Raw genomic sequence first — 121,896 nt, 5'->3', positions numbered from 1 at the left:
CACTGATTTTGTTGAAGAAAAGACATAAGCATAATAAGGAAGACAAAGCGTTTTTGCTAGTTGAGTTAAGGACAGCTATACAGAGAGATTCCTAACTTGCTTTTGTGTACCCATGTGTTACAACCCATGTTGATTCAACTCCAACTGATCCCCTGCTCATGATAACCTGTTGTTTTAAGGTTTCTGTATTAGTTCCTCTGAGTGGGGACATCAAACACTTTCATGTTTTGGTTTTTCTACCTATTCCTATATCTCCTGTATGTGCTCTCCCCTTGTCACATGATCCAAGTCCAACCACATTGCTGCATTTGCCCTGGATCTAAAGTCCACATATGAGGGAGAACATACGATTTTTGGTCTTCTGAGCTTGGCTGACCTCACTCAGAATGATGTTCTCCAGTTCCATCCATTTGCCTGCAAATGATAAGATTTCATTCTTCTTCATGGCTGAGTAAAATTCCATTGTGTACAAGTACCACATTTTCTTGATCCATTCATCAGTAGTGGGGCATCTTGGTTGTTTCCATAACTTGGTTATTGAGAATAGCACTGCAAAAAACATGGGTGTGCAGGTGTCTCTGGAGTAATCTGTGTCACATTCCTTTGGGTATATCCCCAGGAGTGGGATTGCTGGATCATATGGCAGATCTATGTTTAGATTTTTAAGAAGTCTCCATATTTTTTTCCAAAGTGGTTGTACCAGCTTGCATTCTCACCAGCAGTGGATTAGGGTTCCTTTTTCCCCACATCCTCGCCAACACATGTTGTTGGTGGTGTTTTTGATGATGGCTATTCTAACAGGGGTGAGGTGGAATCTTAGTGTGGTTTTGATTTGCATTTCCTTTATGGCTAGAGATGGTGAGCATTTTTTCATGTGTTCTTTTGCCATTTGAATTTCTTCTTTTGAGAAAGTTCTGTTTAGTTCAGTTGCCCATTTTTTAATTGGTCCATTGATTTTAGGAGAGTTTAGTTTCTTAAGTTCCCTGTATATTCTGGTTATCAGTCCTTTGTCTGATGTGTAGCTGGCAAATATTTTCTCCCACTCTGTGGGTGGTCTCTTCAGTTTAGAGACCACTTCTTTTGTTGTGCAGAAGCTTTTTAATTTTATGAAGTCCCATTTGTCCATCCTTTCTCTTAGTTGCTGGGCTGCTGGGGTTTTATTGAGGAAGTCCTTGCCTATACCTATTAGTTCCAGAGTGTTTCCTGCTCCTTCCTTTAGTAACTTGAGTTTCAGGTCTGATATTTAGGTCCTTGATCCATTTTGAGTTGATACTAGTACAGGGTGATAAATATGGATCTAGTTTCAGTTGTTTTGCAGGCAGATAGCCACTTTTCCCAGCAACATTTGTTGAAGAGGCTGTTTTTTCTCCATTGTATGTTTTTGAAAACTTTGTCAAAAATGAGGTGGGTATAGTTGTGTGGATTCATATCCGGGTCCTCTGTTCTGTTCCACTGGTCTTCATGTCTGTTTTTGTGCCAGTACCATGCTGTTTTTATTGCTATTGCTTTGTAATATAGTTTGAAGTCGAGTATTGTGATATCTCCAGCATTGCTCTTTTTGCTGAGTATTGCCTTGGCTATTTGCGGTCTCTTGTGTTTCCAAATGAATTTTAGGGTAGATTTTTCAATCTCTGTGATGAAAATCATTGGGATTTTGATGGGAATTGCATTAAACATGTCGATTGCTTTTGGTAGTATAGCCATTTTTACTATGTTGATTCTATTGATCCATGAGCACAGGAGATCATTCCATCTTCTGTAGTCATCCTCGATCTCTTTCTTCAGGAGTTTGTAATTCTCCTTGTAGAGGTCATTCACATCTTTGTTAAATTTACTCCTAGGTATTTGATTTTTTTTTTTGAGGCTATTGTGAATGGAATTGTTTCCATATATTCCTTCTCAGTTTGGAACCCAGCTCTTGTTTTTCATTTTTAAAGGTATTTTTTAATTGGTTCTTTTCTTACAGCTGACTGCTCATATTGCATAATGGTTTCAAAGTTTTTACTTTGAAATAATTGATTTGCTAAATAATTTTTAGATTCACTAAAGCATCACAAAGAACAAACATCTTCTGTGTTGCTGTTTTGTTTTGTTTTTGAGTCACTGACCTCAAACTCACAATCCTCCTGCCTCCACCTCCCCAGTGTATACACCACATCTGGCTTGCATGTATCTTTTATCCAGTTGCCCCTGGTGCTAGCATCTTACCTAACCAAGGTACAGTTATCAAAACTAGGAAGTTAATGCTGGCACAACACTGCTAACAAAACTAAAGCTTTACTCAGATTTCACCAGCCTCTTACTCATGTGCTTTTTGTGTTCCGGGGGATAAATTTGGGTCTCAAATTGTACTTAATTACCATGTCTCATTAGTCCCTCCATACTGTGACAATTCCTTAGTCTTCTCTAGTCTCTCATGAACACTTAAAAAGAGTACTGACCAGTTTTGTGTCAGTCTGATTCCTTCTCATGATTAGGTTGAGTCTATAAATTTGGGGGAAGAAGACCACAGGACCCCCCTGAGTGCAGGATGTCAGTATATCTTACTACTGGTGATGTTAACATTTAAGTATTTGTTTGAGGTGGTGCTGACAGGTTTTTCCACTATACACATTCATTTCCCTTTGTAGTTAATATATATTTTAAGGGGAGAAACTGAAAGTGTGGAAACAACCTATTGTTTAACTTATTGTTAAAACTTTGCCCACTAAAAAGCAATTATACCAGCAGCAATATTGTTGGGGTGTTCTGATTATTTCTTATTCCCCTCTTCCTTCTAAATCTAATTTATTATTCACAATCTTCTTTAAGGAACAGTTGTCTCTTCTCCTTAATTTGTTTATGTAATTAATCATTTATTTATATCACCAACAACCTCATAGATGTTTATTTTAGACTATGGGTTGTAACCCAAACTTAGGGCTTTTCATTTTCATTTTGCTATTCATATTGTACAACCATTGAGAACTACGGGACACAACCCCACCATTATTTTTTTTTAATACTTCCTTATTTTGGCATGGAAAGGTACTCCAGGATCATCTTGTATTTTTCCCTAGAATCAACCACTTCCCCAAAGAACTTTGGCTTTTTTTACATTGGAAAACAGGATTTAGAAACCAAGATCTGGGCCTCAGGTGTGTTCATTGCCACTGGGATGTCACTGTTTCCTGACTCTCTAAGTGGACAGAACTGGAAAATGCATGCGTTCTGCAGTATCTCTCTATACTCATAGTAAAAGAAAACATGAGTTCATACTGATGCCTTGGATTCCAATCTAGCACAACAGGACTCATTCCAATATTCCTTCTTTGTGCTATAAACTTTTTCTCCAGCATTGACAAACTTAACTATCATTATGTATCTATAGTATATTTATTTATTTGTTCAAGCCTAGAATATACATAAAGTAGTTTAGAATCCTGTAAGAAACAAATTTGCCAGCTAGACTATCTTTTTTTTTTTTTTTTTTTTCGCAGTCCTGGAGTTTGAACTCAAATTCTACACCTTGAACCATTCCACCAGCCCTTTTTTTATCTTGGGTATTTTTAAGATAGGGTCTCCTGAACTGTTTGCCCAGGCTGACTTTGAATTGCAATCCTCCTGATCTCTGCTTCCTGAGTAGCTAGGATTACAGGTGTGAGCCACTGGCACCTGGCTGCTATCTTGGTTTTACTTAGTTCTTTTTATCTTTTCTTTTCACAGCTCTAGGGATTGAACCCAGGCCTGTGCATGCTGGTCAAGTGCTGCACTGCCAAGTTACATCTCCAGCCAGTGAGTTACATACCCAGCTCCAAGGTTTTTCTATCTTTAGGATTACAATATCTACTCAATACACTGTTTTTCAAAGTGACTTAAGTCATTTCCTTTCTTCCCCTAGTCTTCTTTTTGATCATCTCTAAAAACCAACTGCTGTTTTTCTTAATTTATCTCTATTGTTTTTGTTTTCAGTTTCACTGATTACTGTCCTTTTTATATCATTCCTTCCATTGCTTGGGCTTTCTTTGCTCTTGTTTCTCTAGTTTCTTGTAGTAGAAACTTGGATTACTAATTTGACATCTGTTTTGTTTTCTTTGGGAGGAGCGGTACTGGGGCCTCATGCTTGCTTGGCAGGCAGACACTCTACCTCTTGAGCCACACCTGCAGCCTTTTTTTGTTTTCTTATATAAATTATTTCATGCTATAAATTTCCCCTAAGCACTGTTTTACCTGCATTCCACAAAAATATGCAGTTCAAAATATTTCTCAATTCCAAGCCAAGTATGGTGGTTCACACCTATAATCCCAGCATTCAGGAGGCTAAGTCAAGAGGATCAAGAGTTCCAGGGCATCTGGGCATGGGTAGCAAACACCTGTATTCCTAGCTACTTGGAAGGCTGGAAATTGAGATGGAGGTTTGAGGCCAGTCCAGGAAAATAGTTTTCAAGACTCCATCTCCAAAACAACCAGTGCAAAATAGACTGGAGTGTGGCTCAAGTGGTAGAGCACTTGCTTTGCCAGGGTGAAGACTTGAGTTCAAACTTCAGTCCCACCAAAAACAAAAAAGAGAGAGTTTCAGGACAGCTTGAGCTGCACAGTGAGACCTTATCTCAAAACAAACAGACAAACAAACAAAATATGTGTTACATATTTTTTTTCAGTTTCCCTTGAGACTTTCTTTTCAACCCAGGGATTAAAATAGTCTAGATTTTCCAGCTTTCTTTACTTAATTTCTAGTTCAATTGTGAGAACATACTTTTCATGGTTTCTAGTCATGTAAATTTATTATTTTGCTTTTGTCTTTGTAACATGGTTTGACTGCAAAGTTGCTGTGTACCCTGGCTAGCCTTAAACTCACCATCCTTCTGCCTCAGCCTATTGGGTGCTGGCATGACAGCGTGAGCTACCATGCTGGTCTTACTTGCTGATTTTCTACTTCCTTGATCTATCAATTACTGATTAAGGAATATTGACATTAACAATGAGTGTAGGCTAATCTGTTTCTTCTTTCACATCTATCAGCTTTTGCATTGTGCACCTCAAAACTCTGTTTTAAATAATACAGATGTAGGATTGTCACGTATAGTTGGGCAACTCATTCTTTTGTTAGTATGTAAGCATCCCTCCTTGTCCCTGGTAATATTCCTCACTCTGAAGTCTACTTTGGCTGACGTTAAGTAGCTATTATATTTTCTTTGTTTTTTTGGCTGTTGTTTGTTTGTGTAGTGCTTACATGGTTAGTCTTTCCTCATTCTATTACTTTTAACCTACCTATGTTTTTTGGATTTTGTGTGTGTGTGTGTGTGTGTGTGTGTGTGTGTGTGTGTGTGTGTGTGTGTGTATGTGCTAGAGATGAAACCTAGGGCTTCCTGTATGCTATCACTGAGCTCTGAGCTATATCCCTAGCCCGGTTGTTATTTATTTGTTTTTGTTCGTTTGTTTTGGCAGTGCTGGGGTTTGAATTCAGGGTCTTGTGCTTGCTAAGCAGACATTCTACCACTTATGGCATGTCCCCAGCCCTCTTAGTCCCCTTTTTTAGATTTAAAGTATATTTCTTGTGGATGATATATAATTAATTCTTGCTTTGTTTTGTTTTGACACAGGGTGTTGCCATGCTGCCCAGCAGGCCTGGAGCCTACTTGGTCATGGTGAATAATCTTTTTAATGTGTTGTTGAATGCGGTTTGCATTATTTTGTTGAGGATTTTTGCATCAATGTTCATCAAGGAGATTGGCCTATAGTTCTCCTTTTTGGAGGTGTCTTTGCCTGGTTTTGGGATAAGTGTAATACTGGCTTCATAAAATGTGTTATGCAGTTTTCCTTCCCTTTCTATTTCGTGGAACAGTTTAAGGAGGGTTGGTATCAGTTCTTCTTTAAAGGTCTGAAAGAATTCAGCAGAGAATCCATCAGGTACTGGACTTTTCTTTTTGGGAAGACTCTTGATTGCTGCTTCAATTTCATTTTGTGTTATAGATCTATTCAGGTGATTAATTTCCTCTTGGTTCAGTTTTGGATGATTATATGTGTCTAGAAATCTGTCCATTTCTTTAAAATTTTCAAATTTATTTGAATATAGGTTCTCAAAGTAGTCTCTGATGATTTCCTGGACTTCCATGGTGTTTGTTGTTATCTCCCCTTTTACATTCCTATTCTACTAATTTGGGTTTTTTCTCTCCTCATTTTAGTCAGGTTTGCCAGGGGTCTATCGATCTTGTTTATTTTTTCAAAGAACCAACTTTTTGTTTCATTAATTCTTTGTATGGTTTTTTTGGTTTCTATTTCATTGATTTCAGCTCTTATTTTTATTATTTCTCTCCTTCTATTTGTTTTGGGATTTACTTGTTCTTGTTTTTCTAGGAGTTTGAGATGTATCATTAGATCATTGATTTGGGATCTTTCAATCTTTTTAATATATGCACTCATGGCTATAAACTTTCCTCTCAAGACTGCCTTAGCTGTGTCCCATAGGTTCCGGTAGGTTGTGTTTTCATTTTCATTTACTTCCAGGAACTTTTTAATTTCCTCTTTTATTTCATCAATGACCCATTGTTCATTAAGTAATGAGTTATTTAGTTTCCAGCTGTTTGCAAGTTTTTTGTCTTTACTTTTGTTGTTGAGTTCTAGTTTTATTGCATTGTGATCAGATAGTATGCACGGTATAATATCTATTTTCTTATATTTGCTGAGGCTTGCTTTGTGCCCTAAGATATGATCTATTTTGGAGAAGGTTCCATGGGCTGCTGAGAAGAATGTATATTGTGTAGAAGTTGGATGAAATGTTCTGTAGACATCAATTAGGTCCATTTGATCTATTGTATATTTTAGATCTAGGATTTCTTTATTGATTTTTTGTTTGGATGACCTATCTATTGATGATAACAGGGTGTTAAAGTTTCCCACGACCACTGTGTTGGAGTTAATATATGCTTTTAGGTCTTTCTGGGTATGTTTGATGAAATTGGGTGCATTGACATTGGGTGCATACAGGTTGATAATTATTATTTCCTTTTGGTCTATTTCCCCTTTTATTAGTATGGAATGTCCTTCTTTATCTCGTTTGATCAATGTAGGTTTGAAATCTACTTTGTCAGAGATAAGTATTGCTACTCCTGCCTGTTTTGGGGGGCCATTGGCTTGGTAAATCTTCTTCCAGCGTTTCATCCTAAGCATATGCTTATTTCTGTTGGTGAGATGGGTCTCCTGTAAGCAACAAATTGTTGGATCTTCCTTTTTAATCCATTTCGTCAAGCAGTGCCTTTTGATGGGTGAATTAAGTCTGTTAACATTAAGTGTTAGTACCGATAGGTACGTGGTGATTCCTGTCATTTAGTTGTCTTAGTTGTTTGAAGGTTTGATTGTGTGTACTTAAGTTGAAGTTACTCTCTACTTTCTTGCTTTTTCTTTTCCTATAGTTTGGTGCTGCCTGTCCTTTCATGGTTATGTTGGGTTTCACTTTCTGTGTGCAGAATCCCTTGAAGAATCTTTTGTAGTGGTGGCTTTGTGGTCACATATTGTTTTAGTTTCTGCTTATCATGGAAGACTTTTATTGCTCCATGTATTTTGAATGATAGTTTTGCTGGGTAGAGTATCCTGGGGTTGAAGTTATTTTCATTCAGTGCCCGGAAGATCTCACCCCACGCTCTTCTTGCTTTTAATGTTTCTGTTGAGAAGTCTGCTGTGATTTTGATGGGTTATCCTTTGTATGTTATTTGTTTTTTCTCTCTTACAGCCTTTAATATTCTTTCCCTAGTTTCTGTACTTGTTGTCTTAATGATGATATGTCATGGGGTAGTTCTATTTTGAATTGGTCTATTTGGTCTCCTGGAGGCCTCTTGCATCTGTATGGGAGTATCTTTCTCTAGATTTGGGAAATTTTCTGTTATTATTTTGTTGAATATATTACACATTCCCTTCGCTTGCACCTCTTCTTCTTCGATGCCCATGATTCTCAGATTTGGTCTTTTGATGGAGTCGGTGAGTTCTTGCATTTTCTTTTCACAGGTCTTGAGTTGTTTAATTAATAGTTCTTCGGTTTTTCCTTTAATTGCCATTTCATCTTCGAGTTCTGAGATTCTGTCTTCTGTTTGTTCTATTCTGCTGGATTGGCTTTCCATTTTGTTTTGCAATTCTATTTCATTCTTTTTTCTGAGGTTTTCCATATCCTGGGTCATTTCCTCTTTAATGTTGTCTATTTTTGTCCTGAGTTCATTTATCTGTTTATTAATCGTGTTCTCTGTTTCACTTTGGTGTTTATACGGTGCTTCTATGGTTTCCTTTATTTCTTCTTTTGCTTTTTCAAATTCTCTATTTTTGTTGTCTTGGAATTTCTTGAGTGTCTCCTGTACATTTTGGTTGACCATTTTCAGTATCATCTCTATGAAATTCTTATTGATTTCCTGTGGGATTTCTTCTTTTAGATTGTTCTTGTTGGCTCCATTGGGTTCTTTGGCATAGTTTATCTTCATCTTGTTGGAGTCTGGATCTGAGTATCTGTTTTCTTCATTTCCCTCTGGTTCCTGTACTAATTTTTTGCTGTGGGGAAACTGGTTTCCCTGTTTTTTCTGTCTCCCGTCATTGCCCTTGGTGTTATTATTGTCCCTGTACTGTGTGCAGTTAAGTATTTTCTGGCTTGTAATAATAGCACTGGTGATATTTAGAATGGTAGGTTGAGAGGGGATGGAAAGCAAAGAAGTACAGGAAAAGGGATAAACAAATAATCAAGTAGAAAAAAAAACGAAGAAACAAACAAAAAAGTTTCAAAGGTATAAACAGGGAGAGACAGTGTACTAATCAACTGTAAGCTGAAAAGGCATTAGAGAGACAGAGAGAGGATTGAAAATAAAAAATAAAAAAGAGTAAAGATAAGAATAAAAGTAAAAAATAAGTAAATGAAAGAAAAAATATATATATATATAAAATAAAATAAAACAAAATAAAAAATAAAAACCTCCAAGTTCAAATGCAATGAAATCTCAGTCTTAATAATTTTGGTGTTCGTCCCTCAGCCTGCAATCCTGGAGATGGTGCCTCAGATGTTGTTCTTTTTTTTTTTTTTTTTTTTTCAGATGCTGTTCTGTAGTTGTCTCATCAAAGGAGAGACATAAAGTAGAACAAAACTACACACACACACACACACACACACACAAAGCCCACCAAGTGTCCCAAGTTCAAATGCAATACAGTTTCAGTAAGTTTTTCAGCATGCAGGTGTAGTTCGGTTGTTTTCTCATCAAAGATAGGGAGAGAGAAAAAAAAGAGTCTGGAGACAGTTCTGTGAATGGCTATCTGTGGCTGTGGCTTGCCTGCCTGCTGCTGTCAGCCTGCTGTTGCTGGAAGCATTATTTATGCAAATCTCAGGGGTGAGCTTAGCACTCACCTGGCCCAGCAGGCTTTGTTTACTCAGAGTTCTCCTGTGCGTAAGCTGCTGCTACAAGCTTTCCCCTTTCTAAGCACATTGGGGGAAGTAACACTGCACCCACTTTCTCTGGCCTGCGTTTTTGTTTACAGCTCACATGGGAAGTGGGTCTTCCTCCTCTTCTGTGGAGTTTTCCTCCCACCGCCACTCTCACAAGCTTTCCCACTCCTGGTTGCTGGGCGCGTGCCCCGGCTCCCGCCTTCTCTGGCCAGATCCAGCTTGTTTATTTACAGTTTTGGGAGGGATTCCCCTCCCTTTCTCTTCGGCACTTAGTGTGCCCCACCCTCTTTGCAACGTGTCTTTATTGTTCTTATTGCTTATTACTCAGTTTCTCTTTTTTCCCTGGGTGGAGGTCAGTCTGTCCAGGGGGCTATGCTGATCTGGCCCAGGGTTGTCTGTGGGAGTACCACATACCACTAAGCTCACCTTGTCCACGTCTTCCCAAGCCGTCTGGGCGCCGGTGACTGGCGGCCCAGGGGCCCTCCTGGTTTCTCCATTTAACATGAAGTAGAGATTCTCTGTGCTGGCTGGAGGTGTGGAGGGGTCAAAGTTTTGCCTCTTCTCAGTGGTTTTGCCTGCAAGGTGTGTCTCCAGCATCTCTCCAAGATTTTACTACAGGAGGCTCGCTTTCTGCTTCCTCCCTCTAGCCGCCATCTTGGAATTCTCCGACTTTGTTCTTTTTTATAGTTTCTACTTCTCTGCCATATTTTCTCAGTCTTGTTTTTTATCTCCCTAAACATAATAAATAGATTAATTTCAGAGTTTCTGATAGCCCCATTATCTCATTTCTCTGTAGGTCTCTTTACCATTTGCTGTTTCTGCTAGGTATTTTTTTTCTTCTTGTTTCCTGTATGTCTGTTTTGCTTTAATTATAGGTCAATTATGCATTTGCCAATTGTTGATAGAACAATTTGCCCATCGTGATGTATTCTTTCTCCAGAGAAGATTTTTATTTATTCTGGTGGGCATATACATACCCAAGGAATATGAGTTTACTGTAAGCCAAATTCAGGAACAGATTACTCAAAGCTGACTCCATTCTCCAAAGACCTGCTTATCTCTGTATAGTCTTGTCATACACGTGGAATGTTGACATCTCAACAAAAAGCATGAGAGCTTTAGCCAGGGAATGCCTGTTCCTGGTTAAATTTTGTATTTTCCTGATCCCATATTCTAACAAGGTTAGTAGAACCTCTCATTTTCTTATCCTCTCAAAAGAATCCCCTAACTGAGCAAATAACTCCCAGAGGTCCCAAACACTAAGGTCATTTTTCTGAGACCTGCTCTTCCCTGGATCCTATCTTAGTAATTATTCACTATGTTAATAGCTTCCTGTTGTCTTTAAGTGCACATACTCAAGTTTTGTGTATTTTGAAGTTAACCTCATCTTCAGAAAAACATTATCTAATTTTTTTTTTAGGTGCTAAGGACTGAACCCTTGACCTTACATACTAAGTGAGTGCTGACCGCCAACTCTGGGACTTATCTAATTTATTTCACCATTACCAGAAGTAGAAATTCCCCTCTATGTCTTCACTTCATTTCTTATATTTCTTACATAGGCTAGTGACACAGATAGATAAATATAGATAGATAGATACTATATAGTATTGTCTAGAGGGCATTTTGCTTCTTACATGAATAGTATCACAAGTTCTTTTGTTTTTTCAACAATAAGAATCTACCTCATTAAAAAAAGAAAACTGTGCCCACCAAACTCCTAATGCAGAAGTCTCTGGTTTGGTAGGAGTTAATCTTTGATAGACAAATGGTCAAAGAGTGCTTTGGCTTATATATAATATTTTAACTTTTCTTTGGACAGTACTGGCATTTGAACTCTGATCTTTGTAATTGCAAGGAAGATGCTCTACCACTTGAGCCATGCCCCACCCCATATTTTAGCATTTTTTATAAGGCATCATTTTGACTGTGTAATTAAGAATGTGAACAATGAGTCCGAGTTATATGGGCAAAAAAGGCATTTTGGAGTAAGAACAGAAGACACTTAAGGAAGAGAGTACAATTTTGCCATGCAGTGTCTTTGACATTTGGGGATATATGACACACACAAGCACACACACACACACACACACACACACACATATTGAGATGGGCCAGCCCAGGCTGGCCTCAAACTCCTGTTTCCCCTGCCTCAGCCTCCCAAGTGCTAGGATCACAGTGTGCCCTTCCACATTCTCCTGTGTCCTTTTAATCTGTTTCCATATGGGAATTTTCTTTACTACTCTGTGTCCTATTTGCTTTTTCCCTGCAGCACTTCAGATGATCCTAATGCCGCTCCATTTCCCCCAGTGCTGTAGTCACTAATCCACCCATAGAGCACCCTCTGTTCCTGACAGAGGAATATTTTCCATCAAAAACTGAGTCATTCTTTCCATCCTTTTCTCCCTGCTCCTTCTGTAGGCACACATCGAACATTTTTGTGGGACATGGAGAAGTTGAAGCTAGAGTTTGTTTATTTTTTCATGTGAATGAAGATAAAGTTCCTTCAAAACCAAGTCCAAATAGCTACAAAGCAATCCTTTTATTTGTTCATTTACTCTCACACAGACTGTTTGGCAGGGCCGTCTTGAAAGTCAGCAGACAGGAAAATACGCTGCCTTGAAATACAATGAAGTGGATATAGTAGACTTCTACTCATTCTCCCAAGGCTGTTCCCACCCTCTGATAAACTAATGCGAGCTTGGCCATCTTTTCATGGATGGCCTAAAAAGTAAACAGGGACTGAGACAGAAGATGACATGCCTAGAAATCTGAGCTATGGATAATACAAGTCCTCCCAGAGCAGTGATGCCCTCATGAAGGTTTGCTCAGGCACTAACTTGATGCCTGGAGGTCTGCTGTGGCTCTATGCTTGCAGTACCTCCCAGGTAGTCTGGCTGTCCTCTCTGGATTTCAAGCAGGCCTCAGCCCTAGACTTTGGCTGTCAGCCTCTTTCTTGAATGCTCCATGAGGCTGCTTCTCAGTTTCTTGCTTCTCCATAACTTGTTTATTAACATGCATGAGTGAATGGGAGCTAAGCAACTTGGTCATGGTCAATGTTTTCCAATGGCAAGCACTCAGTTCTGCACTCTGCTGCCCACAGTAGAGGGAAAATAGAGAATCCCTCTCTCTCCTTCCCCTATTACTATCCCAGTCCACGTCAATTCTAGTTAACTGCCTAGTCATAGTTCTACAGATAGGTGTCTATATTTCTCTAGATATGTGTATCCTGTTATTTATTGATTTGTTAACTCAGCAGTAAATGGTCTTAGTCTCTAGTACATAATATTAAAAAGGGAGAATATTTTACACAGTTTCATGTACATAATTAGACAGAAAACTAAAGTCTCAAATGTTTAAAATACATGAGTTGATATATTGGATTATAATCAAAGTAGGAATTCTGTTTTTTTGTAGTACTGGGACTTGAACTCAGGGCCTCACACTTGCTAGGCAGGTGCTCTACTACTTAAGCTACTTCATCAGCCCAGTAGAAATTCATCTTTACATGCTTCGAACATAATTTAATGGAGTAATTGTCCCTATCTCCCAATCGCCAACACACCTTGTTTGTTTGTTTGTTTTCCCCCCTGAGGTAATCATTGTACTGCTATTTTAAGTCACAAACAGTATTGTCTCAGAAATTGGCACAAGACCCTTGATCATCAAAATGCACAACTTTGCTTGGTGTTAAGACTTCCTTCTCTACTGGTTTGGGGTCCCATGTCTGTGTGGTTGCATCTCTGTTTGGGAATCCCTTGCTGCTCTTTTCTTGGCTATGGGCAGTGGATATAAACTTCTTTCTGCTGAAGTCTCTGCCTCTCCAGATGGCCTTGTGTGGCAAGCCCAAGACAAACTCATTCTAACTCTCTAGGATGGTCCAGGTTTGGTTCCATTTTGAGAGTGTGGGCCAACAGGAGGCGTTCTAAACCCAGGAAACAGCCACACATGAGGAAAGCAGCCTTTGCTCCCAAACAGAACAATAGAAATCTATTTAGAAGTCATCTCTCCACTTGGATGGCAAAGGAACTGCTAACCCAACACTAAGTTGATGAGAGACTGAGAGTACAGTCCAATTTTATCATAGCCATTCTTGACCTTTCTATCGGGCTTCCTTTCAAAGTAAATTGAAAAGTGCCTGTGCCAGGCTGAAGATATAACTCAGTGGGAAGAGCACTTACCTAATTGTATGTAGGTCCTGGTTTCGACCCCCAGCACCAAAAGTTAAAAAAAAAAGAAAGACAGAAAATGGAACACCTATATAGCTCTGCCGTTGCTAAGCATCATTAGATTGGGTTTTTTCTTGTCTCATATACATGATAACCATCCTTCTGGACGCAGAGGTTTGGAATTGTAGCCTGACCCCACTGGGTACAATGACTGTAGACTAATTTGTGGACTTTTGGGGAGATCTGGGGTGAAGAGTCCCAGAAGTGCATTGACTGTGTTTAATGGCTGGGAGTTCCATGGGCAGTCATAGAGGTGGTTGGTTTGCTCTGTAGTCCCAAAACAAAAGGACATAGTTCAGTGATTATGCTGTGATCTTTAAAGAAATGAGGATCTTTATTTTTATTTTTTCTGAGATAGGGTCTTGCTATATAGCCCCAGCTGATCTTCCAATGCTAGGAATACAGCTGTGTACCACCACACCTGGTTTAGAAGGGAGGATCTCAATGTTAGCCATGACAGAAGGTTAAAATATACTTATCTTTCCTGCTGCTGAAATTAGTCTGACCCAATTCACCTTTTATTGGGCCCCTGCTCTCTTAGTACAATGATCTGAGCAAGTTACTGTGAGTATAGAGCAAGACAGTCCTTGCCTATAAGTGGCTTACAGAGTGAAGGGCAGAAATAATTATGGATAATACTTCTATCTGTAGAAAGGTTTTTGATTTGCAAAATAATTCCAGTATCAAAAAACTGGAATATGATTCCTGGCATGGTGGTGCACATCTTTAATCCCAGCACTCCAGAGGCAGAGGCAAGAGATCTTGGGGCCAGCCTGGGCTACATAGCAAAACCAGTTTCAAAAAAAAAAAAAAGGTGTGCGTGGGGGCAAGCACAGTAACTTGTGCCTGTAATCCCAGCTACTTGGGAAGCAGAGATTGGAAGAATCATGGTTCAAAGTCAGTCCAGGTAAAAGTTAGTGAGACCCCCTCCAATTCAACCAATAAACTGGGTGTGGCGGTGAGCACTTGCCATCCCAGCTATGCAGGAGGCATAAATAGGAGCATGATCCAGATTAGGGTGCAAAAATGTAATCCCCTACCAGAAAAAAAATATCTAAAGCATAAAGGGCTAGGGGCGTGGCTCAAGGGGCAGAGCACCAGCCTAACAAGTGCAGTTCCCTGAGTTCAAACACCAGTATAGCTAAAAAAAAACAACAATTACAAAAAAACGAACAAAAAGAATTCAAAAACAACCCAGCAACAATAGTAGCAAAAGCTTGTGTTAGGTAGCATTATCATCTGTTTTATAGGAAAATAGCTGAGGCCCAGAAAAGATGTGCTTGCGTTTCTAAAGATTAAGTTGCAAAGAATTAAACACCATCCATTAGATTCCTTCCAGAATTCTCTCTCTCTCAGTGCCATTTGCATTTCAAGAACCAAAGAAAGCAGCAGGCTGCCATCTGGAGTCTGCAAGAGGTATTTGGGAAATTGAGGACTTCTCAGTGTTCCTCAGAAGAAGCTGAGGATAACCCCACCTGGAAGTAAAAGCCTTCCTGGGGAGTAGTGCCACGGACCCTCTCCTTGGCAGCCCTAAATGGCCTTCCTGCCAAGTACGGGGCCAGCGTTTCTGCACTACCTTCTAAGGGCTCATTCCTCCATTTCAGTAGATTAGATGAAAACACTGAGTAACTCCCCCCCGCCAAAAAAAAAAATTCTTACCACTGGCAGCCTGCTGCTAATGCCTACTCCGTAGATGATTTTCGTTTAGTTAATTAAAAAAAAAAAAAGGCAAGGAACGGTAAGTTGAGGGTTGGGGGCAGGGGGACCTTGGCAGTGACTTGGCTCCGGCTACAAATCAACTTCAGATCCCAGAGGAGCTTAAAAGACCTAGCAGGGCCCACAATGGCGCTTCAGTGCAGCCTGTGTTTACTCAGGACCAGTCCACAGCCTGCACAGTCTCCAAGGCAGCCTGCGTGTAAATGCCACATTGTGAAAGATTTTTTTCAGTTGCTTCAGGGGCTTCAGGCTGGTAGCAGATGATTTGTGAGACTGTTTCAGATCTGACAGGTTTTGAAATTCCTCATTGACTGCTATATGTGAGCCTTTGAGACTCACGTACTCATCCTTCGATTTGGCAAGGCTTAGTAGCCACCGGGAATAGAAAAAAAATAAAGAATACGGTTGTTGTCCTCCAAAGAAGACATAGCAACCCATGAGATCCCTTGGCAAGAGTCTTGTTCTACCAAGAGCATGGCTGTGACCTTGCTTTCTTGTAGGGTCCTTTGATGAGTTGATCAGACAGATGGGAGAATTATTAACTGATTGTATGACTGAGAACCTTCTATGGGCCCAGCACTTCTGAAGGTACTAGAGATAAAAGGACAGAAAAGATGTGGTCTCTGACCTCAAGAACTTTCAGACTATGAGAGAGATGAGCTGCAGAATAACATAGAGAGAGAGTTGCTAAGATTGATGATTGCTCAGAGCACAGTGGAGGCACCAGGACATAGTCATCAGTAAATGGATTGAGCTTAGTGACAAAAAAAGACTTCACATTGAACAATGCTGATGTCGAATCAAGAAATACAATACGTGTTCAACCAGATGAATTGTGAAGGTAGTGTCTGTAGCACCATGGAAAGTGCCTCACTCATTCAACAAACATTTATCGAGGACCTATCATGTGCCAGGTACCAGGATAGGTACTGTGGCAGACCCTAGCAATGTGGAGATTATAAGACTCTATGCCCACCCTCTAGAAATCTATTCTCCAAGGAAAGGAACAGATTCATAAATGTAAGCACAGAAGGGAGACCTACACTGTGTAGTCACAAGGTGCAGTGTGATTTTACTTTTCACACTGGACATAGAGTGCTGGCAGCACATTTGGCCTTTCTGTGACTTCACTCTGATTTAAGGAGAGGACCTGCTCACAGGGTACTTAAGAGGCAGCTTGTGTGAAGGGAAGAATAGAGACTTTGGAATCATACACACTTGGGTTCAAATCCCACCTTGGCCAGCAGTGTGGCCCAAGTGGTAGAGTGCCTGCTTAGCAAGTGAAAGACCCCGAGTTCAAGCTCTAGTACTACCCCTGCCCCCAAATTCTACTTTTGCCATAGTAGGTATGCCCACCACCTTGGGCAATTCACATCATTTATCTAGGAAAAAATCTCCATTTTCTCACTTGCAACCGGACAGGATTGTTAGGAAGACTAGACATAGAAAAGCCTGGTGGTCATAGGTTCTTAATAAAAGATTGTTTCCTCTTAGTGCACATATAACATTATGAAGCAGACTCTTCTCAGTACCAAAGTAATATGCTACTCCAAACAATCACTGTCCATTATTTCACTATTAAAAAACAAAACAAAACAAAAACACTATGATTGGAAAGGGGTGGCTCACACCTGTAATCTCAACTATTCACGAAGCAGAGATTAGGACAATCATGGGTTTGAGACCAACCTAGGCAAAAATAAGCCAGGCATGATGGTGCGCGTCTGTGATCCCAGCTGGTATAGGTAAGAGGATCACAATCCAAGGCTGGCCTGGCAAAAATGTGAGATCCTTTCCATTGAAAGAAAGAGAAGAAACAGGGAAGGAAGAAAGGAAGGAAGGAAGAAAGGAAGGAAGGAAAGAAGCAAAGAGGGAGGGAGAGAAGGAGTGAGGAAGGGGAGCAGAGGGGAGGAGAGGGGAGAGGAAATTATGATTGATATTTAGCCTTCTGACTCTGTGTACACAGGAAAAATCTGGATATAACCAGATATAAGTGAGATCAGTAAGGCTAAAAGGTAAAATCTCTAGTGATTTAACTCAAGAATCAAACCTACCAATCCAGGCCATTAGGATGTTTGATCAGATTTTAGACAGAAACCCAACTTTGCCTAGGTCTAAAAGACTCAGTCACATGGTAGAGATTAGTCTATGGAATATTTAGGGATTTTAGCATAGTCAGGCATTTTTTTGAGCACATGAGCTTTGAAATATCCTAAAAGCAACATGCTTTTTTCTCTTTTTTGTGACAAAGTCTCTCTATCTCAGACTGGCATGGAACTTCATGCCTCAGCCTCTCAAGAGCTGGAATTATAGTCATGAACCACCACACTCAGCCTCAACACAATTTTTTTTAATATAAATAATGGGAATCTCAAATGGGACCTAAGCTCACTTTATTTCTCATTTACAAGAATCATTCCCATGGAATATTTATGAGTGGTGCATTTATAGTGATGATGAGGAACTAAAAGAAGCAGTTCCTGGAAAGGGGAACTAGTTTTGAGACAGGAGAACAGAGAAATAGTTTGGTCAAGAGCGGATAGAGACTGACCAGATAAAATGTCATAGAAGTCCCACCTAGGACATGCCCCCATCAGGAGACATCCAGTTAAGAACATCCTTGGAATACTCTTTTTGTGGTTAGCTCAATAGCCACTGTATCATGATAAAAGAAGATGTCTGTGCAGAAGGGAAAGTTCTGGAGCTAGTGCATATGCTGAAGGCTGGGGAACCTGTCCTCAGATGACCTTTTGAGAAAGCACCCCTACTTAAAGCTTCATACATATGGACTGCATCTCATGTATGCAATTATAACAGAATGCATTATGGGTAGGAACATGAGCAGTCAAAAATGTTATATAACATCTTCCTGTCAATAACCCTAGCTCCTGCTGCAAAAAGCATCAGGTTTTTCCCGTAATTTGTTCTTACAACCTACATATAAATTGCCCTTTTGAACAAAGATCAGGGCTTCTGTGCCATCTGGCTAGAGCCCACTGCTCTTTTTCTTTCAATAAAACTGTACTATTGCTTGCAGTCTCTGTCTCTGTCCAATGCTTTGTTCTGAGACACAAGACCTGAGATCTTCTTGACCAGAGTCATCTAAGACCACCCACGGGTAAGAGAGGTAATAGAGAGGAGAGAAGAAGAGAGGAGAGGAGAGAAGCAAGGAGAGAAGAACAAAGGAAGATGGTCAAGGAAAATAGTAACATGGTTTCAAAAGGACTGTTAAGAATAAGACAATCTAGCCAGACTTGATGGTTCATGACTGTAATCCCAGCACTCGAGAGACAGAGGCAGCAGGATCTCAAGTTCAAGACCAGCCTGGGATACATAGTGAGACCATGTCTCAAAATAAAATAAAACAAAAAGAATGGGAAAGTCTAATAATCAGTTTCAATGTGTTTGCATTTCTACAAAACTGTCACCACTTTTTTTTAACACTCTGATAAAAGGTGACTTTATGAGTAAAAGCCTCATGAACAGAGTGAATAGAATGTTGGGTGAAAATAAAAAGTATCCCAAAATAAATTCCACATTTGAGTTAATATAAGACAGTTTGTTTCTGGAGAACCAGAAAGTGGGGGCAGGAATTAGAAACCAGAGGTGATTCTGAGGATTCAGTGTCTCAGAAATTTTTAGAAACCAGTCTTTTAGAAGAAGACTGGGCTTTTTGCAGAAGTCGATGAATAATTGGGCCAATCATATTTTAATCTTGTAGGACAGTATGACTTTATCTGACATTATGTATATATAAAAAAAGAACACCCTTGAGGGTATTTCAAGGGTCAGGGGTAGTTACTGTTGATGGTGGTGGAAGGTCCACTAATCTTAAAACCACGTAGGGCAGAGGTTGCTGTCACATCATGAACACAAGGATGATGGTAATGGAAAAACTGACACCAACTGTGTTTTTCATAACAAAAGATGTACCTCACCTATGTGTACACAAGCATAGAGAGAAAGGGACCCATAGCGGTCCCAGCAGGAAGCTCAGGCTCCCCTGGATTTCAACTCCCATGAAAGGGCTATCTGCGGCAGCCTCATGGGGTCACTGCGGGATGTCCTGTTGACATTTTCTTCTGGCTGCAAACCTGCTTTCTTGCTAGGTGCAAGTAACTCGTAGTAGCCTCCATATCATTCCTATTGTTTTGCTGAGAGCCTGGGTGAGTTGAAAATAAATGCCCCAAATGTAGCCTCAGTTGGTAATCTCTTTCTGAACCTAATTCTTCTTTTTCATCCTCCTCTTCTTTCTCCTCATCCTCTTCCTCATTCTCTTCCTCCTGGTCTCATGGCCTCTTGGCTTCATAACTTTCCTTTGTTTGTTGGTTGGTTTTGAGACAGGGTCTCAGCTTTCCAAGTGCTGAGATTACAAGTGAGTACCACCACACCTAGCCTGAACCTGCCTCCTTGGAGTGGTGATAGAACACTCATTTTAGCTGGGGATCTGGAGGAAGCAGTGTAGTATAATATGAGGCATATGACTTAGGCTTCAGATCTGCTGATTCCTTCGATTGCCTCATCTTCACCCCATTGGTGAGTGAGGGATTCTCACCCTGGAATTATGAGGATGGCTGAACAGATGACATCCAAGGCTGAACTAAGGAGACTTACAGCAATTTATTGGGCACAAATATACATATATATTCACTGTCTAGGTGAAGACCACACAACATGCAAGGCTACCCAGGGTTCACACTTGGGAATAGAGTAACCAGGAGAGGCCATGAGAGGTAGGCTTTGTAGTAACAGGAGGGTGGGGTCATCCCTGTTTCCAGTGGCAGGCTATGATTGGCTTTTTGAATGATTTTTCAGGCTGGCAGAGACCTGAAGCTTACTATTCAGTGATAAATACAAACTGTAGCTGGAAGGTTGTTTGACTGTGGGGGCCTCCTCCTTGGAAACACAGTGGGACAGAGATTTGAGGTTAGGACATTTGAGACAGTCCTGATTTTACCAGATGTCATGATTCAGGGAAACCACAGAAGCACAACATCTCCTGTCATTGGTTTTAAAGTGGATATATTGTTACCAAACCCAGAAAGTTCTTACTATTATTGACAGGTTATTATTACATGGAAGGTTCCAGCACACTGTAAACACAGTGAGGTGACTAGTTAAGTAAAAGGACTGTAGTTGATTGTCTTCATAACCTGGGGGACACACTCTGGAAAGAAAGAAGGTAATCCAGTCAAATCTGTAAATGTGTTGAAGTCAGACCTCTGGCACAGAAACCAATGGTATTGCTAGCAAGAGAATGCTTCACCTTGGAGAGCATCTAGAGGAATGATACCTGGCTGCCTGGGATTGCTTGTGGTAAGTAGACCTGTAATCCATGTGCCATGAACCTTTGGAAGTGTCATGTGAGCTTTAAAACCATCTAAATATAAAATGGACATGTCTCATGAGTTGAACATCTTTCAGATTCTGATTTGTATAGCTATGGGTGTTCACAAAGACTCACAGGAATGGCTCCATGTTTTTTGTTATTTTGGTGGTATTGGAGTTTGAACTCAGGGCTTCACACTTAGCAAGTCAGGCATGCTACCTCATGAGCCAACCCCCCCAGCAAGATGTCTCATAATTTAATTGGCTCCTTGTATATAGGTGTTGTCCCAGCTCACAGCCCTCAGTGACTTCCTGTGTTTCTGAGCAGACAGTGCAGGATCACTGAGAAAACTCTATAAAATAATAAAGACCAAACTAAAGAAACAGGAAAAATAAGAGCAACCTAGAAGAGAATGTGAAGGAACAGAAAATCCTCAAAAACAATGACCTTACTCTCCTCATAAGATACTGCATTGAAGAATATAGAACAGAGCATGGTGTGGTGCATGCATCTGTAGTCTCAGCTTTCACTAGTGGCTGAGGCAGAAAGATCACTTGAGCCCAGGAGTCTGAGACTGGCCTGGCATGATCTTTTTTGAAAGCATGATCTGCTTTCAAAAAAAAGGAAGAAAAGAATGTGGTTAAAACAAAACTAAGGAGTCAGGTGTGGTGGCACAGGTCCTTAATCCTAGCCCTTGGGAAACTGAAGTAGGTGGATTATGAGTTCAAGGCCATACTGGGCTATATCGTGAGAACCTGTCTCAAAAACCAAAACAAACACACAAACAAAAAAGAGGAATATTCAGATTATAAAAAAAGATTACTCAGCAACTAAAACATTATGAGAAATGAAAACCTCAACAGATAGGTTAGAAGATAATGTTAAGATTTCCCAGAAAGTAGAGCAGAAAGACAAAGAAATGACAGAAAACAAGGAAGAAAAAAGAAAAAAATTGGACAGTTATTTTTTTCCCTAGTGTTGACAGAGAGAGAGAAGGAGAGAGAGAGAGAGATTGAAGAGGCAGTAGGAAACATACAGAAGCTAGAAGTACAAAATCAAGTACTATACTACCCTTCTGGTTTATTTTAGTTGTCAATATTTCTTTAAAACAATGGAAAATTGGGGTCAACTATGACACTGGGTGGGATGCTTGGCTACTGGGCAGTAGATATACACTAGGATATTTGGTAATTCAGTGTTTCCTTTCCTGCTTACCACAGCAAAAGCTAGAAGAGTTTGGAAACATGTTAGTCATTTATCTTCATTGACTCCAACTGTAGTTCCTCTTCCAGGTGTACTGTCATTGCTAGAATAAGTCAACAAGTCTCTGACACCTGTTTTGTAGCTATTGACCCAGTACAGGCTAACCTGTAACTCATCAGCAAAGACAGTCAGAAGCAGTTTGTCTTTACTTAGCAAGGGTAGCACACATTGGCACAACCTTAGGACCATATCAAGAGATATACTGATAAACATGTATGGATTGATCTTGTGTATTGAATGAAAAGAAGACAGATATTTGGGGAACAAATATATGTGGTGACTTATAAAAGAAATTCATAGCAAGAGGGAGTTCTGTACCATCCAGGCTGCAGTGTGAGTGGCACGTTGGCTTCATGCTATAAGAGGCACAATACTTTATAGGAATGCTTGGTAGAGCATTGGGCTACCCAAATAAAACAGCAGTGCAGACTTCTTGAGTCTGAGAGTGCACTCAACTATTCTACACTTGATAAGCAGTTTCTACTTGCTGCTGGGCCTTGTAGAGATTGACTACTTGACCACAAGACACCACAGGAGTATGAAGCTTTCTCTGGTTTCATGAATGGGGTTTTATGAATCATAAAGCAAAATTACACTATTAAGTGAAAATGGGAGGATAAAAAGTGTGGACCTGGAGGGCTGACAGCCTGGCTCAAGTGGTAGAGTGCCTGCCTAGCAAGCACAACGTCCTAAGTTCAAAACCCAGTACTGTCAAAAAAAAAAAAAAAAAGTGTGGACCTGGAAGGAACATGTAAACTGCATGAGCAGATGGCTCAGGCTCCCATGGCACTCCCTTCTATGCTATGCTCTTATGGGAAGTTTCACTTAAGGGGAGGAATGATGTGAGGCCTGCTTTACCCTGGGCTATCCATGGCCTGACACCTGTTGTCTCCACTCTGGCATGGCATTAAGAAACAGCAACGGCACAAAAGGACAAATACTGTATAATTCCATTTATATGTAGTATTTAGAATAGTCACATTCATAGAGGCAGAAAGTAAAAGGGTGGTTGCTGGGGGATGGGAGAGGTGAGAATAGAGTTACTGTCTTTTGGGGTGTTGGAGATGGAACCCAAGGCCTCGTGCATGCTAAACATGTGCTCTGTCACTGAGCTGTACCCCAGCCCAAGAGTTGCCTTTTTAACAGTGACTGTAGAGCCTCAGTTTGGGGTGATGAAAAGTTCTGGAGATGGTGATGGCTATATACGGTATGAGTCTACTTCATGCCACTGAATTGTATACTTGAAAATTATTGAAATGGTTAATTTTATATGTGTATCATACCACAATAAATTTTTTAATTAAAAAAAAGTAGCATAAGAAAATCTAGCAATGGAGCTTTAGTTCCTAAGGAAGGGAAAATGGCCTTGTTTCAGATAGATCTTAATAAAGATAATGGTTAAAATGTCATTAGGCTGGGTAGTCATATCCAAATAACTGTTCTACAAACATTGCTAGGCGCAGCTCTGAGTAGATCAGGTGGCAGCCCCAGAAAGTGCCTGCTGGTCCCTCCTGTCCAGACATGTGAAGTCTCGCTCCTTAAATTAGCAACTAACTGTTGGAAGGAAAGGAGCTAAGTAAATTCATTTACACTTACATGTAATGATTGTCAGGCCTCACTACATTTAACACCCTAAAGCATCTGTGTTTTAAAAGCAAAGCTTGGCTTAGGCATGGCTCAAGTGTGGCCTTACAAGCACAAGACCCTGAATTGAAACCCCAATACCACCAAAGGGAAGCTGAGATATCATTAATTAGGATATTAAGGTATGAAGAGAATAAACTTTGTTCTTAAAAAAAAAAGAAGCAAGTCAGGGGCTGGTGGCTCATGCCTGTAATCCTAGATACTTGGGAGGTTGAGACCGGGTGGATCATGGTTTGAGGCCAGCCCAGGCAAACAGTTCTAGAGACCTCCATCTGTAAAATAACCAGAGCAAAAGTGAACTGCAAATGTGGCTTGAGCCCAAAGCCCTGAGTTCAAAACCCAGCTCCACCAAAAATAAATAAAGCAAAGCTTAATGACCCAAAGGAATTACTCACTAATAGCCTTAGAGTCGATAAGAATTGAGGAAATATCTTTTCAGTGCCCTTCAAAAATTATGTGAGCTGAAAAAATGACACTTGTAGTAAGTTAGATGCAGTTCAAATGCCAGTTTTACTGTGAAAAGTAAATTCTTTCTATAATCTCATTCATGTCCCCAGTTCACTAACTAGGAACAATTATCTGTCCATTTTAGCACCAAACACATGTTCAACCTTTAGTATCTTATTTAAGTGTGTGCATTTTTGTTTAGGACAATTATGGCCTCATTAGGGCCTAGCACATGGACAGGCATCTTGTGGCAACTCAAATGAGCCATTTGTTGACCCATACATTAATATGGAAGGGATTTGTAAACTGTAGAGTGCCACTTAAAGATAACAATACTTATCTTTAGTACTCTACCTACACTGGAACCTTATTAGAATATAAATTTCCAACCCAGATGGAGGGCATCCCGGGCCCTCTCAAGGTCAAGGCGTCCTGGTTCCGGAGGTGAGTGACCATGGTGTCAAGTCCTTGAGCGCTCTGGGGTTCTTGGAAAAATCCCACGCTGTTCAAGGAAAAGGCGTGACAGAGGCATCCCTTAAGATGCCCTTCTCTGCGGGTAAAGAGAACCTCGCCATTCGGTGCGTCGCACTCCTTAGGTTGAGGTTAGCAATTTGAATGCTTTCTTTTCCATTAAAATTCCTCCTGTGGAAGAGAACGCCAAGTCGAGACTTCCCTCTTGGAAAGAAAGAGGCGCCGTTTGGGGTCCCGGGAGGGGCTCCCGGCCCTGCTCCCCGCCTCCCGCGCCCTCACCCTGCCCCTTTTGGCACCGAGGCCTCCAGGTGTCCCGCTCGAAGGCGGAGCCGAATCACAGCCGCCTCCCCGGCGCCGTAGAGAAGACCCCCGGGAGCTCGCAGCTCCGGCGTCCCGGGCCTCCCGGAGTCCCGCTCCTCCCCCCGGCGCCTCCCGATCCCCGAGCGCAGCCCGACCCCGGGCCCGCAACCCCCGCACCATGCGCGCCCCGCCGCCCCGCCGCCCGCCTGCGCTCTGGCCCGCCGCGCCGCTGCTGCTCCTACTACTGCTCGTCGCCCGGCCGCGCCTCTCCGTGCGCGCGGATGGTGAGTGTCCCCACGGCGGGCGGGCGGGGAGGGGAAGCGAGGCTCGGCGGAGCGGCTCCGCGGAGCGACAGGGCCGGCGGCAAGTGGCGGTGCGGCGCCCCAGCCTCCCCGGCGGCCCCGGGCGCGGCGGTCCCCGGGGCCCACTGGACAGTTCTTAGGAGGAAATGCCGGCTAGGGAGCCCCAGAGCTTCCTCCGCTGAGATTCATTTCCACCACCTCTCCATGTGTCCTCATCTTTGAAATGTGCCCTGATACATTGAGGTGATCGGAAACCTCCCTCGGATGCTGTCGCTTGGTCTGGGAAGACCTGAAAGATGAGCGGGGAGGAGAGTGTCCCGGGGACAGGAGGCGCTCACTCAAAGGCGCTCGCGTGGCGGGGAACAGGGGCAAAGGAGCAAAAGCACGGGCGGGAACCGAGCGCAAGGTGAGGATGGCTTCAGACTCGAGCCCGAGAGTAGGCAGCGGCCGGACTGCTGTCGAGCGTGGAGAATCGGCTCGCTTGGTTTGAGCCTCAGTTCAGCTTTTAATACTAACCTTCAATTGGCTCTCTCCATCAGAGCTCTGTATCGGTCCTGGTTTTGAAAAGCTAATTCAGCGTCTAAAGGAGGCTGGCTTAAAAGTCAGCAGTCCTCACGTCCATGAGAGGACAATGGAGACTGAGGGAAGAGAAAGCCCTCAGTTGATTTATTTTAAAATGTTATTCTTCATATCTGGCGAACCATAGGGGCGAAACTAGAAGACAAGTTTAAAAAGCAAGTCTTGTGGATAAGGAAAGGGGAAAGGCAAGGAAAACAGTTAACTCTACAGCAAGATCTCTTGGAATTCTTATATGCCTTGTTCTAAATCCAAATTTGAAGAACTCTTTCTAATGAAGGATGAATATCTTATTTGTCCGTATCTTCAGAGTTTGAAGGTAAAACATTTTTAATTCTTGAGGTGGGGGAGGACACACTTGCTAGCCAGGAGCTCTTTCACTTGAGCCACTCCACCAGCCCTTTTTTGTGATGAGTATTTTCGAGATGGGATCTGACTATTCGCTTGGGGCTGGCTTCCAGCCACAATCCCGATCTCTGCTTCCTGAGTAGTTAGGATTACCTGCATAAACCACCAGCGCCCCGGCAACATTTTTGTTTTTAAGGCTGTTAGTGACCATTGTTAATTAGTTAATTAATATTGCGGTGCTTGGAGATTGAACCCAAGGCTTCGTGCTTGCATGTGCACAGCCCTATATTTTAAAAATTGGGATCTAATTCGCATAAAAGTTACCATTTTAAAACGTACAACACAATGGTTTTTAGTATAATCATTATGTTGTACAAACTATGCTTGTGCATCTAATTCTAGAACATTCCCATCAAGCCCAAATGAAACCCCTTACCTATTAATTAGCAGGCAGTCCACTGGTAGTGCTTTAGTATTTTTGGCCTGATGCTTAATTATGAAAATTAAGCTGATTTTAAGGACTACAAATAGAACGAATTGGTCCTATGATTAACTGTGCAACAATGTATATACTTTTGTACCAATTTTAATTCCTTTTAAAGGAGTATTTTTGCAATCTATGAGGTTTTAGAGTTTCACTCCATTATGCTTAATTGGAACGCCACAGATAAAGATCAGTGTTTTGTGCCTAGCGGACTTGATGTGGGTCACTGGAAATTGAGGGCAGAAATGTCACTGGACAAAGAGAAAGTGGAGACAACACCTGAACACATGTCTTACTGCTTCCCAGACAGGCTTCTCCCTCTTCCTTTTCTTCTAACCAGTTCACTCATGGAGAATTACAAGTCCACTTCATTTTAAGAAATTCCATTTCCCAAGCTCCAACTTTTATAATAGAGCCATTGAAGAATTCTAGGCTATATTTACTGAATGTATGCTGAATTACCACCTCTTCCCACAGTTAGTTATTTGTGTGCTACGTGGTGGGAGGAGGAAAGAGATGTTCAGCTAAACTGTGATGCATTACAGATTTTGACAATATATATTTGGACAGAAACTATTTCTAAAATATAAGTCAAAAGCAAAATTCAAATGAAAGAAATTTAGTTTATGTTGGACTAAGTAGACATGCATGTCATACTTAAAGGAGTCCTGCTACTATAAAATACTTTTGAGGGGGAAAAATCTTCATATTAACCAAATGCAAGTGAGCTTTTTGAGTAATGATTACAGGGAAAGATTAATTCAGCAGATATTTATTTAATACCTACATTGAATGCTACAATACACCAGGCACTGTCCTTGCTGATGGAGATAGAATGATGAAGAAAAATAGGTCCTGTCTATCAGGCAGCTTAAAAATCCAATGGAGCAGAGAATTATTAAGCAAATAATTCTGTGAATGAGCTGTGGAATTGCAACTTTAGTAATAAGATTAAAGGACAAAAGGCTCTCCAGGAGAGTATATACAAAATTCCAACTTGGTGCAGGATAAACTGAAAGATGAGTAAGGATTAACTATGCCAAGGAAGAAGAAAAAGTGCCATGGGAGGAGAATTGACTGGAAAGAACTTATGAGGCAGGAATGGGACATGTCATAGGAGACACAGTGGCTTGAGCCAGGAGTGCAAGGGAGACATGGTTTGAAATGATGCTAGAGAAACTGGAGCCTGGGGAGAGAATGCTATAAATGGTTTCAAGGGGTAGAGAGGCTGATCAAATTTACATTTTGAAAAATTCACCCAGCTGTGATGCTGGGAGGGTGGATGTGATGGGGTGATGGGATGTAGAGAGACTGTCTACACCTATGTATGTAGGATATTATTTCAGTTGTCCAGTTGAGAGATGGGGTAGATAGAATGATTGAAAAAGATCTGGACAGAAGAGGAAAATACGTCCTCTGGGCAAAAATGGTCTTTGAAACCGTGTGTGGATGGAGCCCTAGAAAATAGTTTCACACAGAGAAGCGAAGACTTAGAACTGCGCCTGGAGCAAGGACCCCCTGTCCTGAGATGTATGGGCCTGTAATTTTCATTCCTTCTAAGGTGTTGGTATCATTTCATGATGGTTCCTAACTGAATCGGAAAGTTGTTTCCTCTTCTATCCTCTGAAAGGATTTCTTTAATATGAGACTTTGTTTCTTTTGTTTGTTGTTTGCTTGCTTTGCTTTGGTAGTAAAGTCATCTGTGTTTGGAGTTTCTCTTATGGAAGATTTTTACACAAAGAATTTAAATTTTCTTTTTTGGGGCAGGTGGGTAGTACTAGGGGTTGAACTCAGGGCCTGTGCTTGCTAGGCAGGCATTCTACCACTTGAAAACCCTTGACCCTTTTGGTTTGGTTATTTCGGAGATAGGGTCTCACTTTATGCCCTGACTGGCCTGAACCACAATCCTCCTATTTATGCTTCTGAGTAGCTGGAATGACAGATGCACATCACCATGCTCAGCTATTGATTGAGATGGGGTCTCTGGGAGGCTCACACTGTTTGCTTGGGCTGGCCCCAAATCTCAAATCTCCTAATGTCCACCTCCTGAGTAGCTGGGATTACAGGGTGAGCCACTGTACCTGGCTGAATTTATTTATTTATTTTTGGGGTTTGAACTAAGGGCCTCAGACTTGCTAGGCAGGAGCTCTACCACTTTAGCCACTCAGCCAGCCCAATTTCTTTAGTAGAAAAAATAACATTTAGATTTTTAAATTCATTTGTGTCAGTTTTGCTCAGCTTTGTTTTTTAAAGAAATTTGTTCATTTCATCTAAATTGTCATTGTGCTGACATATAAAACATAATCATCTGTATTATCATTTCAGTGCCCTGGGGATGTGTAGTGACATTGCTTTTCATTCCTGATATTGGTAATTTATATTTCTCTCTTTTTGTCTTGATTAGTCTTACTAGGGATTTATCAATCTTATTATTCTTTTGAAAAAGAAGCAACTTTTGGCTTTCTTTATTTTCTCTATTATATGTCTTCCTTTCCACTCCGTTGATTTCTGCTCTGTATTTATTACTTCCTCCTTCCTACTTCTTTAGAAGCCTGATTTTTTTTTTTTTTAGATTTTTGTGGGCAGAATCTTAGATCAATGATATTTCAACTCTACTTTTGTAATTGAGCCTTTGAGGCTATTAGTTCCCTTAAATCTAGAGTCCTTACAAGTTTTGGTTGCTTAAGTTAAAATGTTTTATTTCAGTTGTGGTTGCTTTGTTGACCTCATGGCTCATTGAGAAGTACATTTTGTAATTTCTAATTGCAAGAGATTTTCTTCATTACCACTTTGTTATTTTGAGGCAATAAAACTGATTAAGATCACTGATAGGAAACTGAAGGCCTGGCTTTGTATCTTAGCTGTATGATCTTGGACAAGTATTAATACTAAGCCTTACCTTTAAAATAAGACAATAATGCCTACATCATAGAGGTGTTATAAGGACTAATAAAAGGTTTGTGCTGGGCACTGGTGCTCACACCTGTAATCCTAGCTTTTCAGGAGGTAGAGATCAGAAGGATCAGGTTTGAGGCAAATAGCAGCCCAGGCAACTAGGTTTCAATACCCAATGTAGAAAAGGACTGATGGAGTGGCTCAAGTGGTAGAGCCTAGCAATAGTGAGGCCCTGAGTTCAAATCATAGTACCACCAAACAATGAATATTTGTAAAGAAATTTGAACAATGCTCAGTCCATTGTGAGCACTGTGTAAGTATTTGATAAATAAAAGCAGTTATGTCAGCTGGGTGCAGTGGCTTATGCCTATAATCGTAGCTACTTGGGAGGCCGAGATTAGGAGAATTGTGGTTCAAGGCCAGCACAGGCAGTATGTGTGTGTGGGGGGGGGATAGTTAGAAATAGTTTGCAAGACTCCATCTCTAAAATAACCAGAGCACAATGGACTTGGAGGTATGGCTCAAGTTGGTAGAGTGCCTACTTTGCAAGAGTGAAGTCTTGAATTCAAACTCTAGTCCCACCCCCAGAAAAGTGTATTTCAGCTTGCGTTATGGTCTAAAAAACATGTTTTATCTGATATTGGCATTTTTTTTAGATTTGTCTTGTAGCTCAATATTTGATCAGTTTTACCAGGGTTTGTGGTGTGCCTAAACTGAATGTGTGTCTGTGGTTCAGTGTGCAGTTAAGTGTCTTATTCTAATAAAATTAATACATTGTGAACATTTTGCTCACAGAAGTAAAGGATCTCATTCCAACTGGGTCTTTTCTTCCCTGCCTTTACTTTAATCTTGACAGGGACGCCCAAGAACATTCCTTTGTCGGTTTAGGAGAGTCCTGGGGACCACAGTGCACCCTCTACACCATGGTTTTCTTGCCTAAGCTCTCTTTTTGCTTTCAGCCTGGGTTTCACCCCTGCCTTAATTCATATTGTCACTCCCACATCTAATCTTTGTTCTTTAAGGCCTGTTCTATGCCCATATACTATGTGCTTTAGATACTATAAACCGTGCTGAAAGTGGTCCCTGCTGTCTTGGCCAGTGGGAGAGAAGCCCACAGACACAAGTGAATTCATTGTGAAAAAAGCCTGATGATGTCCTTATGCAAGGTGCGAAGAGCAGAGCACAACCCACTGTGTAGGGAATCACCCCAGGGCTGAAGAGGCAGAAGAAGGCAGAGTTAAGACCTGCATCAGTGCCTCGGACACCAGATGACTCAACTCAGAGGTCTTAGAACACTGAACCCTGACATACCTTTTTTAAAGATTTCAAGGGCTTACCCAATAACATGCCAGAGCAGTTGGTTAATTTTTTTAAGAAGAAAAGAAAGCTAGGCATGGTGCTGTACACCTGTAATCCCAGATACTCTGGGGGTGGAGATAGGAGGATCACAGTCCAAGTCCAGCCCAAGCAAAGTTAGAGTGAAATCCTCTCTGAAAAACAAACTAAAAGCAAAATGGCTGGGCACGGTTCAAGTGGTAGAGAGCTTGCCTAGCAAGTACTGCCAAAAAAAAAAGACAAGAGCAGACCACAAGTGGTGGTACATAGCTGCATTCCCAGCTAGTGGGGAGGCTGGGACAAGAGCATGGTTTGAGTTCATAAGTTGGAGTCTGAGCAACATAACAAGAACCCCTCTCAAAAAAAAAAAAAAAAAAGACAAGAACAGAAATGAGTGAAAACCCCCCAGTATAATTGTCATCACCTGGTCCCAGGGATGATGGGCAATGAGAGCTTGCAGCATTTGGGTCTTCAGATGATGAGAAGCGACGGTTGTGACAGGTGGCCACCATGCAGTGAGTTAGCTGAGATTACATTCTTCTGCATCCTAGAGTGCTCCTGTTGTGCTTGTTCTATGCAGGGAAGCTCTTCGTGCCGGAGTCTCAGAATGGCACACAGGACCTGGATCTGGAGGCTGCTCGACTTTCCTGCAAGAGCAGGGGAGCTCACCTGGGGTCTGCAGAAGAGCTGAGAAGGGTGGTCCAAGACTGCACCTTTGCAGTATGCACCACAGGCTGGCTGGCTGATGGCACCCTCGGGTAAGTCAAGACAGCTGCGGAAGCTCTCCTTTCCACCCAGCCCCTCTGACCCACTAAGGCTTCTCTGGGAGCTCAACAACTGTCCTGTGGGGCACCAAGATAGGCAATATGAAGTGGGCCACGGCTTCCAGGGCATTCTAGTTTTAAGTTCTCGGTAAAAGCATTTTTCAGGAGTTTTGCCATAGTCTCCCCTGACCCCTCATACTGTTATTTTGAACTTTAAGTTACAAAAATAATTTGTGTTGTAAAATTTTCAAATGATACATGTAAAGAGAAAAAGCATTTCAAAAGATACATATAAAGTGAGTTTCTCTAAAGTAGATACCTTAAAAGCAACTGAGGCCAATAGGAGAAGGGAACCAGGAACTAGAGAAAAGGTTAGATCAAAAAGAATTAACCTAGAAGGTAACACACATGCACAGGAAATTAATGTGAGTCAACTCCCTGTATAGCTGTCCTTATCTCAACCAGCAAAAACACTTGTTCCTTCCTATTATTTCTTATACTCTCTCTTCAACAAAATTAGAGATAAGGGCAAAATAGTTTCTGCCGGGTATTGAGGGGGTAGGGGGGAGAGGGAGGGGGTGGGGGCAGGGGAGAGAAATGACCCAAGCCTTATATGCACATATGAATAATAAAACAATAAAAAAAATTTAAAAATAAAGTAAGTTTCTCTCTTTGTCCCCTTAACGATAATGACTGTCTTTGTTTGGTATCTATTCTTTATCTCCTTACCTCTGTGGATACTCACCTGCATAGCATAGGCATGTGGGGAGTGTGGGATGGAGGTTTTAAAATATGGCTACCCCACCAATTCTTTCATGCCACTCCCATGAAAGAGGAGGTGTGCTCTGTATCTTCTCCCTTTGAATCAGGAACAGCATAGGAGGTTGCCTCTGTTGATAGAATGCAGTAAGAGTGACACTATGTGACTTCTGAGGTTGGATAGAAAAATCTATGTTGCTTCCACCTGATTTCAAGGTACACTTCCATTTGTGGCCTTGAGATGCCACGTGAAGTCCAACTATGGTAAGATGCTTATGCTGAGAGGAAGGCCAGGCTACGTGGAGGTGCCTCATGTAGGGACCCTGACCCAAGCAATGTCCTAACCAATAGCCAGCATTAACTTCTAGAAATGTGAGTGAAGATACTTCCAGCTGATTCCACCCCCAGCTCTTGGATTCTTGCCAGCCTGAGCCTTCCCAGCTCAGGCTTTAGACATCACAGAGAAACAGCCAGTCCCACTGTGTCTTGTTTCAGTTCCTCACCATGGACTCCTTTAGAGAAGTAATTTTTATGGTCAGATGGGAGAAAGCTTCCCAGTAGTACTGGTACCTATTCTTTAGTCATATTCAGAGAAGGCAGGAGCCATTCCACTTTTTTCTTCATGCTAGAGGAATGTGAAAGAGCAGAATAGGCCCCAAGAACTGCTTTGGTAGATGATGACCCTGGAGATGCTTGACTGGCAGGTGGCCATAGGAAACACAGGCCATGCTGACTCACATCTCCACATGCACCAAAGTGTGAGGCAGTGACTGGATGAAGGGACGACTGAAGCGCTGTCCTAAGCTTTGCAGTGAATCTGGAACTGTGGTTCTCTCTGCCAGATATGTTATGTCCGCATCTGAAATAGACAAAATGTTTCCATAATGTAGTCAGGCAGAAGAAGTAGAAGTGCCTTTTATAATTCTGTTACTATTTTATAATTCTGTTGCACCAACATATTTAACACAATTAGGTTATTCAGAGATCCTGAAGAGCCAGCCTGTAGATAGGCTTAGATCTCCCAGGATGGAGTCATTGGTAAAGTCCATTTTCTGTGGGTTTGACATAAGTAAGAGAGTTTCTTCGTACTGAGATAGTACTGCATAGATAAAACTCTCATATTTACTGTGCAGAACATTAAAATTTGATTTTCTATCCTCCCATATTAATATTTCTGGAACTAGGAAATATCTGACTGTTACTATGTACATTTCATTGTTGTCTTTCCTGTGTAGCTCCCCACTGAATATATACTGAAAAGCAATTATTAAATGCCTGGTACATCTCATAATTATGATATAGTAGATACATTGCAAATCTGATCTGTATCTCCATGAGTATGTGTTGAGCATACACATAAATCCAGAGAAGGCTAAAGATCTAGAGTGATGAATTCAGAAATTGGGGGCTCCCGTTTCCTGGAAATTTTTGCAGATTCCATAAAAGTGAGTAACAATCTTGACAGCCTCATGGAACTAGGAGGATGGAGACTTGAACTCACCTGTGCAGGAGGCCTGATGAGCCCTTTTGCATTGGGATAGCACCTTGCAGGACTGTGCCCCAGGAATAAGAATAAACTGGACACAGCATATTGGACAGTATACTGGACACAGGCATCCCTATTAACAGCACCAAACTATCAACTTCTTTAAAGCCACAAACTTGGATGGCTATCACACTGAGTTTCAGGACTCCAGGTGTCTAGACGAATCAATAAAATTCTCTAATAAGGAAGATAATATTATCCTGGACCTCAATTTATTTAAACAATTTTAGCCAATGTTGGATTTCTCAAACAATATAAAGTAACTAGTTACATGAAGAAATAAGAAGAATAAAATGTTGGAGAAACAAGTATGAATAGAAATTCTAGACATTAGCATTGGTAGATACAGACATTAAAATAATTATTCTTAAAATGTTCAAAACTATAAACGACAAGAAGGAGATTTTTAGCAGAGGATGAGAAACTAAAAATAATCAAATGGATACTAGAAATGAAGAATACATGAACTAAAATTGAGAACATAATAAATAGATCGAACAACTAATTAAAAAGAGCCAAAGGGAGAATTAGCAAACTGGAGAATATTTTAGAATAAATAACAGGGATAAAGAATGGAAAGCAGAAGAACAGGTAAAGGTCAAAGAAGATGTCTGTAAGTAGAATGTCTGTAAGTAGAATTCTAAAGGAGATAAGAAAGAAAATGGAGTAAAAGTAATATGAGAATGATCCACAACTGAAGAAAAACATCAATCCTAGATTCAAGAAGTCTGGCAAAACCCAAGTAGGACAAATGAAAAATCCAGAACAGGCACATCATGGAAAAACTGATAAGAATCAAATATGAAGGGCTGGAGGTGTGGCTCAAGTGGTAGAACAGCTGTCTAGCCAGCACAAGGTCCTGGTGGAGTAACTCAAGTGTAGAACACATGTCTACCAAGTGCAAGGCCCTGAGTTCAAACCCCAGTACCACCAAAAAAAGAACCAAATATGAAGAAAAATTAAAAGAAATATGAAGGAGCAACAATGAACCAACAATTAAAGCCCAAAGCTGATTGATATCTTCTAAGTGCTCAAAGAAAATTACTGTCAAACTAGAATTCTATACCAGTGAAAATATCTTCCCATAATAAAGGTGAAATAAGCACATTTTCAGATAGACAGAAGATGAGGGACTTCAATACAGTTAACCCTCACTAAAAGAAACACTTAAAGGGCGCTCTTTGGATGGGAGGATAATTGCAGTAGAAGGCTGGAGATGTGTAAAAGAAAGAATGGAAGAGTAAATATGGGAGCAAATTGAGATTATATAATTATATTAAGCAGTAATAATATTGCACACTAAAATAGTACATAAGTGAGAAGTATTTTAAATACACAATACATAACATTTTAAGTTGTATTATTGGGAGGAGGGTAGAAATAATATTAAATTTTAATAAGTCAGAGGATCCTGTCATAACCTCTGGATTTTACCTGAAAGAACAATAAAAGGATGAATAACTTTTAAATCAATACAGAGGAAAACCAGAATGAAAAAAAATCAAATAATCCAAAATAGGAAAAAGGAAGCAGAGAGTGAGGAATTAACAGTGTTAATTAAAAGCACTTGTAAGATGATAGATTTAAATTCAAAGAGATTGGTGACTGGGCTGTGGAGTTGTTCAGGTGCAAACCCTAAAACCACAAAACATACAAACAAAAACCCAAAACAAAACAAAGTGATTGGTGATTAAGTCAAATATAAGTAGATAGCTGTTCCCATTACAATACAAAAATTGTCAGATGGATTTTTAAAAATCCAACCATTGCTGGTTACAAAAGATATTCCAAAATACAGAATAATGGAAATAAGCATATATTTAAATTTGAATAATATAAAAAAATATATATAGCATTGTCGACTCCAGTGGAAACGTGCTTTATGACAAGTATGCCCCCAGCCCCGCCACACTGGGGACCAAATGGAGCCACACCTGCAAGAGGCACATGGTAAATGCTGTGTATACCCTTTGAGATTGCTCAGAGCCAGATCTTGAGGATACTCACAGGGACGATGGTGGTAGGGCATGCTGCCTACAATAACGTCAAAGTCACTTATCAAAGACACCTCCCAAATGGTCCCCTTAGCCAGAAGACCAATTGCCTGGAAAATTCTGCCATGTCTCTGAAGAATTTCATCAAGAAACTGCTAGACCAGGATATCCAGGCCAGGAAAAGTGGATGTTCTCTATGGAAGATGTCCAGGCCACCGTAGAACTGACAAACTAGTTGAAGTCAAGTGGATATAGCATCAGGTCCAGAATCCCCCCCAAAACCTAGTGGCTCTCAGGAGGCAGAGGCAGCAGCAGGAGAAACAGGGGGAGGGCTACCAGGCAGTTCTCCAGCTTCACAGCTGGGGAGAGAGAATTCTACCCCAACTTAATACCCATTGAAACTTTGCCTCAGCTATTGTGTTCCGTACCTGGCTGTGTCCCATGGAAGGGAGGGGAAGTCCCAGTGTCAGGACCCATACCTGGACTGCTCACTTCACAAATGGTGCTAACCATGGATCCCAGGTGCCAAGCAAGCTTTTGACTTTCTGGTAGCAGGGCACACTGGGATATGTAGTTTCCCGATGCTGCCATATCACTAGGGTGACCATTTGTCCTCTTTTTTTTGTTGTTGTGGAGAGTACTGTGTTGCCCAGGCTGGCCTTGAACTCCTGGGCTCAAGCAGTCCTCCTGCTCCAGCTTCCCAAGTTGCTGGGACTCTGGATGTCTGTTTTATGCCTTCCGTTCCCAAGTAATTAATAGCATCCTTTCACCTGCAAAAGTGTCCTGGTTAGATTCTGAATTGTAAGGTCACAGAACACATCACAGATTCTGCCTTTGGCTCAGAGACACAGAGTTGGATCTAGACTGTCAAGATACTATCTGCTGACTTCCAGAGTAGCCATCACTGGGAAGTTTAGATCTTCATAGGGTTCCAAGGCAGTGAGGTAAGTGTGTAGCTTGGAATCAACTTCTCGTCTTTAGAAAAGCAGTCTCTTATGTAGACTAATAAGAGGGTCTACTTAATTAAAGTTCTGCTTTAATTAATTAATGGTTTTTTTGGTCTTATTTTCCTTTGCTAAACCAAATCTCTTTAAAACTCAAATGCTTCCTTTGATAAATTGTTAAAAAAAACAAAAACAAAAAACATATACTAGAAGAGATCAACAATGTATTGCCTCTGAAACTTGAATTGATATCTGCGACTTCAACTTTAGCATCACCTGTTTTCCAGAATGTAGACCTTTGGGAAAATGTTACCATACTGATGACGTCATTCAAAGCTCATGAGTCAGCAAAAGTCAATGCTGATTCAGAAAAGTATTCTTTTCTGTTTTTTCAACCCAGAGAAGTTGTCCTAACCCAGTGTCCTCTTTGTTTCAGGACAACTGTGTGCAGCAAAGGGAGTGGTGAACAACAAGTCATGAGAGCTGTCGATGTGATAATTGAGAGCCACCCAGTTCCTGGTGGCATGTACAATGCCTTTTGTATTAAGGATGAAGGTCAGTGCCGTTGTCTCTGTGAAGGTCTTGGAGGGACCTTGACATTGCTGTCTTAGGTTGGGCTCTCTAGAAGAAGACCTTGAAGTGAGAATTCTCTGAATATGCTTTATCAAGAAGTCTTCCAAGGAAAAGCCAATAGGACTATGGGGTATACTGGACAGGAAGGGAAAGTGGTCAAGCAGTGGTGCAATGTGAGGCAAAGCTCACAGCAGTTGTGAGGAGTGGGTAACTTTGACCTAGTGTTTCGGGGAGTCTCTGGAGACCGTACAAGTAACCATGGTTTTGCTGATTTGCGGGGAGGAATCGGGTGTTCATACCACTGCACTCATCAGTCATTGGTATAGGTCTGCTTCCCAGGCTCTTCTGGTTTTTTCTTTACATAGGCAAACATTCTGATAGCCTGAGTGCCACCTTGCAACAAAGAGGCAGAGATGCCCACTCAGGATGCCCTGGGCCTGGGAACGGTCTGCGTCTGTGGGGAATATGAGCAGGGCCCTGGCAGCATCTGCTAGAGTTGCTGATGGTCACAACTTGTGCTTAGGTCTCTCCTCATAATGAACTACATGCTCAAAAGAGAAAAAAAAAATCTATTTCCTAAAAAGGAAATTTATAGGACTTAGGAATCTACGCCTAGGAAGGAAAATTTAACTTCCTTCTGGAAAATCAACTGAGTGGTGGGAAGAAAACCATAAAGAAGTCTCCAGACAGCATTTCATTTGGACCAAAATAAGAACACCTTCATTATCAGAAACACATGCCAGTGTAGGAGACTATTTACAAGAACAGAGAAAAGGCCAGGTTCTTAATCATCATTCATAGAAATTGCAATGTTCTGCTTGGCTGCACTCTGGTCTCATCTGGGAAGTATTAAAAAATACTGATGCCTAGGTGCCAACCCTAGAAATTCTGGTCTAAATGTTCTGGGCATTGAAGTTTTTAAAAAATATCCCAGTGATGTTAACATATAGCCTAGGTAGAGAACTGTGTTTATAATGCAGGGTTTCCTAAACTTCTCTGATCATTAGGATACCAGATGAACTTGGTAAAAGTACAAATCCTCAGGCTGCATCCCAGATGCACCAAGTCCATCTCTCCAGGGGAGAGGTCAGAAGAGTTGGTAAATGTCAGAGCTAGTGATAGACACCTCTTCTGTTATGGAGTCTCTGCCCAGGAAGGGTCTTCATTTGCTGGTTTTTAAGTGAGAATGTTGAAAAAGTCTCCTGATTATCCAATTAAGTAATACAAAATATGGCCTTGTTTTGGAAAGACCCAGAAATAGCAAGATATATGTAAATTAAAATGATCCTTTGAATCCCAAATACGTAGAGAGTCAGAACCCTGAGGGATACAGGACAGAGCCAGAATTAAAACAGGAGACCTTGTTTCTTCAGAGAGCTCAAGTGAATCTGAGTCCTATCAGCTCTGATGGGTAAGAGGCATCCATTAGCTTTTGGATGAAACATATCACCCAAAATGTCATGACTTAAACCACTATTCATTTAGCTCACAATTTTATGGACCAATTTATGTGGCCCTCTGCTAGTCTTGGCTGGATTTGTTTATAAGTCTGTAGACAGTGGCTGATTAGCAAGTAGACTTGCTTCTTGGAAGTTGGTTGGTTGTTGGCTCAGGCAAGGGGGCAGACGAGCCATGTGCTTGCAGCATCCAACAGGCTAGCCTGCTACTCCACCTCACAGGCCATCACATAGGCAGTGTGAATGCAAGTATGTGCCCCTTTTGTCTACCATGATAGTGCAGGAAGCCAGAGATAGAAAACATCCATTCATGTCCAATAGGGCGCAAAGATCAAAGCCACAATAGTGACTCCAAATTTGAGTCATGGACAAACCAACATAATGTTACACCCCAAGGAATACATTAATTCATTGATACTATATTCCTCTCTCAAATGCCTAACTCGATCTAATCATGGGGAACCAGTAGTCAAACTCAAACTGAGGCAAATCCTGCTCTTTAAAAGGGTTGAGAATAAGAAATACAAAGAAAGGCTAAGCAGCTGCTCTACATTAAAACAGAATAAAAAGACTTGACAACGAAATGCAATTTGTGATTCTGGAATGTATCCTAGACTAGGAAAAACATAGCTATATTTGATGCAGTTTGAAGATGGATTGTAAATTAAATAATAATATGACACCAGTGTTTCAATTTCTTGATTTTCACAACTGTACTGCAGCTGTGTAAGAGAATAATCTTGATCTTAGGAAATGCACACCAAAGCTTTTAGGGGCAAGAAGATGTTATATCTACAACATACTTACCAATGGCTCAGAAAAAAATCAATAGGTATAGATAAAAATATGTACATGTTCATATAGAGGTACACACACCTACATGGAAGTGTATGTGTGTAGAGAGAGAGGGAAATAATGATAAATAGGGCAAAGTGAATACAGATTGGTGAACCTGTGGAAGTTATTTGTTCTTACAATCTTCTCTACCTTTGACATTACATAAAAATAGAAAATTTGAGCCAGTTGTGGTGGTACACACCAGTAATCCCTGGACACGGGAGGCTGAAGCTGGAGAATTGTGAGTTTGAGACCACTTGGACTTCATAGTGAGACCCTGTCTCAAAAAAATAACAAAAATTAAACTTAATTTAAAAAATCAAATAATTTACATATTCCTTGAAAAACAACAATAACAACAACGAATTAAAAATAAGTCTTCCAAATAATAATAACAACCAACAACCCTTCATGATCTGGGGAGCCAACGGGTGATGTGAAGTTGGGTGAACCAAGACCCAGGCACAGTGAGGACATGTTCCCGGCATGTGTTCAAGAGCTAGAGTGTCAATGCTGGCAGTGACTTTAGGCTCCCCACACTTGCCCCCATTTGTCAGCCCTACAGAACAACACACCATTGATAAGGCTTTTGGGGCTTTTGTGATGCCTGACTGTGCGCGTGTGGACTGGCTGCTGTTTTAATGTGGTCGGCAGAATGTGTGGCTCACCATGGTCACCATGCTCAAGGGTCCTGTGTCCCAGAGTGGGTTACCTGAGCCTTGCCTGGCTCCCCTAATCTCTGAGTCAGGAATACTGCCGGGGTCTTGGTCCTGGAGCTAGACTGATGGGGAGGCTTTAGGTTAATCAGAAGGGGGCTTCAGGAGAGCACGCTGAGGTGGGTTAGGGTCACAGGGCTGTTATCTGCTTTGCTGTCTAGAAAAGCCACTCAGAGAGTTCTGTCCCTGTCCTCTGTAGAAGAAGCGTGTAAACTGCCCCCCAAGTCCCCTTCTCTGCAGAGCAGCTGCTTTTCCTCAGTGGAGCTCTTGCTGATGGCAGCTGACAAGGGAAATCATTGGCTGAGAGAAAGTGCAGCTCCTTGATGGAAGCAAGCCGAGGAGCAGAGGCCGCAAGGTCCCTGCCTGCGTGTAGGTGAGGTCCAGCCCAGCACACCCATGTGGCAGGCCCAGGAGGGTCCCCCTTCCCGTGATGTTCCATGGTCCTATGCCCTGTGCTGCTGCTTCCTCCCAGCAAGACAAAGGGTGGAGAGCACTAACCCCGGAACCCCACAAAGAGCCCAGAGGGAAAACGGCCTGGGAAAGTTCAGGCAGCTCCTCCAATGGTGCCTTATTGAAATGAAGTTTGTCACCAACGTAGACTTTTCTTCTTTTCCTTATAGTGTTTTTGTTTCACTGACAGCGATTTTCCAGCCCTGTGGTGATCTCATTTAAACTAATAAGTGAAGTTATTTTTAACCAACTGGATGTGATGAAATAAGTCGCCTCCACTTGGGTTTTTGACTTTGCTTCTCTTGGCAGGCTTCCAGTTTCCTCTCACCTCTGTCTTTTGCACTGTAAGTCTACACTGTGTTTCTGTTTCTCCCCACAGAGACAGGGCTGGTCTTACTGCCCTTCTCCACAACATCTTCACCTTCTCTGTACTGCATTCCTCTTCCTCTGCATACTGTATGGGCACCTATATTTCCCTTAAGAACAGGAATGAATCATTCATTCCCTTCCTTTATACCATCAAGAAGAGACCTGAGGACTGGGGAAGTGACTCAAGTGGTAGAGTTCTTGCCTACCAATCCCAAGGCCATGAGTCCAAATCCCATTATCACAAAAAAGCTGATCTTACCTGTCTTTTAGAGTGATCAGGAATTTTTTTTTCACATTTTTATTAGTTGTGCAGAGGGATTCATTGTGACATTTCCACTTATGCTTATAATGTACCTTGGTTAGATTCATCCCCCACTATCATTCTCCCTCTTCCCCCCTCCCCTCTATTTAAAACGGTTTCAACGTTCTATCTTCATACATGTATATAGAGTACGTTGACCATATTCACCCTCCTTTACCTTCTCCATGCACCCTTCCCCTCCCACTAATACTCTTCCCCTAACCGGACCTGTTTTACATTTCTGTCCATTATTGTTAAAGTATATGTTCATTGTTCAAAGATGTTTTACCATGTATTTCACTTGTGAATATATTGTACTGTATCAGTCTAATCCTCTCTATTATGCTTTCTTACCATTTTCCTCCCGCCCCCTGTTATTCAATAGCTTTCCGTGTGTTTTGATCAGGAATTTTTGAGAAGACTCAATTCCCAGGTTTGCCTGAAAGAGGCCCCATGCCTCTTTCTTTTGGTGGAATTCTCCAGCAGTCACTATGAGACAGGAACGGGTTAAGGGTACTATTTGGAACAGCTGATAGAACGTTTTTATTGCAGGGTGTCCCAAGGAAGTGTCAAAGACTGAGCTCATTGCCACTGACCTGGTGTTGGTCATTTATTTGTTTGTGTAGACTCATGCAAAGTCTAGTGCTCACAATTGTGAGTACTCCAGTCAGATAATAGACAGGCAGAGGACTCATCCACACCCTCCAGTATATTGTGATAGGTAAGAAATAAACATGTTTCCATGACACAAAAGAGAAGGTAATTAGGGAGACTTCCTAAGGCAGTGGCTTTGAGGTGGAACTTGGAAGAATTTGTTTCATGGGGATAATGGGTAGGAAGGGAGGACAGGACATTGTAGACACAAAGAACAGGCAAAACCAACACTAGGAGTCTGAAGGTCCCAGTGTCTCCAGAGAGACCAGCTCTGAGTGTACTAATGCTCCAGTGCAGGTAGCCAGGTTCAGATATTGTGGGTAGGGTTCCCAGCAGCTGCTGGACCCATCTGAGGTGGCTGCAGAGGACAGCCCAAGTAGCTCCTGTTGCAGGAAGCAGTGACACCCTTCCCCTGATCCCTCCCACCCACACATGCACACCAAGTCTGGATGGGCATCAGGTCTTACTTTGCCAGGACTGCAACTTTCCACTATAAAAATGTGGGCTAGTCTGGAATGTAGCTCAGTGACAGAGTACTTGCCTAGCATGTACAAGGCCTTTGGTCCAATCCTGAGCACTGAACTGGGGGAAACAAACAAACAAACAAACAAAAAACAGTAGGCTAGGTCAGTCTTGACACACAAGCAGCCAGTTCCCAGGAATGCCAAGGGAGCTTCCCCTTGGCATTAGTACAAGGTCTTTGTGGCCTGGGGCTATAAATCCTTCTGTGTTGCTCAGAAGTAAAGGCTGCATTTGTGGCTGAGTGAGTGGCCTCACTCCCACAGCTCTAAACGGTCTTGCCTCTCTTGCTTTGGCCAGAGAGTACCTGCCCTAGTAAAAGCAAGGCAATGTGCTCCCTCCCACTCCCTGAAATTGAGGAGGCAGCCCTAATGATCTCTGAATCACTTGCAGTGATTATTCCCTTGTCTTGAAGAATAACACATGCTCTCCACCAACTAAATCTAGGGTCCCATTCTTCATTTCTTCTTATCTTCCTCCCCTTAAGTCCAAACTGGCACTATCCTGTAAGATGGTGCTTTAAACCATGACCCACCCCCATGTTGATCTTCATATCATACAGATAAAATGGTTCACACTCAGTATTCTTTCCTAAACAGCCTTCCTCATTCTTTTCAACATGGATAGCTAAGAATTTTCCAAATCTTTTTTAAGTTCTGGTTCCTTTTTGCTTATTTATTTATTTTTTTTGGTGGTACTGGAGTTTGAACTCAGGGCCTCATGCTTGCTACACAGGCAGGTACTCTACCACTTGAGCCATTCTACCGGCCCAACAATTCCATCTTTAAATAGTTTCTCTCTTCCTGAATTTTACTATAAAATTCAGCAGTCAGGAGGAGCCAGGTGTCTCCTTCAAAATTTTAATTAGAGATTTCCTGTACCAATTTTATTGCTCACGAGTTTTGCCTTCCACAAAACATTAGAATGCAAACACAACTCAGTCAAGTTCCCTGCTACTTTACAACAAGGATCTTCTTTCTGCTAGCATCCAACATGTTGTTCATTTTCTTCTGAGACCTCATCAGGATGGCTTTTATTGTCCATAGTCCCACCAATTTCTGTTCAGGGTTATTTAAGGATGCTTTAAATCAGCTGAGGCTTTCGTTATAGTTTTTTTTCTTTCTGGGCCCTCACCAGAATCACCTTTAATGGTCCATTTATGCCAGTGTTGGTTTTTCTCTAGCATTTACCTTACAACTGTTCCAGCCTCTACCCAGTTCCAAAGCCACTTCCACATTTTTAGGCATTTGTTACTCAACAACTCCACTTCTTGGTATCAATTTCTTAGTCTGTTTGGGCTGCTGTAATAAAATTCCATAAATGGAATAGCTTATGAACAACAGAAATTTATTTCTCACAGTCTGGAGGATGGGAAGTCCAGTATCAAGGTGCCAGTATTTGGTGACATTTGCTACAACATCACATGGCAGAAGGTGAGAGAGAGCAAGAGGAAGCTAAATTCACCCTTTTATAATAGCACCAGTCCCACCCGTGAGGGTGGAGTCCCCGTAGCCTAATCACCTCTTAAAGATTTCACCTTTTAGCTATTGTGGTGGTTCATGCCTGTAATCCCAGCCTATCTATGTGAGTGTCCTGGAGGCCCGGGTCTATAGTTAGAACTAGGCCTCCTCCATATTTTGGTTGCCCCACATTCAAATATCTGCAGCACATGTCTGGGTGCCTCTGGTGTTCCAGAAGCAAGTAAAATACAGTGAGTCTTCCCAACTCTCTCCCCTTACCAACTAATGGGCTCCCAGTTCACTACACCATATCTCTTGAGAATTTTTCACTGGCCTGAGAGTCTGGGTCCGGTAGATAAGACTACGCTACGTATCCATGTTGAATAGCAGCAAGAAAGAGCTTAGTATGTTTGAGAAACAATGCACTTAAACGGTTTCATATGAGGGGAAGGATGGTCCAGTTGTCAAGGCTGGAGAGGCTGGAAAAAGAGCTGGGTATGCAGGATGAAAAACTGGATTGAATTTTTAGGGGAAATGCAGGGTTGTTGGCTAGGTCATGCTTTTTTAATGTTTTGTGAAAATTGTTCTGGTTCTAGAAGTACAGTCCAATCCATTGGAATCTCCCAAACATGTCTTCCATGCAGAGTGCTCTGAGCCCCCTGTTGATGACAAGAAAGCTAATCAGAGCTAAGCCATGGAGCAGCATCTGGAACACAGTTATGCTTAGTGACTAGACCCATGGGCTCCATACCTAGAATTCTTGTGTTCAAATGCTGGCTGTAAACTTGCATGCCTTGGGAATGTTAGAATCCGTGACGCAGCATTCTCAAGAGACAGAATAGGATAATACCAGTAAATCACTCAGCCCAGTGCCTGACATGGGGTAAGACCTCAATAAACTAACCCATGATTTTCTTTCAAAATCATTGAGAAAAGTTCAATATGAATATATTATATGTTTATTAGATGCATATGATAATCATACAACCAAGTAATTCCATACCTAGTACCCAAGAGAAACACAGGAGCACATAAAAAATGAAAGCACAAATGCTCATAGCAACTTAGTCATTAGAGCTCAAGATGGGAAGTAATCCCAATGCCTACCAGCTAGTGAATGAATCAAAAATAGTGCTATAACCCAGATTACTATTTGGCAATAAAAAATGAAATTTTAATACATGGAAAAATATAGATGAATCTCAAAAACACTCTGCCAAATAAACAGAAAAAAAGGTTACATACACACAATATTATTCCATTTCAATGAAATTCTAGAAAAGACTGAAGTACCAGCAATAGAAAGTAGACTAGTGGGTGCTTAGGGTGAATGGAATGGGGGAGGGCACCCAAGGCCAAGGGCAAGGAGGAGGTGGCTTGGAAGAATTGTTCTGGACCTTGATTATGTGGTGATGCTTGTACAATTGCATCCATTTATTATGCTATGCACTTCAGATTGGTGGAAGTTATTTATATAAATTATACCTTAAAAGAAAAAGGAGGACAAGGAAAAGTCCTTGAGCACCTTTACAGGAATATTCTATGGTTCCACAGTTGTGTTTTTCCACAACATTCGTATCTCAATGTTCTTACCTCATTTAATCATCAAAGCAATAGCAATTCTGTAAGAAGGGTAATACCATTCATGTTAGATGAGGAAATTGAAGAAGAAAGTTCAATTCCTGTTTCTGGTCACAGCTCCTGGGATGTGAAGATGGGAGCTTTCACATATGTCCTGTTCCTCCCCTTCCCAATCCTGTGAATCAGGTCCCCAAACCCAAACTTCTACAAACATCTCCTGATTTCTGTTGACCCTAAACCTGCAATTCTCATTATGGACCTTGAATGTGCTTCACAGTCTTGACTACAGGAATAAAATAAAAAGAGCTATCTGCCATAGTTTAGTTCCCACTCTGTTGCCTGTGTTCACTCATTTAATCCTCACAGCACTGCAAGGAGTGACTGATAACTACAGTAATTTTACAGGTGAGAACACTGAGGTACCACAAGGTTAAGTAACTTGTCCAAAGTCAAGCAGCTAGTAAGCTGGGGAGCAAGGACTGAAACCCAGGTTTTTGTTTTCTGAGATGCTCTTTTCACCTGCAAATAGCTCATCTTCACAGGGACTGCTGTCTAGCTAAGATTTATGATGCTTGTGTTAGGGTGACCCTGTCTTCCAGTTTGTTCCGAATGGTTCTTGTTTGTGCTGGTAGTTATTTTTGTTTGTCTGTTTTGCAGTACTAGGAGTTGAATTCAGGGCCTTTTACTTGAGCACCCCACCACTTGAGCAACACACCCAAGCACTTTTGGTTTTAATTTGTTTTTCAGATAGGGTCTCTCCCTAGCTTTGCCCAGGCTGACCTCTGACCATTATCATCCTGTCTCTGCCTCCCAAGTAGCTGGAATTACAGGCTGTTCCACCACTCCTGACCCTGTTTCTGTTTTTTTGTGGGGCTGGGGATGGAACCCAAGGATTCACCTATGCTAGACAAGTGCTCTACCACTGAGCTACATCCTAGCCCCTGTTCTGGTAATCTAATAAGCCAGGGTCCCTATCATTTTATTATCCTCATATGGATAATAAACTGTACGGTCACCCTAGCTATTATTAATACAGGCTTGATTAAGAAGAAAATCCCCCCAGGGAACTCTGTTACCAAAAGCAAGAGACTGTGAAGAGTAGAATACCCTACTCTCTACAGATGTTCATTGTTTTTGACGCCAAGATAATCCGACAGCTCCAGAAGTACTGCCTTTGCCTGTGGGGGCAAGTAGAACCTTCCTGAAAATCCCCTTGTGTCATCACCACAAGTTAAAGTGATTCTTTGCTGCACGCAGGGACTATAGCCCAACACAAGAATTTGCATCCATGAGGAATCCTCATGGGCCCAACTCTGCTGGCTGCTTCCCAACTTGAATCCAAGCCTCCATCACTGATCACTTTCACTAATGGGCAAATATGGGTCTATATTTGATTTCATCTTCTTGTGAGCCATTCTGTTTTGCCATTTTAGTGGCCTCAGACAGCATTCATTTCTAAGCCAGGCATCCTGTGCTAGGCTATCTTTTGTTTAAGAAACTGAATAGCACAGCAGGGTGTGTTTCTCTAACCCTCCAGGCAATTCTGCTGTGTGATCCAGTTTGAGGACCATGGCTGTGGAGAATTTAAGAACTAACAATGAAATTGGGTAGGCTGGGGAGGGGAGGTAGTGATGGTGCCCTTGGGTGGGAGGGAGACGAGAAGGCTGAGCAGGGACCCTAGGACAACTTCTCCAGGCTAGAGGCATAGCTCAAGAGGTAGAGCTTGCCTAGCAAACCCCAGTACCAAAAGACAACTTCTCCATACAGCGTAGGTAACACCAAAAGGTAGGAAGAAAGGTGAAGCATTTGTGTCAGAATTTTCACAGATTTTGTTTATGAAATAATAACAGTTTTGAAGGCTTTTGTTTGGAATTTCAGAAGTTAAGATAGAGGTCTTACAGTTTCTCAAAGTAGCAGCATCCTTACAGGGGACTGGTGCTGTGTTTTCTAGATAGACCTGTGTGAATCTACATCGGGTAGTATTTATCAGTCTCTGGCAGAGCTTGGAGAAGAGCCTCCATTTTCCTGGAGCTAGATCCTGAAGGAGCAGAAAACAGTGGGGCAGCCGAGGAAGGTGGAGAGAACCGATGAGCGTTTGCTCCTGAGAGATACCAGTTGGAATTTGGTTTGGCCTGACTTGGTTGAGTTGAGGTTATTGCATTTTCCATGGGATACTTTGGGATGAGCCTCCATCCCCACCACACTGTTGAGGTTAGCCCTAATTTGTAGCAACTTTAGGAGGATTGCTTGTTCCTACTTGCCATAAAGGTGAGAATAATCAAGGTAGATTTTGTTTGTTTGTTTGTTGTTTTTAAAATATGGAACACTTCATGAATTTGCATGTCATAATTGCACAGAGGCCATGATAATCTCTGTACCATTCCAGTTTCAGTGTATGTGCTACCTAAGAGAACACTGTTTGATTTTGAGACAGGTCTCACTATGTATCTCAGGCAGTTCCCAAACTCAGAGTCCTCCTACCTTAGCCTCTTGACTGCTGGGATTATAGGTGTGTATCGCCACACCAAGCTTTCAAGTTGGTTTGGGTCAAAATGAAGATGGTCATTGTGTGCTGCCTTCCTGAAGCATGCATATTGAATACACATGTAACCCACATCCTTTGTCTTGTAAAATCTCTCTCATGTTGGAGAATGTGCAGAGCGATGAGTCTCTTTCTGCAAGGGCAGCCAGGCTGTTTCCCGTTTCCATGGTTTCTCAGCACGCCTCCTTGTAGCATTGTGCTTGTCAGGTAATTTCACTGTACATCCCTGTAGGAAGGCAAATGTAGAAGCAGAAGGAGAAATCACAATTAAAAACATTTCCTTCATTGTTGACAAAAATCACTGTCTCACTCGATTCAGTGCTTTTACTTCTACAAGTTCATCCCAAAGAAATAAGATATTAAAAAAAAATAAGGAATATACAAAAGTGTACACAGAAGGCTGCTCAGTGTACACTTTTTGTTTGTTATGGTGAAAAATTGGAACCAACTAAATGTCTGCCTACTGACTAAATAATGTGTACTACAATGTAGCCTTTCAAAAGCCTGAGGCGGATTATAAACATTAAAATACATGGAAAACAAAACCAAACCTGTTTCTGCTTCTGGCCCAGCACTTAAGTATCTTAAAAGCAAGCACCACTCCAGCCCAAGAAGTAAAAAGTTGAACTGACAAATTAACAACTTTTAGATCCATGAGAGAGGTGAGGTCACAGGGCATACCATTGCCTCCAAATTTGGAGAGAAGAGAATACAGTATTCACACTGTACCTGAGAGTAACCCACAAGCAGAAACCTCCAAGGAGGTCTGGGGGAGCATGGCTCTAGTGCTACAGCACTTGCCTAGCAAGTGGCAGGTCCTGAGTTAAAACCCCAGTACCACCAAAACAAACAAGCAAAAGAGAGACAGGGTCTCACTATATAACCCAGGCTGGCCTTGAACTCAAGTTCCTCCTACCTCAGCACTCCTCCCGAGTGCTGAGATTACAGGTGTGTACTACCATGGCAGCTTATTTTTCATATTCTTTTTTATTAGCTTAAATTAACTGTACTGAACGGTTTCATTGTAATATTTCCATACATGCATGCGAGGTGCTTTGATCAAATTCACCCTCTATTGCACTCTCTTGATCCCTCCCTCCTCTTTTTAAACAGCATTTAGTGAGTTTCATTGTGCTGTCTTCATATACATATAATATGAACTTTGATCATGTTCACTCAGCATCCTTTCCTTTCCCTTCCCCTTCCTGCTGGTTTCCTCTGCCAAAGAGTTCTCCCTTTTACTTGTATTCTTTTATTTAACCCCCTAGCCCTTATTTATCATAATCTTAATTTATTTCCATGTACCAGTTTTTACAATGTAATAGCAACAAGATGGTCATATATATGCTTATGTATATGTGAAATGAATGACAGCAATGATACAAGGGATGGAAAGGATATTAAAGGGACAATAAATAAATATGCCCTCAGATTTAATAGCCTGAATAAAAGGGACTGATTCCTTGAAAGAGGCAATCTGTCAAAACTAATACAGAAGCACTGGCAATCCAAATAGAATAGGAGATTGAAGAGATAATCAATAGCCCTCCACACCTGAGAGCACCAGGCCCAAGTGGGCCCCAACCTTTAAGGAAGAAATTATGCCAGTTCTCTAGAATTCTGCTAGAAGCAGAAGGAATGCTTCCTAATTTATTCCATGAGACCATCATTACCTTAGTACCAAAACCAGGTAGATACATTCCAAGAAAAGAAGACTACAGACCAATATATCTCATGAACACAGATTCAAAAATCCTCAACAAAATATTAACAAATAGAACCCAACACTGTATAAAAAAAAGAATCATACACCATGACCAAGTGGGATTTATCCAGATATACAAGACTGGTTTTACATTTAAAAAGTAATTAATGTAATCCATCACATCAACAGGTTATAGAAGCAAAAACACATGATCATATCTATGGATACAGAAGACCAAATCCAGCACCATTCATGACAAAAACATTTGACAGAGTAGAAATAGGGCAGAATTTCCTCAACTGGATAAAGCTAACACCATCCTTAAAGGTGAAAAACTTGAAGCTTTCCTGCCAAGATCAAAAGCAAGGCAAGGGGGTCCCACTCACCCACTGCTCTCAGCTTCATATGGAAGTCCTAGCTAAATCAGTAATGAAATAGGAGGCATAGAGATTGGAAAGGAGGAACTAAAACTGACTTTGGAGATAATATGACTATCTGTGTGTAAAATTCAAAAGAATTGACAAAAAAACTTTTGGAGCTAAAAGTAGGATGCAAGATGAATGTACAGAGGTCATTATTTTCCTATACAACAGCGATGAAGGAGTAGAATTTGAAATTTAAATCATGTATCATTTACATTAGCATTCCCAAATATGAAATATTTAGGTATCAATCTAACAAAATACGTCAAGATCTATATGAGGAAAACTACAAAACTCTTGATGAAATAAATTAAAGAAGAACTAAGCAAATGAAGAAATATTCTGTCTCTGGATAGGAAGACTTCATATTGTCGTCATATCAGTTCTTCTCAGTTTGATCTTTACATTCAACACCCCAATCAAAATCCAGCAAGTTATTTTGTAGATATCAAAAAACTAACCCTACAGATTATATGGAGAAGGAAAGAACCCAGAACAACCAACTCGATATTGAATGCAACAAAGTCCTGCAAAAAATAGGCTAATAGATGAATGGAACAGAAAAGAGAGCTCAGAAATAAACTCACATAAATTTGCCAATTATTATTTTTTTAAACTCAGGGCCTCCAGCTTCCTAGGCAGACCTCTAGCACTTGAGCTGCATCTCCAGCCCTTTTTTGCTTCATTTTTCGGGTAGAGTCTTGCATTTTCACTCAGGGCCAGCCTTAGACAGATCCTCATCCCATGTTTCCTGTGTGGCTGAGATTACAGGCAAGAACCACTACTGCCAACTTATTTGTTGAGATGTAGTCTTGCTAACATTTTGCCCAGGCTGGTCTCAAACCATGCTCCTCCCAATCTCTGCTTCCCAAGTAGCTGGGATTACAGGCATGAGCCATCACATCTAGCCAACCAATTGATATTTGACCAGGAGCAAAAGCAATACAATGGAGTAAAGACAGTCTTGTCAACACGGGTGCTGGGAGAACTGAACATCCAGATTCAGATCTTAAACCCTTCACAAAATTAACTCAGATGTCTCACACAACTAAATACAAAATGCTAGAAGATAGCATAGGAGAAAACCTGAGTGACCTTGGTATATCAATGACCTTCTAGATAGGACACTAAAGGTATGATCCATGAAAGAAATAATTGCTAAGCTGGTCTTGCTAAAATTAAATTTTTTTCTGTTCTACAAAAGACAAAGTCAACAATATGAGGAGACAAGCCACAGACTGGGGAAAATATTTTCAAAAGAAATATCTAACAAAGATTTGCCGTGAGGCCAGGCGCTGGTGGCTCACGCCTGTAATCCTAGCTATACAGGAGACAGAGATCAGGAGGATCACTGTTCGAAGCCAGCCTGGGCAGATAGCTCACAGAACTCGATCTCAAAAACACCCAACACAAAGGGCTGGTGGAGTGGCTCAAGTGGTAGAATGCCTGCCTAGCAAGCATGAGGCCCAGAGTTAAAACTCCCAACGCCACTAAAAATAATAATAATAATTACTATGAAAAACAAAGAACTCTTTAAACTCACCAGTAATAAAATGTACAGCTTGGTTAAAAGTGGACAGAATACCTGAACAGACACCTCACCAAAGAAAAAGATGCACAGGTGGCAAGTGAGCCCTCGAAAGATGTTGAACATCATGTCATCAGAGCATCGCAAATTATAACAGGTACCGCTGCACACCTACCAGAATGGCCAAAAGCTGGGACCCGCCAGTCCCAAAGGCTGATGAGGATGTGGAGTAGCAGGGACTGTCACTTACTGCCGCTGGAATGGAAAGTGGCTCGGCCACTTTGGGAGACAATTTGGCAATTTCTTACAGAAGTGGTTCTCTTCCGCACGATCCAGCAGTCCTGCTCTTTGGTGAAAGGAGCAATGGTTGCCTGGGTGTGGAAGGTAGGGATGAATAAGCACAGTACACAGGCTTTTCAGGACAGGGAAGCTGCTCTGAGTGGGGGAGGCATGCCATGAAGCATTGCGTAGACTCCAGAGTGAGCCACGGGAAGCCCTGCACCTTGGGAGGACTGTCTGTGTAGGCTCCTAGTTTGTAACAAGTATACCACCATGGTGGGGGACACTGCTAGTGTGGGAGGTTGGTGGGGGCAGGAAAGTGGGCATATGGGATCTCTGTAGTTTCCTGTCAGTTTTGCTGTGAACTTAAAGCTTCTCTAAAATACAGCTTATTAATTAAAATACAAAGAGAGTACTCAATAATACATACAACTTAATCCCACTTTTGTTAAAAAAATACCATATAGATTTTTTATATACACTTAACCTTCACCTCTGAGCATCTATCTATCTTTTGGTGGCTGGTTATCATTGGCGTCCAGGTTGAGGGAGGGAAGAGGCACCTTCCCTTGTACCATATGGTCTAACATTTAGCTTTTCACAGTGTACTTATTCACTTATGCAAATGAGGAACAAGTACCTGCTGCTAAGCGTGTGTCTCTGGGTCATCCTTTTAAGGAGACAGCAGGAGGTAATGTCATCTGGTGATTTAAAAATACTAAGTTTTTGTACTTGGTACCACATTGATTTATTCAACAAGTATTTTTTGAGTGCCTCATCCGTGCCAGGAATTCTGCCAGTCCCGAGATTGCCAGGGTGAATGAGAAAAAGGTGGCACTCCATGGAGAAGAGATGAGAATGGAATGGTTCTTCTTAAAGTTTGTTTCCTGCCAGGCTGAAAACGTTCTGCACAGTTTGGAGAAGCTGACTGTGATTCCTTTTCCTCAGAGAGGCCATGTGGAGACCCACCTTCCTTCCCACACACCATCCTGCAGGGCCACACTGGCTTGGAGATGGGGGATGAGCTCCTGTATGTGTGTGCCCCGGGGCCCACTGCCAGCCATCAAGAACCGGCCTTCACCTTGCTGTGTAACAGCTGTGGGGAATGGTATGGCCTGGTGCAGGCCTGCGGGAAAGGTAAGCTTCCCTAGGGCTGGCCGTGTCCCCTGCCCACAAAGAGACCATATGGTGCTGGCAGAGGGCTCCACTTCTGCTGGCTGTATGTGGTGGCCTCTTCTCCACGATGGTGCCTTGAGAGGAGACTTTCAGATCATCCTTCTGAGCTCTGGACCTGGCAGTATCTCTGCCTGGCCTGGGGATCCCTGGAGCATTACAAAAGCAGCATAGCCACACTGAACTCTGTTCTTCCTGTCTGGGTGTACAGGCTTAACAAAACCCTCCCTTCTTCTTTAAGAATGAGTTGACTGTGTTAGCTTGCTTGCTTATTCCCCTGGAAAACCACTCATAGTAGAACATCAGCTGTGGTACCCAAGCAACACCACTTCTGATAAAAGGGATCCCTGACTGGCAAACTGGGCTGGGAGAACTGTGATGAACAGGTGAAAGGAAGCCCACCCCTGAGTGTGGTGATTACTGTATCTGGGCATGACCCTTATGAGAACCTCAAGAGCTACGCTGGGGGTTGTTAACAGAGATCTCAGCCTTTGTGGGTCTTCTAAACATGGTGGACCTCATGCCAGACCTTGAAGTGTTCCTAGTCACACAGGGCTCCTCCCACTCCAGACTCCTTCAGGGACCCACTCCTGATTTTCCATGACACCCGAGTACTGTTCTACTAAGGAGAAAGACTGCAGTGCCGCCACCGTGGCCTTACTGAATTATATGACAGTTTGTCCTTGGATGTCTGCAGGTCCTGTGAGGAACCAGAACAGTTCCTAGGGTGCTGTCAGTTCCCCATGGTTGGTTGACATTGTTTGTTGGAAGCTATGGTTTGTTAGCCTCACCGCTACTTACTATCCATAGTGTGAACACACCAGCTTACCCAGTCTGCTGTTGGGTTTGTTTTCATGTTGCTATGCTGCCATGATGGGTATCGTCCTGGTGATTTGGTTAACATGTAGGCATTTCCTTATCCATTCCTGGAGTGGGATTGCTGCCATGGAGTAGGTGGTGTCCAGCTTTAGTGGATGCTGTGAAGGGATTTCCTAAAGTAGTTCTGTCAGTTGACTCCCCTGCTCAGCATCCTCAGCAACCTTTAGGGTTGCCCTCTGACCACTGCTCTGTGGTAACTGCAGTCCTGATGTTCATTTCTCTGATCACAGTGAGGCTGAGCAGTCACATGTCCATCAGGCATTAAAATTTCCTCATGTCAAATTCTGTTTCAAGGCTGGGCACAGTGGCTCCCGCTTGTAATTCTAGCTACTCGGGAGAGGGGAGATCTGGAGGATCATAGTTTGAGGGCAGCCTGGGCAAAAAGTTAGCAAGACCCCATTTCAACCAATAAAGCTGGGTGTGGTGGTCTGCACCTGTCATTCCAGCTACACAGGAGATGTAAGTAGGAGGATAGAGATCCAGGCCAGCCTAGGCAAAAACGTGAGATCCTATCCAAAAAATAACTAAAGCAAAAAGGACTGGGGAAGTGGCACAAGCGATAGAGCGTCTGAGTTAAATCCTAGTACAGCTTTAAAAAATTGAAGTACTTTGCCTATTATTCTAATGGGTTTGAATTAGTTATTTACATATTATAGAAGATTTTTACATTTTATATCTATAATTAATGTGTTGCAAATATTGTTTCCCAGGCTAGGGGTATAGCTCTTGCCTAGCATGCACAAGGTCCTGGATTCCATCCCCAGCACCACAACACACACACACACACACACACACACACACAGAAAAAAAACCTGAAAAACAAATCTTCCCATTCTGTGGTTTATCTCTTCACTCTTGGAGTTCTCTCTTTTGTTTTTTTGGGACAGGGTCTCACTATATAGTCCATGCTGGCCTCAAGCTTGAAATCCTCCTGCCCCTGCTTCCCAAGTGCTGGGATTATAGGTACACACCACCACACCCAGCTTGGAATGTCTCAAACGAATAGTTTACTGTTTTTGTTTGTTTCACTACTTTTCTAAGTCTGTGGACTATTATAAACTTTTTTTTTTCATTTTTCTTTTATTATTCATATGTGCATACAAGGCTTGGTTTATTTCTCCCCCCTGCCCCCACCCCCTCCCTTACCACCCACTCCACCCCCTCCCGCTCCCCCCCCCTCAATACCCAGCAGAAACTATTTTGCCCTTATCTCTAATTTTGTTGTAGAGAGAGTATAAGCAATAATAGGAAGGAACAAGGGGTTTTGCTGGTTGAGATAAGGATAGCTATACAGGGCATTGACTCACATTGATTTCCTGTGCGTGGGTGTTACCTTCTAGGTTAATTCTTTTTAATCTAACCTTTTCTCTAGTTCCTGGTCTCCTTTTCCTATTGGCCTCAGTTGCTTTAAGGTATCTGCTTTAGTTTCTCTGCATTAAGGGCAACAAATGCTAGCTAGTTTTTTAGGTGTCTTACCTATCCTCACCCCTCCCTTGTGTGCTCTCGCTTTTATCATGTGCTCATAGTCCAATCCCCTTGTTGTGTTTGCCCTTGATCTAATGTCCACATATGAGGGAGAACATACGATTTTTGGTCTTTTGAGCCAGGCTAACCTCACTCAGAATGATGTTCTCCAATTCCATCCATTTACCAGCGAATGATAACATTTCGTTCTTCTTCATGGCTGCATAAAATTCCATTGTGTATAGATACCACATTTTCTTAATCCATTCGTCAGCGCTGGGGCATCTTGGCTGTTTCCATAACTTGGCTATTGTGAATAGTGCCGCAATAAACATGGATGTGCAGGTGCCTCTGGAGTAACAGTCTTTTGGGTATATCCCCAAGAGTGGTATTGCTGGATCAAATGGTAGATCGATGTCCAGCTTTTTAAGTAGCCTCCAAATTTTTTTCCAGAGTGGTTGTACTAGTCTACATTCCCACCAACAGTGTAAGAGGGTTCCTTTTTCCCCGCATCCTCGCCAACACCTGTTGTTGGTGGTGTTGCTGATGATGGCTATTCTAACAGGGGTGAGGTGGAATCTTAGTGTGGTTTTAATTTGCATTTCCTTTATTGCTAGAGATGGTGAGCATTTTTTCATGTGTTTTCTGGCCATTTGAATGTCTTCTTTTGAGAAAGTTCTGTTTAGTTCACATGCCCATTTCTTTATTGGTTCATTAGTTTTGGGAGAATTTAGTTTTTTAAGTTCCCTGTATATTCTGGTTATCAGTCCTTTGTCTGATGTATAGTTGGCAAATATTTTCTCCCACTCTGTGGGTGTTCTCTTCAGTTTAGAGACCATTTCTTTTGATGAACAGAAGCTTTTTAGTTTTATGAGGTCCCATTTATCTATGCTATCTCTTAGTTGCTGTGCTGCTGGGGTTTCATTGAGAAAGTTCTTACCTATACCTACTAACTCCAGAGTATTTCCTACTCTTTCTTGTATCAACTTAAGAGTTTGGGGTATGATATTAAGATCCTTGATCCATTTTGAGTTAATCTTGGTATAGGGTGATATACATGGATCTAGTTATTATAAACTTTTTTATAGTCATTGCAGACTAATACTTTAGTAAAATGCAATGAAAATTAACTATTATACAAATAAAATTAAGATTCCAAATATAAACACAATTTATTGTTAAAGTAAATAGATATAAATTTTTCCTATTGAATTTTTACAAACGCCTCTAAAAGCTTGCCTCAGTGTATCTACATGCTAGTAATAAAAAAGAAGTTTCAGATTGGGGCAAGTGCTAGAGGACAGTGGAACAGTGGCATCCACCCTCACCCTGAGGTCCTAACATTCTCATAAGGTGCTGTAGTCACACCATCCAGTGAGTCACACCCACCAGCCAGATGGGTGTTTACTGGCCCTGGCAGAATGAGAACTAAATGCAAGTCTGTGTGTTAGAAATGGTGTTTATTTTCTCACTGTGGCACAGAGCTGCAAAGCCATTAGAGCTATGGAAAGGTACCCTGGCTTCTCCACTTGGTGGGGTATAGAGATTTTTTCAGTGCTCATTGCTTTGTAGAATGAACATTTAAAGTGGCTGTGTCATTGTCAGAAATCTCTGCGTGTGTTACAAGAATATTGTCACCAATACTTCACTTACTTTGCACATTTATTTTGTCTAGTGAACATCAACTTTTTTTGATTAGGGAACTGCTTCAAATTGGAGAAAAGTCATTTTAGGGAGAGTGGGTCAGACAAAGGTTAGAGGTGGACCTACCTGGCTATGGATAATAACACTGATTGGCCCTTGATCTGTTCACTCATTCCATGTCCTATAATCTGGCAGAATCCTAAGTGCTGAATCATGCACTGTCCCACCCGAAAGCAAACCCTAGTAATTGGGAGCCTCAAAGGCAACAGTGGAACAGAAGATGAGGAGGTAGCGGGGAGCGAGAAAGCACGGTGTTGTTTTAAAGAAGGCGAGTCCAGACACAAGAGCTCAATGGATTCAGAGCCTGCAGATATCAAGGGAATGAGAGCTTCCAGTGTGCAGGGGATTCTGGTGGCTGTGTGTAGTGTGATTAATGAGTGAGGGGTGCACCACCTTCATAGCCATGCAGTGATGCAGGAGTGAGGAGGACTGCTGTTCACGATGAGGACCAGGGAAGACACAATGGTAGACCTGGAAAAAGATCAGGGATCCAGAGAGGTTGTAAGCTTCTTTTGCTCAACCACTTGCTTTTGTTATTTTTGAAATAGTTTATCAAAGAGATTTGAGTTTATTTAAATGATAGAAAAAATTAGAAGTGGAGGCTGAACAATTCTCTTGACCCTCCTTAGCTTTAATTTACTCTTAGGAGAAAATGATAATTTTATTTATCATATAGAGTTACCCCATGGGGTTCTGGGTGAGGACTTATTTTGCCTTCCATTTTCTCCCTTCTGTGCGTTGGTTTTCTCTGGCTTTGGACTCTAGACGCCTGGTCTGGATCTGGCCATTTAGTCTTCCATTCTCCTGTCCAAATCCACACATCTTCTTCTTGGTTTCCATTCCAGCTTGGCAGCAGGAAATGTCTGGCATACCTCTGTAATGTGCTCAGTATCAAACAATGATTGGTTGTTGCTCTAATTACGGAAAAATCTTCCTTAAGCAAGTTTGCCAGAGATTTCCATGCTAAGTCTGGTTGCCTCTGGGCTTCTTCCTATGCCAAGTCTCAAGTCCATCTTCAAGGCTATGTTTTCTCTTTGACCGTTGGCACCCTAAGAACAGTCTCTCCCCCTGGCCACATGATCCCAGTGTCTACCTCATCGGGTGCCTTCATGATTCCTGGGGGTACACTGACCACTTTTGGTCTCACACCACCTTCAACACCTCTGTTCCCTCCTCACTTCAGTATGTAGAGGTTCTATGACTTCTGCCTATTCCAGTTGAGGACATTCATCCTATGGGTGTGGGAGAGAACAGCTTCTGGCAAGGGGAGCCTAAGGCTGATAACCCAGGAAGTGAGACTCACAGATTGGAGACTTGGTCCATGTTGAAGACTTGCCTCAGGGCATCTTAACCAAGTGTTAAGACAAGCTCAGAAAGGCCAACCAAGACCTTCTGCCCCATGTTCTAGAGTTTCTGGTCTGTGGTATCAGAAAAGTGATTAGCACCAGACTTGACCTCCTTCTCCCAGCCCCACTGCCTCTGAGTTATTAACAAGTGTTCAGCCTTTCTTCTTCCCTCCGCTGGCTTGGCTCAGCCATGGAAACAAGACACACACCCCAGTTTGTCCCTGAGAAAAGAGCTGTCATGAATCAGACACTTGCTCCATGACATCTCTGTTCTGGAAATTGATGGTTTTTAAGCCTAATTTGCATTCAACTCTAATTTGCATTCAGTAAACCATACCCATTTAAAGTATAAGATTATCTGAGTTATCATGGGTGGCTACACCCATGAAGCCAGCACAACAGAATATAGAAATTCCCATCATGCCCAAGTCACCCATGCCCCTTTCCACGATAGAGGTTTTTCAAACTTTGTCTCGATTAATCTTTATAAGTCTGAGAATAGAAATGGCTGGCTCCAATTTACAAATGGGAAAATTGAGGTACAAGAAGATTCAGTGGTTTGCCTGTGTCACACAGCCATAAGAAAACAGAGCCAGGATTTAACCTCACTCCAATGTTGGCATCCCATGGGTGTCCTTCCTCCAGGAGCCGCAAAACTCCTGGAAAAGCAGGACATCAGCACAGCTCACCCCCAAACTAGTTCTCTCAGTAAGTTCCTCTGCTCTCTCTTTTCTAAAGACATTCTTTTGTTTTCTTAAATTAACTTCAGTCTGTGTTTTTCTCCATCTTTTGGACTTCATTTTCTTCACAGAACCAAGCATGAGACTGAATTTAGAATTTTCTTGTCAATATTACCATATTTGTTCAGAGGCTCACTGAACCATTGGTTATTTCTGGCATGTCTGGTAGTCTTTTTTTAAATTACTATTTTTAACGGCTGTGTAGCCAAGACCAGAGGAAAAAAGAAGATGTGTGTGGGCTTCCTGAAGTTCAGGGACATGAAAAAGATGAGCCAGGGCAGCTTTAGGAGAAACCCCAAGGCTCAACCTGTATACTTTGCCCCTGCCCATGTCCCACCCTGGTGAGAAATGAGGGCATGGAGAAACAGAGACAGCAAAGCAGTGAGTGTTAGAGGTGGAGGGTGGTGAGGGGGGGTGCAAGTCAGAAAGAGAGAGAGAGAGAGAGAGGGTCTCTATGTTGTCCAGATTGGCCTCAAACTCTTTGACTCCAGCCAGCCTCCTGCCTCAAGCCTCCCAAGTAGCTGGGACTCCAGGTAAACTGACTGTGCCTGGCTAAAACATAGAAATTTAGACAAGAGAAGTATGAGAAGGCTTGCTGAGTGACTTAAGTAGTAGAGCCTGCCTAGCAAATGCAAGGCCCTGAGTTCAACCCCGGGGACTGCCAGAAAGAGAAAGGGGTGAGGGAGAGGGGAGAGAGAACTATAAGTAACTTGGGTAGATTTTAGCTGCTCTTGTACAAAAATAACAAAAAAGTTGCTAACTGTGTGAGGTGCTAGATATGTTGGCGTGCTGCACTGTAGTAGTGCCCTTTTTATTATCTGTGTGTCCAAAACAGCATGTTGTATGTTTTAAATGTACACAATAAAATTTATTTTTTTAAGAAAAGAAGAGAGAAGAAAAGCTGCAGTACACAGGCCAGCCTCCTTCGTTTACTCCTGACTTCTGTGTGAGACCTGTTTTCCAAAAGTAGCAGAGACATAGAAGTGCATGGGTTTTAGCCAGGAGAACCCACGAAGCTTCCATTTCTAAGACTTGCTTGTCTAAGTTGAAGGCCCTGTGAAGGTTTGATGGTGGTGGTGGTGGTGGTGTGGAGTGATGCTGAGGGACACTGGAGACTGGAATCAGAGCCACATACTCTACTCCAGAGTGTGGAGGGGTGGAGAGACAAGTAGCACTTCCATGGCAAAGGGCTTCTCCAGCTTGTGAGCAGAATGCACTTTTTGGTTGAGATTCAGTGAGTAACAACTGTTCCTGTTTTCCAGGAGAAAAACAGGCTTGGAATACTTTCTCAGGAGGAGGGTGTTTGTAAACACTCACTGGTCTTTGTCCTCATTTAAGGTCATAGGCTGTAGTGAGAACCTGTTTTGGAGCCAGGAGCTTGACCTACAAACCTGGGGAGAGAGGAAGAGCTTGGCTTATGGTCCTGGGTTTCCCTCTGGGAGTGCTGTAGCCTTGGGGAGCTCTGCAGGCTGAACGTCCCACATGCATTGGCATGTACACACACACACAGCAAACTAGGACTGAGGGTCTGGGTCAAAACACCCCCCCACCCCCCGCAGCCTTTCTCAAATTCTCAGCTGTAGCATTCTACATCTGGCCAGTGTTTCCTGCATCAGGAGGGGTAAGAATGGAGAACAGTCTCATCTCTTGCCATGTTTCAGGTGCTTTTCAATTTCACAACATATTTAAGCTCATGAGGTAGGTCATGAGGAGGAGGAATTGAGCAGACAGTGGTTATGCTCAACCCTGGAACTCAAAGCCATTTCTCATTTTTGCCTCCGACATAAATAGAATGGTCCTGGCTGACAGATTCCCAAACTGAAACAAGCTTTATAAAAACTGGCTTCCATCACTTATTTAGCTCTTCACTCACTTGTTTGTTCATTCAACAAATATTTATGGAGTATCTGTTAACTGCTGTGTCCCATATTGTACAGTGGGGACACAGAGGGCATGTTGTTCCCAGAGAGTTCTTGTACTAAGCGGGAGTTGGACAGGCTGTGTGATGAGAGCAGGTGGTGTGACCAGAGCAGGGTGATGGGTGGGTATTCTGGATGGATGCTGATAGGTAAATGTTCATTCCCACTGTTCTGGAGTGTGACACATTAGTCCCAAAGAGACCATGTGGGGTCCAAGTGCTCAGCACCATTAAAATTCAGATGGAGCCAGGCACTGATGGTTCATGCCTGTAACCCTAGCTATTTGGGAGGCTGAGGTTGAGAGGATCAAGGTTTAAGACCAGCCTGGGCAAATACTTCACAATACTCCATCTCTGAAAAATCCAGAGCAAAATGGACTGGAGGTGTGCCTCAGGTAGTAGAGCGCCTGCCTTATAGGCATAAAACCCTGAGTTCAAATGCCAGTTGCATCACAAAAAAAAAAATCCAAATGGGTTTTACCTTGTTCATTTAAGGGTTCAAAGTGTCTCTAAAATACCTCTAGCTAGGTCCTATATCATACATACATTTCTTTTTTTTTTCTTTTTTCTTTTGGCAATATTGGGGGTTGAACTCAGGGCCATCACTTGAGCCACACCCCCAGCCCTCTTTTGCTTTAGTTATTTTTCAGTAGGCCCTAGAGTTTTTGCCTGAGGCCAACCTAAACCACCATCCTCCTATTTATGCTTCCCCATACAGTTGGGATGAAAGGCACCCAGCCATTGATTGAGATGGGCGTCTCATGAACCTTTTAACCTGGGCTGGCCTTGAACCATGATTCTCCTGATCTTTGCATCTTGAGTTAACCAGGATTATGTGTGTGTGTGTAAGCCACCACTGCATACCTTGTATTTAACCAATAAGAGCCCATTTCTAATATTTATCATGGCAATTAATAGACACTAATTTTACCAGTAGAAACCCATTTTGGGTATTCAAGTTTCTGATTGGAAAAGCAATGTTTTGTTATTGTTGTTGTTCTTACTGGGATTTGAACTCAGGGCCTCAGCCTTGCTAGTCAGTCATTCTACAACTTGAGCCCTAAACCCTGCCCTTTTATTCTTAAGATAGGGTCTCCAGGTTTTGCCTGGGGCTGGCCTCAGGCCCACATCCCCACATTTCTACCTAACACATAGCTGGGATTATAGGCATGTACCACCAGGCCCCAAAGCGATGGTCTTAATCAAGATACAGATAATAAAGCCAGGCATGATAACAGAGGCCTGTAATCCCAGCTACTTGCAAGGTTGAGGCAAGAGAATAAAGGACAGCCTGGGCTATATAGCAAGACCCTGACACAATAAGAAAAAACAAAAAGATACAGACATAGGAGCTACATCTGGAAGGTGTGTTTCTTGGTGAGAACACTGGCTGTCCACCCTGGGCTGTGAATTAAGAATTGGAATGCCAGCAGCTACTGGCTTGCAGCTTAACATAAGTAACACAGGCAAGAAATCACACAGTGTGCTATGTTCTTGAAATACTTCAAAGTCCAGACATCTTGTGTCACTCCACATAAAATCAAGAGACATCTCACAAAGCACAGCATTGCTGCATCACATTTTCTTTCCCTCAGGATTATAGCCATTGAGCTGGAGGTGTGGAAAGCTTGATCCCCAGCAGCACAAAAAAGAAAAAGAAAGAAGATCGTAGACATTGTTCTTTTTCTCTTCTATTGAACATGCTGAGGTAGAGTTTAAGGCAAGTCAGATCTGGTCTTTGTCCTTGTGTATGATGTGCCTTTCTGCCTGGATGTCAGTTGAATTATTTTGTGATCAAAGGTGACAGAGCTCAACAAGTTCCCCTACCATAAGCACAGCCATAGTCATCACGCAGGTGAAGAAGCAGCATTCCCACAACCCAGTTCCTAGTGCTCCCCTCCAGGCGCATCTCCTTGGGAACATGGCCACACTTCTGACCCCATTAACATAAGCACCTTTCCCCTGCTTGAATTTCATGTACGGGGAAGTCTACAGTGTGTACTGTTGTGTGTGGCTTTTAGGTCTGTGAGACACATCCATATTCCCTGAGGCTATTGGTGATCCTTTTTCTTTGCTGAGGAGTACTCCATTACACAACAGCGTCTCCTGCCCCCTCCCTCCTGAGGCTGGGTAACCACCTTTCTACTCTCCATTTCTGTAATTTGACTGATGTTGGAATCCTGTGGTGTTTGTCTCTTTGTGATTGGCTTATTTCATTTCATATAATGCCCTCAGCATTCGTCCATGTGGTACCATGTGATTGTAATCCTTTCCTTTTTCAGTCAGTTTTTGGATGCTTTTAATATCAGGTTGAAGAAGTTTTCTTATATTTCTCATTTCTAAGAGTTTTTATCCCATTGAATTTGGTCAGATGCTTTTCTGAAACTCCTTTTTATTTTTATTGTTTATTAGCATATTATTGTTGTACTTGGGGTACGTTGTGACATTTACAAAAGTACCTATGATAGATCATAGTTGAATTCACCCCCTCCATCATTCTCCTTTATTCTCCCTCCCCCCATTCCTGGAATAGTTTCAACAAGTCTCATTTTCCCACTTACATACATAAATACATAATATTTCTACCATATTCATCCTCCTACACCCTTTCCTTATATCCTCCCCCTTCCCACTGGTGCCAGCTCCCCAGATAGGACCTGTTTTACCTTCCTGTTCTCCATTTTTGGAAAAAGACATTTAGTTTGTGTAAGATAGCTGTACAGGAGTTTCATTGTGAAATTTCCACGTGCATATGTATTATATCCTGAGTTGGTTCATCACCATTTTTCTCCTTTCTACCCTAGTCCCCTTCTTATGGTGATTTCAATGGTTTAAATATTTTGTATTCATTTTTGTATAGAAAGTACATCAACCATATTTGCCTTTTTCCTTCTTTTCTGAAATTCCTTTTTAAGATGTTAAACTAATTGTGAATTCCTGGGATAAACCCAGCTTGGTGTAATGTATTATCCTATACTGCTTGCTCAGCTTACTAGTATTAATGTGCCACTGGATTCAGTCTGTTGACGTTTTCTTGGGATGTTTTGCATCTATGTTTAGTGAGATTGGTCTGCAGTACTTTCTCATCATGTCCTTGCCAGGTTTGAGTACCAGGGCTCTGTGGATATAAGTTGGGAAGTATTTCCTTTTTCTGTCCTCTGGAAGACTTTATAAGATTGGAGTTATCCTCCTACATAATTGACAGAATTCCATAGCAAAGCCACCTACTTGAAACTTGAAGGTTTCTATTATTTTTTGCTTTGCTATTATTGTGTGTGTAACAGACTCAATTTTATTAAATTAATGGCATATAAAATTTTTCTATTTCTTCTTGTGGCACTTTTAGTAAGTTGTGTTACTGTAGAATTTTGTCTATTCCATTAGAATTTTTATTTTTTTGTATTTCTGTAGAATTTTGTCTATTTCATTAGAATTTTTAGTTTTTTGGACACAAACTTATCATAGAGCCCTCTTGTTACCCTACCTACTATCTGAAAGTTCTGTGATGATGTCCCTTTTTGTTCCTAATGGTTGTTTTTTGGTGCTGGGTATTGAATACAGGGCACTCTCCCACTGAACTACATCCAGCTCTGATGTTTTTCTTTTGTGTCTTCTCTAAATGTTTCTTAATTTTGCTAGGGGCTTTTAGTCAATGTTATTAACCTTTTCAAAAAATCAACTTTTGGTGGTGGTGATCCTCTCTATTATATGTTTGTTTTTATTTGATTATTCTCTGCTGTTTTCTGTCTCCTTCCTCTATTTCTCTTTGTGTCTTCTCTTCCCAGCTTCTTGAGATTTATGTAATTTCCAGCTATTTTCTTTTTTAACACAAGTATGAAAAACTATTTTCAGAGAGTTTTTGCTGCTTCCCACAGTTGTGACTTGTCATGTTTTCATCACTGTTCAGTTAGAATGTTTGCTAATTTACATTGTAACTCTTTCTTGATCCATGAATTATTTAGACCTGTTTTAATTTCCATGTATATGGGAAATTCCCAGAAATTTTTTGACTGTCAATTTCCTGTGGCCAGAAAACATGTGTATGATTCTAGCCTTCAAAGTTTACTGTTGTTTCTCTTATGGTCAATTTTGCAGAAATTATTCCTTGTGGACTTGAAAGAATTTTACCCTGCAGTTGTCGGATGTGGTCTGTCTGTGTCACCTAGGTCAAATTTATTATTTGACCTGTATTATTATCTTTTTTTTCTACTTGTTCTGAGACATTGAAAATATCTATCATAATAGATTTATCTATTTTTCCTTTTAGTTCATGTATTTAGAATCATATATTCCCAGGCTATGTTAGTAAGTCCACATAACTTTAGAATTTAGTATCTTCCTGCTCAATTGAAACATTTATCTTTATGAAATAGCCCTCTTTATCACCAGGAATATTTTTCACTTTAAGTCTTCTTTGCTGGTCAGTCTTCTCATGGCATTTTTTTTCTTTTCAATTTCTTTGTATGCTCATATTTAAAATGTGCCTCTTACAAGCATCATCTAAATAAGCATTCTCTCTCTCTCTCTCTCTCTCTCTCTCTCTCTCTGTCATCTCTCATCTCTCTCATCTCTCATCTCTCTACCTTTGCCAAGGCTGACCTTCAACCCACAGTCCTCCGCCTCTACCTCCCAGTAACTGGGATTACCACTCACAGCTAAGCATTTCTTATTACAATTACCCCTTGATCCCTTTCTCTTCTTTTAGTGGTAACTGTAGAAATGATGCCAGGCACACTTGGCTTATCAAAGTTTGTACAAATTAATACTTTTGCTATTTCCTGAATCATTTAAAGCCTTCAAACATTTTGACTCCATAGGCTCTCGCTCCATCTTCTGCGCTGTGCTCGTGTGTTGAATGAATATGTGCACATGCATGCGGCCAGCACGCAGGGAACACATCCCCAAGCAGTTCAGGGCTCTTTCCTGCCTGAGCCTTGGGGCTTCCATCTGGGATACCTCCACGGAGTAAGAAATTCTAGGCTGGTGGCTCTTCTAACTCTCTGAAGCCATCTTCACATTGTTTCTTTTGAAAAGTCACTCACTAGGTCCTATGGCCATCTTTTGAAAGTCATGTATCACTTTTTGCTGACTGCCTTTAAGTTGTTCTCTTTGATGTTAGCAGTTTTAATTTGATGTATCTGTAATTTTCTGTGAATTTATCCTGCTTCACATTTGCAGTGGCTCTTAAATACATCTATCTCTGCATATCTTTTTCTCAGTTTGGTAAAATTCTCTATTTGTTCTGCTCCTTACAGAGTATAATAGATTTTTAAGTTCCTGGAGGTCACGGCCACACTTCTTATAACATACTGTTATTTTATCACGTTACCTTTGAGCGTTTGTTTTATCGCACGCACTTTCTGTAAGTTATTATGTTCTGTAATGGGAAGCAGTTGTAGAATTCTTTCTATTCCTAAAGTTACCATTTCCTCTAAGTTAGGCTCTTTGCCTTCATCCCCTTCATCCAGAAGAGGAAACAGAAGTTAGAAGGAGACTGCTCAGCTGAATAGTAGATACTTCTATGTTGGTTCACTAGTCTTAAAATTTTGGGACTCTGCTTTTTATTCAAAAATGTTGCTAAATGTCCTATATCAAAGTTTTCCTTTGCCTGAACAATGGGAAGTCCGGGCATTTGGGATTCTATCAGGAAGAATCCGTCCTCCAGATTCCCTGCTGTCTCTCTCCACTCACTTTTCTTCCCCTGGATTCATGACTTCCTTGTGCACTTTCTAAAGGACCTGAGTGGCCCAGGAGCTCAGCCAGGCCTTGCTCAACTTGGCTCTGAAATCTTATGCTTTGCCTCCTGGAAACTAGCTTTTAAAATTTGTCACAATATATTATTTTCTTTTCTTTGTGAGGCTGCTGATGTGTAGTGTAAGCTCCTCTATTTAAAAAATTCATGTTCACATAATGAAAACCGTATGAAAATTTGTAAGGCAGGTACAGTTACAGTATAACAAGTGTTTTATTGTCATTCCTCCTGCTTAAAGCATTTGACGCTTTACTATCTCTGTCTAGCTTCATCCCTTAGTAAGACAGAGATGCTTGATCTCAAACATTGTTTTCCAAAAAAAAAGAAAAAAACTGTAAAATAATTAAAAAGGAAGAGGGTTGGGGAATGGGAGATAAGAAAGAATAATAGAGGAGGTGAATGTGATCAAAGTACATTTTATGCATGTGTGGAAAATATTACTATGAAATCCCTCACTTTGTACAATTATATATGCTAATAAAAAATAATAAATAAAATGAAAAATTCATGTTCAATAAGCCAGGTTGGGTGTGTGTGTGTGTGTGTGTGTGTATGTGTGTGTACTTGTGCACATATTTTTAGTGATTTTTTTTTTTTTGTACTGGGTTTTTTTTAACTCAGGGCCTTGCACTTGCTAGGCAGGTGCTCTACTCAAGCCATGCCCCCAGCTCTCTTTACTTTAGCTAGTTTTTTTAAACAGGGTCTCATATCTGTGCCCAGGCTGGCCTGGACCTTGATTCTCCTGTCTAATCTTCCTCATAGCTGGGATGACATGCACATGTTACCATATACAGCTTTTTTCACCACTGAGATGGGGTCTTGAGAACCTTTTTTCCTGGGCTGACCTTGCACCTCATTCCTCCTGAGTAGCTAGAATTACAGGCTTGAGTCACTGTACCTGGCCTTTTTCTTTTTAGATGCTGTATGTAGCCTGGGATAGCGTAGAACTCAAGATCTTCCTGCTTCCACCTCCCAGGTGCTGGGGTTACAGGCGTGTGTCACCATGCCCATCGAGTTTCCTGATTTTGATTAGCATGGGAGAGGGAACATGTGTGATGCAGTTCCAATTGGAACATTTAGGTGTCTTCAAGTGTGACTTATAATCTACCCAACTGATCATGTGAGTTTCACTGTGTTCCCAGTGTGTACTCAGATACTTTGGAGCACAAGTGATGAGGTAGAAAAACAAGGAAGCAGATGGAGGGAGGGGCATGTTGAACTGTGGCTAGTGGAAATGGGGTGAGGTCTGGGGAGAAGAAACAGAAGAAGCCAGGGGAGAGGTACAGAGAAATAGGTCAAAGCAACAAATACTGTGAGGTGCTGGAAGATTTTGAGTCTCCTTGACAGTCACACTGCTTTCTAGCTGTTAGTTGTTTGGATAGAATTCTGTTTACCCACAGACCAATCAGTTTTGGCACCTGCAGAGATCATAGGAAGAGTCTCTGAGAATAGGGAAAGAGCACCGGAGCACCCTCACAGCACCTGGATAGGACTTCCTGCCAGCTTTCCCATCACCAAGGGCTGTCTTTGGCACAATGGTCCAAATGTTGCTTCCTTCCAATCACACTGACTGAGTTCAGGGCAAGCTACTTGTTTACACCCAACGATCAGGGAGCTACAGTTGATGACCTGGAAGAAAACAAATACAGTGTCAGGATTATGCAGGCAAGAATCGGAAATAACAAAAATCCCATGGTATAACACAGAACCGTTGGTGAGCTCTTGACAGGTTGGTGTTTGGGGCTGTGTTGAGGCAGTGAGAAATATTCTTCAGTAAGCAGTGTATAGCAAGAGGCATGGCAGTGCAGATCGTGTCTTGAGGAGCGCTTCTGCTCCCTGCCTTGCCCCATGAAAGGGAGCTGTGTTCCAGATGAGAACATGGGTATCCATCCTCAACAACAGAACATCTGGGAGACAGCAGGTGAATGTATAATATTTTGCAAAAATAATTTCCTCTGCAGTGCCACAGAATACATTCTGTCTTTTTTTTTTTCAAAGCAAATTAGATGTTGCAAATTAGGAGCAGAAAATTGTGAGGAATGCCGAGTTTTTTTGCATTGAGTAGATTTTAATGAAGAATTACCTCTCTGCTTTGTTATGATGAAATCTGCCAGCAGTAAAAGGAAGTTCTACTTGGATGGTCTTTTAAAATGGTCAGGGGTCAGGGCATGGAGGAGAAGCTGAGAAGAAAATAGATGTGCTTAGCACACACACGTGTGTGTGTGTGTGTGTTACACGTGCCCATGTATACCTCTGTGTGCCCATGTGTACATCCAACTAGTTCTTCAACAGTGGCATCTTTTCAGAGCATCTTTGGGTGTCATGAGAGATTGGGTGCTGGTTATCAATTCTTCATAACTTGGAAGCAGGCCCACAGTCCTGTGTTTGGGGAGACTGGGCCTCTGGAAGTAGATCTCCGTTCTGAGTGGTTATGAGACAGGGTTGAAGAGAAGCTTAAGATCTGAGCTGCTGCAGATTTGTCCTCCTTTTCCTCCCCAAACAATTTACTCTTCAACTCATTCAAGAATACCTATAAGAATACCTATATGAGCTGGCATGGTGGTATACACTTGTGATCCCAGCTGCTACTTGAGTGCCTGAAGCAGGAGGATGGTGAGTTTGAGGCTAGCCTGGGCCATGTAAAGAGACCTCCATTTCTAAAAAAAAATAAATTTAATCCAGGCACAGTGGCTCACAACAGTAATCCTAGCTACTCAGGATCACAGTTCAAGACCAGCCCAGGCAAAAAGTTATTGAGACCCTCATCTAAACCAATGAAAGCTGGACACAGTGCCACATGCCTGCCACCCCGGCTATGTGCCAGAAGTATAAATAGAAGGGTCACAGTCTAGGTCACCCTGTCTCAAAAATAACTAAAGCAAAAGGGCTGGGGGGGTGCCACCTCAAGTGGGAGAGCATCAGCCTAGCAAGCACAAGACCCTGAGTTCAAAACCTAGTACTGCCAAAAGTAAATAAATAAGTAAAGAAATTTATAAAAATATGTATATAGGCTAGGCACTATTCCATTTATGGATCTAATCCTGTGGTCTCTTCCCTCAAGCAGATTTTCCCACATGGCAGACCATGTTCTCTCTTGCCACTGCCTCTCCAAAAAAACTCAGTGGCTTAGAACAACAGTCATTTATTTGTCTCTAGTTCTTTGGGTGAGCAGTTAGGCCAAGGGCAGCTGGACTCTTCTGATCTAGATGGACTCACACAAGTGAACATGGTCAGCTTCCAGGTCACATGGAGCTGATTGGTGTAAGATGGCCTCATTTGAGACATTCACCTTCGTCCCATGTGCTCTCTTATCCTTAGCATCCTGGACTCATTCATACAGCAGCTAGCAAGGCTCCAACGGGTAGAGTGGAGGCCTCAACACCTCCTTTGCATGCTGTAGTTCTAACAAGTCTAGATTACAGCTAGATTACAGAGATGGATAAATGAGTTGCAAAGTCACATGAGAAAGTACTTGATAAAAGAAGAATGGAGAATGGTGGCCATTTTTGCAAACCTTCTACCACGGCCAATCAGTAAACACATGTACAAATAAACAATCCAACCACCCAAATCCCGAGGTTTTAGATTTAACCTAGGTCCTACCTAAGTCTACAGCTGGATTCAGAATGACTTGTCTATATTTTTTGTGTAAATTTTAGAGGAAAGTTTTGTCATAGTGGCTGTTGTTTCACTTTATTGTGTTTTTTAAAATATGACCTTCGACGCAAAACCTAGTACTCATTCAGCATGATGGGTGAGCATCTGTGTACCACAAAAGCTTAGAAATTCAACTCTATAGGTTGGAAGACATGAGCTGCTGTCCCCTGGGCTCTATGAGGGCAGGCGAGTTTGCCGTGTGCACCAGTGATCTCAGTCGCTAGCACAGGGCTGAATACATGGTTGGTGCACAGTGAGGTGCGTTGAGTGATGCAGTAAGTCAACGAGGACTTGGAATGCTGACATAAGAGGAAATGTGCAGATGGGCAGCCCTGGGGCTGTGCTTGAATCCTACAATGCTAACTGGATGTCCAGCTATCTGATACAGTGTTTGTCTGGGGACGTGTGAATAGGACACCACAGAGTGGGAGGTCCCTGGAAATAATGACTAGGTTATCCTTTCCTAAGCATAAAACATACATGAATTTGACATTTATCAGCAATATTTGCTCTTCATCTGCTATTTTTCCATTTTTGCCTGAGGACTCAAATGAAGTGAATGGGCTTAAATTTTATGAGAAAGGATTAAACATTTTATTTATAACTGTACAGTCCCTTAAATAAGCAAGAGATGGAGTCTTATTCTCTGAGGGTCTTTAGAAATAAGCCAGATACACACAAATCTAGTTTCAGGGCCCAGAAGTGTACCACAGGACACCACAGCATCCCTTTCAGACCTTGGCATTTTGTTCTTTTGAAGTTGCAACATTAAGTGGGGGAAGCTTCTGCTTTAATATTTAAGTGTGCCTTTCAGTAGGACTTGACTTTCCAAGTCACTGAGAGAGGGGAAAGTCCAGCATCTGGAGCCCTCTTGACCGTCGTGATTCTGTTGCATCAAGCTGCCCTTCCCTTCTGACCTCCCACCCGTGGGGCCTCTGCTCACCCTTACTCATTTGGATTCAGGACACTTCAGAGCATATTCCCTCCGAAGTCTTACAAAGAGCAAATTGATGTTTGCAAAGGTGCATTTTTATCTTAATTATAACATACAAATTATAAGACAACAGATCAAAGGATTATCAAAAATTAATGAAGAGACTTAATAATCACACAGGTCAGGAAGTAGAATGTTACTAGCACCCCCAAAAACCCTGCTTGTGCCCAGATCCAGTCATTACCCCTCTTTCTGCCAAAGTGTGGCCACCATCCAACTTGGAACAACTTAGGTTAATTCTGCCCAGTTTCAAACTTTGTGTAAATGAATCACAGAGTGGGCCCTTTTGTGCCTGGCTTCTTTTGCTTGACATTCTGGCATGCATATTGTTGTAAGAAGTCATGGTTGGCTTGTTTTCATTGAATGAATATCCTATAATTTGTGCATCAGCTTTGGAGTTAATGAATATTTGAAGTGTTTACAGTTGTGATTATTGTAAACATTCTTGTGCATGAATTTTGGTGTCCATATGCACGTATTACTGGGGCAATGGGTAGTTGGGTTTTTTGTTGTTTTGAGACAGGTCTCACTATGTAGCCCAGTTGGTCTTGTACTTGTGATCCTCCTGCCATAGCCTCTCAAACACTGAGATTACAGGTGTGCCCCACCATGCCCAGCTCATACTACTGTTGAATGTATATTTAGGAGTAGAATCGCTGTGTCATGCAGCACTCCTATAATCCACTTTAGCAGAATTGCCCAGCTTTCCACAGCGGTTGTGCCAATGCGTACACCCACTAATGGTGCTTCCTATCCTGTCATCACTCAATATTATCAGTCTTTAATTTTAGCCATTGTGGTGCTGTGCAATGGTGTCTCACAATGATAGTTAGCATTTCTCTCTTAATAGTGAGGTTGTACATCTTTATGCATTTAATGACTATTCAAATATGTTTTATGAGTAGCCAATTCAACCATCTTGCCAACTTTTCTATGGTTTGTCTACTTAGCATTGGTTTGTGGGTTTTCTTTTTAAGTTCTGGATTCCAGTCTCATGGAGGTTGTATATTGCCAATACCTTCTTCAACTCTGTGCCTCTCTTCATGGTGGCCTTTGGTGAACAGTTCTTGGTTTTAATATAGTCCCAATTATCTGTCCTTATGTCATCCTAGAGCATTATCAAAACTAAAATCTTGTAGTGCATATCCTGCAGGTTTTTCTCCTTTTTCAAGGTTCCTTTGTCTGGTTTATTGCAGTTTCATAAACTTTAGCTTCAGCTTGCTAACTGTTATTTAGAGCTCTATTAAATCTTTATAGATCAGTTTGGACAGAAGTAGAAATTTTGAGCCTTCCAGTACATGATCAAGGAATATTTCCTCATTTACTTAGGTCTTTAATTTTGCTCATCAATATTTGTACCATTTCATATAGAAGCGTTTCAGACTTTTTGTTAAATTATTCTTAGGTGTTGGGTTGTTTATGCTATTGTAAATGGCATCATTTGAAATCTTTGTTTTCTGTTCATTGCTAGCAGAGAGAGATGCTTAATGTTTTATGCTTAGTATAGACTTTCTGTCCCTGATAAACTCACGTATGAGTTGCTGTGGCCTGTTTGTGGGTTTTTGGGGTCACCTGTGCACACATCACCTCATGTGTGAGGGAATGACAGCATCATGTGTTCCCTTCCAGGCCTGTGCTTTTCTCCTCCCTTCCAGGTATTCTACACTGATTGTACTCTTGAATCTAATGAAATTCTTCCTCTTGCCTTCCAGATGAGGCTGAGGCCCACATTGACTACGAAGATAATTTCCCTGATGACAGATCTGTGTCATTCAGAGAGCTCATGGAAGATTCTCGGACAGAGACAGAAGAGGAGAAAGGTCAGGGAGATACCTCTGAGGAGACACCAAAACAAGACCGTCTGGTCTTCATTTCTGTGGGGAAAGAAAATATAGCCCAAGAAAAGGCCTTTGTGCCAGCCACAGGCTTGCCTGGTGCTGGCAGCATTGTCCCCACAGCCTTGCCAAGATCCCAACTGAACCAAAAGGACTCATTCTGGCTTCCTGTTGAGACTTTCCACAAGCCAGAGTTGAAAAAGGAGGTGGATGATGACACCAGAAAGCAGTTTCCTGCTGAAGACAACCACAGTGGAGTAAAACTGGTCCCAGGTGAGCCTGAAACCAGGCTGACCTATGGCAGCACTGATGGCCCCTTGGGGCCTTTAGAGAACAGGAATGAAAGCAAGGCAGAAGATCTAGCAGTGAGCAGCAGTGATGGGTCCTGGTTAGATGGCTACCCGGTAACAGATGGGGCTTGGAGGAAAGTAGCAGCAGAAGGGGAGGATGATGAGGACAAAGGGGATGGGTCAGTAAGCCTGGATGAAAATGTTCTCACAACCCCTGATCAGCCTATCGTCGTGGAAAGTAAGGAGCCCAGGAATACCATGCTCACACCAAGCAATGACATGACCCACAGTCTTGTTCTTCCATCTCAAATGCGAGATGAAGAGGCTTTAGCCAGGAATGTGTCTGATACTGAGGGTCTCCGCAGTGGGGATGGCAATTTGACCAAGTACCAGTCAACAGTACTTTGGAGATTCACTATGGAGCAGTCTCCCATGGTCACTCTACCCTATGAACTTACCACCTCAACCCTGAAGACAACTGCTGTCCAGCAGATGCCTAATCACATTCCCTCAAGTAACATGGTGCCCACCCAGCTTCCAGTGGAAACTACTGCTTCAAAGGTCCAGGATAGCTTCCCATACCTGCTGTCTGAGGACTTCTTGGGACAGGAGGGTCCTGGGCCAGGTGCAAGTGAGCAGGAGCTTCTTCCAACTTTGGAGCCATGTGTGGGTGACCAGTGTCCCAGCTTCAGCAGAGGCCCTGTGATTGCCACCATTGTCACTGTCCTGTGCCTGCTACTGCTCTTGGCAGGTGTGGGGGCAGTGTGGGGATACCGCAGGTGCCAGCACAAGAGCTCTGTGTACAAGCTGAATGTAGGCCAGCGGCAGACCCGGCACTACCACCAGCAAATTGAGATGGAAAAAGTCTAGCCATCATCAGAATGAGCTCTCTCAAAGCCACTGGGAGCAAGATTAACTGTGACACATCACATAGATAAATCACAAGAGCACAGGTGGAGTAGGGCTCATCTTTTTTGACTCAGGTTTTTGTTCTATAGGTTGAAAAGTGTCTCTGGAGGCACCATGTGGGGCAGGAAGATTTAGAAAGCATTATCACATGTCAATTCCCCTCAGCCATCTTTCCTGGAATTGATGGCTCTAATCCTAGGCCGATGCTTGGCCTTAATTCCCACACAAAGTCAAAAATCACCTCTTATTTCACCAGATTATTCTGTTTTCATTTTTTTTCTCCCACCCCATGTCTCCTTATTCACAATACAGACCAGGTGCAGGGCCTGGGGTGACATGTATGTGGGATAAGTTTACCTTGCCTCCTCTTTCTGTACAGTCAGTGTAAGAGCACTGCAGTGAGCACCACGAGGCCTGTCTTTTCATTTTTAAGAAGGAAAGTCATTGACTCCGTGCCCTGAAATGTTTGCAATAATTTGAGAAACTAAGCATTGTAGGGCAAGTTGTTTAGGCCATATGTGTTTAGTTGTTGAGTGTGATATGGAAGTATAATTGCTTATTTACTTTTAATGTTGTGATGGTACTGAGGGCAAATGTGCCAAGAACCAGGACACAGTCAGAAACTTTAAAGTTTCTCCGTGTTGAAGAGAATTTAAGACTGAATTTAAGACTTATTTTAGGGAAGTAAGGAGTGAAGAGACATACATCCACCTCTGTTCCCTCCAGTCTGTGGGACAGCCCATCATTTTTCAAAAACAAGGTGAGTTTTGTACTAGTAAGGAACATTTCCTCTAGTTGTCCTTGACCAGTCTGTGCCTAGGAATGTCTTGGAATTTCTGCCAGGACTAATAACAAAACCCGATCTTAGTTTCCTTTCTCAGGATTAACTATTTTTCTGAAGTCTAGTAAAAGGGAATGGCCTGGGAGGAAACAAAAATACTTGAAGAAGGCCAAAGACTAGGATATCAAGTATAGATACCAGCTTGATGGAAAAATAGGAGGAATTAAGAGACATGGAATGACCTGGGCTGATCTGTTCTTCACTCGTAGCCATCTCATAGCACCTAGATCATCGGGTGGTGTCTCGGCAAGTACTGTTTAAGACAGTGATTCTCAAAGGATGGTCCACCACCCAATATCATCAGCAGCGCCTGGGGACATGTTGGAACTGCAGCTTCTCTAGTCCTACCCCAGAAAGAAATCCTGGGGGTGGAGCCAGCTCTGTGGTTTAACAAGCCCTACAGGCGATTCTGATGTGTACTCAAGTTTTATCTGCCACCTCTCTTCTGTGCAAGCTTTTGAAAACTAGTAAGACTAAGGAGCTACGAGAGTACAGTGTAATCAAAGACCTTCTCGCCATACTTGGGTAAAAGGAAGGCTTGCAGGTTCCAGCTAGAATACCACAGGAAGAACGCCTGTGCATCAGATGAAGTCTAAAAGCAGTGGGGAGGAAAGGCTTTCTGCATGTAGCCAAAGCAGAATACGACAGAATAAAAGCCAGACACTGTATATTTTTTAGTTAGATTCTAATCTATTGCAAGATAACTTTTCTATTTTTAACTATGTAAAATAACCTCTGTCTCAACATTGGGATTGTGTTAGTTACTATTTTTATGTAATAACTCAGAATTTACAACACATACATAGGTAATATTAATACCAATGTATTAATAAGTTTATTACAAATTATTAATACAGGTAAAGGTATTATTTTGTGAACTTGGACTGCAAAGTAAACCCAACACATCAATTTTTAAATTTTTATTGATTTGGTGTTATCTAAGTTAATGTTATAAAATCTAAAAATGTATGTCAAAAAGGAAAAATTAAAATATGTAAACTTAAATTGTATGTCATTGTACGTTTTAAGACTGGTAAGTGTTTAATGCCCAAGAAAACTGAGGGAGAAAGGGGTTTCGTTAACACAAAGCTTCTGATATATTTAAAATAAATAATTATTTCCCAAAACGGTTGCTGAATTTATTTCTGAGTTATCATGCCATGATTTAAAAAAAAAAAAGGATTTTTCTAGTAATCTTAAAAATAATGTCTTGGTGGCTGGTGGAGTGATTGAAGTGGTAGAGCACCCACCTAGCAAGCATGAAACCCTGTGTTCAGACCCCAGTGCTGCCAAAAAAAAAAGAAGTATTGATACTTGCTTTATTTAGTACCACCCTCTTAAGGCCTAACCTCAGTCCTTGCAGGACTTCAGGAAAGTCTATAGAGCCCTTGCTCCCCTACTACCTCCTCCTTGACCCAACTGCTGCTGCCAGCTGCTTGTTAAAAGTGCAGCCTGAGACCCTGCCCAGACCTGCTGAGGCGAATCTGCATTGGGCAGGATGCCCAGGTGACACGTGCATGGTAAGGGTTGAGAAGCGGTTGGTGTAGGAGACTGGGACCAATTCCCCCCACCCCTTCTCCCAACTGACAGACCCTCAATGGAACAATTAAAGAGGGTGAAATGGAGGGGCTATTCACAATGGCATAGGCAGGGTTAAGACAGCCATCAAGGATTGGGGGAACTGGCAGGGAACCCAACGAGAGCTTCAGCAACAGGAAGAGCACGCCAAACCAGCTCTGCCCTCCAGGAGAGTGCAGCCAGGGTCCAGCAATGGCCTGGAAGAAGCAAGGGAGATAAAGAGCCTGACCTCCTCTTTCATGCTTCCCATTGGCAAGGAATAGTCAGAAGGCAAAGCAACGCAGGCAGTTTGAAGGGTGGAAAAGAGCCAAAAGGCCACATAGCGATGTCCAGCTTGGAGACCATCAGCACCAATGCCATCCACTTCATGTGCCCGTACACTCTGCAACCACCACTGCTCTGTGCCTGTCGCAACACTGTTGATGGCCCTTCCAGTCTCCTTCACTAGGCAGGAGGACCCTCTTCCAACTGCCCTGTCACTCATGAGCACCTGTCTGTACCCTTCATCAAGAAGTGAGGCACCTTCTGCCCTGCTAGACTGGTTGCCAGCCTCCTTGCCTCAAGGTGGGGCCCACTCTGTGATGTAATCCTTAAACTGGTCCAACTGAGAACACATCATTGCCAGCTCCTTCCTGCTTTCTGCACACCTCTTGAGAGCGCTCCATCACTTGCACAAGGCTTTGCTTCTGGGAATTGGGATGCAGGACAGTGATCAGTGCTCAAACTCTTATTTCCTACACCTCCACTCCCCCTCAGTCTAAATTTTTCCCCTGTATGCTCTGGAACTCTTGGGCTGACATCAACAACAGCCCCGTGTTCTCTGCCTGGTCTTCAAAGCACCCGTCTTTGAACGCTCTATAACATGAACTTGTTTTGCTCTGATTCCTCACTTTTTCCACCTGCCTCCTCTTTTCTGTCCCCTGGAATAGTTACTGTTGGCAGCCATGCCGGAAGATGCTTTGAGTCCATGTTTAAAACACATTCCAGATGTTTCTCCTTGTTGTATCCCAGTTCTCCTCTGCAGGTTGAGGGAGAAGCCTCGGGTGCCTTACCAGATCCTGGCCAGCTCGGAACTACAGGGACCACCTCTGCTTCGTGAGAGCCAGGAGGCTTTGGCACAAGGGCTCTGTGCCAAATACTTTGTTATATGAATGCCAGATATTTCATGGACTTGTGAAAACAGAGCTCATTTCAACATGTGTCCTGGAATGGCTGGGTGTGGCTAGGATACTCCCAACCAGTGGATAGAAAAGAAAACGGCAAGAAATAAGCCAAAGAAAACATTTAAAGTGGGTTTTGTAGTTTCTGTTCTCAGCTATTTTCCAGGTTCTAATTTCCTACAGAAATTAGACTGATCGTGCACACTGCCCTAACTCAAGTTGGAGGGATGAGTAGGAAAAGACATCAGCAACAACACTGATCGTTTAACCTCTGACTGCCACCGAAGTTAGAGAAAACTCTGGGATCTATTTTCTATCTATTGACCTCAATGCTTAATTCCTTTCTATTCTTGTTTGTTTATTTTGCTATATTGGGGCTTGAACTCAAGGTCTTGTGCTACTAGGCAGGCGCTCTACCACTTCAGGCACGCTCCCAGTCACTTTTTAGTGGTTTGGTGTTTTTTTTTTTTTTTTTTTTTTTTGAGATAGGGTCTCACTATGTAGCCTAGGCTGGCCTCAAACTCATAATCCTGCTGCAGCAGCCCCGAGTGCTAGGATTACAGCTGTGCACCACCACACCCGGTGCCCATTGTTTTCCTTGTAAAATGAGGCACCGATATCGTACCTACTGCTCCAAGAAAATATTGAGCCAACTCAGCAAGCAACCAAAGTCAGATATTTATGGTGGACAACACTTAGGTGCCAGATATGGCTGCTGCTGCACCTGCCCTGGAGAGAAAAGCATTCTATCTACAACCTCAGTGCTCCCAGCTCTTACTTCTAGAATACAAGTGGGTCAGTCAAGGTGAAGTGGGGCTTTCATGGTGTCTTCTCTTGCGGGGACATGCCATAGGGATAAGCATGGAGACCAGTCTTGCTCCTGGTCACAAACACAGGAAGACCAACCCATAAACCCGTTGGCTGGGGTTCACTTAAGTTTCCTTCCTCCCCCTTCCTTGTACATAGTTTAAACTCTCCACACTAGGTCATTCAAGCCTGGAGTCCCCAGAAAAAAGAAGTAGCTGTTTGGGGGATGGCAGATGATCAAGAGTTCAGACAGCTGCGATGAAGGATTAGTTGTGGTTTCTTCCCAGAGGCTCACTACAAACTGTGTTGCAGTTCCATGTTCAAACGCTATTAAATGAGAATGTTTTCTCTGGCACCCATCCATCTTCTCCCCACAGTTTAAGTATTGAGATTTAAAAAAAAAAAAACTAAAGTAGCTTTAGTTTACAGCTCACATTTGAAACTTAAAAATACTATTTCCATAAATGTTGGCAGAACCTGGACACTGTTTATTCCGCCAGCAGTCATAAAAAACCCTTTCCCACTGACAATCTAACAAATCATTTTCTGTTCGCCACTGAGTTGGGTTCAATAAAATTTTTGTGTTCTTAAAATGAACTCCTGAGAGCACACATTTCCTTCCTAACGTGGCCTCTGTGGTCAACGTGCCCACTGGTTCTCCTTCTGGACTTCAGAGGTAAGCAGAGCAGGTTAATGGCAGCCATTAGAACATCTCAAACTCAGAAAGCTACTCGTGTTCAATCTGTTGGTCTGTGTTACCTCTCAGTCTGTTAGTCACTTAAATACACATGTACATACAAACCTCTCTCAGCCCCTTACTTCTCCAGAAGTCAAGGCCAAACATTAGTTAGCAAGTGGGGATGGGGTGGCATTTGACCCTTCACAGTGGGTGCCTTCCTCCTGGATTGCCCAAGTGGCCATGGTGGTGGTCTCCATGTGATCAGCCTGAGGAAACCCAGCAGGGTTTTGTGGGCTCCATGCAGTGGGGCAGAGGACAAGTGGGCCATCTCAGAGTGCCCTGGAAACTCCCACAGAGCTTGCAAACATGCTTGTTTTTTTTCAAGAGACAGGCCAAACCAATGTGGAGCCTATGAAGTCTCAATACCCAGAAACCTTCTAGACTCTTCCAAGAAACACAGGGAGGATTGCTTGAGGTGGTTGAGTGCAGCCTCATACTGGAATTTCACGGTACAGGTTTGGAAGAACCAGTCCACTTTTTTTTTTTTTTAAGGTTGATTGGTTTCCTTTGAAATAAAAATATTTAGTGACTCAGCTCACAGCCTAAATCAAAGCAAAGTGCTGTCAGTGTTGACCAGGCTGTCATCAGGGTCTTTTCCTCAGGGGACATTGCTAGGGTGGGAATGGAGAAGCCTTTCAAGCCCCAGTCAAAGGGGCACAGCTTCAGGGGCCCAACTCAACCCCAACCACAAAAAGCTCTACCAGGCTCTGAGGACAAGGACCAGAGGATAGCTCTGTCGAGCCCAGGCGGTGAGGATGGCGACTTCACTTCCTCAGGCAGTTGGGAAGGATGCCTTGAGGCAAGACAAGGATGATCAGGCAGCCTGAACACACTAGGACATCCTGGAGCAGCACTGGCTTGTAGGGGTCCCACCACTGTATAGTACTGCCCATGTCCCCATTAACTTCAAAAGGAAGGAGAGGAGTAGAGCGTGGGGCAAGGAAAAAAATAATCCAGTGTTTCCCTGGGCAAGGGCAGGTTCCTCCACCAGGAAGTCACATAAAATCTGATTTGTTACTGGACAGGAGGATACCTGAATACAAGGATGCTGAGGCCTCAAGTGCATTCATCAATAACACTCACGCCTTTGCCCAAATAGTCCCCTGGGGGGTATAGGCACTGTTGCCATGGGCTAATTTGGCTAAAGGCAGAAGTGGCAGGTTGCTGTGTTGACTTGTTTGGAGAATCTGCCATGGGGATTCATGCAGGTGAAAGAGGATATGCTCTCCAGGGGATAAGGGGACAAAGGAAGCAAAAGTGCGAGAAGGGAAACAGGAGGCACCTGAGTTCCCAGAGGTTGGAAGAATGTGTTGGGGGAGAAAAGGAAGCTTGGAAAAGCCCAGATGTGTGGGCTTTCTACTCCCCAGTCACTCACCATGGAATAAAGACCCAAAGCAACCAAAACACAACCACCTTTCTTCTTTTCCAGGCAGGCCACTGTGGGAAAGTCTTATGTCCCAAATTCTGTGCCTGCCTCTGCCTGGGAGGGTCTCTACTAGACAAGTGGTTTATTTGGGGAGGGGGGACAGTGATAAGTTTGAATAAAGCAAGCTCAGCTTCCAGAACTCCATACTCTTCATGGTTTTCCATGACCCCAAAGGTGGCTCTCATCTCTGGCTGATTTCTGATTTCCCAGAGAGCCCTGGTCTCTGTTCTTGGCTCCTTTTGGTAGCTTCTTGATATATGTATGCCTTTAACGTGGCCCCATGCACCCTAGTAACCTCCCAGTCCCTCACAACGAACCCAGGACCTCACTGAGCATGCTGGCGACTGATGACCCACAACTCCTTTTCTAGAGAATTACCCACAACGAAAGCCACTGGCCTTCAAAGGTTGCCTCAGCCTCAGGGGACTTCCCATAGCCAATAACTGCCAGAGAGAGGCAGTCACAGTGTCTCCTGAGAGTGCTCCATAATAAACCACATACACCCAATCCCTATCTCAGGCCCCGCTCTGGCCCTGCCCTCAGCATGGTCTCCATTTCTACTTGTGGCCTGAGCCTTCCATCCCAACCTCAGACTGTGGGCTCTGTGCCAAATCTCTGTCCCATCCTTGCTTGGAGCCAGATCCAAGCCTGAAATCCTACAGTAGTTTCCACCCCTTCCCACTCTCAGGTTTTCCACAATATGGCAGCTGGAGTGACCCTTGGCAAATTTACTCAACAGTCCTCTGCTCAAACTTTCCAATGTCTCCCACCTGATTCAGTATAAAACAAAGGCCTTACAGGGACTGTCAAGGCCTAGCCATCTGTCCTTAGCTCCCACCCACATACCTATCTAGCCTTCTCTCCTTCTATCCTTCCCTTGCCTGTGCCTCTGCTTGGCCTCCCTGTGGTTTCCTGATGGTAAAACCAAGTTCCCTCCAGGCACTACATGCCCCGCTCTTCCCTCAGTCTAAATGCTTTACTCTTGAGACCCACTGCCCTAAGGCCTCTGCTCTAATGTCACCTCCTCAGGGAGTTACCCTGACCTTGCTGCAGCCTTAACCTCAGTCTACTCCCCTGTTCCATTTTACTTTTCTCCACAGCAATCATCAATATCTGATAGCCCGTATGTATTTATCCCTGTGAATTTATTGTCTTTCTCTTCCCTAAGAAAAGGATTTTTTTTCCCTGTTATTCTGTGCAGTATCTCTAGTGTCCAAGGCAATGCCTAGCATACAGCAGGTACTGAACACACATTCACTGAAAGAAATTCCCCTGGCTTTCTTCCATTTTCAACTTTGAGACATAACTGAGCATAGTCCTCAAATGAGATTGGCCAATGCTTGCAAGATTTTGAAGATTCAAAGGTGTTGGGCAAAAGCCATATTTTTGTATTCTACACATCTACCCAACCTGTGTTTAAATGGTACAAGAAGTGATACAGTTCAGACCCAGTGAAGACCATTATGAAGCTTGAAGAAGTTGACTCTTTGTCTTCAGCCATCTTTCCTGGCTTAGAGAAAGAAGACTACAATCTATACAAGCAGAAAGACCCAAGGAGGTTTTCATAATTACCAACTTTTAGGAGGATTTTTCTTATTTAAAAAATAATACTGATTTTCTGGGCGGGGGAACACAAACCATGAAAGACTGTTCTTCCAACCAAAAAGGTAAGAAAGACACATTTAACCGTGGAGAGAAAGATGTGAACAAGGGAAGACAGATGGGAAGATAGCTATGAACATGAGAAAGATGGACGTGAAGACAGGAAGGTGGGTGTGAACATGGGAAAGACAGGGGTGAAGACAGGAAGATGGGTGTCACCATAGGAAGACAGATGAGAAGATGGGAAGATGGGCGTGAACACAGGGAAGGCAGGCTCGCCCCGGTTACGTGTAGTGAGAGACATGGGGGCTTCCCTTTCACTTCATAAAGGGAAGGCCTTGAGGTATCCACAGCCTGGGCTACTGGGAAAAGGAAGACGAAGAATCTGTTTCCTGAACACTGAGGGAAGTCTCGGGTTCCTGTGAACTAGGCGGTCTCCTCTAGTTCCAAGAGGTCATCCACATATTCCACCACCTCTCCCTGTAAGAGACAACAGAACACCCTCTGTTACTGACTTTAACAGTGCTGGGGGGCAGACAGTTTCCATGAATCCACTGCTGACTGTTTTCTTGGACCTAAGCAGGTTTTCTCCACCTACTTGGGACCTAAGGATCTGATTTCTGGGAGGTGACCTCAGCTTCTACTGCATAAGAACTCAATTCAAATGCAATGCCACTCTCACAGATGGCCTGTGAAAAGTGGACAGTCCAGCTGCCCCCTCTGGTGCTTCTGCTCTGGGCATTTGTCTCTCATTATCTCTCCCTGTCTCTTTTCTGCCTCGACCATTACACGACACTTCCCAAACCACCATAAGCCAACCTTATTGGCACCTGGTCAGCATTCCTTCCTTTGGGGACTGGCCCCCACAGCATCCCTGCGACCCTATCAGGCTCTGCTTCACAGAGGCCTAACCCAAGACACAGGTGTGTGCATCACTTCCTACTTTACAGAGCAATTCCACACACAGTAGAGTTTCATTCTCACAACCGTGGGAAAGCACAATTATCACTCCCATTTGTGAGGAACTCAGGATCAGTTCTTCATGCCAGTGATGGGCCCTTTCATGCAATTCTGCAGAGAAACTTCCTGATGATGAAGACATCAGAAGGGCTTCACCTGAAACTGGGGCGGTGGGAAGAGCAGATAGAGGCTTGGGGCCTTTGGGTCTGACCTAGCAGCTCTCAGAACTTGTCTTCCAAGCTCCTTATGTACAATGTGGAGGGTCAGACTAGGACGGGCTCATAGATCTCCTCCAGCTCCAAAGGGGCAAGTCCTCAGCATTTTGAGAAAGTATTTTTCAGTTTGCTTCAGACACATCTCTCTAAATAATACTCCTAATGACGACTTCTCTGTGATCGGCTGCCCCTCCACAAAATGACTCTTCTACAACCAGCTGAGACTTGTCAAAAAAGAATTTGGCTAAAAGACTTAATCAGGAATTTCAACGCATTCCAGAGAATGATGAAATGATTTCAGCAAGGGCATTAAAAAAAAAAAACAGTCTGATAGGAAAATTGGGATGTGAGTTTCCAAATATTTTCAGAGTGCTGAGCAACTAAAAATTCACTGTGTTTTGATAATGTTAAAAACTGATGGCTGGGGCTTGGGGTGTGGCTCAAGTGGTTGATCACCCTGAGTTCAAACCACAGTAAATGCAAGATAAAAACAAAGCCTGGATGAATACTGTGGATTCCTGGAGCATCGTTCCATATACACATCATGTCACTTCAGCCTGGACTTCCTAGAAAGCTGTGCTTTTCCATGCCAGGGGTCTGGCTTTCATTAAAACAGCCAACTGTCTTTCTCAAGGTCCCCTTCTGTTTCTTATTTCAGGGACAACTCAGCTATCAAGTGACTTGAACAAAGATGTGAGTAATATTTTCTCAGCCAGACATGTGCTCAGCATGAAAACTTACCTCATCATCGTCCATTATATTCTCCTTAGCAAAGTCATACAGCTCTTTCTGGAGTGTGGTCACGTTGAAGAACTGAACTGCTTCCTGCTCAGAAAGACAGAATGGCTTAAAAGACCAACCTGCTAACATTAGAGTTGGCAGGAGGGGGAGCGGGATATGGGATTTCTCTCTGGGGTAATAAACATGCTTGAAATTAAACAGTGGGAATGATTGAATAACTCTGTTATTAACAGAATTATTAACAACCACTGAATTGTGCATATTAAGAACGTGAATTCTATGATACATAAATTATATCTCAATCAAAAACAGGGGGGAATTAAAAATGGCAGCTAGAGGTAGGAAGCAGAAAGCGACCCTCCTATAGTGAAATCTTGGAGAGACGCTGGAGACACACTTTGCAGGCATAATCACCGAGAAAAGGCATAACTTTGACCCCTCCACACCTCCAGCCAGTGCAGAGAATCTCCACTTCACGTTAAATGGAGAAACGAGGAGGGCCCCCGGGGCCGCCAGTGGCCGGCGCCCATACGGCTTGGGAAGACGCGGACCAGGTGAGCTTCACGGTACCGCGGTACCCCCACAGACAAGCCTGGGCCAGAGCAGCATAGCCCCCTGGACAGACTGACCTCCACCCAGAAAAAAAGAGAAACTGAGTAATAAGCAATAAGAACAATTAAGACACGCTGGAAAGAGGGTGGGGCGCCCTGAGCGCTGAAGATTGGGGGAAGGGAATCCTTCCCGGGACTGTAAATAAACAAGCCCGGCAGGCCGGAGAGCCTCTGGGGGAAGCGGGGCGCGCACCCAGCAACCAGGAGCCGGGAAGCTTGTGAGAGTGGCGGAGGGAGGAAAACCACAGGAGAGGAAGGAAGACCCACTTCCCATGTGAACTGTAAACAAACATGGCAGCCGGCAGGAGCAGCAGCACCGCCCAGTAAGCAGGAGCAGGAAAGCTGCTGAAAGTGGCAGTGGGAGGAAAACTTCAGAGGAGGGGGGAAGACCCACCTCCCACATGAACTGTAAATAAACACGCAGGCCTGACAACGTGGGGCAGTGTCACCTTTCCCAGTGCTTGGAAAGGGGAAAGCCTGTAGCAGAGGCTCCCGCACAGGAGAACTCTGAGCAAACAAAGCCTGTGGGACCAGGTGAGTGCTAGCTCACCCCAGAGATCTGCATAAATAACGCCGCCAGCTACAGGCGGAGAGCAGCAGGCAGGCAAGCCACAGTTGCAGATACCACTCCCAGAACTGTCTCCAGATGCTTTTTTTTCTTTTTCTCCCTACCTTTGATGAGAGAACAACCGAATTACACCTGCAAGCCGAAAAACTTACTGAAACTGTATTGCATTTGAACTGGGGACACTTGGTGGGGCTTTTTTTTTTTTTTCTTGTGTGTGTGTGTGTGTGTGTGTCTGTGAGTGTAGTTTTGTTCTACTTTATGCATCCCCTTTGATGAGACAACTACAGAACAACATCTGAGGTACCAACTCCAGGACTGGAGATTGAGACGGACATCCAAATTATTAAGACTGAAATTGCATTGCATATAAACTTGGAAGTTTTTTGGTTTTTTTTTTTTTTAATTTTCTATTTTCCATTTTATTTTAATTCATTTTTATATAGAGATATTACTTTCATATACTTATTTTTTATTTTTTTATCTTTGATTTTCAATCCTCTCTCTGTCTCTCTATTGTCTGTTCAGCTTACTGTCGATTAGTACACTAACACTCCCTGTTTATACCTTTGAAACTCTCTTGTCTGATACCTTGTTCTGCTTTCTCCCTCTTGTCTGTATATTTGTTTTCCCCTTTTCTTTAACTTCTTGCTTTCCATCTCAGCTCACTCTTCCATTCTCAATATTACCATTGTTATTATTACAAGCTAGAAAACACTTAATTACACACAGTACAAGGACAGTAACAACACCAAGGACAATGACGGGAAGACAGAAAAAACAGGGAAACCAGTTTCCCCACAGCAAAAAATTAGTACAGGAACCAGAGGGGAATGAAGAGAACAGAAACTCAGATCCAGACTCCAACAAAATGAAGATAAACTATGCCAAAGGACCCAATGAAGCCCACAAGAATAATTTAAAAGAAGACATACTACAAGTACTCAATGAGAATTTTATAGAGATGATATTGGATAGGGTCAACCAAAATGTACAGGGGACACTCAAGAAATTCCAAGACAATAAAAATAGAGAATTTGAAAAAGCAAAAGAAGAAATAAAGGAAACCATAGAAGCACTGTATAAACACCAAAGTGAAAGAGAGAACACAATGAATAAATGGATAAATGAACTCAGGACAAAAATAGACAACAATAAAGAAGAAAACTGCCAGGATATGGAAAACCTCAGAAAAAAGAACGAAACAGAACTGCAAAACAAAACGGAAGGCCAATCCAGCAGAATAGAACAAACAGAAGACAGAATCTCAGAACTTGAAGATGAAATGGTAATTAAAGGAAAAACCGAAGAACTATTAATTAAACAACTCAAGACCTGTGAAAAGAAAATGCAAGAACTCACCGACTCCATCAAAAGACCAAACTTGAGAATCATGGGCATCGAAGAAGGAGAAGAGGTGCAAGCAAAGGGAATGCGTAATATATTCAACAAAATAATAATGGAAAATTTCCCAAATCTAGAGAAAGATATTCCCATACAAATGCAAGAGGCCTCCAGGACACCAAACAGACCAGATCAAAATAGAACTACTCCACGACATATCATCATTAAAACAACAAGTTCAGAAACTAAGGAAAGAATATTGAAGGCTGTAAGAGAGAAAAAACAAGTAACATACAAAGGTAAACCCATCAAAATCACAGCAGACTTCTCAACAGAAACATTAAAAGCAAGAAGAGCGTGGGGTGAGATCTTCCGGGCACTGAATGAAAATAACTTCAACCCCAGGATACTCTACCCAGCAAAGCTATCATTCAAAATAGATGGAGCAATAAAAGTCTTCCATGATAAGCAGAAACTAAAACAATATGTGACCACAAAGCCACCATTACAAAAGATTCTGCAAGGGATCCTGCACACAGAAAGTGACACCCAACTTAACCATGAAAAGGCAGGCAGCACCAAACCACAGGATAAGAAAAAGCAGGACAGTAGAGAGTAACATCAAGTTAGGTACACACAATCAAACCTTCAAACAACTAAGATAACTAAATGGCAGGAATCACCACATACCTATCAGTACTAACGCTTAATGTTAATGGACTTAATTCACCCATCAAAAGACACTGTTTGACAAAATGGATTAAAAAAGAAGATCCAACAATTTTTTGCTTACAGGAGACTCATCTCACTGACAGAAATAAGCATATGCTTAGGATGAAACGCTGGAAGAAGATTTACCAAGCCAATGGCCCCCAAAAACAAGCAGGAGTAGCAATACTTATCTCTGACAAAGTAGACTTCAAACCTACATTGATCAAACGAGATAAAGAAGGACATTTCATACTAATAAAAAGGGAAACAGACCAAAAGGAAATAATAATCATCAATCTGTATGCACCCAATGTCAACGCACCCAATTTCATCAAACATACCTGAAAGACCTAAAAGCATATATAAACGCCAACACAGTGGTTGTGGGAGACTTTACCACTCCATTATCATCAATAGATAGGTCATCCAAACAAAAACTCAATAAAGAAATCCAAGATCTAAAATATGCAATAGATCAAGTGGACCTAGTAGATGTCTACAGAACATTTCATCCAACCTCTACACAATATACATTCTTCTCAGCAGCCCATGGAACCTTCACCAAAATAGATCATATCCTAGGGCACAAAGCAAGCCTCAGCAAATATAAGAAAATAGAAATAATACCGTGCATACTATCTGACCACAATGCAGTAAAAGTAGAACTCAACAACAAAAGTAAAGACAAAAAACATGCAAACAGCTGGAAACTAAATAACTCATTACTTAATGAAGAATGGATCATTGATGCAATAAAAGAGGAAATTAAAAAGTTCCTGGAAGTCAATGAAAATGAAAACACAACCTACCGGAACCTATGGGACACAGCTAAGGCAGTCTTGAGAGGAAAGTTTATAGCCATGAGTGCATATATTAAAAAGATTGAAAGATCCCAAATCAATGACCTAATGATACATCTCAAACTCCTAGAAAAACAAGAACAAGCAAATCCCAAAACAAATAGAAGGAGAGAAATAATAAAAATAAGAGCTGAAATCAACGAAATGGAAACCAAAAAAACCATACAAAGAATTAATGAAACAAAAAGTTGGTTCTTTGAAAAAATAAACAAGATCGATAGACCCCTGGCAAACCTGACTAAAATGAGGAGAAAAAAAAACCCAAATTAGTAGAATTAGGAATACAAAAGGGGAGATAACAACAAACACCATGGAAGTCCAGGAAATCATCAGAGACTACTTTGAGAACCTATATTCAAATAAATTTGAAAATCTTAAAGAAATGGACAGATTTCTAGACATATATGATCATCCAAAACTGAACCAAAAGGAAATTAATCACCTGAATAGACCTATAACACAAAATGAAATTGAAGCAGCAATCAAGAGTCTCCCCAAAAAGAAAAGTCCAGGACCTGATGGATTCACTGCTGAATTCTATCAGACCTTTAAAGAAGAACTGATACCAACCCTCCTTAAACTGTTCCATGAAATAGAAAGGGAAGGAAAACTGCCAAACACATTTTATGAAGCCAGTATTACACTTATCCCAAAACCAGGCAAAGACACCTCCAAAAAGGAGAACTATAGGCCAATCTCCTTAATGAACACTGATGCAAAAATTCTCACCAAAATAATGGCAAATCGAATTCAGCAACACATCAAAAAGATTATTCACCACGACCAGGTAGGCTTCATCCCAGGGATGCAGGGGTGGTTCAACATATGAAAATCAATAAACATAATAAACCACATTAACAGAAGCAAAGACAAAAACCACTTGATCATCTCAATAGATGCAGAAAAAGCCTTTGATAAGATCCAACATCATTTCATGATAAAAGCTCTAAGAAAACTAGGAATAGAAGGAAAGTTCCTCAACATTATAAAAGCTGTATATGACAAACCTACAGCCAGCATTATACTTAACGGAGAAAAATTAAAACCATTCCCTCTAAAATCAGGAACCAGACAAGGATGCCCACTATCTCCACTCCTATTCAACATAGTACTGGAATTCCTAGCCAGAGCAATTAGGCAAGAAGAAGGAATAAAAGGAATACAAATAGGTAAAGAAACTGTCAAAATATCCCTATTTGCAGATGACATGATCCTATACCTTAAAGACCCAAAAAACTCTACTCAGAAGCTTCTAGACATCATCAATAGCTATAGCAAGGTAGCAGGATATAAAATCAACATAGAAAAATCATTAGCATTTCTATACACTAACAATGAGCAAACGGAAAAAGAATGTATGAAAACAATTCCATTTACAATAGCCTCAAACAAAATCAAATACCTAGGTGTAAACCTAACAAAAGATGTGAAAGACCTCTACAAGGAAAACTATACACTTCTGAAGAAAGAGATTGAGGAAGACTATAGAAAGTGGAGAGATCTCCCATGCTCATGGATTGGTAGAATCAACATAGTAAAAATGTCGATACTCCCCAAAGTAATCTACATGTTTAATGCAATTCCCATCAAAATTCCAATGACATTCATTAAAGAGATTGAAAAATCTACTGTTAAATTTATATGGAAACACAAGAGGCCACGAATAGCCAAGGCAATACTCAGTCAAAAGAACAATGCTGGAGGTATCACAATACCTGACTTCAAACTATATTACAAACCAATAACAATAAAAACAGCATGGTACTGGCACAAAAACAGACATGAAGACCAGTGGAACAGAATAGAGTACCCAGATATGAAGCCACACAACTATGAGCAACTTATCTTTGACAAAGGAGCTAAAAATATACGATGGAGAAATAGCAGCCTCTTCAACAAAAACTGCTGGGAAAACTGGTTAGCAGTCTGCAAAAAACTGAAACTAGATCCATGTATATCACCCTATGCCAAGATTAACTCAAAATGGATCAAGGATCTTAATATCAGACCCCAAACTCTAAAGTTGATACAAGAAAGAGTAGGAAATACTCTGGAGTTAGTAGGTATAGGTAAGAACTTTCTCAATGAAACCCCAGCAGCACAGCAACTAAGAGATAGCATAGATAAATGGGACCTCATAAAACTAAAAAGCTTCTGTTCATCAAAAGAAATGGTCTCTAAACTGAAGAGAACACCCACAGAGTGGGAGAAAATATTTGCCAATTATACATCAGACAAAGGACTGATAACCAGAATATACAGGGAACTTAAAAAACTAAATTCTCCCAAAACTAATGAGCCAATAAAGAAATGGGCATGTGAACTAAACAGAACTTTCTCAAAAGAAGAAATTCAAATGGCCAGAAAACACATGAAAAAATGCTCACCATCTCCAGCAATAAAGGAAATGCAAATTAAAACCACACTAAGATTCCACCTCACCCCTGTTAGAATAGCCATCATCAGCAACACCACCAACAACAGGTGTTGGAGAGGATGCGGGGAAAAAGGAACCCTCTTACACTGCTGGTGGGAATGTAGACTAGTACAACCACTCTGGAAAAAAATTTGGAGGCTACTTAAAAAGCTGGACATCGATCTACCATTTGATCCAGCAATACCACTCTTGGGGATATACCCAAAAGACTGTTACTCCAGAGGCACCTGCACATCCATGTTTATTGCGGCACTATTCACAATAGCCAAGTTATGGAAACAGCCAAGATGCCCCACTACTGACGAATGGATCAAGAAAATGTGGTATCTATACACAATGGAATTTTATGCAGCCATGAAGAAGAACGAAATGTTATCATTCGCTGGTAAATGGATGGAATTGGAGAACATCATTCTGAGTGAGGTTAGCCTGGCTCATAAAAACCAAAAATCGTATGTTCTCCCTCATATGTGGACATTAGATCAAGGGCAAACACAACAAGGGGATTGGACTATGAGCACATGATAAAAGCGAGAGCACACAAGGGAGGGGTGAGGATAGGTAAGACACCTAAAAAACTAGCTAGCATTTGTTGTCCTTAACGCAGAGAAACTAAAGCAGATACCTTAAAGCAACTGAGGCCAATAGGAAAAGGGGAACAGGTACTAGAGAAAAGGTTAGATCAAAAAGAATTAACCTAGAAGGTAACACCCACGCACAGGAAATCAATGTGAGTCAATGCCCTGTATAGCTATCCTTATCTCAACCAGCAAAACCCCTTGTTCCTTCCTATTATTGCTTATACTCTCTCTACAACAAAATTAGAGATAAGGGCAAAATAGTTTCTGCTGGGTATTGAGGGGGGGGAGCGAGAGGGGGTGGAGTGGGTGGTAAGGGAGGGGGTGGGGGCAGGGGGGAGAAATGAACCAAGCCTTGTATGCACATATGAATAATAAAAGAAAAATGAAAAAAAATAAAATAAAATAAAAAAATAAAAATAAAATAAAAAAGTTATTGAGAGATTTCTGTGCACATAGATGCTAGCAAGAAAATAAGGTATGAAAGAAAATGGACTTATGACAACCCAGGATAGCATAGAGAAGCCCCAAAGAAAATACAAAGATCAACTCGAAGAGTTCTTTTGAAAGTACCATATAATTAATGGAGTTTCCCTGACAACACATGCAAAGCTTTGAGTTTAACCATCAAGGGAATAAGTGATGGTCCATCCACAAAAGAGCCTACATGGTGCTATTGAAAAGTGGTAGAGCACTTGTCTAGCAAGTGCAAGGCTCTGAGTTCAAACCTCAGTACTACCAAAAAAAGAAAAGAAGCAAAGAGTAATAAGAAAGTAATCATATAGATGTGGCATTGAAAACTGTTCATGGTGAGTTATTAGAAAGACAAGAAAACATTGCAAAAAGCTGCAAAACAGTATGTGGAGTATGATCCTGTTTTTGTGAAAATAAATATAGGATGTTCATGTGAGTAAATGCAAATGCACAGCTACCAAGCAGGGATAAAGAGCCGGTATGGAATTATGAGAGTTTCATTTTTAAAGATATTTCTGTAATGTTTGATATCTGTAGAGTGTTCATGGATTCAGAAGTCAGAAAAAGTGGTGAAATTAAGACCAAAAAAACCACAGAAATCATTGAGATTTCCTCCATTTCTGAAATAATACTTTCTCTTATGGACAGAGTAGTTTCCTGAAAGCAAGGATGGGGGGAGTGAATGTGGGGCCTGGTGCCCTGGTACTCACTGGTCTGGGCTGGAAATGTTCATCCGAGAGGCCCCACTTGTCCCTGTGGTACTGGTAGTACACCAGGTTCTGCTGCATGACCTTGTCTTTCTGGTCAAAGAGCAGGTAGCTGACAGCACAGGGAGCTGCATTCTTCAGATCACTCACTGGGTACAGGAGAGAAGAGGGCAGGGAAATGAGCAAGCCATTTCTACAAACTCCCCGCACCAGCCACCCTTCCTGAAAGTTTGACTCTGTAGGGAAAAAGGTCATGGACAGGCACCTTCCCTGTGACCCTTCCTCATGGGAACTGGGTGGAGAGGTCACAGACTGGGTCTCCATGGCAGCCTGGAGGCCAGTTGGAAACATGAACGCTCTGCGTTAGGCAGATGGCTTGGCAGATGTGCCCATGTGCCACCTCAGACTCTGGAAACCTGAGCTGGTCTCAGGCCTGGAGGCACCCTGAGAAGATGGGTACCATATCCTGGACCATTGAGGTGCTGAGAGACGTACTCAGCAAACTAGCTCCGCATTTGGAAACTGTAGCTCCTGGGTCCCATCTGAATGGAACCATAACCTCTAGGTACAGGTGGGTTCTCCTACAGCACAACCAAGCTTGGAAGACAAAAATGATGGTGAATTTGAGGCCATTCAGTTCTGCCATCTCCTGGGGACTTAGGGTCCCACCTCTAGCTTCCTTTCTTAGGACTGCCCCACCCATATCACAATCAGCATAAGGATTTTGCAGGGGTTGGGATTTGTCTTGGGGAGAAGAAAGTGAGGCAAAGAGGAAGAAACACAGCCCCAGGGTATTTATTCTGGCACGATCCTCTCCAATTTACAGCCTACAGGGAAGAACAAACACTTCCGCCAAAACTCTGGTTGACAAGCGTAATTAGAACTACTGATGAATGCATTATGCCACCCAGTGGCTGTTTCCTATAATGACAACTTTAAAATCAGAGAAAGGCTTCAAATGTAAATTATCACCACCTGCCTTCAAGAAATTTATTCTAAAAAGAGTTCAAAACAGATAAGATTTACAGAAGGCCAATTTTAAGAAGCTAATTTTACTTATACTGTTTGCCTATAACCTCAGTAAGCAAGGACTTTCCAAAGCTGGAGGCTGAGGTCCACCAGTGTTTAGGAGCCTTTGCCAAGTTTCTGATAGGCAGGACAGTCTCACAGCAGGTGAGGACTTGGCAGGACCAGGGAGCTGCGGGGCTGGAATGTGTCTGCAACACCCTCAGTCCAACTGTCTACAATACTTCTAAATGCCAAGTATTTATACATGCAGAATGCAGTCATGCTCAGGGGGACTGTTATATAACATATAAGTATATATTATATGTTTAACTTTTTTTTAACTTTTAGCAAATGAGGTTTTCTTTCAGTGTCATGGGGAAGCTAAAAGGCAAGTGGCTGTTGCAGAAACAGGGAACCAATGGGGCTGGAGGTATGGCTTAAGTGGCAAAGGGCATGCCTAGCAAGCACAAGACCCTGAGTTCAAACCCCAGCACCGCCAAAAAAAAAAGAGGGAATCAACAAAGAACACAATAACCACAGTGGAAAAGGAGGCTGTCAAAGCCCAGATTTCTTTTCCACCCTCCCAAGGGCATCTCTGAAGCCAGCTGAGCCCTGGCTCTTCTTCCCTAGAACAGAGTGGTTCCTGCTACATCTGTCCACCAAAATCCTCCATGGTGCACACTGCTCAAACATGTGGTGCTCAGCATAGTCAGCGATGGAGAGGAGGCTAAGCCTGAGCAGACAGATCCCCTGAGCTACCTTCTCTTCCACATTCACTTCTGAGAATGTTCTCATCGATATATGCCAGTTTCAGGTCAAGGGAGGACAAGTGGAATGGGGCTCTCACAGTCTGAAAAGTCAAGCTGATGATAGAAGGAAGGGAATGAGGTATCGTCTGCTAGGTGCCAGTGTGTGAACACCTTAATCACCTGCATCCCTCAACTCACTTAATCCTCATGACGATCTCAAGAGGTGACCTGTTATCTCTACTTTACATATGAGGAAAATGAAGTGCAGAAAAGTTACAGTGACAGAGCTGGAGTTCAAACTAAGCAGTCTGGCTCCAGGGTCTGTGCCTGAATCATGAGGCCATGCTGCCTTTTGGGGCACAGCCTGGCTCTTAGCCACTGTAGGCAAGGACTGTTATCCCTAGTCACTGACAGAGAAGCTGAGTCTTAGGGAAATTCAATACCTGGCCCATGATTCCTCAGATTACTCACACTTATAATAAGCAAACTGCAAATAATGATACATGGTAGCCACAAATTTCTCCACCGGATAGCCTCCAATAACCGGAGTGAGGTTTTCTTCGCACTGTATTTTGCATTCCAGAACTTCTATATAATGATCTGAAAAACACACACAAATTTTCAGAGCAGTGCTTTCATTCATTACTTGTTCAACATGTCTCTGTCTCTGTCTCTCTGTCTCTCTCTCTCTCTTTTCCTCTCCCCCTTCCTCCCACCCTGTCTTTTTTTAAAGTTCTGGGGATGGAACCCAGGGCCTCACACATGCTAGGCAAATGCTTTTCCACTGAGCTATATCCCAGCTCCATTACTTTCTTAATATGGTACTTCTACCCTCTACACAAATGATAAAAGTTAAAAAACATATACTTGTAACATTTACAAGGCAAAGCTCCTAAAATCAATAAGAAAATGACAAATACTCACTATGCAAATGTCCAAAAGAAAAGAAATTATTAAAGCAGCAAATAAACTGTGAGGAGATATTGTAGCTCCTTTGAAATTAAGAAATGTGATCACTTTTAAAATAATTTAAACTGATGGCTGGGGGTGTAGCTCAATGGTAGAGGTTTCCCCAGCATAGTTAAGGCTCTGGGTTTGATCCCTAGCACCACAAAAACAAAACAAAACAAAACAAAAACTAATAATAATTTAAACAATTAAGTTGGCAAAATTGTAAAAACTCAATAGCACCTAGTGCTACAAAAAGAACAGTAAAATTTACACTCTCACATTCTATTGATGGAAGAAAAACAGGAAGAAAGTTTTGGAGAACAATTTGGCAAATTTTATCAAAGTTTAAAATACACATATGCTCCAACCCAGCAGTTTACTTCTAAGAAATTTTCTTTAGTCATGGACACACATAAGCATTGTCTGTAACAGCGAATGTGGAAGCAACCTAAACGCCAGTGAAAAAATTACGATACATACAAACCACAGACTATCCAGGCACTAAGAGAATAAGGTGAATCTACATATAAAAACACAGAGGGAGGTCAAAGACTGCATTTACCAGCCTCTGTTGCAGGTAGGCTGGGGCCAGATGACTAGCTGTACCAATCAGATCTGGTGATAGTAACAATGGATGCATGCTATTTCCAGGCCTAGTCCCTGGAACCCCCCCCCCCCCCCCCCCCGCTTTACACAGCTGAAGCAAAAGACCCCTGGATGTTGGCATATGTCTTGTGGGCAAGACTGTGAAGAAAAAGGCACTCTCATACATTGCTGGCAAGAATGCAAAATGGTACCTTAAAATACTAAATAAATTATGGAAACATTTACTCTTTGAGCTATTAACCCACTACAAAATACATCTCCATATTTACAAAAAAAAAAACCCTTATATTATATGTAACAGCAAATATCTAGAACAACCCTAATCTCTATCAGAGAGCTGCCTAACCTAGAGTACATCACCACCCTCTGCAACAGAGTATTCTGTAGCAAATAAAAAGAATGACAAGGTCAGACGCTGGTGGCTCACGTCTGTAATCCTAGCTATTTAGGAGGCAGAGATCAGGAAGATCATGGTTTAAGCCAGCCTGGGCAAATAGTTCTCCAGACCCTATCATGAAAATACCCAACCAAAAAACAGGGCTGGTGGAGTGGCTCAAGCGGTTGAGTGCCTGCCTACAAGTGTGAGGCCCTGAGTTCAAACCCCAGTATCACAAAAAAGAAACTTCTGCAGGGTGTAGTAGTACACACCTATAATCCCAGCACTCAGAAGACTGAGGCAGGACACTTGTCAGTTTAAGGCCAGCTTGGGCTACTTAGTGAGAAACAAAAACAAATGAATAAATGACTTCAAAAGAGAAAATACTAACTATATTGTAGAGAAACTGAAATCATTTGAGGGCCGGGGGCATGGCTCAAGTGGTAGAATGCCTGCCTAGTATGTGCCAAGCCCTGAAAAAAAAAAAAGAAAAGAAAAGAAACAACTAAACCAAATGCTTAAAAGTTAACATCGCCAATAAGAGAGCAAACACACGGTGATACCCTGAAGAGGATACTTACTAGTATTCCAGCCCAAAATGCATACCCTAAGTGTAACTGTGAGATTATAAGACAGAAACCAAACTGGTAATTATAAATGCTTTAAAAATATCATTGGCGGCCAGGCACTGGTAGCTCACGCCTGTAATCCTAGCTACTTGGGAGACTGAGATCAGGAGGATCATGGTTTGAGATCAGCCCAAGCAAATAATTGATGAGACCCCCATTTTCAAAATAATCAAAGCACAATGAACTGGAGGTGTGGCTCAAGCAGTATAGTGCCTGCTCTGCAAGTGAGAAGCCCTGAGATCAATCCCAGTCCCACCAAATATGTATATACATTATATATATATATATATACACACACACAAAATTATAGATATATATACAGTTATATATATATACACAATTATACATATATATATATATGTATAATTGACATAAAAAGACAAAGGCCAAAGAACTGTTCCAGATTAAAAAACAGTAAAAAGAAAAAAAAAAATCTGGTTGGCAGAGTGGCTCAAGTGATAGAGCACCTGCCTAGCAAGCGTGAGGCCCTGAGTTCAAACCCCAATACCACCAATCACAACTAAACAGAAAACATGATTCTGGATTGGGTCCCATACCAAGAAAGAAAACACGTAAGACAGAACACTATTCAGACAACTGACAACAAATATGAATGCTGTAAGTGAGTTAAAGTTCCTGAATTTAATTACTGTCGATATGCAGAGAATATTACTGTTCCTAGGAAATACACTGAAGTATTATAGGGTAAAGGGTAAAAGGCCCTGATACCTACAAATACAGTCTATAAATGATTCTGAAATAAATATAATTATAAACCAAGAGAGGTGGTACACAGTCTATAAATGATTCTGAAATAAATAAAATTATAAACCAAGAGAGGTGGTACACATTTATAATCTCAGCCACTTGGAAGACTGAGATGGGAGGATCACAGTTCGAGGCCAGCCTGGGCAACATAGTAAGACCCGTTCTCAAACAAAAGCAAAATAAATAATATACTTATACACACGACACATATGAAGAGAGTGACAAAGTAAATGGGATACAATCAGTGCTAAAATTTGATAAATCTGCATGAGTATGTGAAGTTCTTAAGACTATTCTTGTGTCTTCCCTTCAGGTTTGAAACCATTTAAAAATAAAAACCAGGTATAGAGTGTGGTCTTTCACTTGTTCTCTCACAAAACAGCTTACTGTACTGGTTCATCCTTCTTCTTGGGATGTGAGATGACACAAGGGCTATGTAATGAGAGGCAGTGAGGTGAATGACACAGGCAGGGTAATGAAGCATGAGATTACTACCTAAGGGTAATGTGAACACAAGCACTGTGACACTGTGATGATTTACCTACAACCATGACAGCTACTAAATGACCAATGGGCAGGTAGCATATACAATATCTACACTCTGGACAAAGGATGACTCATTCCCAGGTGAAACAGACCAGAACAGTGAGAGATTTTATCACACTACTCAATACTATGAATTGTTTCTTTCTGGAATTTTCCATTGAATATTTTCCAATCATACTTGGCCAAAGGTAACTGGAACCATGGAACGTGAAACCACGGATAAGGGGACCACTGTATATCAAAGATAAGTAAGAGACACAGCAGACATTATGTACTTCCTGATGGAAGAACTCCACATCAACTATAAAGAAGTCTTAGCCCCCAATTCCCATTAAAAAAGAAATTGACCCTCGGCTGAGGAAGCCTCTACACACCATTCTGGTGGAACAACATGGAAGAAGAGCCTTCCAATTAAAAAGACTGAGAAGATAGCATATATGCTACAAGGTGATGAGCCTCGAAGCACTCTTTAAGTGCAATGAGTCAGTCACAAATGGACAAATACCATGATTCCACTTACAGAAGGTCGCCAGAGCAGTCAGGCTCATAGAGACAGAAAGGACAAGGGAGGAGCCAGGGGCTGAGGGAGGACAGAGGGGTGTTATGGTTTCATGGGCATGGACTTTCGGTTTGGGAAGAAGAAAAAGTTCTCATGCTGGTGGTGTTTTTATAGTCATGTGGAAGTATTTAATGCCAGCATACTGTACGTGTAAAGATGGCTTAAATGGTTTCGTATATATTCTACCACAATAATTTTTTAAAAGATAACCAGTTGCAAAGTGTGCACCTTATTTTGATCCTGCTTCAAATAAACAAATGGTAATTTAAAGGTACAGACAGCTGTTTATGACAGTTCTGAGATCATATGGACACTGTCAGTGTATTTGATAATGAGATCAAAGAACAATTCAAATTCTTTTAGGTGTGATAGTTTGGTGGCTACAATAAACACAAAACAAGAATTATCTTTTAGAGGTATATACTGAAATATTACAAATGAAATGATGCAGCATCTGGGATTTACTTCCAAATAACCTACAAGAGAAGCAGGTGGGAACTGGATGAAGTCTAATGGCCACAAGTTGACAGCTATGAAGCTGAGTCCTAGATACACACAGGTTGCTTAGTTAGCCTCTTCTATTTTTTGTATGTGTTTGAAATTTTCCGTAATTAAAAAGGGTTCCTTTGGGGAGTACCTTACAGAAAAGAGATCCATGAACAAAAAATTATTGAAAAAAAAAAAGCCTGTATTCAGTATTTTTAAAAGGCCTTCCATATTATGGGATTTCTAGAGCCTTTCACATTTAATTGAAATCTAGTGACTCTGTGAGAGGGGAGGCACAGCCTTCACCCACCCCAGATGCATTCAACAAACATTGTTTGCATACAGATCCAACACTTCCATCTAATCTGCAGTCCGAACTCATTTACCCTTTTTGTGAGGCACAGTTCTAGGCTCAGTGGCCCCAGCCACTTCGGTGACCCTTCCCCTTGCTCACTTCTTTTTATGTTTTGGAGCAACACTACCCATGGAAGGCCCAAGGGAAATACCTAGGCACTCTAGGGAAACCCAGGCTAGGCGGGGCGGTGTTTTCTCTCCTCCTTCATTCTTTCTGTTTTCTAAACTTCTTATAAGAAGCGTTCATTTTTTATAATAAAAGAGAATTTCAAAATGTTGCCTTAGTGACAAGAATTTAAATGTTCATTATACTCTTCAATCTACCTTTGCGAATGCAGGGAAATCCCCATGGTCCAAGTCATCTCAGTAATGTGAGTCTCTGAGTTGCCTTTGAGCCCATTTTTTATTTTTCCAAAAGCCTCAGGAACCTGCCGTGGGGCAGGGCTGATGCAGGGGCTCACAGGCCTGGGCCTGAAGGTTCTACAGCTGTTTCATGAGTGGCTCCTGCCGGAGCAAGGGCTTATCTAGGTCAGGATTTCCTACTCCCAGTTTCTCATTAAAACTTCAGCTCAAAAGTTCCTCAGAGGCGACTTAAGGCACTTGGAAAGCATCTAGACAGACAGCAGACATCTGAGCCAGCCAGACTCTACAGTGGTGGCCATGCTGTTTACTCTAGGACACAAGCCATCACCAACCTGCTATGGAAAGGTAGAAATCCTTGAAGTCCTTGATCTCCCGGGAGCCCTCGCAGGCTGCGAGGCACTCGTAAAAGGCTTTGAAGAAGTCAGGAAGGGCCAACTCCATGTCTGTGATGGACGTCCTCCAGTTCTCGCCATTGTAAGCCCGCACTGCACGGATGAACAGGCTCTGAAAAGGAAGGAGAAGCCGTGAAGCTTGTCCCGGGGCGGGGGGGGCGGCAGGCATGGCCCTAAAAGGAACCAAGACCATCACCAGGCTCCCCTCTCGTTGGTCCTGATGAAGGCATCTGACCCTCAATTAAATATGAAGCCAAGCAGTGACTTGTCTTCTATCTGGACTTTTCTACACTGTTTGCAATGTATATACTTCTTAATTAGTTTAACTCAAAAAAGTAGCTGGTGATTGATAATAAAATCAAATTCAAATCAAGGGAAAAGTGGGCTGGCAGAGTGGCTCAAGCAGTAGAGCATCTGCCTAGCAAGTATGACACCCTGAATTCAAACCCCAGTTCCACCCAAAAAAAGCAAGGTAAAAATGATGGAGATCAGATTAGCAGCTGTCAGGAGTCAGGGCTAGGACAAAGGTGTGATTGCCAAGGGGTAAGAAGGAACTTATTAGAGGTGACAAAAATATTCCATGTCATGTGTGTGGTAGCAGTTATCTGACTGCATAGGGTTGTCACAACTTATTGAATTGTACACTTAAAATTGGAAACAAAGCTGATTTTAAACACTGAGTTAAGGAAAAGAAAACAAGTTTGAGAGCAGGTGCCTGTCCCCTTCCCCCAACAGTGAGTATGGATAAGACTGGCCTGCTCTGGAGCTGGTTGCTGAGAACGCAACCACATGCCTGATAGCGGACTGACTTTCTGCTAATTGGTGACTGGACCAGATAAAAGAGAAACTTTTTAGGACTGAAGAAGCAGCTTGGCATTCACTCTTCCATGGCTTTTTGTTATTTTTCAGACAAGCAGAAGTGGTTTTAATAATATTCAAATAGCTACCTTCTCTGTTACTTTTTTTTTAATCTCAGCTTCACCCAAGCACAGAGGTTCAACCCTATAGTCCCAGCTACTTGGGAGGCTAAGGCAAAAGAGTATGTGTTTGAGGCCAACTGTGTTACATAGGCAACATAGTAAGACCTTGCCTAAAAATATAAATTTTCATTTTTGACCATTTCAACTTTTTTTTGTGTGTGTGTGGTACTTGGGATTGAACTCAGGGCCTATACCTTGAGCTACTCCACCAGCTCCTTTTTTGTGTGTGAAGGGTCTTGACAACCATTTGCCAGGAGTGGCTTCAGTCTCTGCCTCCTGAGTAGCTAGGAGAACAGGCATGGGCCACCAGTGCCCAGCTGTCATTTTGACTTCTTTCTTTTTTTCATTTTTGCAGTACTTGGGCTTGAACTCAGGGCCTACACCTTGAGCCACTCCACCAACCATTTTTTGTGAAGGGGTTTTTTTGAGGTAGAGTCTCACAAGCTATTTGCCATAGGCTGGCGTCAAACCATGATCCTCCTGATAGCTGCCTCCTGAGCAGCTAGGATTATAGGTGTGAGCAACTGACACCCGGCTTCATTTTGACTTCTTAAATACATGGCATCTTGGCCAAGTAAACTGAAAGTCTACATTATTATTGGCAGAACAGCTTGGGGGACAGCAAGAACTTAAACTAAGCATTTGATTAATAATAAACATTGCAAATACTACACTATGTGTTATTCATAAAACCAAAGAACACACAATCAAACCTTCAAACAACTAAGACGACTAAATGACAGGAATCACCACATACCTATCAGTACTAACACTTAATTTTAACAGACTTAATTCACCCATCAAAAGGCACCATTTGACGAAATGGATTAAAAAGGAAGATCCAACAATTTGTTGCTTACAGGAGACCCATGTCACTGGCAGAAATAAGCATAGGCTTAGGATAAAAGGTTAGAAGAAGATTTACCAAGCCAATGGCCCCCGAAAACAGGCAGGAATGGCAATACTTATCTCTGACAAAGTAGACTTCAAACCTACATTGATCAAATGAGATAAAGAAGGACATTCCATACTAACAAAAGGAGAAATAGACAAAAAGGAAATAACAATTATCAATCTATATGCACCCAATGTCAACGCACCCAATTTCATCAAACATACCCTGAAGGACCTAAAAGCATATATTAACTCCAACACAGTGGATGTGGGAGACTTTAACACCCCATTATCATCAATAGATAGGTCATCCAAACAAAAAATCAATAAAGAAATCCAAGATCTAAAATATGAAATAGATCAAATGGACCTACTTGATGTCTACAGAACATTTCATCCAACTTCTACACAATATACATTCTTCTCAACAGCCCATGGAACCTTCACCAAAATAGATCATATCCTAGGGCACAAAGCAAGCCTCAGCAAATATAAGAAAATAGAAATTATACTGTGCATACTATCTGATCACAATCCAATAAAACTAGAACTCAACAACAAAAGTAAAGACAAAAAACATGCAAACAGCTGGAAATGGAATAACTCATTACTTAATGAACAAGGGGTCAAAGATGAAATAAAAGAGGAAATTAAAAAGTTCCTGGAAGTCAATGAAAATGAAAACCGGAACCTATGGGACACAGCAAAGGCAGTCATGAGAGGAAAGTTTATAGCCATGAGTACATATATTAAAAAGACTGAACGATCCCAAATCAATGACCTAATGATACATCTCAAACTCCTAGAAAAACAAGAACAAGCAAATCCCAAAACAAATGGAAGGAGAGAAATAATAAAAATAAGAGCAGAAATCAATGAAATAGAAACCAAAAAAACTACAAAGAATTAATGAAACAAAAAGTTGGTTCTTTGAAAAAATAAATAAGCTCGACAGACCCCTGGCAAACCTGACTAAAATGAGGAGAGAAAAAACCCAAATTAGTAGAATCAGGAATGCAAAGAGGAAATAACAACAAACACCATGGAAGTCCAGGAAATCATCAGAGACTACTTTGAGAACCTATATTCAAATAAATTTGAAAATCTTAAAGAAATGGAAAGATTTCTAGATATATATGATCATCCAAAACTGAACCAAGAGGAAAATAATCACATGAATAGACCTATAACACAAAATGAAATTGAATCAGCAATCAAGAGTCTCCCCAAAAAGAAAAGTCCAGGACCTGATGGATTCTCTGCTGAATTCTATCAGACTTTAAAGAAGAACTGATACCAACGCTCCTTAAACTGTTCCATGAAATAGAAAGGGAAGGAAAACTGCCAAACACATTTTATGAAGCCAGTATTACACTTATCCCAAAACCAGGCAAAGACACCTCCAAAAAGGAGAACTATAGGCCAATCTCCTTAATGAACATTGACACAAAAATCCTCAACAAAATATTGGCAAACCGAATTCAACAACACATTAAAAAGATTATTCACCATGACCAAGTAGGCGTCATCCCAGGGATGCAAGGGTGGTTCAACATACAAAAATCAATAAATGTAATAAACCACATTAACAGAAGCAAAGACAAAAACCACTTGATCATCTCAATAGATGCAGAAAAAGCCTTTGAAAAGATCCAACATCATTTCATGATAAAAGCTCTAAGAAAACTAGGAATAGAAGGAAAGTACCTCAACATTATCAAAGCTATATATGACAAACCTACAGCCAGCATTATACTTAACGGAGAAAAACTGAAACCATTCCCTCTAAAATCAGGAACCAGACAAGGATGCCCACTATCTCCACTCCTATTCAACATAGTACTGGAATTCCTAGCCAGAGCAATTAGGCAAGAAGAAGGAATAAAAGGAATACAAATAGGTAAAGAAACTGTCAAAATATCCCTATTTGCAGATGACATGATCCTATACCTTAAAGACCCAAAAAACTCTACTCAGAAGCTTCTAGACATCATCAATAGCTATAGCAAGGTAGCAGGATGTAAAATCAACATAGAAAAATCATTAGCATTTCTATACACTAACAATGAGCAAACGGAAAAAGAATGTATGAAAACAATTCCATTTACAATAGCCTCAAAAAAATCAAATACCTAGGTGTAAACCTAACAAAAGATGTGAAAGACCTCTACAAGGAAAACTATAAACTTCTGAAAAAAGAGATTGAGGAAGACCATAGAAAGTGGAGAGATCTCCCATGCTCATGGATTGGTAGAATCAACATAGTAAAAATGTCGATACTCCCAAAAGTAATCTACATGTTTAATGCAATTCCCATCAAAATTCCAATGACATTCATTAAAGAGATTGAACAATCTACCGTGAAATTTATATGGAAACACAAGAGGCCACGAATAGCCAAGGCAATACTCAGTCAAAAGAACAATGCTGGAGGTATCACAATACCTGACTTCAAACTACATTACAAAGCAATAACAATAAAAACAGCATGGTACTGGCACAAAAACAGACATGAAGACCAGTAGAACAGAATAGAGTACCCAGATATGAAGCCACAAAACTATAACCAACTTGTCTTTGACAAAGGTGCTAAAAATATACGATGGAGAAATAGCAGCCTCTTCAACAAAAACTGCTGGGAAAACTGGTCAGCAGTCTGCAAAAAACTGAAACTAGATCCATATATATCACCCTATGCCAATATTAACTCAAAATGGATCGAGGATCTTAATATCAGACACCAAACTCTAAAGTTGATACAGGAAAGAGTAGGAAATACTCTGGAATTAGTAGGTATAGGTAAGAACTTTTCAGTGGAACCCCAGCAGCACAGCAACTAAGAGATAGCATAGATAAATGGGACTTCATAAAACTAAAAAGCTTCTGCTCAACAAAAGAAATGGTCTCTAAACTGAAGAGAACACCCACAGAGTGGGAGGAAATATTTGCCAGCTACACATCAGACAAAGGACTGATAACCAGAATATATAGGGAGCTTAAAAAACTAAATTCTTCCAAAAGTAATGAGCCAATAAAGAAATGGGCAAGTGAACTAAACAGAACTTTCTCAAAAGAAGAAATTCAAATGGCCAAAAAACACATGAAAAAATGCTCACCATCTCTAGCAATAAAGGAAATGCAAATTAAAACCACGCTAAGATTCCACCTCACCCCTGTTAGAACAGCCATCATTAGCAACACCACTAACAGGTGTTGGTGAGGATCCGGGGAAAAAGGAACCCTCATACACTGCTGGTGGGAATGTGGACTGGTGCAACCACTCTGGAAAGGAGTTTGGAGGCTACTTAAAAAGCTAAACATTGATCTACCATATGATCCAGTAATACTACTCTTGGGGATATACCCAAAAGACTGTGACACAGGTTACTCCAGAGGCACCTGCACACCCATGTTTATTGCAGCACTATTCACAATAGCCAAGTTATGGAAACAGCCAAGATGCCCCACTACTGACGAATGGATCAAGAAAATGTGGTTTTTATACACAATGGAATTTTATGCAGCCATGAAGAAGAACGAAATATTATCATTCACTGGTAAATGGATGGAATTGGAGAACATCATTCTGAGTGAGGTTAGCCTGGCCCAAAAGACCAAAAATCTTATGTTCTCCCTCATATGTGGACATTAGATCAAGGGCAAACACAACAAGGGGATTGAACTTTGATCACAAGATAAAAGAGAGAGCCCACAAGGGAGATATGAGGATAGGTAAGACACCTAAAAAATTAGCTAGCATTTGTTGCCCTTAACACAGAGAAACTAAAGCAGATACCTTAAAAGCAACTGAGGCCAATAGGAGAAGGGGACCATGAACTAGAGAAAAGGTTAGATCAAAAAGAATTAACCTAGAAGGTAACACACATGCACAGGAAATTAATGTGAGTCAACTCCCTGTATAGCTATCCTTACCTCAACTAGCAAAAACCCTTGTTCCTTCCTATTATTGCTTATACTCTCTCTTCAACAAAATTAGAGATAAGGGCAAAATAGTTTCTGCCAGGTATCGAGGGGGTAGAGGGAGAGGGAGGGGGCAGGGTGGGTGGTAAGGGAGGGGGTGGGGGCAGGGGGGAGAAATGACCCAAGCCTTGTATGCACATATGAATAATAAAAAATAAATAAAAGTAAATAAATAAATAAATAAAACCAAAGAGGATACTTTCCTCAAACTAAAATTTATATACACTTCTAGGCCATAAGAGCTGATAGCTTTATGATTCTGTAGATTATTTATGTATGAAACTAAGAAAGAAAACACATTGAGAAAGGATTATGCTTATAGAGGACTTCTTTAAAATACCTTATTTCTTAAATGTAAACATATTTTAATGCATACTTAAGTAATATTTAAGAAACTAAATAAAATGATATAATTGCAGTGTCATGTGTGTTGTCAATGACAAAAATAAAATCATGGTCTCCAAGAAGTAATTTGAGATGCTGGATATGTGCAAAGCCTGCCCGTTTGGAGACTAAGACAGGCCTTCAAGCAAGCATAGGACTCTCCCTGTGGAATTCCTTTCCAGCTTCAGGCCTCAGGTAAGGGTTGGGAGAGGGTCTGCTTAGGCCTCTGAGACAGGCAGTGTCCCCTGCAGAGTGGAAGTGGAGAATGGGAGGTTCCAGAGACTGGAGAAATGAGAGACAACACCCAGCAACTGGCTTTGCAAAAGCAGAAGCAAGAAGGAAGCCAGACAGAGAGGGAGCCTGAGTGCACAGGAGGGCAGCCCAGCCACACCCAGCAAGGCTCCAGCAGGGAAAAAAAGGTGTCAGCTGACTTCTAGGTAAGCACAGTGCACTGGCACACATGCTCAGCTCTGCTCCCCAAGCCCAGTTAAGAAAGCAAAAAGGCCTGGCTCCTTTTTTTTTTTTTTGGAACACCAGGAAAGAAGCAAGCAGCAAGCCAGAGAATTCAGCAACTTTTGGAAATACAAAAAGAAGGGTCCAGAGAAGTGAGTCACCTGTCCTGTTGGCACCAGCAGGCACTAAGGATTATGGAAGGCAAGGACAGACATGGAACTGCAAGTGCAGCTGAAAGTCGAACATAGCTGCTGCAGCCTTGAGTCTCTCACAGTATCACCTGCTTACCCCAAGAGGTCGTGCCTCCCGAAGCCACTCTTCAACAGATGGGGAGTTTATTCTAGAGACTTTACCCACAAAGGCTGGGGAGACAAGAATTAGGCATAGCAGAGGCCAAGGTGGACACATGAGGTCAAAACCAGGAAGCAAGTGAGGTCTCCTAACTCAGTGCACACCCCTGCTTCCCCCAGACTGGCTCTGAGACTCCAGCGGATAAGTGTGAACACACCAACAACCTGCAGAAAGCTGCACATGTCTTCACTGGAAAACTACAGGGCCCAGGAAAACAGCCTTCCATGCTACTTGCACCAGAGAAAAAGTGAGTTTACAGCTGAGTCATGCCACCAGAAACCCAGGGGCCAGGCCTTGGGATCTACAGCTCTTCATGGAAACTGTCACACACCTTCCTGGTTTCAACCTTGCCCTGCCCTTTTCCTAGTGCCCAGTACCCAGTGTCTGAGCAAGATAGACTCTGAGCACAATCAGTGCTGAAAAGAGTTTTTTTTGGTTGTTGATGTTTTTTCTTTTGAGGTATGTTGTGTGTATGTATGTGTAGTAAGCTTTCCCAGTTTCATCAAAAATGGATACTTATGAGTCAGGCACCAGTGGCTCACCTGTAATCAGGAGGATCATGGTTCAAAGTGAGTCTCGGGCAAATAGTTCGTGAGATCCAATCTTGAAAATACCCAACACAAAAAAGGGTTGGCAGAGTGGCTCAAGTGGTAGAGTGTCTGTCTAGCAAGCATGAGGCCCTGAGTGTTTTTGACACTGTGTCTCAAAAAACAACAAGCCTTATCCTAGCTACTCAAGAGGCAGAGATCAGGAGGATCGCAGTTCGAAGTCAGCCTGGGCACATAGTTTGCAAGACCCTATCTCAAAAATGCCCATCACAAAAAACGGGCTATTGGAGTGGCTCAAGGTGTAGGCCCTGAGTTCAAACCCCAACAAAACAACAACAATAAAAATCCTCATGCTTGACTGGAGGTGTAGCTCAAGCAGTAAAAATCCTCATGCTTAAACTGGGGGTGTGGCTCAAGTGGTAGACCACCTATCTAGTACTGCAAACACACACACACTCTTCCTCTCTCTCTCTCTCTTTCTCTCTCTCTCTCTCTCTCTCTCTCTCTTCCTATCTCTCTCTGTCTTTCTTCTGCAGTGCTGAGGACTAAACCAAGGCTATGAGCTTGCTAAGCACTACCACTGATCTACACCACTAGCCCTAAAAACTTACCTTAAATGTAACAAGGGACCAGTTATGTACTCAAAAGCTAATCATTTTCTATTGCCATAATGTTTATCAAATGTCCCCCCAAAATCACTAGAGGTCTTTAGATTACAATAGACTCTATTCACTTAGACACGCTTCTTTAACAACTCATACTTTAGTGTCAAGTCTGAATATACCTCATACGACTTGGTTTCCAAGTCTTTAATGTAGTCTTCGGCACCTGGCAAGCTCTTGTAATACGCCATGTTTCTCTTCATCATTTCATCATCAGGGTGCTTCAGAAGAAAGGTGTGAGCAGCGGCAATGGCTTTAGGGAGATTGTTTGCCTAAGAATAAAGAAGGATACCCCCCTTCAATTAATGTATGCTAATAAAAATGAGGGGGAAGAAAAAGAAGGATAACAGCTCTGATGGATGCTGAGTGGTGAGTTTTGTAAAGCCAGGTATTTTCAGTAACTGTTTGGTAATTTCACTTCAGTAACTTTGTGTTCCTAAACAGAGTTTCTGACTTTCAGGGTCCATCAAGACCTAGTCCAGCCATTCTGGATGAGTTTGTCCCCTGGAGGTGACTGGATGCTACTGCTGTGCCTCTCCCCAGCTACTGTCTAGCATCCGCCCCTATCTGGGCCCAGAAGGCTGGCCTGTGTGGCATTTACCACAGACTCCCTTGCCCTCTGGCTTCCAGAGGGGCACGCCAATGAGGAGCCACAGAAGTCTGAAGCTGTGGAGGGCAGCAGGCTGGTTACTTTATCTCTAGGCTTCCTCCCTGTACCATCACTGTAACTGAAGGTCACAGATCTCACAGACTGTGTGGCCCTCTACACACAGTCACTCCTCCGAGCATCTGGTAATTGCTCTCTCCCTTGCCCCTTTTGCCAGAGGGGTGGTCACACCTGACTCGTACCAGCGATGGCAGACTACACTGTCCTTGAGGGGCTCCACATGCACACACACACACACATTTGTAAATAACCACCTTAGTAAAGTTCCCTCAAGTCACTTAGTGTGACAGCCACATTTTCTGCTGGAACTTTGACAAATACATTACTGATTTCCCAACTCTCTCACAGAACCCTGCTTCCATTCTTAGGGATCCCCACTACCTCCTCACTCACCCACTCACTCACCAAGTACATGTGAAGAGTCTCACTGTTCCTAGACAGTGGGTCTGTATAAGTGAGCTAGCAAAAACCCAAACCTCCTGCCATTATAAATAACTCACTGTACCAAGTTTTCCTTTCTTCCAGTAACTCAACTAGAAGCCTCACTTTTGTGTTACCCCTGCGTTCTGCCTTCCTGTTTTTTACACCTCCCTGCAATCTCAACTAACATGCCTATCAGATTTTGATCCTTGGAGGACCTGATTGTGTCTCACTCACATCTGTATTCCTAGGACAAAGCAGAGCATGGTAAGTATCAGTGATCTGAACATATGACATTATGACTAATGTTTTCATAAATTCCTGTTTTCGTTATTTAGCATTTTTATTTATTTTTGTGGTGGTAGTTGGGCTTGAACTCAAGGCCTACACTTGCTAGGCAGGCTTTCTCCCACTTGAGCCACTCTACCAGCCCTTTGTTTTCCTTGTTTTCTCTTCTGCTCTTCGAAGCAGTGGCCAGCTGATTCTGGATTTCTCTGGCACCTGGTCAGAATGCAGAAATTACTCATATGGCAAAAGCTCCATGCTCCTGAGAGAGCTGAGCAGGTTTGAGGAGAGGAGGAAATTGGGGAGGGGGTCTGCAAGAAGGAAGCTGACTGGGGGGAGAAGAGGGAGAAAGAGGGAATCCCCTAGAGTAGGGAGAAAAAAGTTCCCCCTGGGGTCTGCAGGAGCAGCAAGGCCCAGGGTCTGGAAATTTTAGAGCTAACACCCTGGTCAGCATTTCCCAGGAGAGCAGAATCCTTGGGGAGGATGGGTGTGTTGTGGGGGACCCGGCAGGTTGCAGATGCCTGCCTGTGGGAATATATGCCAACAACCAGAAGACCCACCCAGTAAACAGAAGGGCTGTCAGTGGACATGTGTGTAGCAACTCCTCCTCCGATCCAGAGGGACACTCAGGAAGGAATTAGGGACTTGGATTTGGAGAGAGAAGAGAATCTGAGAATCACAGGGTAGCACATTTCTGTAGCAAATTGCCCCCAAATTGGAGCCAAGTCATCATGAGACAGTGGCAGTGGCCATGTTGGAGCAGTGGTGGGTGGAGGTGAGGGCAGGCTCTCAGATGTCAAGGCTGACCTCTGGGGAATGCCAACAGGTGACCTGGAGCCAGCAGGACTGGCTGTGACAGCGCCTGCAGAAAGCTCTCCACCCCACAGCTGGAAAAGGACGAGGCTGGCAGCCAGAAGAAAAGGAGGGGTCTGAAGACAGCCTTTTTAGAGCAATTGCCAATGAAATTAGTCTCGTTCTCAGAAGAGCACTAAGAAAGAGGAGCACAGAGTGGGCTTTTTAAGGCCCCTAACTTAGGATCTGAATTTTCTCAAATGAAACTTCACCCTGAGGAGGAAAGGGTAATTTTATTTACTTCACTTCAGCTTCTGCCAGCTGGAACGTGGAGACACATCTTGGCAGCTACACCTCTGAAAAAGACTCTAGGTGGATTTTGGAGAAGGCGTTGAGAGCACCAACCCGGTCATAAGTTCTATGAGAAGACCCCACCTACATCCCAGATGGGGCACCCCTAAACAGGCCTTGACAGCTCCTGGCAAGGAGTGGAGTAAGCAGAGCTGGGAGCTGGCCAGCTCTGTCCAGCTCAGAGTTCAACAGTCTTTATGGATTGGATGAAATCCACTCTTAGCTTGGCCTGTGGGGAAGATAAGCATTTCATGAAGATGGCAGCCGTGGAGATAGCTCACAGCTAGTGACTAGGAGAACCCTACAGAGGCACACACCAGTGGCCTGGCCTTTTCTCTATATGATCATACATCCAAGCCCCCTCCCCTCACTCTGGCCCCCCATACCTGCTCACTGATCAACTCAGACTTGTCCTTAATCACTAAAACAAGGACCAGAGAGAATCACAATGCGCAGTAGCGCTGGCCCAAGTCTTCCCACAGCAGACAGCACCCATCCACCTGCAGGAGCTTAGCAGAGTGCATGTGCCTGTCATAGCCTCTGACAAATTATTGGGGAAAAAGTTACACAATATTCCAGGGCTGGCAGAGTGGCTCAAGCAGTAGAGTCCCTGCCTAGCAAGCATAAGGTCTGGAGTTCAAACCCCAGGACCAACACACACACACACACACTTCAAACCCCAGGACCAACACACATATATACACACACACACACACACAAATACACACACACTTTAGTTTCTCTTCATATCACATAAATCTTTCCTCTTTTACAATATTCCACAAAAATGACTTTTTCGGTGATATATATCATCAGTGGAAACAAGTTAAATGAACACTTAAGTTCATTAATAAAATGCTTAACTTTTCCTGCCCTATAAGAGATCAAAATACTAAGAGAGATAGCATTTTCCTGACTTTTTAGTGATTATTGCAAGATCTATAAAGGGTTTGGAAGAAATCTTCCAGCATCCTAACCTTGAGTCTGCCATGAGGAAGGGGAAAACTGATGCCTTATGGTCACATGGAGCTAAATGCCCTCCCTCCTTCTATCACTTTTCCAAATTCATCTGTACGTTGAAGAAAACAGAGCTTCTAGTATGCTCCAGGTTTCAAAATAAAATGTGCTCCCTTGATTATGTAACGTAAATTTGGTTCAAACTGTATTTGCCCAAAGCTTTACAAAAAGAATCAAATTGTTTTTAGCTTAAAAAATAGTGCTTTATGCTGGGCGCCTATGGCTTACACCTGGAATCCTAGCTACTCAGGAGGCATAGATCAGAAGGGTCTCCTTAGAAGCCAGCTGGGCAAGGAGACCCTATCTGGAAAAATGCCCAACCCAAAAAAGGGCTGCTGGAGTCGTTCAAATGGAAGAAAGCCTGCCTAGCAAGTGTGAGGGCCTGCGTTCAAGCCCCAGAACAGTAAAAAATAAATAGTGCTTTATGAACCAGATGTCATTTTTAACATTCTGGAATTTTATTGTCTCATCTCCCCAGTTCTATTTTTTAAATGTTTCTTTTTTATTGCCAGGATATTCACAAAACTGATACTTTATATAAAACTAACTTTTTAGATTCAATGCAATATATTCCCTTAAAATTATTTCTCAAGCAGAGAAAGTAGAAACAGGGCTTTGAGAGGTCTCTCTTGGCCAAACCCTGTGAAAATCCACCTAGCTAAAGCCTTTCTGTTCGGTAGCAAGGAATCCGGCCCATTCTTAACATTTGGTGGGTTCTTAGAGTAAGAAGTGAAGGGACAGAGAACTGCAATTTGTGTCTATTTTTAGCCAGCAATCACAGAATCTAAGCAGCCACACAAAGGAGGCAGTGAACTGTTAAATTTTAGATGAAAGAGCATCTCTCCTCTGACCAGGGATGCGACCTCAGAGTCCTCGCCCCCACCCTGGCTTAATGTCCTGGTTTTTCAGAGGGACTGGCTGACTCCTCGGTTCCCTTTCCAAAAGGTATATGCAAAAAAGTCTGTCATCAAATAATAGGTAACAAAATGTATCAGGTACTTTGCTGGGTCCCAGACCCTATGCGGCGTCCTATGTGCCTATTCTCTACCTTAGAGCAAGACTTCGAAGGAATTTTCATCTCTACTTTAACTTTAGATGGAGGAGCAAGATTGGGAGACGTAGGTGAGATCCGGACCACTAAAGGGCTGTGGACCGCAGCCCAGGCTGGAAGGGCGTGGCCTGGCCGGCCAGAGGGCGGGGCCTCTGAGGGCGGGGGCCTCCTGGGGGCGGGGCCTCCCGAGGGCGGGGCCGGGCACACTTGCCTTGAAGTAGGCGAACTGCAGGAACTTGTAGGGCTCGCGGCTCTGGAAGTCCGCCAGCACTTCGCGGCTGGGCTGTGACTGGCGGAAGGCGGGCAGGCCCTGCTTGCAGCGCTTGAGGCAGTGCGCGCGGCGCAGCAGGCCCCCGAAGAGGCGAAGCTCGGGGTAGTGCGCAAGGCCGGCGGCGGGCTCGGGCTGGGGCGCCGAGCTGCAGTTGCGGTGGCAGAAGGCCTCGCTGTCGCGCAGTAGGCGGTGCAGCCGCAGGCTGATCTCCAGGTAGCCCACGCTCTCTGCCCAGTGCTCGCCGCCGTATTGGTCCAGCGCGTGCCGGTAGGCCGACTCGAGCGGCATCAGCTCGTCCCGGGGGAAGCTGCGAAAGCTGTAGCGCTCGTACTGCGCGCGCCCGGGGCGCAGCGCGCAATCCGCGCACAGCAGCGCCAGCAGCGCCGCGGCCGCCCGGCGTCCCGGCTCCATCGCGCCCGGCGGAAGGAAGGAGGGAAGGAAGGAAGGAAGAAAGAAGGGAGAAGGACGGCCAGGAAGGAGGAGGACCTCGAGACGCGGCAGGCCGAAAGCTTGGGAGGCGGGGACGCCAGCTCCGGCCCGCCCCGGTCGGCCGCCCCTTTCCGCTCAGCTCGGGGGTTCCCAGCGACGACAGCTTAGAGCCTTAGCGGGGCGCCCCGCCCTCGGGTCCCTGTGCTGTGCAACGGTGTACCCGAGCTCTGCGGTTCTTTCTCTTGGAGACTGCGGTCTGCTAGCCAGAGTTGGCCCTAATGCATCATAGGAAACACTACTTAAACTTTATAATCATTTAGAGGACTTTTGAAAGCTCAAATTCCTGGCCCGCGCTCCCAGAATTTCTGATTCAGCCCATCTGGGGTGGGGGTCCGAGGATTTGCATTTCCAGCGAGCACCGTGGTGAGGTTGCGGTCTGCGGACTACACTTTTGAATACTGCTGCCTTAGACCTTAGATTTTAGTGAGAAAGACAATGCAGAAATAAAATGAGTAAGAATGACCCGTGGCACTTTGTAAACGGTGTAGCTAGTCAGGTTGAAGATGCTCGAAAACTTGTAGCGTGACAATTGAAATATATGAATGGAATGTTAAAAGTACCGCTCTTAAAAATGATTTGAACTTATCTTGAATAATTTACAGGAAACTGGTAGGGGTAGAACCAAAACTCCTATATACTCTTCATCAAGATTCATAAATTGTAGCCTGGCGCCAGTGGCTTATGCCTGAAATCCTAGCTACTCAAGGCGGCAGAGATCAGGAGAATCGCAGTTTGAAGCCAGAGCAAGACCCTATCTCAAAAAAAAAAAAAAAAAATCGCAAAAAAGGACTGGTCGAACGGCTCATGTGGTAGAGTGACGGCCTAGAAAACTTGAGGCTCTGAGTTCAAACTCCAGTAATGTTATGCCATATTTCCTTTGTCTCTTTATCTGTTCCCACCCCCGCCCCCAAATCATTTGAGAGTTGACATACATCAGGCCCACTTGCTCCTTACATCTTTGTTCTTGCTAAGAGAAACTACAGACAATGATCAAATTCAGAAAATTGAACAGTTACAGAAGATTTATGTTCCCTAATCCATTTTTATTAGCTCTCTCAATTTAAAAAAAAAAAAACACAAAAAACAGTATCTCGATGTATAACCCAGGCTGCCTTAGCTTCCTGAGAACTGGGATTACAAGCATAAACCACTGTGCCTGGTGCCTGATAGTATGTTTTCTATCTCTTTTTTTTCCTCTGGACAGAATGCAGTGCAGGATTACTATGGCATCTAATCGTCACCTGTATTTCATATCCTCTAATCTAGACTGGTTCCTCAGCTTTTCTGTCATACCAGTGGTTTTTGGTTTTTTTTTAAAGAATACAGGCAAAACCAGAAATGAGATAGCACTACACTCTATTAGAATAGCCAAAATCCAAAAACACTGACAATATCAAATGCTGACATTAGATATTAGAGCAACAAGAATTCTCTCTCTCTCTCTCTTTACATTTTTATTGGCATATATTAGTTGTGTAGAAGGGTCTCATTGTGATATTTAAATATGTGCTTACAAGGTATCATAATTTGATTCCATCATTTTCCCTCATTCCCCCCCTTCCCTTCTTAGAACAATTTCAACAGGCTTCATTGTTCTATTTTCATTCACCTATGCAAAGTACATCAACCATATTCACCCTCTTCAGTTACCCTCCCACTGTTACCCACCCTGGACAGGACCTGTTTTACCTTCCTGTCCTTCATTTTTTAAAACTATATATTGATCATTCAAGGGGATGACACTTTGGTATTTCAGACATGTATATGTCATATTTTAATCAGATTAATCCCCTATTACTTACTGTATCACCCTGCTCCCCTATTTTTCAACAGCTTACAATATATTACCTTATACTATTTTTATACACAGATGCAATATTTACTCTGTAGCATTCTCTTTCTTCTCCCTCCTCCCCACAGACAGATCCACTAATAAGCAAAGCAGGCTCTCTACTACTTGAACCACACACCTCTAGTCCATTTTGCTCTTGTTATTTTGGAAATGGGGTCTCTCAAATTATTTGCCTGAGCTGGCCTGGATCCATGATCCTCCCAATTTCAACCTCCCAAGTAGCTAGGATGACAGCCGTGAGCTACCGGTGCCCACTCCATGTCCTCTTTTCTTCTTCTTAGCAATTATCACCAACCCAAATATATTTTTCTTCCCTGTCTCCCCCCTTATTTAGTTTTCCGAACTGGAGATGAAACCCAGGGCCTTGCACATGCCAGGCAAGCACTCTACCACTGAGGGTTTTTTTGTTTACTGCTAAAACAAACAGTTACTAAAACAGACTTTGATACTTTGATCTACTTTGACAGTAAATGACCAACAAATCTTTATTTTTATTTATCTATTTTTTTTTGTGGTATTAGAGTTTGAACTACTTATGCATACATATATCTTTTAGGTACAGCTATCACATATGAGGGAAAACGTGACCTTTGTCATTCTGAACCTGGGTTACTTGATCTCTAATTCCATCCATTTACCTGCAAACAACAGGTAGAACAGTCTGGATGCCCTACAACCGATGAATGGATTAAGAAAATGTGGTATATATACACACTGTTTCCAAAGCTTGGCTATTGTGAACAGCTTCAATAAACATGGCTGTGCAAGTGATTCTATTGTATCCTGGCTTACATTCCTTTGGGTTATATGCCTAGGAGTGGTATTGCTCCATCTTTTGGTAGGTCTATTTTTAGTTTTTTGAGGAACCCCCATTACTGCTTTCCATAATGGTTGCACTAATTTACATTCCCACCATCAGTGAATAAGGGTTCCTCCTCACCCCCCACCCGCATCCTCACTAGCATTTGTTGTTTTTGAGGAACTCGCATTTATTGATGGTGGGAATATCACTTTGGGAGTAAGTTTTGCAGTTTCTTGTAAACCAAAACATATTCTTCCCACGCTATTCAACAATCATGCCCCTTGGTATTTATCCAAATAATTTAAAATTTACACCTACAAGAGCCTGCAGCTTTATTCGTTATTTCCAACACTTGGAAGCAGTCAACATGTCCTTTAGTAGGTAAATGGATACGTAAGTCCTGTATCTAGAAGTGGAATTTTATTTAGCACTAATAAGCCATGAAAAGACATTGAGGAAGCTTAAGTGCCAATTACGAAGTGAAAGAAGCCAATCTGAAAAGGCTATCATAGTATAATTCCATGTGTAATATTCTGGAAAAGGCAAGACTGGAGATAATAAAAGGATCAGTGGTTGCTGAGGATTATGGAAAGAGACTGGTGAATAGACAGAGCACAGAGGAGTTGAGGAGCAGTGAAACTGTTCTGTAAGATGCACTGATGTATTTGTTAAAAACCATAGAGTTGCAGCAACAAGAGCAAGCCACGATGTGAAGCTGTGGACATCAGTGGTAACGATGGGTCAGTATAGGCTCATTAACTGTAACACGTTCCACCTCGTGCCGGATATTGCTGGCCAAGCATTGTGCCTGTGTAGACACAGGGTTCTATGAGAATTCTTACCTTCCTCACAGTGAACCTAAAACTGCTCAAATAAATAAATAAATAAAGTCTAGGGCTAAGGGAGTAGCTCAAGTGGTAGAGAGCATCTGTGGAAGGCCCTGAGTTCCAAACTCTGGTACCATCAGAATAAAGTCTATTAAGTTTTTGATGGTTCCTCACGATCAGACTGTGATTAAGTTCTTTTGCTCAGGGCATCACAGAAGCAATGTTGTATTCTTCTCAGATTTCATGTTTGGGGCGGACAATTGTCTGCCCCTTATCTGTGGTGTTAATTTTGATTACTTTGTTAAGGCTTTGCCCATATTCTCCACTTCATTTTTTCCCATAACTAACAAATGTTTGCAGGACTGCCCTTAATAGCAGAAACTTATCCATAAACAGAAGAAAGGGTTTTGGTTTTTGTTTTTTATGAGCGTTTACACATATAGAAGAATATTTTACAGTAGGGGGCAAATGAAAGAACTACAGCTATACATAACATAGTTCAAGCTAAGAAAAAAAAATCATAGAGAATGATTCTATAAGAATCATTTGCAGCAAAAACTACTGCTTTTGCTGCAAAGCACTAGTTCCTTACTTGGGCCCATGAATTAACTAGAAGCAAGAGACAAAAGCCTGGCATCCCTGCCTCCATTTTGTATTTGTCTTTGCTCTGAGCCATTCTCTGTGCAGTCATTTTGCAATCACCTTTGAACCCAGAAAGGACAGTACTGATGAATAACATCTTTATGACCACGATACCCCTAAGGAACAGCAAAGCCTTGCAGGACAGATACCCGTTCAGCCCCATGAGACAGTTACCTATAATGACAAGGCTGCACCCTGGAGTAGGAGTAAACATTTCATGGGAACCAGATTGCTCCCCTCAAGAGGGATGACAGTGATAACAACTTCTCCAGAATCCTCTGAGAACAAGGGCTACGATAATGGTCAGCCAGGCCCCATGTGACAAATGCTGAGACAATGAGCTGCCAGACCTCTGCTGCCACCTCTGACCACTGGAACACAGCTGTGACTGGACTGTTTAACTATGCATACCTTTCTCCCTCTGCCCGATTCTTCCGTATTAACTAAAGCTCATATCTGTACCCTAGCTGAAGATGGGTTGAAGTGCTGTCTTCAGTGGCAAGCATGCCACATAATAAACCTTCTTGCTCTGCCTTCCATCCTGTCATTTTATTTGGTATATAGGGGCCAGTGACCGGCCTGACTTGGAATCCCAGGAGTCTGGGCCTGTGGTCTGCAACTTCGGTATCTATTCCATTTGTCAAAAAGGTTTAAAATATGTGAAAAAGCACAACACAAACTTAGAGATACAATGTCGTCTTTCCTTGTACAGAGCACACAGGGTAAAACTATAATGAAAAAGGAGTGGTGGACAAAAGCACTGGACAGTGGTTTCCCATAGGGCAGGAGTAGCAGCATGGGTTGGGAGAGCATCAGACACAGGTGAGAGGATGGGGAGCAATTCAAAGTATCATTATTTTTTATGCCATATGTATATTTTGTAAATATTATTTTATATTTTTCTGTTGCTATATATATATTTTTTTCAGTACTAGGATTTGAACTCCTAGTCACTCCACCAGCCCTTTTTTGTGATGGGTTTTTTCGAGACAGGGTCTCATGAACTATTTACCCAGGCTGGCTTTGAACCACGAACCTCCTGAGCTCTGTCTCCTGAATAGTTTAGGATTACAGGGTGAGCCACTGGCATCCAGCTCTGTGCTACATTTTAAATAACGTTTGGAAAAAGAAAAAAATTGCGATATTGATTTGAAGAAAATAAAACCAGTGAATGGGATGGGCTAGGTAAAGACATGAGGAGGCAACATTTGAACAGAGGCCGTAGTGTGGAATGCTGCTGGCCCCAGGCCTCCTGTCCTGGGAATCCACAATAGCCATCTTGCTTAGCTCTTAAGATCCTCCATGTGTGGAGAATGTGAAGAGGCCAATACCCCAAGTCAAACACAGACACACAAAAGAAGTGTCCAACCCACAGAAAGTAACTCAATTCCACTAGTGAAGAGGTACAATTTAGTTATCTTACCCTCAATTGAAAAAGATTTTACGGTCTGGCCTTACCTGTTAATTTACCTTTATCAGCCTTGCCAAAGGGCTTTTGTCCAGGGATATTTAGATTACACCTCAGATGTCACCTCTTTGGGGGCACTTTCCTTTCCTCTCTGTCCCCTCAGCTAAATAAATAGAATCTCAGAGAACGTATGGCAATGGTTTCAAATTATCAAATTTGACATTGGTCAAAATTTACCAAATTGTACTCCTTTATTACTATATATTAATTGTACAAAATAACTTTCATATATGAATATCAAGTACTTTAATTATATTCACCATTCCATTATCTTCTCTTGGTCCCCTTCCCCAGTCCCCTTTCTCTTCCCAAATAGTCCCCCTTCTACTTTCATGTCTCTCTTTGAAAAAAAAAAGTCTAGATTCTGCATATGAGACTTGTGATATTTGTCTTTCCGAGTCTGGTTTATTTCATTTAACATGATGTTCTCCAGGTCCATCCATTTTCCTACAAAAAAACATGACTTCATTCTTCTTTATGGCTGAATAATACCGCATTGTGTACATACACACCACATTTTCTTCATTCATTCATCTGTTGATGGGCACCTAGCTGATTCCATAACTTGGCTGCTGTGAATTGTGCTGCAGTAACGAGGATGCACAAGTACTGCTGTTGTATGCTGACTTTGATTCCTTTGGATATATTCCCAAGAGTGGTGTAGCAGAATCATATGGCAGTTCTATTTTTAGTTTTTTGAGGAATCTTCATACTGATTTCTGTAATGGCTATACTAATTTACATCCCCATCAACAGTGTATGAGTTTGCTTTTCCCTCACATCCTTCGTGTGTGTATACGCATGCGTGTGTGTGTGTGTGCGTGTGCGTGTGTGTGTGTGTGTGTGTGTGTTTACTGGGATTTGATCTCGGGTTTGCCTTTCCCCACATCCTTGCCAGCATTCGTCATTGTTTTCCTGATGACAGTAATTCTGACTGGGGTGAGAAGAAATCTCAATGTGGTTTTGATTTGCATTTCCCTGGTGGAATTTTCTTTATGCACTGACCATTTTGTTCTTCTTTTGAGAAATACTCAGTTTATTTGCTCATTTATTGATTGGATTACTTGTTCTATTAGTGTTTAATTTTTTAGTTCTTTATATTTTCTAGATATTAATCTCCCATCAGATAAAGAGCTGGCAAAGATTTTTTTCCCATTCTGTGGGCTGTCTCTTCATTTTAATAACTGTTTTCTTTGCTATGCAGAAGATTTTTAATTTGAGGGCTGATGGAGTGGCTCAAGTGGTAGAGTGCCTGCCTAGTAAGTGTGAAGCCCTGAGTTCAAACCCCAGTACCAGCAAAAAAACAAAAAAAAGAAAGAAAAATTTGATTCAGTCCCATCTTGCTCTTATTTCCTGACCCCTAATCAGAAAGTCATTCCCTATGCCTGTATTTTGAAGTGTTTTCCTCTAGTAGCTTCAAGTCTGACCTTAAGGTCTGTGATCTGTTTTGAACTGATGTTAGAGTGAGAGATAGGGATCTAGCTTTGTCACCAGGAGGGTATTTGGAAATGACATTTCCCCGATAGAGGAGGGGAACTCTCTACTCAGTTTTCCAATCACCCACCAAGACCCCAGGGACTTGGACTAATGATGAAAATGACTTTGAAGCAATTCAAAAGGAGACACACAAGGCAGAGGCCTGCAGAGATTTATTTAGTGTAGGCAGACAAAGGGAAGAAAAAGAAAGCAGCCAGAAGGTGGAAGCTGAGGCTCAATGGATGGTCTTCATTCCTAGGGCATTTATGTACCTTAACTGAGCTGGGAGTGTCCAG

The 121,896-nt window shown here is 42.1% G+C and overlaps 2 protein-coding genes and 2 non-coding genes across 7 annotated transcripts; 1 reads left to right on the top strand and 3 right to left on the bottom strand.

Moving 5' to 3' along the window:
- The first annotated feature begins 24,643 nt into the window (after positions 1–24,643).
- Susd5 (sushi domain containing 5) lies at positions 24,644–76,898 on the top strand. 4 transcript variants are annotated; one of them, XM_020166749.2, is made up of 5 exons: positions 24,669–25,077; positions 31,314–31,491; positions 37,177–37,295; positions 53,082–53,270; positions 73,473–76,898. In XM_020166749.2, the coding sequence occupies exons 1-5, from the start codon at positions 24,972–24,974 to the stop codon at positions 74,753–74,755; spliced, it is 1,875 nt and encodes a 624-aa protein (XP_020022338.2). In that variant the 5' UTR covers positions 24,669–24,971; the 3' UTR covers positions 74,756–76,898. The 4 variants fall into 4 exon arrangements, with proteins under 4 accessions (XP_073930175.1, XP_020022338.2, XP_073930177.1 ...); XM_074074076.1 differs by lacking the exon at positions 24,669–25,077 and adding an exon at positions 25,177–25,501 and having other exon boundaries at positions 73,473–76,894; XM_074074075.1 differs by lacking the exon at positions 24,669–25,077 and adding an exon at positions 25,520–25,990 and having other exon boundaries at positions 73,473–76,894.
- Positions 47,970–48,073, bottom strand: LOC141423637 (U6 spliceosomal RNA). The gene has a single exon (XR_012448476.1). It is a non-coding gene; the product is annotated as a U6 spliceosomal RNA (small nuclear RNA).
- LOC141423752 (small nucleolar RNA SNORA51) lies at positions 75,082–75,209 on the bottom strand. Its single transcript, XR_012448570.1, has one exon. It is a non-coding gene; the product is annotated as a small nucleolar RNA SNORA51 (small nucleolar RNA).
- Positions 76,899–82,471: 5,573 nt separating the features above from the next.
- Crtap (cartilage associated protein) lies at positions 82,472–114,553 on the bottom strand. The gene is made up of 7 exons (XM_074074077.1): positions 113,985–114,553; positions 109,313–109,462; positions 100,878–101,049; positions 95,379–95,507; positions 93,154–93,299; positions 84,864–84,947; positions 82,472–83,427 (listed from the first exon to the last, which is right to left on the bottom strand). The coding sequence occupies exons 1-7, from the start codon at positions 114,453–114,455 to the stop codon at positions 83,374–83,376; spliced, it is 1,206 nt and encodes a 401-aa protein (XP_073930178.1). The 5' UTR covers positions 114,456–114,553; the 3' UTR covers positions 82,472–83,373.
- Between the last annotated feature and the right edge of the window lie 7,343 nt (positions 114,554–121,896).

Source organism: Castor canadensis, chromosome 5 (genome assembly GCF_047511655.1).
Source record: "Castor canadensis chromosome 5, mCasCan1.hap1v2, whole genome shotgun sequence".
NCBI classification, from domain to species: Eukaryota; Metazoa; Chordata; class Mammalia; order Rodentia; family Castoridae; genus Castor; species Castor canadensis.
Note: the sequence above shows the minus strand (reverse complement) of the source record. Positions and strands in the feature narration are given on the sequence as shown.

Excerpts from the sequence above, each read along its gene's own strand:
- Susd5 (XM_020166749.2), top strand. The coding sequence starts at position 24,972 with ATGCGCGCCCCGCCGCCCCGCCGCCCGCCTGCGCTCTGGCCCGCCGCG. Across the intron at positions 31,492-37,176 it reads CTGGCTGATGGCACCCTCGG|GACAACTGTGTGCAGCAAAG; the intron begins GTAAGTCAAGAC and ends TCTTTGTTTCAG. Across the intron at positions 53,271-73,472 it reads GGTGCAGGCCTGCGGGAAAG|ATGAGGCTGAGGCCCACATT; the intron begins GTAAGCTTCCCT and ends CTTGCCTTCCAG.
- Crtap (XM_074074077.1), bottom strand. The coding sequence starts at position 114,455 with ATGGAGCCGGGACGCCGGGCGGCCGCGGCGCTGCTGGCGCTGCTGTGC. Across the intron at positions 101,050-109,312 it reads TGGAAACCAAGTCGTATGAG|AGCCTGTTCATCCGTGCAGT; the intron begins GTATATTCAGAC and ends CTTCCTTTTCAG. Across the intron at positions 93,300-95,378 it reads GCAGTTTGCTTATTATAAGT|TGAGTGATCTGAAGAATGCA; the intron begins GTGAGTAATCTG and ends TCCTGTACCCAG.